Below are 144,179 nucleotides of genomic sequence, written 5' to 3'. Positions count from 1 at the left end.
TGTGTATATTGTGCAGATTCTCACCAGTGACGTCTCGCTGATTGTTGTCATTCGTTTTCCCTTTTCCTTTGCATTTGGTCCTGACCACCATGACCTCTTCTTCAATCCATAACTGGTCCCTGCAAAATGTAACACACAGACATCTGCACTTTACTGATTTTACAGCACCCTCCTCACATTTTACCACCTCTACACAAATCACATCTTGTGATACCTTATAATAATTTCCCTGTGCCTCTTTTAACCCCCTTCCCACCTTAGACGTATAGTTAAGGTGGGCTACCCCTGTTTGCTGATCTGATCAACTGACATATGCCCCATAAAGCCACAGTTGGAATTGCAATCCACCCATGGCTGTCAATCTCTGACAGCGGCAATTAACATTCTCGCCCAGGAAGCGCGTCACAAACCCTGACCCTCGGCACCTGTGTCATATGACCACAGGTCACCAATGGGTTGGCATGACAACCCGGGGTCTGCAGGAGACCACTGTGGTTGTCATTGCTGGATTGCGCAGCAGTTGGCGAGCATAGCAAGTGATCATTTTAGCTACGTAGAGCAGGGTTGCAGTCCTGCTCTGTGTAGCACAAGTGATTGGATGATCGTAGCTTCTAGTCTCCAATGGAGACTATTGAAGCAAGAAAAAAGTAAAAAAAAGTTTTTAAAAATATTAAAAAAATAAAAAATATAAAAGTTCAAAATCACCCCGCTTTCGCCCCATTCAAAATAAAACAATTAGAAAAAAATAAAATACACAAATTTGGTATCGGCGCGTTCAGAATTGCCCGATCTATCAATATATAAAATTAATTAATCCAATTGGTAAATGGCATAAAGAGAAAAAAAAAGTCAAAACGCCAGAAACATTTTTTTGGGCGCAGCAACATTGCACTAAAATGCAATAATGGGCGATAAAAAGATCATATTTACACCAAGATGGTCCAAAAATAAAAATGTGTCACCTTGGTGTTCAAAAAATAAGCCCTCAGTCAAACCCAGATCATGAAAAATGGAGATGCTACAGTTTTTTAAGAAACTTTGGATTTTTTTCACCACTTAAAATAGAACCTGTATATGTTTGGTTTTTACAAACTCGTAATGACCTGGAGAATCATAATGGCAGGTCAGTTTTAGCATTTAGTGAGCATGGTAAAAAAAAATTTCACGGCACTTCAAATTTTTTTCCCCATTTTCCAGTATTTGGCAAAACAAATGGTGTCATTCAAAAGTACAATTTGTCTTGCAAAAGCAAGCCCTCACATAGCCATATTGACTTAAAAAATAAAAAAGTTATGGCTCTGGGAAGAAAGGGAGCAAAAAACGGAAACTCAAAAACGGAAAAACCTAAGGTCATGAAGGGGTTAATAATGCTGCACCTTGACCTCTTATAATAATTACCCTGCACCTCCTTATAATAATAAAAATATCCCATGTGCTTTCTTATATTAATAATAATAATGACTCCTTGCTTCCCCTAATATTATAATGATCCCCCATTGTGCCTTATAATAATGACCCTCAGTGCCTCTTTATTGTAATAGGGCTCCTGAGCAAGGGCGTACATAAAAATGACAGGCCCCATAGAAAAAGTACAATCACGTCACAGTCAATGAAGAGCATATCTCCAAACTTCTTAAGAAACGGAGAAGGATATTTATTACAGCACTTAGACAGTTATTTTGCCCCTACTGAAGCCCCCTTTCATGACCCCCGTAGAGTATTATTCCCCCACAAAGCATGATGACCCCACAGAGTATGATTGCCCCACAAACCTTACACAAAGTATTATGTCCCATAGCTCCCCACACAGTGAGATGGTCATCACAGCCTCTCTTACAGTTTGGTATCCACCATAAACCCCAATATACAGGTACCCCAGACCCCCACACAGTATGATGTCCATCACAAGCCCCTATATAAATTTTGATGTACACCAAAGCACTATGTACAGAATGATGACTCCTCAGCTCCCATACAGTATGATGTCTCCCATAACCATCCTATACAGCATGATGGTCATCACAGCACCAACATAGAATAATGTACCCCATAGACCTCCAAACAGTATAATGTCCAATACAGCCATCCCACACAGTATGATATACACCACAACCATCCCAGAGTCACTATTAAGATCCCCATAGCCCCAATACTGTATGATGGTCCCCCCAAAGATCCATTTATAGTATGATGGTCCACATCACAGCCCCTGCATAGTATGATGGTCCACATCACAGCCCCTGCATAGTATTATGGTCCACATCACAGCCCCTGCATAGTATGATGGTCCACCTCACAGCCTCCCATATACTGTAGTATGATAAGTAGAAAAAAATAAGCTTTCTCCAGTGCTGATCTTGTGAGTAAAACTTAACATTTATTGTTATGTCATTATGAAAGCAAGAACAATGGCATAGCACAGATACCTTGGAAAGTAAAACCAATGCGTTTTGACAGCTAAGTCTTAGTCATGGTTAAGCTATGACTAAGGCTTAGCTGTTGAAATGCATCAGTTTTACTTTTCAGGGTATCTGTGGAATGCCATTGTCCTTGTTTTCATAATAACATAACAGTAAATGTTAACATTTACTCACAGAACAGCTCTGGAGAAACGTTCCTTTTTTATACTTGTGATTTGCACGCCTGACCCTGGTGGCTCCATGCAAGGGTCCACTAACAGACAAGGTGCTGCTACTCATAGTCAGCTGACATTCCCTCTTTTCCCTCTCCTTTACCAGTCATATAGTATTATGGTCCCTCCAACAGCCCTCATGTAATATGATGGCCCACCCCACAACTCCTTATAAATTATCGTACACCTCACAGCCATACATACATGGGGGTTTGCAGTAATGCACCTCCCGCAGCCAGTATGTGTATGGCAGATGTCATGAAAGGATTAAAAAGGACCAGGTCAAAAGTGTCTAGTTTGTGCTTTTATTTTATCCTCGCTGCTCCCCTGAATATATATTTTTTTTATTGAGGACTTTTCACTAAATGTTTCACAGTGAACTGCTACAGAATGGGATGTAATAGTGGCTTCAGAGGTGAAAAAGACTTTTTTTTCTTTTTTTTCAATTTGGCACTCCATTGCGGAGATTTTAGCAATCAAAATATTTGTCACCTAATGAGTTAACTTTTTTAAGTTCAAGTGGGTGTTATCAGACAGTTTTCACTGGGGGCGTGTACTTGTTCTCTGTATTATGCTGATCAATTATAAGCAGGCAGCATCACTCAAAGGAAAAAAAAACACCCCCACCAAAGTTAGAGACAATTTTTCAGTTTGCTAGACACATAATGACAGACAGCCCTGATCTCCTGTTCTAATCTTCTTAATGAGTTAGTGTGGGTGGAGGGGCAGTGTAGCTGAATTTAGCTGTGTCAAATTGTAAAGAAGCACAAATCCCCAGTCAAAACTGGACTTAAAAAAGATAACTCATTAGGAGTCAACTTCTTTGATTGCAAATATCTCTAGAATGGAGAGACAAAATTAAAAAACAAACAAAATAAAACTGTTTTTTTCAGCTCTGCAGCCACAACTACGTCCTGGGTCCAGTTCAACATTAAGAATTTGATGAAAAGTCCTCTTTATATCCAAATGGTTCCAGAGATATGGACCTTTTTATTTAGTTATATTTTTACTAAAGGTGTGACTCATAAGAACCTCTGGGGTGTGTCTTTAGACTGCATTGCATTATTATCCTGTAAGCACCGCCCTATGGTAAAGACAATAAAAATTATCTCTAAATAAAAAGGATAATATATACTACGTCAGATAAAAAAACAAAACAAGAAGAAAACCTGGATTACGCAAGAGAGCAACGAGAATAAAATAAGAAGAATGACTGACCATTTTTAACCTGGTGATGGGTCCTCTTTAAGCTCAATCTTTGCTTTGTTCCATTGCTCCTGGCTAGGTAGTGTATTCTATCGCGCTATTTTCTCCTAGTAAAAAAGGAAACCTACATGACTTTTTATAAGTCAATGTCATCTATTAGAATCAGTTAGGATTTCATATAAAACATGTCAACATTAACCCTTTTTACCTGTCATCCTTCCTATAAAAAATGGAGCTTTCCATCCAAATTATGTTGTGTACGTAAGCCAAATGACATCTCTCCTTCTGTGGTTTGTCCCACGGTTAATTGATCATGGGACTGTCATGAAAGGTGCTCACATCTTTTTTTTGAAAATTTTTAGTTTGCTTTCTTTTTCTTTTTTTTTTTATGCATTATTTCTTTATTGTCATTATCATCCACAGTTTTATGATGTCTTTGGTTCTTTAAGATGATCCTAGGATAATTCACCCTTAGCTACAGTTCTCCTAGAGGTAACGTTATAAACGTCTTATTATCGAGCGACCACAATTACACAATTAAATAGCCTTCATGCAAAATACATGAAACATTTTGGGTCGTCTTGGACTTGATTATGCAGATTGGCACGCGAATATTAAATTTCTGTCTTCACTAGAGGGCAGCATTTGATCAGATGTCTCTCCGCGTAATATATTTTAGACGCGACCTAAAACAAATTGCACGTCCCTTTCCAACAAATTTAGCAGCCTTTAAAGACTAGATTTTCTAAAAATCTAATTTCAACATATCTATTAGTCGGGCTGACCACACAATTTGCTCTCACAAGCGATTTCTAATGCTTTAAACGACGGAGCTTACTAATAAATAAGATTTGTTTTAAAAGAGATAAAAAAAAAAAATTTCCCGGGTTTTATAAATCAGGCATAGCAGTGGATGTTTCTGAGCCGCGGCTTTTTAAATGCGCTGATATTAATATTTTAAGGTCTTTTATTATTGTAACAGAATAAAACATGAATAGGTTCTCTGGTCTATTAGCCCCTCTCTTCTCCTTTCTTCTACTTAGCAGTCATTTATGACAGCACCTAATGAGAGATGAAATAAGGCTGCCATTTGCAGCATACGTTTGTATTTTTTTGTCTTCTGGATAATAAGCACCGGAGAAATACCCAGAATAAAATCTATACATTTTATGTATTCATCATTAAAATAATAATCCCGCTTTGTTGTAGTACAGATGTTAAAAATGCAGAGGGACATGGTGTATAACAAATGGAATAACATGCCTTTAATTTCCATTTTTAAGACAAAAATTGAATATAAAAAAACTCATGCAAAATAAATAATGCAATAACTAATATCAATATTAGATATATAATAATTTTTTTGTTAAAAATGTAACTTAAATAGTTGGATTAAATGTACCATTTGGAAGGAATAGTTTAAAATGTTAATTAAATAATATTATTTTACTTTTATTTCTTATGTTCTATGGTGCCATTAAGAAAATGTCATCATAACTGGAAGCATCAAGCTATGAAAAACAATATAATTTATTTCTAATTATTCCTTTATATTTTCCCTTTTTTTTTTTTACTGTGTGTAAATCCATAGTGAAGTGGAATAAATCGCTTCTTCTATAACGGCAGTATTCGTGTAATAAAGGTGTAGATAATACAGTGGTATTTGTTGGCTATGGAAGAGCCAGACATATATGGATTAGTAGTGTGAAGATTTACATGCATATTCCTTATCCCTGGAGATATCTACATAATTAAATAAGAGGAAAAAATTAATTTTGTCATGACTGCTAAATGGATTTAGACAAAAACAGATATGCGCACCTGACAGTGGTGACTTAATGCATAACAGACGGTAATAAGAAAGCTGTGGATGTCTGTACGAGACGTAGATTGCAGGGTCCATGGGAAAGAAATAGTGTGGAGCGTATAGGAATAGTATGGAAAGCACAGAAAAATACGCTCAGGTCCAGGTTTGAGGGCTGTTACCTGACTGATAAATGTTGACCCCAATGAGAACGAATGGAAATATGGGGTTCAATATTGGTATTTTTAATACAACCCTAGTGTCCAAAAGGATTCATGGATAAGCAGTAATTACATGTTAGGGTTAGTGCTTCACTATAAGACTATGACTGCAAAAAAGACAGTGCTCGGACAATGTCGTGTAAACCAAGTCCCACCATCCAGTTTTACTCGTGGGGAATAACTCATTTTTGTTTCGTAAAGGCTTTTTAATACCAAGTGAGTAAGTCTAGGAATTTGCTGCATACTAAAGTTTTAGCATTGATCAATGGTCTTTGGGCAACCAGCAGTCACGTTTTTGGGCTCGAGCAAAGGAAATACCTATTTTAGTTTTCTTAAGCCATCCCATAATTCTGTAAGGTTAGTTTTACATTATATCAGACTAGGTTATTATAACTATAGAAAAAGTATCACAGAAAATAAATTATAAAAGTTTTTTACATTGGCTTTTTCATCTCCTACTCAAACCAAACTTTTATCCATCTCGTTCTCCCTTTTTCTTCTCTTTGTCTATCTTCTACTTCTCTGTACTCCCCTCATTGTTTTTCTTCTTTTTACTGTGAAACCAACACATTGTTGATGTCTGCCAGACTTAATAGCTCACTCCCAATAGTTTAAAACGTATTATTTTGTTTTTTTAATGAATTACTGCATTTTTTTTGCTCTGGCTTTTTCTTCTCCTACTTTTATCCTTCTCGTCCTTCTTCTTCTTCTCTTTTTCTATCTTCTACAACTTTGTACTCTCTTCACTCTTTTTCTTCTTTCCACTGCTAAACCACCATATTGTTGATGACTATAAGTCTTTATGATTCACTCTCACGAGTTTAATATCTATATATTTTTTTCATTTTAATTCACACTTTGATCTCACAACCCTGTTCTACATGGACACTTGGTTCAATCAAGGGACAATTTTACTATGACTTGTCTTTTTTCTTATTCCCTCGTTATGATGTTATACCTGTCTTTTTGCTTTACCTTGGTATGTAGAAATTGCTAAACTGTTTGGGGACTTGTAATATATGGTATAGTAGGACTCAAAATGTTAGATATAAAATCATGAAAGTATAAAATAGTATAAAAATGTTCTGCAAATTCAACATCCTTAAAAAAAATCACAGCGCTCCTCTACCTAACAAAAGGCTGACTTACTTTCCATTAATTATACGTACATACTTTCAAAGCAGAATAACTAAAAAATTAACATCTTCTTTACCATACAATATTCTAAAGGTATTAATAGACTGAATTGATTCACATTTTGTGTGTAATATGGAAGATGTGGAAATTCATTAGATTATGATTACAGTAACGTTAAGAGTCCGTGTTTTCGATGTGTTCTGATACTCCTTAATGTCATTAAAAACACATAATGAGAAATCAAATGTGAGCAGGAGAGTGCGCAATTACCTGTTTGAGGCATATTTGCTCACATTGCCGATGGGAACACCGATTCTTTATACGACCCTGCCTGTAGCCCCATAATTTTAAACTGTGCAGTAAAATCTCACCTCTCTCTGCGAGCTGTGATTTTATATGTCTCTATGTGAACATGCACATGAGGTGTCACAACAACAGATTGCATGATTTCCTTTATTTTTATTGTGTTACATGAGGCTGTTCACACCGTCACTACAGTATTTTCTTACTTTAATGCTACTTTAAAAAAAACACCAGTCTTTGTCCGTACGCCTCAATAGAGGGTCAGCAAACCATGAATTGATTTTTTGGGCCTCGTGGTGTGTGAACATACGCTCGTACAGTGCCTTGCGAAATTATTCGGCCCCCTGGAACTTTTCAACCTTTTCCCACATATCATGCTTCAAACATAAAGATACCAAATGTAAATTTTTGGTGAAGAATCAACAACAAGTGGGACACAATTGTGAAGTTGAACAATATTTAATGGTTATTTTACATTTTTGTGGAAATTGAAAAACTGAAAAGTGGGGCGTGCAATATTATTCGGCCCCTTTAACTTAATACTTTGTTGCACCACCTTTTGCTGCGATTACAGCTGCAAGTCGCTTGGGGTATGTCTCTATCAGTTTTGTACATCGAGAAACTGAAATTCTTGCCCATTCTTCCTTATCAAACAGCTCGAGCTCAGTGAGGTTTGATGGAGATCGTTTGTGAACAGCAGTTTTCAGCTCTTCCCACAGATTCTCGATTGGATTCAGGTCTGGACTTTGACTTGGCCATTCTAACACCTGGATACATTTATTTGTGAATCATTCCATTGTAGATTTTGCTTTATGTTTGGGATCATTGTCTTGTTGGAAGACAAATCTCCATCCCAGTCTCAGGTCTTTTGTAGACTCCAACAGGTTTTCTTCAAGAATGGTCCCGGATTTAGCTCCATCCATCCGCCCATCAATTTTAACCATCTTCCCTATCCCTGCTGAAATAAAGCAGGCCCAACCCATGATGCTGCCACCACCATGTTTGACAGTGGGGATAGTGTGTTCAAGGTGATGAGCTGTGTTGCCTTTACGCCAAACATATCGTTTGGAAATTGTTGCCAAAAAGTTTGATTTTGGTTTCATCTGACCAGAGCACCTTCTTCCACATGTTTGGTGTGTCTCCCAGGTGGCTTGTTGCAAACTTTAAGCGACACTTTTTATGGATAACTTTGAGAATAGGCTTTCTTCTTGTCATTCTTCCGTAAAGGCCAGATTTGTGCAGTGTAAAACTGATTGTTGTCCTTTGGACAGACTGTCCCACCTCAGCTGTAGATCTCTTCAGTTCATCCAGAGTGATCATGGACCTCTTGGCTGCATCTCTGATCAGTCTTCTCCTTGTTTGATATGAAAGTTTAGAGGGACGGCCGTAGATTTGCAGTGGTATGATACTCCTTCCATTTCAATATGATCGCTTGCACAATGCTCCTTGGGATGTTTAAAGTTTTGGAAATCATTTTGTATCCAAATCCGGCTTTAAACTTCTCCACAACAGTATCACGGACCTGCCTATTGTGTTCCTTGGTCGTCATGATGCTCTCTGCGCTTCAAACAGAACCCTGAGACTATCACAGAGCAGGTGCATTTATACGGAGACTTGATTACACTTGATTCGAAGAAGGTCCGTACACCTTCGAAACGCGTAGGCAATTGGTTTCTTCCAGCCTCCGTTCCCCCTGTGTTCAGTTCCCTGCTCTAGGTGACGTCACCCAGACCACACCCCCCGACACCTCGGCACTGGCTGGTGCACGACGAGCACCTCCACTCTTGGTGAGGTTCAGGTGGGACCCACTATCCAGGGGGGACGCTCCCCTATCCCCACTTGTCCCTTGCCTGGAGTGTACAGCATTCTCTTTGTGCCGTTGGTGTCTATTGCCAGTATCTACATATTCACTGGCTCCCACCCCCCTGCTCCAGTGCACAGAATCCTCTGCTGCAGCCACTTCTATGGATCTTTTGGTGGATCAGGAATCTCCTTAATAGGATCACCCTACTTACACTGGACCATTCAATCCTTGTAAGGTAGGCAGACGATTCTTTCATCCACTTGCTATACCTCCATGATCTTTAGTCACTACTTTTGAGATTTTTACAACTCCAGCGCGGTGCTCTTTTGTCCTCCTCCTGTAAGTTTAGATTTTTGTTACAAATATCTTATCAGCAGACGAGTCACTGAAAGAAAATCCCCAGTTTTTAAAGTGTTTAAATTAACAACATTTTTTTTCTTTTCATCACTACTTGTAATTTTCTTGTCCAAAAGTATTGTCAGATTATTACCAGCCAATCATCGACCTGATCACAGTAGTCATGTTAATCTATCAGTAACATCAACACCCCCCCAAACAGCATATACAAGCATGCAGGTCTTTAAAAACTAAATCAGTTGACACCTTTATATCTTCCATGTGTTGCTGCATTTCCAAATAATTAGTATTTTAATTCATATGCAATTTAGCTCTTAATTCTGCTTCCTGAGCTTTTCACCCCACTCAGCGTCAACCTCTTTAGCTTGATTGACAGCTCCATATCTGATTTCCTTGCCTGGTTCCTGACATCCCCCTTGACAGTGAGCAATCAATCAAGCTAAAGAGGCTGGTGCCTGTCAAGAAACCAGCCTGGGGAGGCAATGGTTCCTTAAGTGCTTTACCACTCTCAAAACACTCAAAGCCTCATTTGCATGAGTTTAAATGATAATAGCACATGAATGCAGCAACAGATAGAAAATGTAAAGGTGTCCATTGCTTTACATTTTGAAGACCTGCATTCCCATATATATATATATACCGTATATGTATATACTATATACTGTAAATATATATATATATTTAATATATAAAGCTCAAGTGTGTGTATGTATGTATGTGTGTGTGTGTGTGTATGTATGTGTGTGTGTATGTCCGGGATAGGCATCCGCACCGTCGCAGCTACAGCCACAAAATTTGGCACAGTCACACGTCTGGACCCCGAGAGCATCCTAGGCTATTTTGTGAGGTGAAATTTTAACCTTGCGCGTTCCAATTCACCAAACAATTTTGCCCCTGTCTACATACTGGGGAAAAATTGTGTGCGTGTCAAGCCCCGCCCCTCATTATGATGTCATAATGCCCCTATCTACATACTGGGGAAACAGTGTGTGCGCGTCAAGCCCCGCCCCTCATTATGATGTCATAATGGTTGCCATGGTGACGCTGATGTCATCATAGGTTGCAAGCCCCGCCGCTCATTATGATGTCATAATGGTTGACTATGGGATGGAGGATGTGTGATGGGTATATGGGCACTGGACTATGGGATGGAGGATATATATGATTGGTATATGGGCACGGGACTATGGGATGGCAGATATGTATGATGGGTATATGGGCACGGGACTATGGGATGGAGGATATGTATGATGGGTATATAGGCATGGGACTATGAGATGAAGGATGTATGATGGGTATATGGGCACTGGACTATGGGATGGAGGATATATATGACGGGTATATGGGCACGGGACTATGGGATGGCAGATATGTATGATGGGTATATGGGCACTCGATTATGGGATGTCAAATATGTATGATGGGTATATGGGCATGGGACTATGGGATGGAGGATGTGTGATGGGTATATGGTCTCTCGACTATGGGATGGAGGATATGCATGATGGGTATATGGGCACGGGCCTGTGGGATGGAGGATGTGTGATGGGTATATGGGCACAGGACTATGGGATGGAGGATAATTATAATTTGTTCTAACTAACCACAGTTAGTTACTATGCCCGGGCAGCGCCGGGCTCTTCAGCTAGTATATATATATATATATATATATATATTTATACACAGATTGGTATATAGATTTTCTTGATGAATTCACTTTAACCCTATATGTGCAGCCTACTGTATATAGAGCTAGTCATATATGAGCATATAATTTGTCAAAATTCTTCAGATTCTTTGCTGCACAGATTATCCAGTAAGCCATAAGTGAAAAATTTCTATTTCTGGTGAAGCTCGCTCTGTATTTTAACTTCTATAGAGTTTGAAATCATTCTTATAGATATTATTTGATTCCTTCCTTGTTGGATGACCAATACTTAGCAGAACTTCTGTACACTGAGTTCTTGTCAACATAATGCCATCGTGGTGTGCTTTTTACCATGAACTTCTAAAAAGGAAGTAAAAAATGGCAGTTTTACCATGATTTCAGAAAATCATGTAAAAAAGCAGCACGATTGCTTCATGTGAGCATAGCCTTATAAATTAATTTAATGTTTGAAAGCATTTTTTTGATAATGAGACAGTATTACATTAGTAGCCTAAATATGCGAACCATCAACATAGTGATAAGTGCTAACAGCTCAGATTATGCTTAGTTTACTCTAAACCTTGTTTTAAAACCTAAAGGCAAGCCTTATCCGATCCCTAAATTGTTCTAAAGCGCTTCTCAACATTTACCATACATATTTGGCGCATGTCACTTACAGGTGTATGGAGCGAACCCAGGAGGTGATAGGAGCAGTGTTAGGAGCTAAGCTAAGCTCTGGTCGCTGATGTTTACACAGGATGATGTGCTGCTGATGAAAAATGGTTTTAAAGCTTGCACTTTGCTCATTCATCAGGTGATTGTTTACACAGGATGTGCTGCCGAGAAAATACTTTAAAGCTTGCACTTTGCTCATTCATCAGGTGTTGTTTACACAGGATGTGCTGCCGAGAAGTTACTTTAAACATCCGTTTTTTCACGTACACCACATCTACGCATAATAATTTATGGTGACATTCATATGTCTATGTTTTCATACGGTCCGTGAATCACACAGAGTCATGTCCGTTTTTTCCAGCAGCACGGATGACAAGTGTCAATACAAGTCTATGAGTATGTATGAAAAAGAAATACATGCCATTGTATGAAAACCATAGGCAAAGGCAATTTACTTCCAGATTATTATGTACCAATACAGCCTTTTTTGGGGGGTCAGGTGATAAAATGAACCGTTATCCTGATTCCTGACTGTATATTTTTTTTTATTTTCTAAAAGCAGCTCCAGTGATATATTTGACTTGCATGAATTCTATCTTATCCTTTATTCCTTTTCTTTATATTGCTACTTCATACCTGTCACTTATAGCATAAGCTGGGATTTTAATGGAGATATGCTCTTCTTTCTGGAGGGAACCTGCCTTGCAATCATAACAGGCACATCATTCTAAAAACAACTTAACCCCAGGAGCTGAACTCGTCCTCCTGCATGCAGCTTAATTAATAAAACAGAACTATCACAATCTTCCAAGGCCTTTTCAACCTTTTAAGTGTAATTAGTGATTCCGACTAAATGCAAAAATGTATGACAATAAGACCTTCAGTCTTTAATTAAGGCAGTTACCTGCTTGTTGAATAGTTTTATGGTGGCGTCTTATCAATAATGCAGGGAAATTGTTATCTATTTCACTGTTAATGCTTACAATTCAGAGGGCCATTATTTCTGGAATATAAAAGCTTCTTACTGAGAAAACATACTGATTCCCCAGTTCATCAAGACTAGTGTTTACCTCTACGCTCTTGATGTGATGAAAGACAGCGTAAGAGGCACCAAATTTATTGAGTAGACATATTCTTCTAAATTTGATGCACCTTTCAGCTGTCCTACGCCTCCAAAGGAATGTTTTTCAGTCAAAGACAGGAGCACATTTCCGTCATCATCAACATGACATCTGTGATATAACTTATGATAGATTTTTCGGCCACACATCCTCAAAGCAAAGCTCTGCCCACTTTTCAAAAAGGTTGGTCAATCTGGTCAGGAGTGACATAAAAATGCCAAAACTCCGTAAATTTTCTCAAAATTTCAAATAATTTTAAGTTAGACTTTTGTTGAAAACTGTTCAATAAATTGGAGGTCTTAGTCTTATCTTAAAAGTGTTCAAAATTGTGTAGTTGCTGGGTGAAATTAAAGAAAATGGAGGTAATACAGCCTGATTTTCTAAGGAAAAGTGCTCACCGACTGGTGCATAATAACGTGTATTTTTGAAAAAAAAATTACAATATTCACATTTCTCATGTTATATTGGTGTTTTCTACAATTCTTATCTGTTATCTCATTTGGTAAACTCATGTTGTGTTTTTGATGCAATTTTTATGAAGTTATTACAATATTGAGTGGTTTGCTGTGGTTTTGAAAAAATAATGCACAAACTGGCATCCTGACATCAATGCATGAGCATACTGTTAGGATACATTCACACAACCATATTTTCGGTCCGCGGTCAGCTTTTGGACCAATGTTAATTCAATTGGACTGTTCAGCTGAGCATTTTTTTTTCATGGACCAAATCTGCAAACGAAAAAAAATGTCAGCATGCCTTATGAGGAAGAAACCCGCGCACTCAAAGTTATAGGTGCACAAAAAAGAAAAAAAATATTACTTATGGATTAACCATATTGCATATAATTATGGATACAGTGCAATTATTAATAGTGAAGAACGAACACTTTTGCATGACCAGACCCATAGCCAAGGTCAATAGTCTCTGGCCAAGGAGAGGAGCTTCTTTTAACCTCCAGGATCCCAGGCTTGGTTTATGATTAGCCTGGCTAATTAAAGGAGGATCCGGGAATGCCAGGAGGTAAGGAGATTCGCAGGTCTCCCGTCTAATGGTCACAGACTACTGACAAGGTTGATGGCTTTGTGTCTTGCTGATCAATTATCCCATCACTACATTACCTTCATCATTAATATACCAAAAAGATTCAAAAAATAACACAAAAACTGAATTTTATTCATTATCTTCTGTGACAACTTGTGCTAATTCACTGCTGAGTTGGTTGTCAGTAAACGTGCCAGGGAGTTCTTACAGTTGCTGTTCACAATGAGAAAACAACTCACCAAAAATGTCAGTATCATAATTAGAGAGTAAAAATGTAAATGAAACAAGCGTCACCCCCGACGCGCGTTTCGTCAAGCTGACAGCTCTCATCTCTCTCCCCCTGTGCCTCCCTCACAATCAGCGAGAAGTCTATTGGTATGTGTATTACTCTAGCTATTTATTATTTGCATAGGCTGTGATTGCACCTGCCTCTGGAGCTATTGCTATATGCCCTTAACTATATCATGCCATAAATATCTGTGCAGTATTTTGGGGATACTGATTGATGCTTCCTATTTATGTGATACCATGCCATGTTACCTGGGAATTTGCTTGGTGGGGAATATTTACTAGTCATAAACTGGTATTCACCAGTTAATAATTTACTATAATTTTGTGGGGTGACAGCATCACTACAAAAGCGTCCCAGGTTCTTGAGCTGTATTTACACTGTGGTGTTTTTTGCCTTTTACCTGTATATCTATCTATTAATAAAATAATTTTCTATGAATTTTTGAATATAATATGGACTTTATGATCGTTTTTTTTCGTTTTTTGTAAGTTGCTGTTCACAGTATAGTGAGTGAAAACTGAATCCGCACTGGCACGCCTGTATGACTTAAAGTCAGTGGCTCCAGGGAGAAATGAAGTTCATGTTCTCATGGGTGCCGCACTTTCAGTATGGCAACCAGATGCCTTCAAAATGGTGTAACCCTGAAAATTTAGCCTATACCTGAAGGTTAATAGAATTTTTGGGCATGCTGGACTACCTTTAATTATCCAGGTTAACATATCCACTATTGGCAAAAACTGATAGATTATTATCACACTTACCATTATCTGACTTGATCTCCCATGGAGAGATTTCATCTTCTTTATGTCTTTTCCTTTATGCATCTGTCAGGTAGCACTTTTTGATCTTGCCACTCATTTGTTGGAATCAACCAGATGCTTGAACCTCAAGTTGCTGATAGAAGGTTTTAATTTATGGAAAAATGTATATGATTACTGCAATTCATAGGTACAGTAGATGCAGTACTATAAACCATGAAAACACATAATTTTAAGAAAAGATTTATTATGAGATTTCTTACTTTTATCAGTTGTGCATATTACATATTGAAATACATCGTAACATAGATAGCTATCGGTTTAAAGGCAACCTTATAAGATTTTTTATTGTAGTAGTTGCATAAATTCTGTATTAAAAAAATAGAAGAGCTCTAACTTACATTTTGGCAGATTGAATCATCTGACTCCTGTCCATCTGGCAGGTCAATAGTCTCTAGCCGCTGGACAGGAAGCTCGCAGATCTCTTACCTTCCCAGAAGTCTGGCACAGCTTTTGGTTAGCCAGGCTGGAGCAAAGTCATTATTGTGGCATGACGCACAAATGACGTCTCATCAGTCTGGCTGATCAAAAGCTGTCCTGGGGATCCTGGAAGTTAAGATGCTCACCAGCCTCTTATCCAGTGGTCACATAGTACTGACCTAACCGATGGACCTGGGTTACGTGAGTCGATCCACCCAACCTTAATACAGTCTGATAACTGTAGAATGAGCGTTGATAAAATACTCATTTCAGATTATCAAAATGCTGCCAATCACCTGATGAAAAAGCAAATTAATGTGTTTGGTGATTGCATCAAGTATACTTGCATAAAACACATAGTTGTTGGCTGTATATAACTCCATGTAATCAGGGGATATGCTGCTAATGATATGATGCTGTATGGAGACTGAATTATCATAATAGCGATCATTGGTATTTGTGAACAGGTCAGTAAATAAATGGGTGCCAATAAAATTCTATGTAGTATATTAATTGACGGAAATTGACACAACTAAATGGGCCTTTAGAGTTAATAAAGAAAGTTTTTAAACATTGCATTTTTATACTTTTTCAGCATTTTTTCTGCATTTTTCTTATTCAAAACCACTGCTGCCAGATGTTACTTAAATTTATGATAGAATGGTACTTTGTGTGTACTGTGGGTGCAGATATGCATAATTTGGAAATAATATGTAATGGTATGAAGTGGTTAGTACAACAACAAGTAAACTGGAATCAGGGTAAAGGGCAAAAAAGACTCACTGATAGGTATAGATAGATAGGTATCAGTGTGGTGCATCACTGCTATTCATGGAGTTAGGAAGCTACAGACCAGTCAATGTATCCATACTGACATTGGTCCACCGATAAAAAAAACTTGTAGTGGGCAGGAAAACGTCAGAACTGGACCATGGAGCAATGGAAAAGGAGGAATTGGCCCCAATTCATCAAACCTCAAAGAGTTGCGCAATTTTTAAATTTTTTTTCGATGTTTTCACAACAGTTATACCAAACTCCGCCAAAATGGGCAAGGTTGGGGTGGGACAGGGGATTCAGCATTACATGGCAATCCCCCCTAATTAAATTTATGATGCGCAGCAGCATTCACTATGCCACAAATCTTATTCCAGTCCCCATCTGAACTAAGTTTGTGGCAAGATGCACATGGAGTGCACTCCACTTTACATCTTGCCTGCTTCATTAGAAGAACCTTGCACTCCATCCCTCTCAAGCATCAAGACCAATGTGAAAATGCCTGTCTTAGTTAATCGGGATAATTATCGTTTATGTAGATGGTTGGTTGCATGTGCTTTGCTTGCCTCAGGAAGAGATGAAACCTGCACAATGGGATGAAGGCAAGCTGATGGAGGCAATGAGATGCTCTGGGCAATGTTCTGCTAATAAATCAGGATGTTGCTTTGATACATAGCACCTGCCTAAACATTATTGTAGATCGATACACCTCTTCATGTCACCAATACTCCCTAATGGCTGTGGACATATATACCAGGACAATGCACACTGCCACACTGCAAAAATAGTTCTGGGATGATTTGAAGAACATGACAAAGTCAAGGTATTCATTTTGTCTCCAGAGTCCCCAGATCACTATACAGTAACATCTGTTGGATTTAATAATCCAGTCTGTGTGTTGTCCTCCATGGTCAATCTTACAGGGCATAAAATTCATGTCCTGTTAACATTATAGTGTCACAGATAATTGGTTTTGACTTTTTGACTAATTGGCATATTACAGTGGGTACGGAAAGTATTCAGACCCCTTTAAATTTTTCACTCTTTGTTTCATTACAGCCATTTGGTAAATTAAAAAAAGTTCATTTTTTTCTCTAGAGTTCTGTCAGGTTGGATGGTGAACATTGGTGGACAGCCATTTTCAGGTCTCCCCAGAGATGCTCAATTGGATTTAGGTCAGGGCTCTGGCTGGGCCACTCCTTTGTTATTTTAGCAGTGTGCTTAAGGTCATTGTCTTGTTTGAAGGTGAACCTTTGGCTAAGTTTGAGTGCAGAGGACTCTGGAGAGGTTTTCATCCAGGATATCTCTGTACTTGGCTGCATTCATGTTTCCTTCAATTGCAACCAGTTGTCCTGTCCCTGCAACTGAAAAACACCCCAATAGCATGATGCTGCCACCACCATGTTTCTCTGTTGGGATTGTATTGGGCAGGTGATAAGCAGTCAGTGGCGGATTATAATGAGGTCAATTTGGGCAGTTGCCCCGGGCCCAGTGGGGTTAAGGGGCCCACAGCCCAGGCCAGTAAATTGCCCCATTATAATCCGCCACCGCACAGGGCCGGATTATAGGTAGGGCAGGCGGGGCTTCAGCCCCGGGGCCCCCACCACAAGAGCTTCTAAGGGGGCCCCCACCACATTCCTGCTGGCTGCTGCAATGGCACTCCATCTTCTCCCCACCTAAAAGTGAGTCACCGTGGGGGCGGCATTATGTGCTCTGCTACCAGCAGCATCTACAAGTAGCGTGAACGCTGATGCTGCTGGTAGCGTGCAAAGGCTTGTGATGAGATCACAGGAGGTAAGGTGTCAGGGCCCCCGATCATGTGACCCCTGTCTCCTCCCCTCCTGTGACCTCATCACAGGTCCTGTGCGCACAGCACAGAGCACTGAGAGCAGCCATGTATGTGGAGTGCGGCTCTGCAGGTGGAGGTCGGTGCTGGAGGCTCCATTATTCTCTATGTGGAGTGCGGCTCTGCGGGTGGAGGTCGGTGCTGGAGGCCCCATTATTCTCTATGTGGAGTGCGGCTCTGCGGGTGGAGGTACTGTAGGTGCTGGAGGCCCCATTATTCTCTATGTGGAGTGTGGCTCTGCGGGTGGAGGTCGGTGCCGGAGGCTCCATTATTCTCTATGTGGAGTGCGGCTCTGCGGGTGGAGGTCGGTGCTGGAGGCCCCATTATCCTCTATGTGGAGTGCGGCTCTGCGGGTGGAGGTCGGTGCCGGAGGCTCCATTATTCTCTATGTGGAGTGCGGGTGGAGGTCGGTGCTGGAGGCTCCATTATTCTCTATGTGTAGTGCGGCTCTGCGGGTGGAGGTAGGTGCTGGAGGCCCCATTATTCTCTATGTGGAGTGTGGCTCTGCGGGTGGAGGTCGGTGCCGGAGGCTCCATTATTCTCTATGTGTAGTGCGGCTCTGCGGGTGGAGGTTGGTGCCGGAGGCTCCATTAATCTCTATGTGGAGTGGGGCTCTGCGGGTGGAGGTCGGTGCTGGAGGCCCCATTATCCTCTATGTGGAGTGCGGCTCTGCGGGTGGAGGTCGGTGCCGGAGGCTCCATTATTCTCTATGTGGAGTGCGGGTGGAGGTCGGTGCTGGAGGCTCCATTATTCTCTATGTGTAGTGCGGCTCTGCGGGTGGAGGTAGGTGCTGGAGGCCCCATTATTCTCTATGTGGAGTGCGGGTGGAGGTCGGTGCTGGAGGCTCCATTATTCTCTATGTGGAGTGCGGCTCTGCGGGTGGAGGTAGGTGCTGGAGGCCCCATTATTCTCTATGTGGAGTGCGGGTGGAGGTCGGTGCTGGAGGCCCCATTATTCTCTATGTGGAGTGTGGCTCTGCGGGTGGAGGTCGGTGCTGGAGGCTCCATTATTCTCTATGTGGAGTGCGGCTCTGCGGGTGGAGGTCGGTGCTGGAGGCCCCATTATTCTCTATGTGGAGTGTGGCTCTGCAGGTGGAGGTCGGTGCTGGAGGCTCCATTATTCTCTATGTGGAGTGCGGCTCTGCGGGTGGAGGTCGGTGCTGGAGGCTCCATTATTCTCTATGTGGAGTGCGGCTCTGCGGGTGGAGGTCGGTGCTGGAGGCCCCATTATTCTCTATGTGGAGTGCGGCTCTGCGGGTGGAGGTCGGTGCTAGAGGCTCCATTATTCTCTGTGTGGAGTGTGGCTCTACGGGTGGAGGTCGGTGCTGGAGGCTCCATTATTCTCTATGTGTAGTGCGGCTCTGCGGGTGGAGGTAGGTGCTGGAGGCCCCATTATTCTCTATGTGGAGTGCGGGTGGAGGTCGGTGCTGGAGGCTCCATTATTCTCTATGTCAAGTGCGGCTCTGCGGGTGGAGGTAGGTGCTGGAGGCCCCATTATTCTCTATGTGGAGTGCGGGTGGAGGTCGGTGCTGGAGGCCCCATTATTCTCTATGTGGAGTGTGGCTCTGCGGGTGGAGGTCGGTGCTGGAGGCTCCATTATTCTCTATGTGGAGTGCGGCTCTGCGGGTGGAGGTCGGTGCTGGAGGCCCCATTATTCTCTATGTGGAGTGCGGCTCTGCGGGTGGAGGTCGGTGCTGGAGGCTCCATTATTCTCTATGTGGAGTGCGGCTCTGCGGGTGGAGGTCAGTGCTGGAGGCTCCATTATTCTCTATGTGGAGTGCGGCTCTGCGGGTGGAGGTCGGTGCTGGAGGCCCCATTATTCTCTATGTGGAGTGCGGCTCTGCGGGTGGAGGTCGGTGCTAGAGGCTCCATTATTCTCTGTGTGGAGTGTGGCTCTACGGGTGGAGGTCGGTGCTGGAGGCTCCATTATTCTCTATGTGGAGTGCGGCTCTGCGGGTGGAGGTCGGTGCTGGAAGCTCCGTTATTCTCTATGTGGAGTGTGGCTCTGCGGGTGGAGGTCGGTGCTAGAGGCTCCTTTATTCTCTGTGTGGAGTGTGGCTCTGCGGGTGGAGGTCGGTGCTGGAGGCTCCATTATTCTCTATGTGGAGTGCGGCTCTGCGGGTGGAGGTCGGTGCTAGAGGCTCCATTATTCTCTATGTGGAGTGGGGCTCTGCAGGTGGAGGTCGGTGCTGGAGGCTCCATTATTCTCTATGTGGAGGGCGGCTCTGCAGGTGGAGGTCGGTGCTGGAGGCCCCATTATTCTCTATGTAGAGTGTGGCTCTGCGGGTGGAGGTCGGTGCTGGAGGCCCCATTATTCTCTATGTAGAGTGTGGCTCTACGATTCGTGACCCCCGTCACGTGACGAGGGGGGCCCACAGAGTCTGAACTGCCCCGGGCCCTGGCTACCCTTAATCCACCCCTGTAAGCAGTGACTGGTTTTCTCCATGCATACTGCTTAGAATTATCACCAAAGAGTTCTATCTTCGTCTCATCAGACAAGACAATCTTATTTCTCATAGTCTAGAATTCGTTCGTGTGTTTTTTTTAGCAAACTCTATGCGGGCTTTCATATGTCTGGCATTAAGGAGAGGCTTCTGTTGGGCTACTCTGTCAAAAAAGGCCCCACTAGTGGAGAGTTGCAGTGATAGTTGACTTTGTGGAGCTTTCTCCCATCTCCCTACTACATTTGTGGAACTCATCCATAGTGATCTTGGGGTTCTTCTTTACCTGTCTCACCAAGGCTCTTCTCCCATGACTGCTCAGTTTGGCTGGACGACCAGGTGTAAGAAGACTTCTGGTGGTCCCAAACTTCTTCCATTTAAGGATTATGGAGGCCACTGTGCTCTTAGGAACCTTGAGTACTGCAGAAATTCTTTTGTAACCTTGGCCAGATCTGTGCCGTGCCACAATTCTGACAGAAAATATGGGAAGCAAGGTATGCCACAGTCCGCGCTGCTGAGTCCACAAAATCACCTGGGATGCAAGATGTTGCAACAAAGTACTTCTTTATTCCTTCCTATGCGTTTCGGCGCCCTTCCTGGCACCTTCCTCAGGGATATCCCTGAGGAAGGTGCCAGGAAGGGCGCCAAAACGCGTAGGAAGGAATAAAGCAGTACTTTGTTGCAACATCTTGCATCCCAGGTGATTTTGTGGACTCAGCAGCGCGGACTGTGGCACACCTTGCTTCCCATATTTTCTGTCAGTTTTTCCACGTTGGAGTGGTCGGTGGAGGTCCTGCAGCAGCTGATACTGTGTTATGTCTTCAAGCCAGTTGTGGGTTACACAACTGGAATAGGTGAGTGGAACTGCATTACACCACTCACATCGTAGTGTCACTAGTGATAGGGACTATTGCGCCTCTTGTTCCCCCACCCTTTTTGTATTGACATAGTGCCACAATTCTGTCTCTGAGCTCCTTGGCCAGTTCCTTTGACCTCATGATTCTCATTTGGTCTGACATGCACTGTGAGCTGTGAGGTCTTATATAGAGAGGTGTGTGCCTTTACAAATCAAGTCCTATCAGTTTAATTAAACACAGCTGGACTCCAATGAAGGAGTAGAACCATCTCAAGGAGGATCACAAGGAAATGGACAGCATATGACTTAAATTTTAGTGTGCAAAACAGAAGCCGCGGAGACACCATCACATGTTTCTCAACGCAAGCAATGACTAGCCAGGTCTTTCACCGGGAAGGAACAACCACGGGAAGGGCAGTCTCCAATGAAGGAAACCACCTATGCCAAAACATGTGTGGAGTAGGAAACTGGCTAGTAGGAGCAATGCCTAGTAGAAGACTGTGAGAAATGAGGATGATTGACCTCATGGAGATCAACATCCAACACTGCGGAGACACCATCACGTGTTTCTCAACGCAGTGATTCTAGAACACTGCCCCCATCCCTTATGGGAAATATGCAGAAGCATGCAAAACAGAAGCCGCGGAGACACCATCACATGTTTCTCAACGCAAGCAATGACTAGCCAGGTCTTTCACCGGGAAGGAACAACCACGGGAAGGGCAGTCTCCAATGAAGGAAACCACCTATGCCAAAACATGGTATCCATCCACAGACAGCTGTTTCAGGGTATTTGCCCCTCATCAGTGTGGAGTAGGAAACTGGCTAGTAGGAGCAATGCCTAGTAGACGACTGTGAGAAATGAGGATGATTGACCTCATGGAGATCAACATCCAACACTGCGGAGACACCATCACGTGTTTCTCAACGCAGTGATTCTAGAGCACCTGGCTAGTCATTGCTTGCGTTGAGAAACATGTGATGGTGTCTCCGCGGCTTCTGTTTTGCATGCTTCTGCATATTTCCCATAAGGGATGGGGGTAGTGCTCTAGAATCACTGCGTTGAGAAACACGTGATGGTGTCTCCGCAGTGTTGGATGTTGATCTCCATGAGGTCAATCATCCTCATTTCTTAAATTTTAGTGTCTGACCAAAAAGTCTGAACACTTTTGACCATGTGATATTTCAGTTTTTCTTTCTTAATAAATTTGCAAACATTTCTACATTTCTGTTTTTTTTATTCAAGATGGGGTGCAGAGTGTACATTAATGAGAAAAAAATGAAATTACCAAATGGCTGCAATGAAAAAAAAAGTGAAAAAATTTAACGGGGTCTGAATACTTTCCGTGCCCGCTGTATAACAATGAAACCTGAAATCAGATGATTAAAAGTAAACTAAATTTAGCCTGAATGCATTTGCAATTAAATAATATTATTTCTTCCAAACAGGGAAACAAGCAATGGACAGAGACCACAGGAATCAGAGTCTGATCAGAGTTGAATAGCATAATTGGCTGGATTCTCTTGGATGAGAGAATCTAAGGTGGTCCACACCTAGCCTAAGTTGTGTAAATTATGCTTGTTCCTGACTGACGTATATTTTTTGCGGTGATAGATTTGCTAAATCCATTCATTCTTAGGATATTTGGTGCCTACAACCCCAGCGCACACTTCACCAAGACTGTCGTACAAAGCCTTGGTCTTGATAAATTGGAGCTTTTGTGTTCTCATATTGTACTGGTCCTTTTAAATATCAACTCCATTATCCCATTATCGTTAACCCCATTTACATACCATCCCCATTCCAATTAGGAAATATCATGTAATTGGAAATGACCTTAGCGTAAAGCATTGCAATTTTTCTCAGCTCTAAATATGTTGCAGATATACATTCCCCTCCATATCCATATATTATCATGCATGGCGATGTAAAAATAATCAAACCGTGAATTCCATTATCTTCACCATTCTAGGAGAACATCTCTAAGTAATTAGATGCAATGAAAATTGAGAAAAAGATAAAGACAGCCTGTTGAACTATGGGGATGTTGACCTTTTTTTTTTCTTTTTTTCCTAACTCATCCTGAATGCAGCGTACTTTGCAATAAAGGTTTAATGTATCTTAGCAGATCTGAGTTGCTTCGGGAAGGCTTTAATGCTTGGCAGGTCTGTACATTTTATTTATGAAATCAAAGCTACAACCTAGAGTTTTACTCACTTGAAGACATAAAAGAGATTCAGAAGTCAACCAAATCATCTTGTAATTAATGTTACCATGCACGCCCAAGACATTAGAATGTTAACAGTGTTAGAATCGTGTGCTTTGGAATACAGAGTGAGGGCTTTATTAGAGGGAAATTCACTGCAGATGTCATACACCCTAATTGAAGACATCAGGGCGCCTGCTGCTTTTTTCTATCAGTGGTTGAGGTTTTTTTTTTATCGTTTTTAATTTATGCATTTTCCTTACTGCTAGAATCTGCTCTCATTATTAGTCTATCTTGTCAGTCATTTGCATTTCAAGTGCTGGGACTGTGGGGTACCAGCTAGCAGCCTTAGAAGAATACTTCAAGGGGTTACACTGTCAAATAGCAGCACAGTATCACAGTGAATTTGACATCTGGGTTATCCTATTCCCAGATGCTCCGCAGTGTCATTAGCGGGATTAATCTTAGCTTTAATTTCATAATGATTTTTATTCTAATGTATGTGAATGAACACAAAGTCTCTTGACTCATTATCACCAATTTACCCAAGATATGTAATCAGGCTCTTATATTCACCAACATTTATTTTTGCTAATACATCTAAAATTGTAGATTAAGCAAATATAGTTAGTTCCAGCTGAGTGCATGCCTGGTGAGGTGGCTCCGCACCGTTTATGTTTTAATTAAACCCCATTAATGCTTATTGTCATTGAAATATGTATTGACCAAAATATTTTCACAGCGAGCCTGCAATTCCAGCTTTCAGTTTGCTTCCTGCTGTACTGAAATTAAGACTACTGGAATAAACATACGCTTTTGTTACAGTAACATTTTTATTCTCACCGAAAAGTGAAAAAAAAAACTCCAAAATTTCTCAATTAGTCGCTTCCTCTTTGCTGTTCCCAACTGTGTTCATCACCTGCATAAATTCACAGATAACAGCCGAAATATTAACATTTGTTTTAAATTAGTAAAACACATTTTTGGCTGTTGCTTCACATAAATTATGTGGACATAGAAAAATCCAGACAAACTAAGGAAGATAGGGATAATAAACAAGTACCGATAAAACGTGATAACAACTGTGTTAGTAATAGTATAAGAATAGTGGACTGTTGTGCTGCAGCGTTCCTACCCCTGAAGACACCATACTTTGTGTATTATGCTGTGCCATCTTTTCTATATCTTGTGTAGTGTCTTGTGATGTGGTTATGTATAGTCTTATACGTAATGTAGTGATATATAATGTATAGCTGATAGTATAGTGTTGTAAGACAGGTAGTATACGGATGTAGTTAGTTGACTGAAACATAGGCAGTGATGATAGAATGAGATAGGATTAATGTTTGGGACTAGCCCACTGGGGTGGGATTTGTGTTAGGGCAAATGACGGCTTTCTGTGAGCTAGGGTACAGTTACACGTAGCGACGCACCAACGATTCTGACAATGATACGATCTGGCTAAGATCGTTTGTGCATCGCTAGTAAGCAGTCATACAGGCCGATCTTCATAACGACGCATCAGCGATCAGCGATGTCACTAACGACCATGGCGATCGTTGGTACCGTGTCACACACTGTCTATAATAGCGATTCAGACTTTGAATAGGCGTCCTTCAGCGCTATCTATATGAGTTTGGAGTCGCCAACGAGGTCGCTCGTCGTTGATAAGGGGCGTCAAACACAGTGATGCATGCTGGTCAGCTTGACGCCAGCGATCAAAAAATGATCCTGAACGTTTGCGCACGATCAGCGACATCGCAGCAGGGAGCCGGTCGTTTCTGCGTGTCACACTTAGCGATCTCGCCGTGTGTAACGGGGGCTTTAGGCAGAAAAAGATGAAAGTGCGAAGTGAGCAGAGTTGCCTTAGGGGTGATATGGAGTGAAAGGAGACTAAGGACAAGAGATAGTGATATCCTAAAGAAAAGTGACTGCCGAGAGAGAGATGATGGCCTTGCAGAGAAGTGTTCTGGTAGAGGATGCTGATTCATGAACCCTAGATCTTGTAACACAGAAGGTAACGGGCCTAAACAGGACTGAATCATAGAATCATAAAATATTAGAATTGGAATGGACCTCCAGGGTCATTGTGTCCAACCCCCTGCTCAATGCAGGATTCACTAAACTATCTCAGACAGATGTCTGCACAGCCCTGTTTGATGACTTCCATTGAAGGAGAACTCACCACCTCTCATGGCAGCCTTTTCCACTCAATGATCACCCTCACTGTCAAAAAGTTTTTTCTAATTTGTATCTTCTGCCTTTCAGTTTCTTTCCCTTTCTTCTCATATTTCCATGTGCAAATGAGAATAAGGATGATCACTCTAGGTGCAAATGAGAATAAGGATGATCACTCTACACTGTGACATCCCTTCAGATATTTGTAGACAGCTATTAAGTCTCCTCTGAGCCTTTTTTTGCAAGCTAAACATTCCCAGATTCTTTAACCATTTTTTGTAGGACATACTCTGCAATCCGCTCACCATCCTGCTAGCTCTTTTCTGAACTTGCTACAGTTTTTCAATGTATTTGTTTTAAATGTGGTGTTGAGAACTGGACACAGCATTCCAAATGTGGCCTGACCAAATAGGAGTAAAGGGGATATTTACTTCAGTTTATCTAGATTCGATGCTTCTCTTAATTCATCCTAGAACTGTGTTTGCCTTTTTTTCTGCTGCATCACATGTGCAGTCTGTGATCTATTATTATACCCAAGTCTTTTGCACACATGCTAGTACTTAGTTCTATTCCTCCCTTTCTGTAGATGCAATTTTCACTTTTCTCGCCCAGATGTAGAATCTTGCATTACTCCCTGTTAAATACTATTCTATTAGTCACTGCTCATTGCTCAAGCTTATCTAGATACTTCTGAATCTTTTCTCTGTCTTCTCTAGTATTAGATAACTCTCCGAGCTTTAAATTGCCCTCAAATTTGATTAGTTTACCTTCAATTCCCTTAGCTAGATCATTTATAAAAATGTTGAACAACACTGGGTCCAGGACCAAGCCTTGTGGTACCCCACTTGAAGCATTCTTCCAATTGGATGTGCAATCATGTATTACCACTCTTTGAGTATGATCACTAAGCCAGTTATGAATCCACCTAAACATAGCCTTATCAATTTCATACTTGGTCATTTTTTCAATAAGGATGGCATAAGATACTTTATCAAATGCTTTGCTGAAATCGAGATATACTACATCTACCGTATTTCCCTGATCCATCTAGTCAGTGATTCCATCATAGAAGGAAATTAAATTAGTCTGACATGACTTGTTTACTATAAACCCATGCTGGCTTTGGTTAATTACTGTATTCTTTTCCAAATACTTACATACATGCTGTTTAATAATTTGTTTAAAGATCTATCCAGGTATACAGGTAAGGCTCAATGACCTGTAATTTCCTGGCTTCATCTTCTTTGCTATTTTGAAAATACCGACAACAGGTGCCCTTCTCCAATCTTCTGGGACTTTTCCTGTTCTCCAGGATTTTTCAAAGATTTTGGCTAGTGGTTCTGAATTTCCTCTGGTATCTCTTTCAGTACCCTAAGATGTAATTCATCTGAACCAGGAGATTTAAATTCATTTAAATTAGCTAAGTGTTCCCTCACCATCTCTCTATTTATAGACAGTATTGATTCTTTTATTCCTTCAATAGCACAGTGAAGATCAGTTAATGTTACAATTGTTTTCTTAGAGATCACAGATGCAAAATAAGAATTTAAAAATGTGGCCTTTTCAACATCATTTTTAACTACTTCACCCTTTTCATCCTGTAAAAAGTCTATAGCATATTTGACTTTTCTTTCGCTTTTGACATACCCCCCAAAATCCTTTTTTATTGCTTTTGGCTTCCCTTGCAAGCCTCACTTTATTACTGACTTTAGCTCTTCTAATAGCATTATATTCTTTTTTAGATTTGTTCCCCTATTTCCATTTAATATACATTTTTTTCCCTTTTTACAAGTGTTTAAGTTCTGTGTTCATCCATCCTGGTCTCTTTAAATACTTCCAATTCTTTATTTTTGGGATTGTTACTGATTGTGCAGTGAGAATTTCATTCAGGAAAATCTCCCATCCTTCTTGGACATTTCTGTCATTTAGAAAAAACAGACATTGGATCTTCCCTACCCTCTTTCTGAGTCCATTAAAGTCTGCCTTTCTGAAGTCTAACGTTATATTCTCGCTGGTCTTAGTCCTCTTGTAATCCCAAATTCGAGGATAGCATGATCGCTGCCTCCAAAATTCCCCGCCACCTTTATAAACTCAACCATTTCCTCACTGTTGTTAAAAATTAGTTCTAAGATTGCAGAATTTCTTGTTCTCTCTTCTACCTTTCGAATGAAGTTGTCAGCGAGAGAAGATAAGAATTTTCTGGTCCCATTACTTTTGCCTGAGATAGATTTCCAAAAAATATCTGGACAGTTAAAATCTCCCATGATCACTATGTCGAACTTTTTTTTTTTTTTTTAAACCAATATTTCTTTATTAAGGATTTTTTGATGGGTACAAGGAAACAAATATAAAAGTTGAAAAAGCAACAGGTAACATCAAACATTGAAATCTTGATTTAGAGAAGTTACAAGGATAACTCTAGTCAGATATTTTCAACAACAATGAAAACAATCAAGATCCTAAACAGATTTAAAGAAGGGAGGGGGACAGGAAGGTAGGAAGGAGGGGAAATTAGGGGAAGGTAGGGTAGAGACAAGCTTGGTTTGACCTTACACTGGACAACTTTCGCGATGCAGGGGCCCACAAGACAGAATACAGGTTGTGTGAGTAGTTAATTTAGTGCAACAAAATTGAACCCCGAGGATACCCATGGGTCCCACCAGTTCAAAATTACATTTCTCTTGGCGAATGTATGTGCTAAGGTCAGTTCATGCTGAAAGTGAAGATTTATTCTGGCCAGTAGTTCCTGTTCGTAGGGGACAGAGGATGATTTCCAGTGCTTAGCTATGCAGAGCCGAGCAGCAATTAGAACATTGCACGCAATAGGTCTCAGAGAGATCGGAATTGACCCCAAATTTATGCCCAGAAGAGCCATAGGCCCCGAGAGTTCAAGTGGAATTTGAAGTACAGATTTAAGGATGGACTCTGTAGTGGCCCAAAACCTTTTTAGTTTGGGACAGAACCACCAGACGTGCTCAATTGAGCCCGTCTGCTGACATCCCTTCCAGCACAGAGGAGAGGACTGTTGCGAGCATTTGGATAAACGTAAAGGGGACAGATACCAGTTTAATTGTAATTTTTTTGATTGTTCCAGGTGATTGATGCATGCTGAGAATTTAGAGGAGTGAGTAGCTGCCTCCTGCCATTCCTCCAGGGATGAGGAGAATGAAAGTCGACGTTCCCAAATTTTCATATATGGGAGTTTTGCATTGTCTGTAGGGGTAATGAGGGACTTGTATAATATTGAAACACCGTGGCGATCCGGGTGATCAGGTTTAAAATACCGTTGGGGCGGGTTCTCAAGTGGCGAGAGAGACCAGGCTGGGAGTTTGCATTTGGAAAGGAGGTGGCGGATTTGGAGATATTGATAAAAGCATGAGTGGGGCAGGGAAAAGGATGTGGAAATAGACATGAATTGTTTTAATCCAGAGATGTCAAAAAGGTTGTTTAGGGTATGTATACCTGCAATTCGCCACTTCCCCAAAGATAGGTTTGGAGCCAAATGTTCTAGAGCCGGCAGGGATACATTTCTGTGCAGGGACGGAAAGTGTTTTGGTCCCAAGGCTGACCAAAGTTTTAAAAGGGACGACATTGTGTTCAGAATGCGGGGAGAGGTGTATTTTTGTAAAAGACTAATTTCAAGGAGTAGTTTGGTGGATCTGGATGGGGAGAAAAAAGATTCTATTTGCATCCAGAGATGAGAAGTGTCGTCTGCCCACCACAATTTGGCTGCTTCCAGTATGGCAGCTTGGTGATATGCTCGCACATCGGGAACTCCCAGCCCTCCCTTCGTGTAAGGAAGAACCATTATTTTGGAGGAGATTCGGTGAGGCTTGGAACCCCAAATGAATTTGCCTAAAAGATGTTGTAGTTGTGAAAGAATAGCACTAGGGAACTGAAGGGGAAGGCAGCGAAAGAGATAGACTAGTTTGGGGAGTATTAGCATTTTAACCAGTTGTATCCTAGCGATCCATGATAATATGCCCTGAGAGAGTTTATCTAGTTCTCTGCGAATGTCCTGAAGAATTAGGTCGCAGTTCATCTTAACTATTCGGTGGAGCTGAGTGATGAAAATCCCTAAATATGTGAAGCCATCTAGGGACCACGTAAAAGGATACAATTTTTTCAGATGCTCTTGGGAGATTTTGGGAATATATAGGGGGAAAATTGTAGATTTGGAGAGGTTCAATTTATAATAGGAGACAGCAGAGAAATCTGATAATAAACTTATAATTTCTGGAATTGAAGAGTCTATTTGTGTGCATGAGAAGATAATGTCATCTGCATACAGCCCAATTTTATGCTCCAAGGGGCCAACTTGAACTCCGTGGATGCATGGATTATTTTTTACCAAAGTAGCCAAAGGCTCCATTGCAATGGCAAAAATTATAGGAGATAGGGGGCAGCCCTGGCGCACACCATTGGTTATGTTGAATTTTTGAGATACAAAGCCAGATGCTCGTACTGCAGCTGACGGGGATGAGTATAAAGCCATGATGGCATTTTTAATTGGACCAGTGAATCCGAATTTGGAGAGGGTTCCGTCTATATATCCCCAGTGCACCCTGTCAAACGCTTTTTCAGCGTCCAGGGACAACAGCGCACTGGGGATTTTTCCCCGTTCTAGAATGTTGAGTAAATTTATTATTCGTCTCGTGCCATCCCTGGCTTGCCTTCCAGGTACAAAGCCCACTTGATCAGCCCCAACTATGGAGGGGAGTACCTCCATTAGTCTGGTCGCCCACACTTTGGCATATAATTTTATGTCACAATTTAGTAATGCGATGGGGCGAAAATTGTTTGGGGAGGTTGGTGATTTCCCGGGTTTGGGCAGGGTGGCAATGATGGCTTCTAATCCTTCTTGTTTAACCTCGCCCCTGGACTGCCAGAATGAAAAAAGTCTGTAAAGGTACGGGGTGAGGATTGTATGGAATTGGGTATAATATTGAAATGGGAGTCCATCTGGACCCAGGGTGGAGTGTTTTTTAGAGGAGAGTATGGCTCGTGTGATTTCTTCCTGAGTGAGGGGACTATTTAGAAAGGTTAGTTGTGATGCAGAAAGAGAGGGGAGAGATATTTTGTCAAGAAAAGCCCTAATGGAGTGGGGAGAAGGCTGGGGTTCCTCAGGGTTGTTGCATAAATTGTAAAGAGACTCATAGTATTGTTTGAATTCATCCGCAATGTCTATTGGGTTACGGATAAGGGAATTGTCAGGTTTAATGAGATGAGAGATCTTGGCCTGACCCTCTTTCTTTTTGACTCTCTGCGCCAATAGTGCCCCGGCTCTATCACCCATGCCGTAAAACTTCGCCCCCAGTTTTTTCAATGCGTGTTCAGTTTTTTGAAGTAGCAGTGAGCGGAGTTGACATCTGGCCTTAGTTAGTTTGGTTAACAGGGAAGGGGTCGGGGTGCTCTTATGTAAGGCTTCAAGAGTTTGAATTTCCAGAGTGGCCGATTGCAAAGCTGCTGTATATAATTTTTTAGCCAGGGAAGCAAGTTTGATAAATGTCCCCCTAATGACCGCCTTGTGTGAAAACCATAGAGTATCATCAGAGACATCCCCAGTGTCGTTAATTTGAAAAAATTCAGAAAGTTGTTCTGTCACAGTGGCTGCATAATTGGGGTTGGTGAGCAGGTATTCGTTAAGCCTCCATTTTGCGGGGGGTCTGATGGCTTCAGCATCTGCCAGTTGTAGAGTGGTCGGAGCATGATCAGACCAAGATATGTTCCCAATTGTGGCACCCATGCAACGAGGTAGTAGGGAATTATCTACTAAGATATAATCTATTCTGCTGTAAGTGTGAAATCGTGGAGAAAAGTAGGTATAGTCCCTTTCTCCACAATGTAAATATCTCCAAATGTCATGGTAATTATTTTCAGAGATTAGGGAGGCCAATTCGCCCCTGGAAATGGAGGTGTTTGAACAATCCAGATGCTTCTGCATGGGGGCGTTAAAATCACCACAGATTAATTTAGAGCCCCTGGCCACCGAATGCAGAATATTCAGGAATTTCCGAACGAATCTGGATTGACCCCTGTTGGGAACATACACCGAGGCCAATGTGTAGGGTCTGTTGTTGATTGAACAATTTAGAATGATGTAGCGCCCCTCCGGGTCCCGGAGGATGTCACCCAGCAGAAAGGCCACAGTATTTTTAATGAAGATGCCTACTCCGGCCTTTTTTGAGGGGCCATTAGCAAAGAACTGATGTGGGTAATTCCCAGAGTGCATTCTGTAATTGTCTTTTAGTAAAAGATGCGTCTCCTGTATGCATACTACATCACTATTAGATTTGATAAGTTGGCGCCACGTCAAGGCGCGTTTACAATGTGAGTTAAGCCCATTAACATTAATAGAGTAAATAGAGAAGCTCATGATGACTCAAAAGAGATACCAAGAGATTAATATAAACACCAAATGTAAAGACCTTAATTAGAGAGTTGACTAATTAGGTAGCAATGTATTCGGGGAAAGGTGGGGTAAGAAGTAGGGTCTGAGGAGGAAGGAAAGGGGAGAACTAATTATTCAAAAGATAAACCAAAACAAATATTTCTCTTGACAAATAGAACTTCAGGTGAGTACGTCACACCGGAAAAGAGCGAATAATGATCACTCACAGGCGAAATTTCCGCCGGCTCAAAGATGGGAGACAGTCAGAAAAGCATAGAATAGTAGAAGACGGGTACAGCAAAAGAAGGTGAAAGGTAGAATTAGTATAGAGAGAAGAACCGTGTAAGAAAAGGGTAGAAAAGAATGCGAGAAACCGAACCCACATAGAGTCCATGTAGATCTTCAGGCTGTCGACCATTCCGGATCAATATGGCGACCTTGGACGGCTGAAGGATGAGACAGATGTGTCGGTGCATTTTTGGGCAGATGCAGACCCCACTGGATGAGGAGCTTCTCCGCTTGTGCTGGGATGAGACAGACATGAGAGGTGTTGTCTTTGCGAACTATTAGCTTGGTGGGAAATCCCCAAACGTATTGGATTTGCTGATCACGGAGAGTAGATGTGAAGGGTTGAAATTCCCTTCTCAAAGCTAGGGTTCCCGGAGAGAGGTCTGCATAGACCTTCAGGTGAGCAAAATTTTGTGGCAGAGAGGGATTCCCCCGAAGGCGAAATAAAAAGTAATCTTTGAGTTCGTAGAAATGAATTCGGGTGAGTACGTCTCGTGGGAGGTTCGAATTAATGGAAGGAGGTTTAGGGACACGATGAATGCGGTCTATGATCATATCCTTTCTCTCAACTTCTGGCATAGCGGCTTTAATAAAATCTTGAAGGAAGGATCGAAGGTCTTTAGGTTGGATCGCTTCATCTATCCCCCTGATGCGGATATTGTTTCGTCGCGATCTGTCTTCCAAATCCAGAGTTTTGGTCTGCACTTTCTCTAATGTAGCTTGTAGAGACTCATGCGCATCTAATAAGTCGTTATGTGATTTAATTAGGTCTACCAGCTTGTTCTCTATTTTATCTGTGCGACCTCCTAGTTCAGCTACCTCTCCCCTCAGATCAGCCACCATAACCCTCATGTCTTCCTGCAGGGAGACTCTGAGGGAGGAGAGCAGCTTCTTCATGCTGCTGTGAGTTAGCGGGGTGTCATCCCTGTCTGCGCTTTTAGTATCCAAGGACGCACAGGAACCTCTGCGGGACGAGCGAGACGAACGGGGCGATGATGGAGCCATTTTAGATGATTCCGAGATTGAATGGTTTGATAAAAAAAAGTCAGTGACTCTTTTTGGTTGTCCTCGTTTACTGGACTTGGCCTTCCCCATCCGATGGTCAATGAGTGAAGCAATGAGTCACGCGAGTGTGGAGGTGCTGGTAGCCGTGGGATCTTTGTTCTAGCCGGGTTGGAACAGTGGGAACGGGGGCCCTTGCTTTATACAGGCGACATTGTACTCTGAGAGGTCACATGCTCAGAAAGTTACATTCCCAAATTACAGATGGGCAGGGGGCTCTTTTCAGAATAACTTCCTGCTTACTTGATTACTCCTTTTGACCTTGTCACACACCAGTGACTTATTAGGGCTGTTACTGCGAATTATATAGTCCACAGGAGAAGCGAAGGGAAGGTGCACTGCCCCTGATTCCTCTTCTGTGCAAATACAGACACGCAAAGTCTATTAGAATAATTATGGGAGCTCAGCCCCTCTCCCCTCACTGCTCTGTTTATGTAACAGTGAGGGATGGCTGACACAGGGCACCAAGGCTGTAGCTGGCCGCTTACTTGCAGGTTACTATGTATTCCCAGGTACTTCTATTGCAGTGCTTGATGCAAGGGGAAGAGAAGAGGTGAGCCGCAACTGTATTTATTAATATGAGAGCGACCGAGGCCGCCGGGGCGACGGCGCAGACAACGCCAGCAGCACCTGCCTGTCTGTGTTTGGTACGCCGCTTCTCCGGCTGCGGGGCCTCCGCCGGCGGCACTGCCAGTAGCCCCAACGTGATCCGCTGTGCCCCTAACCCGCTCCCCGCCGCGACCGCCGCGGCCACGGCTGTCGTTCAAACTGTACAGCGGCTGTTATCACGGGCGGCGCTCTGCTCCGGGTGAGTGCTTGGGGAGGGGAGGGAATGTGCGGCGTGTTTCGGGGATGCTACTCACAGGCTCCCAGGGTCCAGCTGTTAGTGGTGATGGGCCGTGTTTGAAGGATCCTTCTTGCTCGCGGCACTGGGACCCTGCGGTGTGGAAAGGGGGCAAACCGTGGCCGTTATTGATTGCAGGCCTGCCTCCTGGAGCTGGAGAATGCCTCCGCGTGCCGAGCTGTCTCTTCTACCGGATGATGGGTCGGGGGTCCTCCGTTGTCTTGTGCTGAGGCGTGGGTGACTTAGGCCTGAGTCCCCAGGGTATTGGAGCGTTTTGGCTGAAGGGAGCAGGCTTCTTGGATGCTGTATAAATTTAGCAGCCAGGCTTCAAGGCCTCACATAAAATGTAGGCCTCAGATGATATCTCGGCACTGGGTGGGTCAAAACTCCTGGTTTTGGACTCTAAATGCTCCAGACCATGTCAGATATAGTTATCCGATGGATGTACGTCAGGATGACTTGAATTAGTCGAGATGTTAGTTGGATTAGTGGAATCCTCACAGGAGCTCCCTCTTCCTGTGTCTCACATGGATGAGCTCCAGGCCACGCCCCCTATGTCGAACTTTTTTGAGAACAGAGACTTCTGATGTAAAAAGAGTTCAATATATAATGAATTAAGGGATCCACAGTCAAAGAATGGGTGCCACACAGCAAATATACCCTATCCCACTACACAAGGACTATCTACTAAAAGACCACTTGTCGGTCAACTACCTAAGACAGATAAAACCTTGAGAAAGGCCAGTCAGCTGAAACATTGAGTTTCATATTCTGTCTCAATTTTCTAATAAATATACCTCTACAGCAAAATTACGAATTGTGCCTGATGGTTTTCTCTTTGATATGTAAATGGAGTTCATCCATATGTTCAGTCTGTCCATGTGACCTATAGTAAACACCTACAATAATGTCCTTTCTGCTTTTCTCACCTTGTATTCTTACTCAAACAGTTTCTGCAGAGCTACCATTCTCTGAAGCGTGGATCTCTGTGGAGATATACATTTTCTTAACATATAATGCAGCACCTCCTCCCTTCTTGTCAGAAAAATGGGGGTCTTGAGTAGTAGATCCAGGGTGTCAGTAGGGGAAGAAATAGGATGCGGACCTCCTTAGCAAGAAAGGAGACTTGCTGAGCAGAACTGTAGAATTAAATCTTAGTTGTGGAGAAGTAGGGAGAAACAGTAGTGCAAAGCATGTAAATTTGTAATATATGAAATATGAATAGCATTACTGCTCTAGATAATTGGAAAAAATGGAGAATATCAGCACATAATTTGGCCAATTTATGCATGCCTAGAAGCCAACGACAAGGCAGTTTCCAGTTTGCTGGGAACTTACATGCCTAGTGTGAATACCTTAGGCTGAAGCCTGAATTTATAGGTAGCTGGGATCCTGCTGCTTTTAAAACCACCACAGACTGGAGGGTATTTGCTCAGTCAGGGAGCTAATATACAAAGAACAAAAAACTGCGTGGCACTTCCAAATTAGAAAATTGTTGAGTACAGGTGGGAACTAGGAGTAGCCATCTCTATATATAACAAACAAATAAAGACATGTAGGTTCCCATCAAACTGGAGACTTTTCATTGGCTTCTGTGCATGAATGAATTGTCAAATTATGTGTAAGTATCTCTATTTTTTATTACTATCTAGTGCAATACTATTCATATTTAATATATTACATATTTACATGTAATGAATATCATGGGTCGTTGGCTGCTGGGCATGCTTGAATTGGCCAAATTATATGCTAAGTATCTCCATTTTTCTCATTATCTAAAGCAGTAATGGTATTCATATTTCATATATTACATATTTACATGATTTTGCACTGCAGAGTGCAACTTTATTTGTTTTTTATATATAGAGATGGGTACTCTTAGTTCACACCTGTACACACCAGTTTTCTGATTTGGAAGTGCCAGTCAGTTTTTTTTATTAGATGTTGTAAAGATGGCAGCAACACGTGCAAAATACTGATGAGACAACCACTCACAACCTACCAATTCATGGAGGGGGAGATTGCTTAGTATTAAATTACAAAAAATCAGCTAGTATAGGACACTGATCACCCACAGGTAATGCATAGTATCCATCTTACAGCCTGTTAGTGATATGCATGCTATTAGATTAGGCATGCTGCCCAGCACTATCTATGTGTAGCTCATGAAAGCAGACACCCTAGTTTACAAGGCCAAAAATGCAGGGCTTGGCTACACCCTGAAAAGTGATGTTCCAAAATATATGCATAATATATGAAGTAATATACAATATTTTGCCAAGATATGCAAGCTTGCAACTCGTGTCAAAGGTCCCCACAATTGCGAGTCCTAAGTTTAAAATTAAATGTAAAGCCAAAAAAAGGAATAAAAAGCCTCCAAAAATTCAAGAATTAACACAGCAAAAAAGTTCAAGAATCTGCATAAATAATCATATGCTAAATATTTGCAAGTCAAATTCATGTATAAGATAGCCAGGAGGATTGTCTATAAAATAATGGTAGTCTAACGTTCGAAGCTGTAGTGGATGGTGAAATATGGAGACTGAAAGTCAATAGTTCCAAACATTGTTACCCTTTTGCTTGTCACTGTAAAACACTTAGATTTTTTACCTTGAGAAAGGTGCCATAATGTGTTGGTAAATAAAAACTTTCTTTATACTCTTGGTATCTCATCCTTTCCATGAGCACAGCCTACACATCGTGATACTCTCCGCTTTGCCTAAAATATAAAACACTGGCATACTCACCTTCAGCACCCTTGTGAAGTTAGCACAGGCGCCCTTAAAAGTCTGCCCTAGTTCTGGAAGCAATTCCTGCTTCGTTCGGAAATCACCGGACCTGTGATTGACTGCAGTGCTCAAGTGACTATAAGAGCAAGTCATTGGATGGTTATCTGGTGATGTGCTCTTCTAATCACCTGACTGCTTCAGCCAATCACAAGCTATAACCTCTTAATGGAGCAGGCATAGGTTCCATAACTGGCACAGACCAGCAGACCAGCTTGTACTGGTTTTGTAGGGGTGTTGGAAGGTGAGTATTCCACCATTTTTTATTTTAAATCAATCCATGCCTTATTTTTTTTTCCTTTATTGGACAACCACTTTAAGGATACAGTGAAACATTCAAAAAATGGTTTTCCTGCTAAATACATGTAGAGTATCTCCTCTTTACAAAATAGCTGATAAATGTGTAATTGCCATAGGTTTGGCCTCTGAGACAGCTACCAAAAACAAGATCAAGAGTCCCAAAGTCCATATGTGAGTGCTTATGCATGCTGACTGCTTCATTCTTAGTGTATAGGACTGATAGATCTAGCTAAGAGCTTTGTAAGCTAAAACCATAAATTGAAGCTACAGATAGACATATAGTGGAATCATTTTCATCTCTGCTATATCCTGGACCAATGTGTTGTGAGTAGTGTTGAGCATTCCGATACCGCAAGTATCGGGTATCGGCCGATACTTGCTGTATCGGAATTCCGATACCGACTTCCGATATTTTTTCAATATCGGAATTCGGCATCGGAATCGGAAGTTCAGTTGATTGACAGCCTGACGTCATCATGATGCGCGGTGTGTGCGCATCATGATGCGCCGTCATTTCGGGCCTTCCGGGGGTCTCTGCCGGGGGGCTGTGCCGGCCTGCCGGGGGGCTGTGTGGACTGCCCGGGGTCTGTACCGGCCTGCCGGGGGGCTGTGCCGGCCTGCCGGTGGTCTGTGCACCCTGTGGGGGTCTGTACCGGCCTGCCGGGGGGCTGTGCCGGCCTGCCGGTGGTCTGTGCACCCTGTGGGGGTCTGTACCGGCCTGCCGGGGGGCTGTGCCGGCCTGCCGGGGGGGCTGTGCTGATGTCCGGGGGTCTGTGCAAGCATCGTCCGATGGGACTACAAGTCCCATCTGGCGATGCCTGCTACCATGACAGTGATTGACACATTAGCCAATGATGGGACAGTAGTAGTCCCATCATCCGGCTAATGTGTTAAATGTTAAAAAAAAAAAATACTACATACATACTACATGCTACATACATACTACATATATACTACATACATACTACATACATGCTACATACATGCTACATACATGCTGCATGCTACATACATACTACATACATACTACATACATACTACATGCATGCTACATGCATGCTACATACATACATGCATGCTACATACATACTACATGCATGCTACATACATACTACATGCATGCTACATACATACTACATGCTACATACATACCACATACATACTACATACATACTACATACTACATATATACTACATGCATGCTACATACATACTACATGCTACATACATACCACATACATGCTACATACATACTACATATATACTACATACATACTACATACATACTACATACATACTACATGCATACTACATGCATACTACATGCATGCTACATACATACTACATGCTACATACATACCACATACATACTACATACATACTACATACTACATATATACTACATGCATGCTACATACATACTACATGCTACATACATACCACATACATGCTACATACATACTACATATATACTACATACATACTACATACATACTACATGCATGCTACATACATACTACATGCTACATACATACCACATACATACTACATACATACTACATACATACTACATGCTACATACATACTACATATATACTACATGCATGCTACATACATACTACATGCTACATACATACCACATACATACCACATACATGCTACATGCATACTACATGCATACTACATGCATACTACATACATACTACATGCATGCTACATACATACTACATGCTACATACATACCACATACATACTACATACATACTACATACATACTACATGCTACATACATACTACATATATACTACATGCATGCTACATACATACTACATGCTACATACATACCACATACATACTACATGCATGCTACATACATGCTACATACATGCTACATAAATACTACATGCATGCTACATACATACTACATATATACTACATGCATGCTACATACATACTGCATGCTACATGCATGCTACATACATACTACATACATACTACATGCTACATACATACCACATATATACTACATACATACAATACATTCATACAATACATACATAGACATACAGTACATATAACATAGAGTAACATACTTACCAATACTTGTCACATTGTTCCCCGAAGCCATTGTCTTTTCCGGAATAAATATTAACATAACAAACCACAAAAATACTCACCCACGATCCGAAGCAGTCCACGAGTGTGTCCCACGACGATCTTGGGTAGAGAACTGCAGCATCAGATGATGCTGCCGTTCTCTACGGGCTGCAGGAATCCAATGACGGAAGGTAGGTATCCTTCCGCACTGTATTCCTCCGCCACTTAAAAAAAAAAAGTCCCTAGTCTCACTTTATGCCATTGCTGTGTGGGAATTTCGGTATCGGAATCGGCGATACCGATACTTTTTTTAAAGATCGGCCGATACCATCCGATACGATACTTTGAAGTATCGGACGGTATCGCTCAACTCTAGTTGTGAGTTCATTTTCCCCTTCACCATTGAGGTATGATGAACTCCCTCTTCTGGTGAAGGAAGGTAGTGAGGCTGATTACAAAGCACCTGAGCCGAATGATGATGACTGGGTGACTGGAATTGCTGACTGGATATAAGGCAGCCGACGCCCTTCTGCCTTGCGGGTGATTTCTCTGAGGGATTCTAGGAGACCAGTCTGATTCCTGCTCCTCAAAAACTAAGTTTTCTGCTCTTCTTTTTGCATTTGTGTTTTGGTTTTGTTTTTGCCTTGTTTTTCTGGATTTCTGCCTTCCCCTGCTGGGTGAGCTGAATTCCTTTTTGCTCTGTCTTCAGAAAATACCTGAGTACTGATATAGTCTTTTTGAAGCGTAGCGTCTTCAGGGGTTTTTTCCCTATCAGTCTGTTGGCTCTTGTTTTGAGAGGGTTTTGGCGGATTGCAGACAGCAGCGTTTCTATTCTGTCCTATTTAGTTAGCTTGGGCCCCATCATTTGCTCAGCCTATCTTTCTATCTGTGTGAGTGTTTTTTCATCTTGCTTCACCGTCATTATATGCTGGGGGCTGCCTATTGCTTTGGGGTCTGCTCTGGGACAGTTTAGATTTCCCTTTCTGTCTTTAGGCTATGTAGTTCTCCGGCTGTGATCGAGGGGTCTAGGGCACCGTAGGAACCCCCCACGGCTACTGCTAGTTGTTGTTGTTAGGTTCAGGGGTCTGCAATCCAATAGCTGCCAACTTCTCTGGTTTTCTGGACTTAGCTAGTATTTCTGTTTTTGCCTCCTACGGTAACTCATTCATAACACCAATGCCTGATTTTGCCTCAAAATGCCGATGCCTAATTCAGCCTAAAATACTGCCATGTTAAAAGGCCTAAGGACTAGATATGAGCGAATTTGTTTGAATTTTGTCCCGGAATCTGATTGTGACATATTCGAGCCATATTTCAACAATATTCATGCCGATGTATGTCTTATGATCAATTCCGAACATATTTGGCAATTTCTACTCCCATTGACTCTAATGACGCTCGGCTGTATTCGACGAATATTGCAAAAACAATATTTGATTCCCATCGTATTCGGAACCGAATCCGAACAAATTTGCTCATCTCTACAAAGGACCCTATATATATTTTTAATGCTGATGAGATTTTATACCTATAGAAAATGTGTAGGATAAATAAAAGTTATGCCATGGTAGGCTGCCTGATTCAAAGTTGATGATTTGCTTACACTTCAAGGTCACAAACACTGTAACATTGTTTTTGTAGTGTGCCATATAGTATGAATACTGTGTCGGATAACATTTTGTTTTTTGCTAGATCCCTTTCTATTGGAATGCTGTAGGTGCAAGTATGACTTAGTTAACTGTTGGCTGAACTCTCCCCCATTCGTGAGAATGCTTAATTAGAGCCAAATGTTAAGGTATTTTCAATGGGTGGAGAGTAGAATGCTGTTGCCAGACATGTTTGACAGTGGCTTTTCTCCTGTGGAGACAAAAGGATCAGGCTTGATTCGGACTGTTTCCTGATGTCATCTATTGGAAGACCCTTATAGCCGATACTTTATTCCAGTGGGAATGGGGGCTTATAATATTTACACTTCTCAGTACAGTTGATAAAAATACACGCTGATGCATACCAGACAGACGGATGCTATAAGGGCACTCTTTTGGCAAATATCAGGTTTGGAAAAGTCTATAGAAAGGATATTTTTTTTAAAGTCAAAGGATACTTCTAACATTCAAGAAATTACATCTACCATATTTTCGTAGAGACCTTGAGTTAAAAAAAAAGTTGCTCTAAATTTCAGGCTGCACTTTCCATTCCTATATTTATATGCGGTTCCTTGATATGCAATTTGCAACCTGCTCTTCCTTTTATACTACTTATGAGGATGTGTACCTCCTAGCAAAGCATGCTGGATATGAAGTCCATTTGGCCAGGATGTCGCTGCCTTCACTAGCTCTCGACTATCAGTACAGGTTCTTTCCTGTACAGCTTTATCCTTCTGATACAGACTCTTTACAATCTCCTCTCCTTTATACATGCACATCATGCTAATGCTAACTGTACGTGTGTGTAGTATCTCCTCCTACCTTCTGCAGATTCTGTATTGGTTCTCTTCTCTCTTTTTTTTCTACAGGGATGCTGGCTAAGTAATCTCTTTTTTTCCTCTTTCAGTCTGTAGGAGTTACTCTTGCACCCTAAGGCTGGGGTCGCATTGTGTTATGGCAGTCTGCTAGACGGACTGCGTTACACCGAGGCATAACACGGTGTAACGCAGTCTGTTAATGCTGCCATTGACCCTCATTATTGGGCGCATCGCAACGCATGCCGTAAAGCAGCATGCGTTCACGATGTGCCGTCATTCAGTGACGGAGCCTCGGACGCGGGCTGCAGCGTCTGAGGTTCCGTTACCGCTAGCACAGATAAAGCATCTGCGCTAGCCGTACAGCATTAACGTGATCAAGTTAATGCTATTGCGTTAACGCAGACTGTCAACGCTATGCGTTGAACAGTCTGCATAACGCAATGTGAACCTGGCCTTATACAGCATGTCTTGTTGAATACAACCTGCTCCCCTGACCTCATTGCTGGCCTTTCTAACACTGCACTGTGAGAGTCAGAGGGGTAGACCACAAAGGGCAGATAATGTCATCTCGGAGCCAACAGCACCCGGGAGCTTTGTATAGTGGTATCTTTGTCAGACGCAGCAGGATATAAATCAAACACTGGCGTAGTAATATAAATGTCCTACACCTTTTATAGGCCATACTGCAGTTATTCCCACCAACTGCCTGCAGTCCATAATGTAGAAAAACGTCACATCAAATCATTGCCGCAGGTGTGTTTCCCTCTTCGTTGGTCAGCGTCTCTGCCGGTCTCTTCATTTCACTGCAGTGCATGTGTGCGCATGGACAGCCCACACCGAAGATCAGACTGCAGCTTGGAAGCATGTTGAAGCCCTTATCACAGTCCGGATGTATTGTTCACGTTGATGACTATAATATCACATAATTATCAGGTATTTGGAAATACACTTCATGAAACATAATTTGATCATAAGGAAAATTATTTGCTGTGATGATTTTCTACATTAAGACGCAGCAGTATAACCAGCTGTAAAAAGATGCTACACAGACTCTAGAGCAGCAAAACTGTAGAACATTTAGAAGACTAGCCAATCTGGTAAGTCTGGTAAGAGCTGGATTGGCCATCTGGTAAATCTGGCAAATGCCAGCTGGGCCTATCAGGCAGTGTGTCGCATTGATCTGGACACTTTTGACAGTGTCAGCATCCTCAGGACGTCAGTACTGATAATAGCTGTAGTGGAGCAGAGAGCCTGATCCCAGCTCTGCCACTCACTCCGGCAGGTCGTTGGCCACTTCTGGATTATGGCAGGGGATTTTGGGTGGTGCAATGACATTTCTGCATCTAGCTGCATGTGCTCGATGACTGTTTATACAAGCTAGAAGAAAAGATGGAGGCTATTGTACGGGAAATCAGAATTAAGTGAACTCTTTTTGTTCTTATATTACTATGTGAAACATCTGTATAGCATCTCATTTTTACAAATACATTGAAATTGTTTAATATATGAGAAACTGTAAATCAGTGGCGTAGCGTGGGGGGGGCGGGGGGGGCGGTCCGCCCCAGGCGGCACGTGTGTGGGGGCGGCGCGGCAGCAGCAATTCAATTCCTCTCCTCTGACTGGGAGAACAGCGCGGACTCCGCGGAGGCACAGTGCAGGCGCTTTCTACCTTCTACGCCACTGCCTTGCTGGACTCGGACTCGGAGCCCCGGCTGCTTTCCGCTCCTGAGCCGGTGCTGGGCGGAGGTGTTGGCCGCTCGGGGCTGGTTGTTCGGTCGGAGCTGCCAGAAGAACACGTGGCGTGTGGCTGAGGTGACGCAGGAGGAGCGGATCCCGGGACACAGGAGCCGGTGAGTGAGGGGGACGGCGGGAAGCGCTGCCCAGCCTGCCCATGATGTCTGTGAGGGGAGGGAGACACCGCGGTATGTGATTGCCCCTTGAATTTCATTCCATCATGTAATGTTATGCTACGGGGGCGGCATCTAGGTAATTACTCCCTCTCCCCCATTTACTAATTCTAAAGTTGAGGCTCCCTAATCCTTGGAGTTGGATTGCCTACATCTTCATATAGCTGATATTATGCAAAAGAGTTGGGCTCTGTAGGGAGAGGACATGGGGGCTGTGCAGAGGAGGACTTGGGGGGGCTCTGTAGGGAGAGGACATGGGGGCTGTGCAGAGGAGGACATGGGGGGCTCTGTAGGGAGAGGACATGGGGGCTGTGCAGAGGAGGACATGGGGGGCTGTGCAGAGGAGGACATGGGGGGCTCTGTAGGGAGAGGACATGGGGGGCTGTGCAGAGGAGGACATGGGGGGGCTCTGTAGGGAGAGGACATGGGGGGCTGTGCAGAGGAGGACATGGGGGGCTCTGTAGGGAGAGGACATGAGGGGGCTCTGTAGGGGGAGGACATGGGGGGGCTCTGTAGGGAGAGGACATGAGGGGGCTCTGTAGGGGGAGGACATGGGGGGCTGTGCAGGGGAGGACATGGGGGAGCTCTGTAGGAGGGACATGGGGGACTGTGCAGGGGGGTACATGGGGAAGCTGTGTAGGGGAGGACATGGGGGGCTGTGCAGGGGAGGACATGGGGGGCTGTGCTGGGGGGTACATGGGGAGGCTGTGTAGGGGAGGACATGGAGGGGCTGTGCAGGGGGGTACACGGGGGAGGGGGGCTGTGCAAGGGGAGAACATGAGGGCTCTGTAGGGGGTGTACTGTGGGTATGTGCAGGGGGAAGACACGTGGGTCTCCTTACACTGTTTTATGGTGCAGCTCTCGGCAGGGCAGTGGTGGAGGTTCAGTAGGGTCATCACGCTAATACATACACATATATATATAGAGAGAGAGAGAACTGCAAGAAGATGAAAGTCTAGAAATTTAGAAATAATAACAGCAGAGTTAGTAGTAGACTAAAAATTAGATCTTTGAGTGTAGTGTGGGCTCTTCGGATTCTTCCGGATTATCAGCGACCAAAGGGGCGGCAAATTTTTCGACCGGCCCGGGCGCCACAAACAGTTGCTACGCCACTGCTGTAAATGGTGTTGCAAATTATTAATAGCTGCTGCTGTATAAACATGATTGCACATGTCTGAAAAGTGAGTAAAAAATGGTCAGAGTTTTATGGATAAAACTCTGTCGATTTTGTTATATGTTTGTGTAAACCTGGCCTATCGGATGCAACATGCCATGCAGTGTAGGCTAAGTTCGCATAACCATTCAACCATTCAACCAATCAAAAATTGTATGATTTTCATCCAGACAATTTTCGTCTCAATTATCATCCGTATTTAATCTGTATGTCATCCTAATTTACATTAGCAGTCATTAAAATTTACCAGGCCAAATACAGGTTGAAATGTTAAAGAATTGCAATTTAGGCTACTTTCACACTTGCGTTGCACAGACCTGCGTTGGTCTGTGCACGGCCGCCGCTAAGCTCCGCCCCTGCCACCCCTCTTCCTGTTAGCTCCGCCTATGGGTGCATGACGCTTCATGCGACCTGCGTACCCTATCTTTAGCATTGGGTACGCAGGCCATGCGCAGGTATGGGCTTTCCGGCGCATGCGTCCTTTTGACGGTGCGCCGACCTGCGCCAAATGTAACGTGTTCCTAAAGATAGGGTACGCAGGTCTGTGCAACGCAAGTGTGAAAGTAGCCTTATCTGTAAAAATTAAATGCTATACGATTGATCTGTGCGGCATCTGTTTTTGTTTTCACACCCATAGACATAAATAGGCGAGTATCATCCAATATATGAAAGAAACTAACGCAATGTACAATCATTTTCATGTGCAGATTGGGGTCCGTGAAAAAATAAATAGTCATCTGAACAGCCCAATTGAATAACATTGGTCTACGACCTGTTTGTCAGTTTTTCTCATGGATAGCGCTCGGGACGAAAATACAGTTTTATGAACTTAGCCTTAATTGACCATGTATACAGACTATGAAATAATGCAAAGAATACTCAATCTATATTTCCCTCTTTGCCAAGAACACCTTCAACACTGTTACGCCGCAGGTGACGGGAGCAAGAGTGGACCCACTGGACCTTGACGCCGAACCCTCCCCAAGCGAGCGCACCAGGTGGACCAACCCCTATACAGGGAACGTTAGGGAGCAGGCTCAGGGAGTTCAAACGCCGTGGCAGCCAGGACCAGGGGTCGGCTCAAGAGGATGAGCAGATGATGAGGAGCAGCAGGGAATCCGGTGAGGTGTCCGGGAGAACCAGAGTCCGGGAGAGGAGAGAGGAGAGAGTTGGAAGCAGGACGGTGGAGGACAGCGGGAGCCTGGAGGAGACAGGGGTGAAGATGGAGCTGCAAAAGGAAAGGAGACATAGAGGGTTAACAGGGCACAGACAGAGGAACCACAGGAACCAAGGGTAGCGAGCTGAAGCAAGCGAGGCTAGCGGAAGCGAGCAGGATCTAGACACAGCGAGAAACTAACTCGATAGTCAGGTGCCTCCACTAAGGGAGGGCGGCCTGAAATACCTGCTGGTAGCCTCCGATTGATCAGGGGGAGCGTCGGGTCAGGTCACGGCGGAAGGCGCCAGTACTGCTGGAACACGCGGTCTGGCTCTCCGACGCATCCGCAGAGGCACAGTGCGTGTGGCTGACAGGAGAGGAGGAGCGCGCCGGGAACCCACCTGCCAGAAAGCAGGAGGACCGGAGGCACGCCCAGAGCAGTCAGCGTGGGGGAACCCGGGCCGGAGGCGGTGAGTACAGAAGCAGCAGCGGGGCCAGCCGTGGAACATGGAGCGGTGTTAACAGTACCCCCTCTCTTACACCCCCCTACTGTGTCTGGATAAAAACCTCTTAAGAATGCGTGGGGCATTGATGTTCTCCTGTGGTTCCCAAGATCTCTTCTCGGGACCAAAACCATTCCAATTGATTAGAAAAAACGTTTTACCCCTAACCCTTTTTGAGGCCAAAATATCTCTCACCTCAAAGACATCATCAGAACAGACAGGTAGAGGAGAAAAATTCGGGGCAGGATGGAATTGATTCAAGACAACTGGCTTAAGGAGAGAGACGCGGAAGGTGTTGGGAACTCGGAGCGATGCGGGCAAGTCCAACTTGTAGGACACATTGTTAATGTGCTTGAGAATCTTGAGAAGACCCAATGTAGCGAAGTCCCAGTTTGTAGGAGGGGGGCTTCAACCTAATATACTTGGCTGAAAGCCAAACTTGTTGGCCCGGGAGATAAGTCGGAGAATCCAAGCGTCTTTTGTCAGCGTGTCTCTTCATGCGCTCCCCAGACTTTTTGAGAGCTTCTTTAGTCTCAGACCAGATCTTGGAGAACTCTATGGTCAGGGAATCCGCTGCAGGCACACCGGAGGTAGCGGATATAGATAGAGGAATACCAGGATGCATCCCAAACACCACAAAAAATGGAGACTTGGCCGAGGACTCGCTGGAATGATTATTGTAGGAGAATTCTGCCCAGGGAAGGAGATTGACCCTGGTATCTTGATGAGCATTAGAGAACAGCTGTAAATATGATGCTAGCACCTGATTAACGCATTCCACTTGACCGTTGGACTGAGGGTGGTATGCGGAGGAAAAGCCAACTAGCAGCAATAGGTCCTCTACCAGAAGGAACCATCCTGGCCACCATGGATGTGGAATCTTTGTACTCTAATATCCCCCACCAAGATGGATTAAATACCTGCAAATTCTTCATGGAAAACACAGGAACTGATGCTGATGCTGTGGTGAAACTTATAAAATTCATCCTCACCCACAATTACTTTGAATTTGACAACAAGATCTAGCTACAAGAGACTGGCACAGCTATGGGAAGTAAAATAGCTCCACAGTATGCAAATCTTTTCATGGCCAAGCTTGAAAGCGACTTTTTGTCCTCATGCCCCATCAGGCCCCTGGCCTACTACCGCTTCATTGATGATATTTTAATCATCTGGACGGAGTCTGAGCAACAGCTAAAGACGTTCCACGAACAGTTTAATCAATTTCATCCCACCATCAATTGAACACTCAACTACTCCAGCACTGAGATTAACTTTTTGGACACCATCATTAAGCTAAAAAACAATTAAATAGAGACATCCCTGTATCAAAAGCCAATCGACCGTCCAACATACCTTAAATGGGACAGTTTCCATCCAAAACACATAAAGAACTCTCTTATCTATAGCCAAGCCATCAGATACAATCGTATATGTTCCAACCCCATGGATAGAGACAAACACCTTGGTCGCCCAAAAAGACCTTTTTGAATCAGGGCTACCATCCAAGAACAATTGAAAACCAAATTACAAGAGCCACCAGAATGTCAAGGAATCACCTGCTACATTACAAAGCTAGAGAAGAAAATAACCGGGTGCCTCTAGTAGTCACCTACAACCCAAATCTGGAAGTGCTAAGGGGAGCTGCATGGAAATTACAACCTTTATTACAAAAAGATGCCCGATTACAATTCATTTTTCCAGACCCCCCACTGCTGTGTTTTAGGCAGCCCCCAAATTTAAGAAGCATCATTGTCAGAAGCTCCCTGTCCTCTCCAGCAGCTGCAGGAACCTTTCCTTGCAACCAGAAAAAATGTAAAACTTGTCCATTTATAATGACCACGGACAAGATAAAGATCCCCAACTCACATCAGGACTACAAGATCCCAGGTACTTTCAGCTGCATTACATCTAATGTGGTGTACTTAATTATTTGTACTAAATATCCAACTGGGGGTCTGTATGTGGGGGAGACAGGGCAAAATCTTAGAACAAGGATGAATACTCATCGTCACACAATAAGAGAAAAAAGAATGGATCTACCTATGGCAAAACATTTTTGTATCCCTGATCACAGCAACATGGATATGAAATTACTGGTATTGAAAGGTAACTTCACATCTCAGAGAGAGACGTGTTTGGGAGTATAAATTTATGACGACCTTTGACACGCTCAGTGCTGGAATGAAAGTGTCGCATGGATTTATGTCTTTTTACATCAATTAAGGAATTTGCTTTCAAAACCTGGTGGGGGCATCACAACACATTAGGAGACCCCAATCAGAGGACTATAAAACATCCGGACTCCTTATCTATGTACTGGTCCAATATTTATATTTCTCCCTCTCCCATATTGATAGTTCTGCTTCACATCACTTGTCTTATCCATTGCATTTTTTCTGTGTTGTATTGTGCATAAATATGTGACTCTTCAGATTTTGTATTAGTCCAGCCTGAAGAAGAGACCTGAGTAGTCTCGAAAGCTTGCAATGTGTTACCATCTTTTCAGTTAGCCATTAAAAGGTATCAACCACTGAGGACTCTCAATTCTGAATATTTTTCTATCTACTGGCTAACACGGTACAAAGATATACATCTTTCCTGTACCTTTATTTTAGAAATTAGTGTTTATGTTTTGCATAAATTATTAGTGAATTGTTACGCAAATAAACTGTAAATGCTGTGGGCGGGCCCTGAACTAATAGCTCTGCTGCTTCTCTTTCCTATTCCCCTCCACCACCTATCTCTTGTCAGTAATTGATAGATCATTATTCTTTCAGTGAGAGGCAGGTCACTTAACCCCTTAACAACCAGGGGTATTTAAGTGTTTGAATTTCTATTTTTGGCTCCCCTTCTTCCCAGAGCCATAACTTTCTTATTTTTTGGTCAATATGGCCATGTGAGTGCTTGTTTTTTATGGAACAAGTTGTACTTTTAAACTACACCATTGGTTTTAGCATATAGTGTACTGGAAAATGGTAAAAAATGTGCCTCCTCCCCTGCACAGGAGATGCGATATGATCAGACTATGTTCCTGTATGGTCAGATACAGCCATTACACAGTACACAGGAGGGGCACATTTATAAGATTATCTCAGCACAGGAACATTTTATTTACACACATCCAATTGTGGAAGTTACTATTATTCCAAGATCTATAGATTAAAATGAACTTTGTCTGAAAGCCCCTTTAAAGCACTGTCAATCCATGAGAGTGATGAGGTAGGTTGCACAGTAGGGTCCTGGTGAAGAAGATAGTCAGTGTGTCATGATGTGTATAGTTTGCAGATCACTCCAGACACTGAACATCTTCACTCCTACTGTTCATTTCTGTGCTGGTCATCCTAGGGAAGAGGCTATCTGGCATGATCTGCACACTACAGAGATCACTGCAGATTCGGACAGTCGTCTTCATCAGGACCTTATTATGCATGCACTGAGCCAGGGAATGACGCCACTTGCGCTAGATCTCAAGGCGAGAGGCAGGACACTGAAAGAACAGTGAATAAGAATTTTTAAACTTGGACACTACTAACAAATGAGCTACCATTGGAAGACTGGAGGCCAACAAATAGTTGAGTCTCTGTTATATAGTTTACAGGTCCACGTATTACATCCTGTAAATTATAGATTCACTTTAAGTGCAATATTTTGCATGCTCAGGAACCAACGGCCTTGTGGTCTTGGTCTTAAAACACCAAATGCTATCAATTTAAAACTTTTGACTGACATTGCTGTTCTAGCGGCTTCAAAGCGTATTAATACAGTGTTGCTTAGTTTTGATAACAAGCCAGAAGATCCGGAATCTCTGAGATGCCATAGTGAACACTTCTAAACCATTACCCACACACTGGATTTCAGATTAATATTTACAATCTTTCAACATTTCCAGCATGTGAAATGAGTAACTCTGGGCTATCTGCCATAGAATTCAAGTGTTTTTATTTTTTACATCATGGCTGTTTGCTACATTTATGTTTTGTAACAGGGTTGCCCCATCCGCCCAAGCCGATACCTTGTACGATGCCCAACTCATTTTTATAGCATTGTCGAAAAATTGGCTTTGCCTGCTGCTCGTTCAGCTCAGCATGGAGTAGTTTATTATTGATGGATAAAATGTTCAAACATTTAAGGAAAGGAAAGTCAGCCTTGAATTCTTAATTAATTAATTAATGGCACAATAAATGCCAACATGCTTATTTCCCGGCACCTGCAAGCCAACACAGGTTCTGTGCTTTCTCGGAATATTAATTTTTTTTAACATCTTTGCTAATTCTCGGGAAGCCTCTCCTGCAAACATATTAGTAAAGAGTAAATATTGAATTTAGAACAAAACTACCAGCTTCATCGTTCACTGTACACAGAGTAGGATTTAAAGCAGGATTTAGATTTCCATGGCTTCTAATTAAGTAGCGATAATCAGGCTTTCTGCTTAGGGTCACTTCCTGGGAGTGATTTCAGTTATTAAAATGCATGTTTGTGTTTGTTCTGCTTTATGCGCTCGATCAGATCTCTTTTAATATAGTAGTAAATATGCAAATGGGTGTTTCATTTTAGTGCGCAATTTATGGCAATCTTCTCTCATTCTTCCGAAAGGGCAAGAGTGAGACCTTGTCATTCATTTTTTTTTTAGTTAAGCTAAACTAATTATGAGGCTTTTTCTCATGGTACGCTAAAAAAAAAAGCGGGCGGCAAGCGACATAACGGGGAATGTGACAGATTTGGCTTGAATGTGAGAGCCTTGCATTTAGCTTCTCCCGTACACGAGAATGGCCTTCAGCGTTATTTGAATGTCAGCGCTGGTTGATAGATAATTTAAAAATTACATCAGTTAGATCTACATCTGAGGAAGTGACTGCTGGAAACCTTTTCAAATGGCTTTATCAAAAAATAAACAGTGCTGATATATAACACATGTCTAATGCATTTGGCAGAAGAATTATTTTATAAGGAAAGGTAATATTTAAAGGGGACATGACATTCGTCAAAACTTCTATGTCATGAACTAAGAAGAGTCCAAAAAACGGAAGTGTGAAGCCAAGATAAAATAAAATAAATGTTATTAATTACATAATATAAGACAACGTATTAAAAAGTCACATGTACATAAGGGAATAGCAACTGAACAGAGTGAACTCCAAGCAGTCTACAAAAATTTAATATGAACCCACATATGGTTAAATGACAGGTGTACGGCAATATAGCCACATAGCATATGGATTCCAACAATAATCCTTTTATAAAATAGTTAAGTGCCAAATACAAAATAAATCAAATCTGAGACTGATAGGTCATGTAAAAATAAGAAAGGTGCAAGTGCCTACAATAACATCAAAGTGGCTGCATAACCATCAGCAAACCATCATACTAGATGAAAATCAGTAAAGTATAAAGTGCAGTAGTGCAGGGATGAATAGTGTCATGGACTATGATAGATATAAACAACGCAAGTGCCTAGTATGCTACCAATTAGCTGCATGACCATTTATCCATCATAGCTGACCATCACTAAAAAATCATAATTACCGTAAAGTAGACCAGACAGGGAGAGGGCCCCGACGCGTGTTTCGCTTGTTGCCTTCTTCCAGGGGGACGTGTGAACTAAGAAGATTCAAATTTTTGTGCCCATATAAAATAGAAGAGAAAATTAGAAACAAAAATAAAAAAGAGCCTCATCGATGTCCCGATGAGATTACTCTCGAAATGCATCAACTGAATAAAGACTCCATTATTTTTGGAATAAAAAGGTTTTATTGATGCATTTGGTTTTAGCGTAGTACAGGCAATAGGATTCTGTCTCCATCACATATTTGCTTTCATGCCTCACATATACTTTAGGGGAAAAAAATTAGAGAAAAATTAGAAAAACTAAAGAATGTCATGATGAGGAGATGGGTACAATCGCAAAATAAGTCAAGAGAATAAATACTTCATTATTCTTTGAAGAAGAGGTTTTATTGATGCACCCAGTTTCAAATTAGCCCCATCAACAAGCTTCTTCCTCCTGGTCCTGGTGGGCACACTAACTGCAGGCGTTTGTGCAGCTTCCACGTAAAATTGTGGGAACTAGGACTAACTGGAAACTATAGAGCAGATGGACAGAAAAAATGAAACTCAGCAGGTATAAATGTAAGTTGAAACACAGTAGTACAGATAATGAAGAATACCATACAAGGAACAAAAGAGCCTCAATTCCGAGACACAGGTGGACCATAACTAGGTGTAGGGAGATGATTTCAAGCCACCCAACCTGCAAAACCCGACATGGATCACAACAGAGAGCAGATTTGCTAAGACTCTGGTCCAGATGGGCACAGTTCAGAGGCAAAATCTTGTGTAGCCTCCGACACCGGCTCCCAGCACGCACGCAACACCCAAACAATGATGACGGCGGTGCCATGGAATTTTAAAAAGGAGGCAGGTCACTGAATAATCAGTGACATACACAGGAAGCAGAGGAGGCTGGTGGGGGGCGGAGAAAGAAAAGAAGACCCTGCTCTCAGGTCCCACCTAAAAGCAAACAAGACATCATTTTATGAAAGCTTCATGAATTGATTATTAACCCCTTCATGATCTGAGCTTTTTTCGGTTTTGCGTTTTCGTTTTTTGCTGCCCTTCTTCTCAGAGCCATAATTTTTTTTATTTTTCCGTCAATATGGCCATGTGAGGGCTTGTTTTTTGCAGGACGAGTTGTACTTTTGAACTACTATATTGGTTTTACCATGTCATGTACTAGATAATGGGAAAAAAATTCCAAGGGCGGTGAAATTGCAAAAAAGTGCAATCCCACAATGGTTTTTTGTTTGACTTTTTCTTACTACGTTTACTAAATGATAAAACTGACCTGCCATTATGATTATCCAGATCGCTACAAGTTCATTGACACCAAACATGTCTAGGTTGTTTTTTATCTAAGTGGTGAAAAAAAATCCAAACTCTGTTAAAAAAATTGCACCATTTTCCTATACACGTAGCGTCTCCATTTTTCGTGTTCTCGGGTTGGGTGCAGACCTATTTTTTGAGTGCCAAGCTGATGTTTTTAATGATATCATTTTGGTGCAGATACAATATTTTGATCACCCCTCATTGCATTTTAATGCAATGTCGCGGCCACCAAAAAACGATATTCTGTCATTTTTACTTTTTTTCTTGGTACGCCATTTAGCGATCATGTTAATCCTTTTTTTATTGATAGATTGGGCTATTCTGAACGCGTCAATACCAAATATGTGTATGTTTTCTTTTTATTGTTTTATTTTGAATGGGGCGAAATGGGGGTGATTTGAACTTTTATATTTTTTATTTGTTTTCATATTTTTAAAAACATTTTCTTTTTACTTTTGGCATGCTTCAATAGCCTCCATGGGAGACTAAAAGCTGCCACAACCCGTTCGATTTTGTGACATAGAGGCGATGATCAGGTCACCTCTATTAGAATTACTCACTTACTATGAGCGCCGACCAGCGAGTGGCCCTTACAGCAAGCTGGCACTGACAACCATAGGGATCTCCAGGAGACCTCTGGTTGTCATGCCAATGAACTGGTGACCCAGGATCATGTGCTGGGGGTCATTGGTGGGTGGGTTTCTGGCCCCATGGCCAGAAGTGCTAGTTAAATATCACTGTCAGCGTTTGACAGCGGCATTTAGCTAGATAATAGCTGTGGATGGATCGCGATTCCACCCATGGCTATTCTGGGCACATTTCAGCTGTTCAAAACAGCTGACATGTCCAGGGAAAGATGTGGGCTCAGCACATAAGAAATGGCTCACCCTGTATATAATATTTTAAGCAGTGACAAAAGGAGAGATACAAACTACCAAGAGATGAGATCTGACCATCATTATAATTCCCCTTTATATGTTCCGTAATTATTTTTTACTTTTAGATGTTTTTAAGAAACACATAACTGCAGGATCTGACAACAGACTAGGTAGTTGTTTGTAGTCTGGTGCCATGGAGATATAATGGTGCTTAAAAGATTGTGAATAGTGTTGAGCGATACCTTCCGATATCGGGAAATATCGGGTCGGATTGGATCGGACCGATACCCCAAAAATATTGGATATCGCCGATTCCGATATCGGAAACCAATGCAAGTCAATGGGACACAAATATTGGAATGAAAATAAACCCTTACTTTCCTTGTAGGTTAATTCTACATGAAGGAAACAACTAAGAATAACGTAGAATGTATTGGGGGAGATGGAGGACACATTAAAGGCATAGAGGTTTAGCCCAATCAAATTGAATAGCAGGAATTAATTTTTTTTTAAGATGTTCGGAGTTACAAAGATATTGACTATGTTAAAGGGGTTGTGTAGCAATAGAGGGAGACGTTCAGAAAAGGCACATGTTGGCGGAGTGTTGGAACGGAGTGCTTCAACTAGCTTGGAGTTTGACTGAGCCCCAGACCCGGAGGACACAGCACAGAAGCGGGCACCTGTATGCACAACAGACTGTGAGTAAAGCTTTGGAACTACATGCCATGGTGTCCTCCAGTTATTCCTGTGCCAACACACTCAGCACTGCTACATCTCTGTGCCTGGCACTGCACCATCTACATCTCTTCACTACCTTTCCATCTACACTGCCCTGGGACTACAGCCCTACCTGTGGAGGGCCACAACATCAAAGCTGCACCACACCATCTGTCCCAGAGGATCTGTCTGCAGCGTCGGCTTAACATCTTCATTGCCGAACACCACAGGTGGCGTCACAAATCATTCACTCATAAACTTTAATCATCATCCACACGTTCAACATTTCCCTTTTACAATGGATGCCCAGGGCCACGGACCGGGTCACAGCTACCGTGACATCTCCCATTGACACCAACGGGCCCGGTACCGAGTACCCCACCAGCCCTGGCGGGCGATCCAACTTGGCGGAAATACATAACAAAACAGGTTGTCCGGGCTTTTCACATAATCTCAGTGCATATCTAGGCTGCAGAATGCTGACAATAAGTAATTTACCTTCTGTGGCTAGTCTGCACGGTTTCCAAGATATCATCACTTGCTTCTAAGATAAACGTCCAGGGGGGGTGTGTTCTGGCATTGAAATGAGAGCTGGTCGTTTCCTCCTCCCTCACTAGTTTCACTTTCCATAGATCACTGTTGAGCATGTGTCTGGGGGAGGAGCAGCTGGGTGGTCTGCTTGCAGCCAATCACAGCCATGCCATTCGTTAACATGCCTAACATGCATAACAGGATGTGCCCACACTTCTTAGGATTCCTCATTGGCTGAATAAAATCAAACTGGCTCATTGTATTATGGGAACTTCCGATTCCAGTATTCGATATTCTAAAAGTGTCGGACTCAGTATCGGAACTCTGATACCGCGAATATTGGCCGATACCCGATATTGCAGTATCAGAATGCTCAACACTAATTGTGAACCCTTCAGAATCTTCCATATTTCTGCATAAATTTGTGCTAAAACTAAATTTTCACACTTGTCCTAAAAATAGAAAAAAAGAACCAAATCAAAGAAATGAGTCATACATTTTAGATTTTGTCATTTTTTAAAAGAGGAAAGTGATCCAATATCATGTCTGTGAGAGGCAAAAGTTTGTGATCTTTTGCTTTCACAATATGGTCTTACCCTCTTGTGCAGTAAAAGCTGGTTCTAAACATTTCCAGTAATTGTTGATTGGTCCTGAACTCGGATTGGAGGATTTTAGGCCATTCTATCCAATGAAACATTTTTTCCCATGATCTGCTCGCTTCAGGTCCTTCCACAACATGTCTACAGGATTAATGTCAGGACTTTGAGTTGGTGTTACGCGGGGCTTAGGTCAAAGAAGGCTGAAATACCCGGGCCCCTGCGGAGTCCCTCCAACTAGGGAAAACCCTGTCTGACCCTCAACCCAGGGTTTTTTCTAATGGTGCAAATGCCTGAGCCTCCAACCTTTCCTTATCTCCTGCTCAGCACTAAGCTGAACCCTCCACCCTCCACCCAGTGAGTCGTCAAACCACCAAAGCCCACACAGTAATGACAGACAGGGAGAACTTAAACCGCACCGCGCCGCATACACACAGGACAATACCGTAATGTGAACAGGGCAAAACAAAACACAAATATAGGAAGGTGAAAAGGTAACAACGGATCATACGCCACCAGCTACGAATTTCTCTCTCCAACACCTCCTCTCCAGACCGGAACCACTTGGCATAAAGCACAAGCTATAATCGGCGACGCCCATAGGCCAGCACGACTATTTAAAGACCGTGGGCGTGACCAAACATCCCACCTGATTTCCAGCTAGATTAACCCCCAGTAACCTGAGTAAAATCAAGCTGGCGCCACTGAGGCTATAGTGGACGGAGATGGAACTACCGCTGCCTGCCGTACGCTGTGGTGTGAATAGCGTCCGACATGACAGTACCCCGTCTTCTACTAGGGACCCCAGGGCCCTCAAGACTCATAGGACCCGGCTTGTCCGGATGACGGCGATGAAACGAACTGACCAGCCGATCCGCATGTATGTCCGTGGCTGGTACCCAAGACCTCTCCTCCGGACCATACCCCCGCCAGTGTACCAAATACTGAAGAGTACGGCGCAGTACTCGAGAGTCCACCACCTTGGAGACTTCAAACTCTAAATCGCCATCCACCATGACTGGAGGTGGCATCGGCGTCGTGTCCACAGAGCCTACCACCTTTTTCAAAAAAGTGAAACACATTGTGTATCTTGTATACCGCAGGAAGTTCCAACCGATAAGCAACCGGGTTAATGATGGCAGCAATCTTAAAAGGGCCAATAAACCTTGGACCCAATTTCAACGATGGAATTTTGAGTTTTATGTTTTTAGTAGCTAACCACACCCAATCACCCACACACAGGTCCGGACATGGCACGTGTCTAGCGTCAGCCACTCGTTTGTATCTTGCACTCATGCTCAGCAATCGCTGTTTCACACTCCTCCAGACCGATGATAGTTGAACTCCTAGCTGGTCCTCCTCCGGGATGCCCCCAGAGCCACCCTGACGCAAGGTACAAAATTGAGGATGGTGCCCGTAAACACAAAAGAACGGAGACTCTCCCGATGATTCTTGGCGGTGATTATTTAACGCGAACTCGGCCAAGGGAAGGAATGTCGACCACTCCTCTTGGTTGTCAGACACAAAACATCGCAAATACTGCTCCAGATTTTGGTTCATGCGCTCAGTTTGACCATTTGACTGTGGATGAAACGCCGACGAATGAGACAACTTGATCCCCAATCGTCAGCAAAAAGCTTTCCAAAACTTCGCCACAAACTGGGTACCCCTATCAAACACTATGTCCGACGGAACTCCGTGTAGTCTGACCACCTCCTGCACAAAAACCTGAGCCAACGTCTTCGCGTTGGGCAAGGAAGGCAACGACACAAAATGCGCCATCTTCGAAAATCGATCAACCACCACCAGGATGTCCGTGTTCCCCGCTGAGGCAGGTAAGTCCGTGATAAAGTCCATGGAGATTTCTGTCCATGGCCTGCTAGGTACCCCCAGAGTGTCATGATCTCAGTGCGGGTTTACTCGCACACGTGGGGTTAATGTCTGGAACCAGTGCTGATGACTGGCATTTCTGGGGTTAAAGGTTGTGATCCCGATGCAGGCTTACCTGCACACCTGGGGCTATGATTGTGGCCTCTCCCTGGTTCTGGGAGAGGCTTCCTATAGCCTCAGGACGCTCCCATCCCTGTCAGTTATACTCTTGCCCTTGGCATTGTGTGGTGACCCCTGAGTGTGTTAGTGCTGTGTTCTGGTTGCATGATTCTCTGTGTATGACTCGGTCTGTTCTCTGGATATCGCTTTGGATTCTGCTTGGTACCTCCTATGTCTGTTTGGTTTTGATCTCTGCTTGGCCCTGATTATCTGCTCTGTCTCATCCCTGGTACTGTACTGAGACCCTGTGTATGACCTTTGGCTTTGTCTGACCTCCCGTCTGTTTATCCCTCCTGTGCCTCGTTTGCCCGTACTGTTGTGACCTCAGTTTTGCCTGACTCTGAGTTGTTGTATGTTGTCCTGTCATATCTGAATAGCCATTATTGGATTCGCCAGCTTGTTCATTTTCAGTGTCCGCAGGTCCCGTGCCTCTTTACTTTCTAGCGCTGACTGGACCCTGACACTAATAGTTTAAGCACGCCTGGTCACCTCTGCTGCACTGCTTCTGTACTCAGGACACGCGCACTGGCTCTATGAGCAAGTGTAGTGCGGTGTCTCTGACATTATAACTGAACGTTTCAGTTTTTTTTTTTCTGAAGAGAAAAAAAAAAAAAAAGGTGTGTGTTATCCTCATGGATCCCATACAAGCCTTGGCTGATCAGGTCAAGCACCTGACCCAAATGTTCCATAAGCTCAGTGTGGAACAACACACGATGGCCCAGACCCAGCAACAGTTGGTGGTTACTGTGCAGGGGGCTGTCGATGCAGGGGCTTCTGGTTCTGGGGGTAGGGATGTGTCATTAGCGTCCCCCGAATCTCCGGTCAAATTACCAGACCTTTTCTCAGGGGATAAAAAGGAGTTCAGGTCTTTCAGAGAAGGATGCAAGCTTTTTTTTTCTCTAAGGCCCCGCTCCTCCGGGGATGAGTTCCAGAGGGTGGGGGTCATTATTTCCCTACTTCGGGGGGCTCCGCAAGCATGGGCTTTCTCTCTGTCTTCCTCTGCTCCTGAACGTATGTCAGTGAACGCATTCTTTGAGGCCCTTGGGCACATTTATGATGAACCTGACCGAGTGCGAATGGCAGAGGACATGTTGATGAGTGTCTGTCAGGGGAAACATACAGCTGAGTGGTTTTGTTCTGAGTTCCGCCGCTGGGCGGCAGAGGTCTCTTGGAGCGATGCCGCACTCCGAGGACTCTTTTGCAGAGGCTTGTCCGAGCGGCTGCATGATGCCTTGGCCTTACATCCCCCACCTAACTCTCTCGAGGACGCCATGACCCAGGCCATCCGGATGGACCACAGGCTGCGGGTCAGAGGGGTGATGCAGGTGGATACTCCATTATTCCCCAGTGGAAAAGAGACTGCCCCTGAGCCCATGGATGTAGGCGCCCTCTCCCTGAAGGATACGGAGAGGAAACGCCGGAAGGACAAGCAGTTATGCTTTTACTGCGGTAAAACGGGACATTGGAAAAGGGAGTGCCCGAATTGCCCATCTTCAAACCCGGTCGGTGGGAAACGACTTGGTCTGGGTAGTCAACGGGGAGGCTGCTCAGACCCTCAGGTACCATTTTCCTCGTTTTCTAAAGTAGTACTGCCTGTGGAACTGTTTGTGGATGGTAGTTCTTTTTCCTCTACAGCCTTCGTGGACTGCGGATCATCTATTAATCTTATTGACTCCCAATTGGTCACACACTGCAAGATAGGGACAGTTAGGCTCAAGGTTCCGATCAAGGTGATGGCCATTGACTCCTCTCCCCTCACTAAGGAGGGAATTCTCTGTATGTCTGAAGTGTTTTCGCTCAGAGTGGGCGCTACTCATGTGGAAAACATAAGTTGTTTTGTGCTGGACAATCTACCTGCAGGGTTGGTGTTGGGCATGCCCTGGTTACAACACCATAACCCAGTTATTAACGGGAAAACGGGGGAGATTGTACAATGGGGGTTTAATGATTTTGAGTTATGTGATAAATCCGCACTGCTGGTTGAACCTGTTAAATCTGTGTCTGTATCATCTGTCGAGCTGGAAGGTATTCCGGAATGCCTGAAGGACTTCGAAGATGTATTCTCCGAAAGTGAGGCCGAGACGTTACCGCCACATAGACCCTTTGACTGCGCTATTGAGCTGGTCCCGGGGGCTAAATTACCCAAAGCCCGTCTGTTTAATTTGTCCGGTCCTGAGCGCTTGGCTATGAAGGAGTACATTACTGAGAGTCTGCGCAAAGGACACATACGTCCTTCAGTCTCACCTGTGGCGGCAGGTTTCTTTTTTGTAAAGAAAAAAGATGGCGGGTTACGTCCCTGTCTCGACTTCCGGGAGCTTAATCAAATTACTGTACGGAATACGTACCCCCTTCCGTTGATTCCCGATTTATGTAACCAACTATCAGGGGCAAAGTGGTTTTCTAAACTGGACCTTCGGGGGGCATATAATTTGATAAGGGTCCGAGAGGGGGATGAATGGAAAACTGCGTTCCTCACGACCGAGGGACTATTTGAAAATTTAGTCATGCCGTTTGGTCTTACCAACGCCCCTGCAATATTTCAGAATTTCATCAACGTGGTGTTCTCGGATCTCATTGGTCGTTTTGTCGTTATCTACTTAGATGATATTTTGATATATTCCCCCGACAAGTATTCTCATTCGGAACATGTACGAACTGTGCTCCAAAGGCTGAGAGAAAATCATTTGTATGCCAAATTGGAGAAATGTGTATTCTGTGTACAAGAGTTGTCCTTTTTGGGGTTAATTGTATCCGGTGAGGGTTTTCGCATGGACCCCAAGAAGGTGCAGGCCATTGCGGATTGGGTGCAACCCCGAGATCTTAAGGGTCTTCAGCGCTTCTTGGGGTTCGCCAATTATTACCGCAAATTTATCCGGGGGTTTTCGCAAGTGGTAAAACCTCTCACGGATCTAACATGCAAAGGTGCGGATGTGAGAAATTGGTCCTCGCTCGCAAAAGAGGCCTTTGCGACGCTGAAAAAATGTTTTATGTCTGCTCCTGTGTTAGTGCAGCCAGATCCGTCCAAACCATTCGTCGTGGAAGTGGACGCCTCTGAGGTGGGGGTGGGGGCGGTGTTGTCCCAAGGGCCTGCCACTCTAACCAACCTCAGGCCATGTGCTTTCTTTTCCAAGAAGTTCTCTGCTGCGGAAAGAAATTACGACGTAGACAATAGAGAGCTTCTTGCGGTCAAATTGGCGTTTGAAGAATGGAGGCACTTTTTGGAGGGGGCCAGTCACCCGGTTACAGTGATCACGGATCACAAAAATTTGTCGTACATTGAGTCTGCTAAAAGACTAACGCCCAGACAGGCCCGTTGGTCACTTTTTTTTTCCCGTTTTCAGTTTACGATTACATTTCGTCCAGGGTCTAAGAATGTCAAGGCTGACGCCTTATCACGCAGTTTTCAGCCGGTGTCGCCCCCTGAGCCACCGTCCTCCATTCTTCACCCAGGGGTTGTGATAGCAGAGGTCTCATCTGAATTGGAACGGGAGATTCAGGGGGCCCAGTCGCAGGCCTCGGCGGCCAAGCCGGAGGGGAAGTTGTTTGTCCCAGAGCAACTTCGCCTGAAACTCTTGCAGGAGTTCCATGAATCCAAGCTGAGTGCTCACCCTGGTATTTCAGCCACACGTCTGGCGGTGGCTAGGATCTTTTGGTGGCCTACCCTTGGTTCGGACATAAAAAAATTAATTGCTGGTTGTGGGGTCTGCGCTCGTTCTAAAAGCTCTCATAGCCGGCCGGCAGGGGAGCTGATACCCTTGGCAGTGCCCGAAAGGCCATGGACTCACTTATCCATGGATTTTGTTACCAATCTCCCTCCATCTAAGGGTAATACAGTGGTATGGGTAGTGGTGGACAGGTTTTCTAAGCAGGCTCATTTCGTACCCCTGTCCGCACTACCATCAGCTGAGACGTTGTCCAGGTTGTTTGTGCAGCATGTGATCCGGTTGCATGGGGTACCCCTGAATGTGGTGTCTGATCGTGGTGTGCAGTTTGTGGCTAAGTTTTGGCGTGCTTTCTGCAAAAAATTAGGTATGTCTCTGTCCTTTTCATCTGCATACCATCCTGAGAGCAATGGGCAGACGGAGCGCACTAACCAGTCCCTGGAACAGATCCTCAGGTGTCTAAACTCTGCTAGACAGAATGACTGGTGCGATGCACTGCCGTTGGCTGAATTTGCCTTCAATAGTCGGGTGAGTCAATCCACTGGTAGGTCCCCTTTCTTGATTAACTATGGGTTCAGTCCTCATTTTGGTGAGTTTTCTCGTCTGGATTCGGGGTGCCCCGGGGCTGAGGACTCTGTTCAGCGGTTAAAAGATACATGGGCAGAAGTCCAGCGGCGTATATCCAGGTCCCAAGGCAGGTATAAGTTTTTAGCGGACAGGAAACGAACACCTGGTCCCACGTTTCAGGTTGGAGAGAAAGTTTGGCTCTCCACGCGAAACATTAAGTTAAAGATTCCGTCAGCCAAGTTAGGACCCAAATTCATTGGCCCGTACAAGATTGTGGAAAAAATCAATCCAGTGGCGTATAGGCTGTGCCTTCCACCCTCTTTCAAGATCCCTAACGTCTTCCACAAATCTCTACTGAAACCTGTTGGAGCAGTCCGGGGAGTCTCCGAGTCTGCTGCTTCTCCTGTTTTGGTCGAAGGGCAGGTGGAGTACAAGGTTGGTCATATCGTAGATTCCAGGTTGGTACGGCGGTCGGTACAGTACCTGGTTTATTGGAAGGGGTATGGACCGGAGGACAGGTCCTGGGTACCTGCCCGGTTGATGCATGCTGATCGCCTGGTACGGGCTTTCCATGCTAAGTACCCGGGCAAGCCTGGGGGTCCAGAGGCCCCCCGTTGAGAGGGGGGTACTGTCATGATCTCAGTGCGGGTTTACTCGCACACGTGGGGTTAATGTCTGGAACCAGTGCTGATGACTGGCATTTCTGGGGTTAAAGGTTGTGATCCTGATGCAGGCTTACCTGCACACCTGGGGCTATGATTGTGGCCTCTCCCTGGTTCTGGGAGAGGCTTCTTATAGCCTCAGGACGCTCCCATCCCTGTCAGTTATACTCTTGCCCTTGGCATTGTGTGGTGACCCCTGAGTGTGTTAGTGCTGTGTTCTGGTTGCATGATTCTCTGTGTATGACTCGGTCTGTTCTCTGGATATCGCTTTGGATTCTGCTTGGTACCTCCTATGTCTGTTTGGTTTTGATCTCTGCTTGGCCCTGATTATCCGCTCTGTCTCATCCCTGGTACTGTACTGAGACCCTGTGTATGACCTTTGGCTTTGTCTGACCTCCCGTCTGTTTATCCCTCCTGTGCCTCGTTTGCCCGTACTGTTGTGACCTCCGTTTTGCCTGACTCTGAGTTGTTGTATGGTGTCCTGTCATATCTGAATAGCCATTATTGGATTCGCCAGCTTGTTCATTTTCAGTGTCCGCAGGTCCCGTGCCTCTTTACTTTCCAGTGCTGACTGGACCCTGACACTAATAGTTTAAGCACGCCTGGTCACCTCTGCTGCACTGCTTCTGTACTCAGGACACGCGCACTGGCTCTATGAGCAAGTGTAGTGCGGTGTCTCTGGCACAGAGGCTGTAGAGTGCCAGCAGGACGGGATCTGGGCAACTTTGCCCTGGCGCACGTGATGCAAGCTGCCACGTACGAGACCACGTCCTGACGGATCTTTGGCCACCAGAAGCGGTGCGATACCAGCTCCAAGGTGCCCCTAACCCCTGGATGACCGGCCAGGACAGAGTCGTGGTGTTCCCCCAACACCTTAAGACGAAGATGAAGGGGTACGAATGACTTGTTAGCGGGAAGTCCTGGCGGTACCTCCTCCTGGGCCTCAGCAATCTCCGCCTCTACCTCAATCGTGAGAGCCGAAACCACTACACCTTCCTGGAGGATGGGTACCGGATCTTCCCGAGGTTCTCCCCCCGGAAAACACCTGGACAAGGCATCCGCCTTGGTGTTTTTAGCCCCAGGATGGTAAGTCACCAGAAAGTTAAATCGAGTAAAAAACAATGCCCAGCGAGCCTGCCTGGGAGACAGACGCTTGGCCGACTCCAGATAGAGCAGGTTTTTATGGTCGGTGATGACTGTGACCTGGTGGACCGCCCCCTCCAAGAAGTGTCGCCATTCCTCAAAAGCCAATTTGATGGCCAACAACTCCCTGTTGCCGATATCGTAATTCCGTTCGGCAGGCGACAGCTTCTTGGAGAAGTAGGCGCATGGACGCATATTGCTCAAGGACGAGCCCTGTGACAGTACTGCCCCCACTCCCACCTCAGACGCATCGACCTCCACAGTAAAAGATTTAGATACGTCCGGTTGCACCAGAATGGGGGCTGAAGCAAAACGGTTTTTCAAAAGCTCAAATGCACGCACCGCCACCTCAGACCAGATAGCGAGATTGGTACCTTTTCTCGTCATGTCCGTGAGCGGTTTGGCTATAGTAGAAAAATTCTTAATAAACTTCCTATAATAGTTGGCAAACCCAAGGAACCGCTGGAGCGCTTTTAGATTATCAGGCCGTTCCCATCGCAGCACCGCTTGCACCTTCGCGGCGTCCATTTTAAACCCTGCGGCGGACACAATATATCCCAAAAAAGGCAACTCCTGAACAAAAATGCGCATTTTTCAAGCTTAGCATAGAGCTTATTCTCACGGAGCAACTGTAACACCTGCCTGACATGCTCTAAATGAGTGTCCCGGTCGCTCGAATAAATGAGGATATCATCCAGGTACACAATTACAAATTTCCCCAGCACATGAGCGAATACATCGTTTATGAAATGTTGGAAAACAGCAGGCGTGGTTGTCAACCCAAATGGCATAACTAGGCTTTCAAAATGACCCTCAGGGGTATTAAATGCTGTCTTCCACTCATCCCCCTGACGGACCCTTATGAGGTTGTACGCCCCCCTGAGGTCAAGTTTGGAAAACCACTTCGCACCAGCCACCTGGTTGAACAAATCAGGGATCAGAGGCATCGGGTAGGGATCACGGACCGTAATCTGGTTTAACTCCCGGAAATCCAGACACGGGCGTAACCCCCCATCTTTCTTCTTAATGAAGAAAAACCCCGCTGCTACAGGCGAGGATGAAGGCCGGATGTGCCCTTTACTTAGACTCTCCGCTATGTAGTCTTTAAGAGCTTGTCTCTCCGGACCAGAAATACTAAACATCCTAGCCTTTGGCAATTTGGCCCCGGGTTTTAACCTAATCACACAGTCATAGGTTCGATGTGGAGGTAGTTCTGAGCAACCCCTCTCAGGGAATACGTCCGCAAAATCCAGCAATGCCTCCGGAAGGCTGGACTTCACGGCGGACACACATGTGGCCAAGCAATTTTCCTGGCAGAAACCACTCCACTGGACTATGTCCTGGGTTCTCCAGTCAATCACCAGGTTGTGCTTGGACAACCATGGGAAATCCAGGACCATTTGTGCTGGGAGATTATTGAGTACCCTACATGTAACCCACTCAGAATGTAGGACTCCAATGTGGAGTTTAACCTCAGCTACAAACTCAGTAATCTCCCCCTGTGGGAGGGGAGCGGCATTAATGGTAACCACGCGAATAGGATGAGGGAGTTTTTCGATCTTTAAACCGGCCGTGCGTGCAAACTCCTCATCCATGAGATTGGTGGTGGAACCGCTATCCACAAACACTGATATTGGTAGCTCTCTTCCCGCAATAATAACCCTGGCAGGGAGCATACATTGAGATACCATCATGGAGGATATGCATATGCTCAGTTGGGCCTCCTCCATACTCTCTGAGCTTACCAGTTTTCCGCCGGTGCGACTTTCTTAGGTAGCACAGGACAAGAATTTACATAATGATCTCTTTTACCACAGTAAAAAGATGCTCCTTGCTTCCTGAACCCAGGAACGCGACGCTTAACATGTGATACCCCAGCGATTTGCATAGGTTCCGTGGGCTCACCTGCAGCAACCTCACTAGCACCCCTGCTTTCCCCCAGGGGCAGCATCTCCTGCCCCCCTGATGCAAACGGCGATTAATACGAATAACCAAACTCATGGCAGACTCTAACGATGCAGGAGTCTCATACATCAGGAGGGCCTGTTTAACTCTTCCTGAAACCCCATGAATAAACTGACTCCGCAGTGCTGGGTCGTTCCACTGTGTGTCTACTGCCCATCGGCGAAATTCTGAACAATAGTCTTCCGCCATACGTTCCCCCTGACGGAGGGCGCAGATTTTAGATTCCGCTAGAGCCAATCTGTCGGGATCATCATAAATGAGCCCGAGTGCTGAAAAACCATTCTCAACCGAATGAAACGTTGCAGAGTCAGCTGGTAAGGAAAACGCCCATGCTTGGGGGTCCCCACTCAGTAAGGATAACACCAGACCCACCCGCTGAGCCTCATTACCTGAGGAGACAGGGCGCATGCGAAAGTATAACTTGCAGGCCTCCCGAAAGATGACAAATTTGCTGCGTTCCCCAGCAAATCGTTCAGGCAGCGGAATCTTTGGCTCTGCACCTGCACCTGCAGAAGCCGCTTGCACATTAGCTACAACCAGGCCCTGCTGCTGAACTGCCCCCTTCAACTCGGTGACCTGTAAGGACAGCACCGCCAACTGGCGGTTTATGGAAGTCATGTAATCCATGGACTACCAAAATATTGTGGGCCAATTATAATGTTTTGCGGGGCTTAGGCCAAAGAAGGCTGAAATACCCGGGGCCCCTGCGGAGTGCCTCTAACTAGGGAAAACCCTGTCTGACCCTCAACCCAGGGTTTTTGCTAATGGTGCAAATGCCTGAGCCTCCAACCTTTCCTTGTCTCCTGCTCAGCCCTAAGCTGAACCCTCCACCCTCCACCCAGTGAGTCGTCAAACCACCAAAGCCCACACAGTAATGACAGACAGGGAGAACTTAAACCGCACCGCGCCGCATACACACAGGACAATACCGTAATGTGAACAGGGCAAAACAAAACACAAATATAGGAAGGCGAAAAGGTAACAACGGACCATACGCCACCAGCTTCGAATTTCTCTCTCCAATACCTCCTCTCCAGACCGGAACCACTTGGCATAAAACACAAGCTATAATCGGCGACGCCCATAGGCCAGCACGACTATTTAAAGACCGTGGGCGTGACCAAACATCCTACCTGATTTCCAGCTAGATTAACCCCCAATAACCTGAGTAAAATCAAGCCGGCGCCACTGAGGCTATAGTGGATGGAGATGGAACTACCGCTGCCTGCCGGACGCTGTGGTGTGAATAGCGTCCGACATGACAGTTGGCCATTTCAAAGCTTATGTCGTTTAATTGTTCTGTAGATTGATTTGTGTGCTTTGGGTCGTCATTGACCCACGCTCTCTTGAGATTCAGCTCATAGACAGATGTCCTGAGATGTAATTCTAGGATTTGATGCTATAATTCATAATTAATTTTTCCATCAATGATTGCAACCACCCTGACTCAGATATGTTTCACAGATGATTTGAGGTTTTTATGCTGTGATGTACATGATTTTCTTGTAATGTTTGTAATGATGTAATGTTTTTCTTTTTCCAAATATGTTGCTTATCATGTGAACTGAAAAGCTCTATTTTGGCTTCACCTGTTCACAAAATATTGTTTCAATAGATTTCTGGTTTGTCCTGGTGATTTTTTGCAAGCTGCAGTTATACAGATAGGCAACAATGTTCTTTGTTCTTTCTCCATGCAATACTGCCATGCACACTGTTGTTGTTCTGTGTCATACTGATTCTGCACTCACGAACATTAACATTACTTAATGTGAGAGAGGCCTTTACATGCATAAAAGTTACCTTTGATTGCTTTGTATCTCTCATTATTATTATATGCCTTGCTCTTGGAGGGATCTAAGTTGGACATCCACTCCTGTATCATACTGTTGATTGGTTGGAGTCCAAACTCTTAAAACGAACCTGTTAGTAGGATTTTGCTAAGTAAAGTACAGACTCTATCATGGTGGCAGTGTTAAACTGATTAAATTGATACATGGGGTGAAGACATCCGTCTTGTAGTTCTTGTGCAATCAGTGTTAGAAGTTTTCAGTTAATGATATGCCCATGCTCTGGGGCGGGACTGTAGGCAGAGTCTTATCTTTTTGCTCTAAGCCAGAGAAACTAAGTAAATACCTGCCTACAGTCCCGCCCCGGAGCACGAGCATGTCATTAGCTGTAAATTTCTAACACTGATTACACAAGAACCACAAGATGGATTTCTTCACCCCAGGTATCATTTTAATCAGTTTAGTTTAGTGCTGCCAACATGGCAGTGTCTGCAGATCACTTAGCAAAGTCGTGCTAACAGGTTCACTTTAAGTATCAGTGTTGAAACCTTTTTCCAGTCTGCTGTGAATCAACAATTCTTCTTTGACATGCTCAGAAATCTCTTTTGTTAATGCATGATATAGATATCAATTTTTAGTCAAAAACTCCTTTTTTTATTCAGTTTAGAAATTGGAGTTGCTAATGATTATTATTGTAAATATTACAGAGGCTGCTTTGACATGGGACTTGCCCAGCTTTTAATCTGATTATTTACCTAGCAGATCTAATATTTCTGATTTGTACACAATCTGGCTGCCTGTGGATGGTGGAGGCCAAACTCTTTTTTAGAGATAGTTTTCTAAGCTTTTCCAGCCAGATGCCCGTCAACAACTAGTGATGGGCAAACCCCTGGATGTTCAGGTCTGGCAAGTTCGGCCGAACAGTTAAAAAAAAAGTTTGGTTTGGGTACCAACAAGGCATGTGCATGACAGCACAGCAAAGACTGCCTCTGATTGGCAGTAAAATCATTTACGACGTTCAGAGAGCTGCGGTTGGGAATTTTAGGAGACTATGGCTTCAATGTGATGGGTGTTAGGTGACTATAACTGTGTTTTTTATTTTTAAATAAGTTTCTGTTAATCCTAAAGGTATATGCACACATTGCAGATTAGTCTGCTGAATTTTATGCACAAAATCCGTATCTCTTGGCAGAAAACGCAGGTGAAAACGCTTGTGGATTTCATGCGGAATTGATGTGAATTTCCTGCGGATTGTAATGCATTTTTAGTGTGCGGATTTGTTAGGTGGTATTGGAGCTGTAAATTTTCTCCCTTGTACCTCTTTCTTCTGGGAGGGTGAGAGAGAGATTTTTTTCATGTGCGAGACTGGAAAGCGCTGTTGTGGATCTGCAGCATGTGCACATCAATTCTAAATTTACCATAGACTAAGGCTGATTTCACATTTGCGTCTGTGTGCGCAGCATTGATCCGCATAGATCCGCATGTATCATGCGTACATATATTTAACATGGTGTACGCAGGAACATGCGTTTGCATGCACTCGCATGCTTTTGCGTACACATGCGTCATTTTGCGGCGAACGTAACATGTTGCATTTTTTGAGGCATCAAATATGCGCAGGTATGCGCATGCGGATGAGTGCGTAAAAAAGCATTTCTGTTTATGGGAACGCATGTGTACGCAAGGACGTGCGTACGTATGCATTCAATACGAATGCGTTATTCAAAATTCATGTAGAAATCCCATGAGACATGCCCATTTTTGTCTGGTGTCATTTTGAACGCATGCGCATAAACAACGCAAGCACATGCAAAAACGCATACAAACGCATGCACACGCAGTGTTTTTTTCCGTCATGTGTAAGATGATGCGCATAAAAAACGCTGTGTAAGCATGTGTTTTGCATGCACTTTTGCATACATTTGCGCATGTGGATGATACGCTGCGGACTCAAACACTAATGTGAACCTAGCCTAACATTGCCTGTGCACTACACTGCAGATTTGATGCAAACCCACGCGTCAAAAAATGCTGTGGATCCGCATCAAAATCTGCAATGTGTGCGCATAGCCTAAAGGTCCAGATACTTTAGCACTCAGACTTGATATTCGATCACCTTCCTTATTCAAAAAATGACATATTCTAATATTTTGTACTCTTTTTGTTTTCTCTCTTTTTACTTTTAAGTCTTTGTGAAAATCTGATATAGGTTTAGGTCAAAAGTATGTAGGACTATGGAAAATTCTGAAGGATTCACAAACTTTTAGCCTTCTTTGTACATGGTTCAGTATTATGCATAAAAGAGAAGAATATTGACAGTTACTTATTGCTTTCATGTTAGCTTCACCGGAGCAATAACTAATTGTTGCATACGTGCACATTAGTATAATTGATTTATAGACCACCTATGACTCCATATATGTTCAGAAACAAATGATTTCAGCCAGAGGCAGCAAGGATAAAAGGTAATTCTACCACAATGAGAATTTGGGCCATTGAGGGTAAAAAACTGTAAAGCTACCAATGTCTAGATTCTGCAAAAAAAACAAAGATGCAACATAATGAATCATTGAGAAATTCCCGAATATGATGTTTAGCATATGATAATATATATACTTCCCATATTCCATCATGAAGTTTGCACATTCAGATCTGATAAAATGATGCAGTGACCATGACTAGAGTTGAGCGACTTTAGTCGGATCTGGTTTCATGAAACAAAATTCGTTTCAGATGAAGCTGGTCTGACTAGGGCACAAAAAAGTCGGAGTTTCGTCCGAAACCCGACCCCAATGCAAGTCAATGGGGAATAAAAGTCGGCATTGAGCAGATGACATTCATCCACTCAATGCCAACTTTTTTTCCCCATTGACTTGCATTGGGGTCGGGTTTCGGACGAAACTCTGACTTTTTTTGCCCTAGTCGGACCAGTTTCATCTGAAACGAATTTTGTTTCATGAAACCCGATCCGACTAAAGTCGCTCAACTCTAACCTTGACACATGACTTATGTAGTGCTGACAAAATTATCAATTCCATTCAGTGAAGTCTTTGCTTTCTGGGTAAAGAAATGCTTTTTAGGGCGATCACTCAGAAAAGCTTAGACTATATTGGTATTTAGCACAATAATTGAGATGTCAAAGGGTAGAAGTATTCCAGGGTTCCATATCAGGTCTACATTCATGTATGTGTCAAGGCCAGAATAGAAATAATGATCACATGGTCATCTATTTATTGTTCATTTTTGCTGAAGAATTTTATCGGTCTGAGGGCTGTGATGTCAAAGAGGATTTAACCTAATATAAAAAAATGATAAAAAATATTTGCAAATAAAAAAATGAGATTTTTTTTGGCTAATGGAGAATTACAGTTTTTTTCATTGGCCTTTGACTCGACCTCGAGCCATGGTGACTTGAAGGATGAACGATCTGTAGGAAGATCAAACTTCAGCTAGCCTAGACAGGTCCACCACGGTCTTCTCAACCGTTATTTTGATAGTATCAATCCATTAGGCTGCTGGTCTTCCTCTGAGTTATCCTTTGGCCCTAAAGGCCCCGTCACACTAAGCGATCTCGCTAGAGAGATCGCTGATTTTGTGACACAGCGATCTCGCCAGCGAGATCGCTATGTGTGACGGAGATCAGCGACCGGCCCCCCTGCCGGTTATCGCTGATCGTGCTCGAGCAGCCTGGGCCATTTTTCGACCGCTGGTCTCCGACTGCCCAGCGCGCATCGCTGTGTGTGTCAGCGAGAGACCAGCGATCAGCGACGCTGGACGCTGGTTGCTAATGTAAACGTTGGGTATCCAGGAGCCGCGGCTCCTGGATACCCGCTGTTTACCTTGGAAACCGGCGTACACACTGGTTTCCAAGGTAAACGTCGGGTATCCAGGAGTCGCGCGGCTCCTAGATACCCAATGTTTACCTTGGAAACCAGCGTGTACGCCGGTTTCCAAGGTAAACAGCGGGTATCCAGGAGTCACGCAGCTCCTGGATACCCGATGTTTACATTAGAAACCAGCATCCAGCATCGCTGGTCCTGATCGCTGGGGCTGTCTATGTGACAGCTCACCAGCGATCAGCCTAACGATGTCCCAGCAATCCCATCATGTCGGATCGTTGGTGGGATCGCTGGGACATCGTTTAGTGTGACGGGGCCTTTAATGGCATGTAAGTGTGCCATGATAATTAGAATTACATCTTTAGCGCCCATAATCTTAGTGATCTGCCAGAGGACGTTTTGGTTTATATTATTGTTGTGCTGGCATTTTATTTATGAGTCATCAGGCTAGGATAGGTTCCTTGGAGGTAAGTGCTATCATGTGGAGGACGTATTAAAAACTATCTTTGACTGCAATCTATGGGGGTCTCTTGGAATATCTCTAAAGTTTGTACTTCAGAACAGGGATTTTAAGATTTGCAGCTCAGTGTAACTATATTTTTTTCCCAAATATTTATTGACTGGAACTGTCTGCCACTTAGACAACACAAAGCTCCTGAATTTTAAATTTTACAAATTTATGAGAATTCAAAGGTCACAAAAGTGTGAAGAACCAGAGTGATAAACTACAATAGTATCATAATGTAATTAAATCTGATCATATCCATCTCTTGTATTATACAGGGTTACGCCGATAGGAGCCAGAGCAGGAATCAGAAATCCGAAATTAGCAGGTTAAATTTATTTTTATAGACCGGAGACACATTGGGATTCGGGAATCTCAGGTGATATCTGTTTCTTTGATGTAAGGTTGTGGCATGTGTCAGACTCAATGCTAATAAGGATTGCCAGTGTCTAAATATTTAGAAAACAGCGAGTCATTAATGGCTCCTCATTTACATCTTTATGTGTGTTAATTCAGCTTCTAACAGACAACTTAGTATTGTAATGTTGCGTTCCGTGCTCGCATGCTGTTTTCATTACTCTTATTGATTTATTGGAAAGTACAACAGTTTCTTTGAAATGTTCAAAGCAGATTCTCTTGCCTTGGGGATATATGGAAATACTCTAATTCTCCATATATATGCATATGCGACTGTAGACGTCCAGGATGGCATTGTCTCTGCTATTCTATCTTTTTAAAATGACAAGAAAATATAAGGCGCAGGATAGATCCATCACTAAACAAACGAAAGATGAAAACCTTTCTCAATCTACATTTTTTTTTCTGAGAAGCAGTTGGAACACGTCCCTGTAAACAACAATTTTGAACTATGCATATATCTACGCAGACAAATGGTTGACAGGAGGTGTTGTTAGGAATAGAATGGCATACACATCATTAGCTGGGTTATGAGACAAGATGCCTGGCAATTTTTTATTCCTCTTCTCTTTGTGCCGGGTTTGTGCTAACTCTGGGAATGATCTGTCAATTTGTAAACTTTAAATAAATATTTAAATAGTGACAATTAAACAGCGCTGTCTGGGGTACTGAGGCATTCCATGTCATTCACTAAACCGGCTCTTCTCAGCTGTAGAATATATATGTGTGGCATAATGCGCACTTATATTTTCTTTTGTCACATATCTATAATATATCTTATATTTCACAATATATGTTATTTGGCTCTTAACAAAAAAAATTGTACATGCCAGATTACTAGGAAAATGGTGGGGGGAAACAAAGAGCAGCCACCAACTTGCTCCTGTGGCGCTAAACCGGCTCTTCTCAGCTGTAGAATATATATGTGTGGCATAATGTGCACTTATATTTTCTATTGTTACATTTCTATGCTATATCTTATGTTTCACAATCTATGATATTAGGCATACATGTCAGATTACTAGGAAAATGGTGGGGGAAAACAAAGAGCAGACACCAACTTGCTCCCGTGGCCCTTTCTATTGTTTTTTTTTTTTGCTTTATTTCTTTATAAGATTTTTTCACAAAAAGCTTAGAATGCATATGAAATAAAAGAAGCAATACCAAAATACTAACCTCTTCCATCCACTACTATCCATGTTCTATTGCTATCCAATCCTCCACTATTCTCAGATTTCAGGGGTGGACACAGACAGAAGAGGGCCCTTGTCAAAAAACAGTGTATGAGCTCTCTTCAGTCCAATAGCTCATCACAATGCAGAATTGCTCCTTTGGAGTTAGTAGTGGGCCCCCTGAATTCTTGGGCCCCTGCCTATCAATGGTATGTCTGGCCCTGTGTAGTTCCTATGTAGGGAAGGTGACCTGACAGACGGACGGACTAGTCAGAGTGAAGAAGGAAAGGTTTGCACAGTGTAGGTAGGTGTCAGTTATTACAGTGGGGAAACAACTAGGAAAAGTGTAGTGGACGTGCAGTACCTTGGGATGACCATTAGATGGCAGGATGGAGTATGAGCAAAGGACTTGACAGCAGCTTAGGGCTTTAGAAACCGTTGGTCATGGGGGACGGAGTGACAGTTTCAAGGAACCGGGTTGGTTATAAATACTGAGGGAGGGTTCCAGAAGGTTCCAATCCCCAGGGGGAGCTCCAGTGACAGGAGGACTGCGACAGTCTGTGCGCTGTGAGGAGAATCCAAACCAGGGGGACTGAGGAGAGAACATCAGGGGGGTGGTCCTGACAGGAAGAACCGCAGAAGGGACGAGGCACTGGGTGTGAGACAAGGTATTTGACACGACGACTGATCAGTGGAAGCGCTGTTGGTTTACGGGCCTAAGGCGGCCACAGTGACGGACCTGTCAGGAGCGTCGACAAGTGAGGAGGGGACGGTGTGTGCAGACACGTCCCTAGTATAAAGTACGGTGTGAGAAGCGGCTCTGGAAACGGAGGGCCGACAAGGGAAGCAAAGTAAAGTGTGTTGCTTGGAAGTGCGGTATACTGTGGAGTTTGTCAAGTGGACGTCCAGAGAATAAAGCTTGGACCTGTTGCACCCTGGGCTTGCCTCCATCTTGTCTCTGTTTCGTCTCTGCGCGGTAAGAAGAGGGACCACCCCCCCAGCTCGGCCCACTGACCCTACACCTATACAGAGAAATGAGAGCAATGCAGACAAATAGTGACTGTAGCAGATCAGAGCTGTGGCTAGTGATTGGCTATAGTAGTCTCATGCGTCTGCCAGGATATCATTCCTGCAGCACAAAGTCTTAACTAAGAGGGACTAGGCAGCTTTGGAATAGGAATATCTGTTAATGAGGTGAGAATTGTTTCTTATTTTTTTACTTTAAAGGGATTGTCTGGTGTTAAGCTACAAGTCTGTAGTCATTCTATGTGACACAGCTTGTGAATCCTCACATTGTGCATACTGTATGTGCGCTGTGAGCATTGTCCAGTGCCAGTACCGGGAACAGGCAATCATGAAACCACAAGTATACAATATACATAATCCGGCCATATTCTGACTAGACTGTATCTTGCATTGAGTGAGGCTGGATACAGTCTAGTCGGCACGTGATCGCATGTATGCAAGTTACAAATTTGCGGTCAAGCACCTGTCGGCGAATCCTCACAACTAGTAGTGCACACGACGTAAGGATTCACAACTCTGCAGTCACATAGAGAGACTGCAGACTTGCAGCCTAAGACCGGATAACCCCTTTAAAAAATATGGATCCTTTTGTGAAAGAAAATGTAACTTGTTATCTATCCCCTTTAACTACATAATCAGATTCTTTATATTGTACTTGTAGGCTAATATACTTAATATACTAAAACTAGCCAACCCTCTTCCAATAAGAATATCAATGATTAATCTAGTAGGTACAGAAGAAATAGACATATGTTAGGGAAACTATGTAGCTCTGTCAGTTGTCAGGACTGCTTATTAGTACCCCCTAATCACTTACAGAAGGCAATTTAATGTGGTAAGAAATAAAGTTGGTCTCTTTCTAGGGATAATGTTCACATGGCTTCTACTTTCTGTCTATATCCCAGTATGGGACTCACATGGAGCAGACAAATATTTATTAGGCTTGGTTCACATTGCGTTAATGCAGTCCGTTCAACGCATAGCGTTGACGGACTGCATTAACGCTACTGTCATTTTGTGATCGCGTTTACCGATCAAGCTAGTGCAGCTTCCCAATCTGCGATAGCGGTGATGGCCCCCCAAACGCTGCAGATCACGTCCGAGGGTCCGTCACTGAATGATGGCACATCGCGAATGCATGCCGACTATGACATGCGTTGGCGATGCGCTCGTCTATTGCAGTCTATGGGTGCGTTAACACATCCGTTACATAGCGTTAATGCCGCTATGTAACTGATGCGTTCAACACTGCCCACAAACGCAATGTGAACCCAGCCTTAGTTTAGAGTCACCTCCAACTGACCAGTCAAGGTTAGAGAATGGCATACAGTAAAACTAATGAAGAAAGAAAAGGCAGCATTCACCATAAGTGTCTTGTATCTTTACTTTGTATAAAAAATACGGCAGCTAGGTGACAGCCAATAGACCAGATGAAGTGTAGAGCAGTGCAAAACAGCCATTACCTACATACACCAGCTTCCCGCATTATCCTAGTTGCCATATTTGTTATACAAAATAAAGATACCAGACACATATGGTCCACAGTATTTTCCTGGGCTGTCTTTTTTCATGCTGTCCACCACTTGTCATCTTTACAGAGCAGAAGGCATTATTTGTTGCACGTCTGGTTACATTTGTGCTGTCCACCCATAGCCTTCATATACATTTTACAGTTATAAGAATAATATATTTAGTGCCAATTGGGCATGAACTTGACCCACAGAAGAAATGTTTTCACTTTTTTCATCATATTAAATATTTAAATTATTTTCCTCTTTTTTAGTTACATTTTTTACTTACTGTTTAAACAAATATTACATTTTAATATATTTACATAGATTAGAAATAAAAATGTAATATTGAGCGATCTAACTTTTTCTTCTGACTGTATAGACAGGGCTAAGTGGTGACGTGTGATGCACGTTTTTTTTTTTCTTAATAGAATGTTTGAGAAAAATCTCACAGACAATCGAAAGCCCTTAGATTCTTAAAGGAGCCAGTTACAGATCTATGGCATGAGATCTAGATAAGGAAGCAAACCTGCTGATCTTGCCATTTTTGGGTATTTATAGAAACAATAATAGCAATATCACATCACATTCATTTTTTAAAATTTGCTGCTCTCCCCTCCGCCAAATTTTGAATTTCTCCAAACATCTTATTTTTCAGCAAGTGCCATCAAATCGTCGTTTTGCATTTGTTAGCATAGAGCTCAAAATATTATTAATTATTTATTCTGGTGAGGAAGAGGATGGCATCTCGGTGACAGCAGGCCAGTAATCAGCATCTGTGTCACTAATGATGTGTTACAGCATGACTGGCAGGCTTTGTGCAGATTTAAGGTTTTTTCTCACCTACCAAGGCCTTATAGATGTGAGGGCCATTATAGGAATATGGAAAAATGTAATTCATATTCATTTGGAGTCGTATTTTGAGTTTATTATTCATAAACACGGACATTTTACGACAATGCACAAATTTGAGTATCTGGCATGTTTGTGTACTGAAGTGACTTGTCATTTATATAAGGTAATCCGTAATAGGATACACAGTTGCCAGTGAAGAAAACATATGGGCATAAAGCAAAAAATCAGCAAATACATATGTGTTTTATATTCCTTATATAAATTCATTGTCATTTTACTGCATGTCATTGTTCCCTTGGAGCATGATCTAATAATGGTAAGGATACATTAGTACTTCTCTCAATCCATACACGATACCAGTCCAGCAGCTTCGTACTGTGTGCTGTGTTTTGTGCACCAGGAGGTCATGTAACAGTGCGTAGGAGGCGGTAGTAAGGGCACCAACCAATACCTGTAATCCGTCTTGCTTGCCTGTAGCAATAGACAGTTCAGGCTTCACAGCAGGCAGTGCACTGCCAGTTGCAAAGACGGGAAACATCTAGTGGCCATAACATTAGGGCAATATTTAAACCAACCAACATTTTTGGTAATGAAATTTATTACATATTTTTATCTACATTGGTAATTTAATAAGCATACGTCGATTGAAATGACAGTGGCCATTTAAAAACGTTATCCAGGACTATTTAATTATTTTTACTACTTGCCTAAGAACTAATAGTCAGGTAAATAACAACTACCTGCCTGTTGTTACCAGCAACAATCTCTGCCGGCACAAAGAGGTCACAGACCATTCCTAGCGGTGATTCAGTAGCTTCCTCAGTTGAGGGTTCTCTTCTGCTCTGTTGACAGCCAACTCCCGGCAGCTTAACTCCAAGAAGTCAGCTGTCAACCAGCATGATGTCAACATACACACTCCATCAACAGACCAGCCTGGAAGAAAAAGAGCTACTCTGTTGATATGGAGCAGCTGAATCGCTGGCAGGAGCGGTTGGTGACTGCTCTGTGTTGGCACCGTGTAGAACAGGTAGCTGTTAGCAACTACTTGCCTGTTAGTTTTTAGACTCATAGTAAAAAAATAGCTCTTGACTACCCCTTTAAATGATATATAGAGCAAACAATGCAGCTGGAAATAGGAAAATTGACAAAATAGGGAAAATAACAAAGTAAGTGATGATGATCATAGCACAGGTTTACGTTTGACACTGGAAAGAGAAATTACATTGAGTGCCTAATCTAGGATACATTTTGGTCAGTATATACCTCCTTGTATTCCTTAGTAATTTTAGGCATGTTTTAAAGAAGATCAGATTTCATAAAATTTATTAACATTATTATTTATTTTCACAACTCAACTGTAGAAATGCAAATAAGAAACTTTGTAACATATCTTATGAAAGAAATATGCTTTTTTCTCCTCCAGGACTGATCCTTCAGCTTATAAACTCCGTATTCAATGGTAAAATCTGTGTTCAATGAATGCAAATTTTTCCATTTCTAAGATAGGAGAATGAAAGCGTTCCTAATCAGTGATGAGCGGACCTCAACCGTAATATTCGGGGTCCGTACAGAACACCTAGTGTCTGTGCATTGTGACAGCATGTGAGGCACCATCTATGACCAGTGGTAAAAAGGTTACTATCAGTCATAGGCATTGGCCGATAAGAGTACCACTCTCATCATCCTACGCCTGCTCTCGCTGATAGCTTCCAGAGCAGGTGAGGCTGATGAGAGTATTCATCAGCTGGTGTCTGTGCAATAAATAAGTATAAAAAAAGACTTGGCGTCTCTTCTAGATTTGATAACCAGGACAGGTAAATCTGACAGTGGTGGGCTGCAACCCCCAGCTGACAGCTTTATCATGGCTAGTTATCAAAAATAGAGGGGTCCCATGACATTTTTAAAATTATTTAAATAAATATTATAAAAAAATGACATGGGGTCCCCCCCATTTTAGACAACCAGCCAATCTATAGCAGACAACTGTGGGCTGGTATTCTCAGACTGGGAAGGGGCAATGTACAGGGTGGGCCATTTTTATGGATACACCTAAATAAAATGGGAATGGTTGGTGATATCAACTTCCTGTTTATGGCACATTAGTATATGGGTGGGGGAAAACTTTTAAAGATAGGTGATGACCTTGGCGGCCATTTTGAAGTTGGCCATTTTGGATCCAACTATATTTTTTCCAATGGAAAGAGGGTCATGTGACACATCAAACTTATTGAGAACTTCACAAGAAAACAATGGTGTGCTTGGTTAACGTAACTTTATTCTCTAATGAGTTATTTACAAGTTTCTCTTTGTTTATAGACATTGCCATGTTGCAGAGGTTAACAAGTGAGGAGCAGATAGAAATTATGTTGAAGTCTGGTGAATGCAGTACCCGGGTCACTGCAGCAGATTTCAATGCAAGACTTGCTACGCAAAGAAAACTGTCACCATTCCCATTTTATTTAGGTGTAGCCATATAAATGGCCCACCCTGTATATTGGTCCTCCCCAGCCTAAAATAAGCAGCCCACAGCCACTCCAGTAAAGGCTCATGTATTAGATGTGCCAAATCTGGTGCTTTGCCCACCTCTTCCTACTTGTCCTGTTGAGGTGGCAAGTGGGGTAATAGGTCTGGGGTTGATGTCAGCTGTTTTATGGTGGCTGACATCAAGCCCAAGAGATGGTAATGGAGAGGTGTCTAAAAGACACTTCAGGTACTAATCCCATAGTTAGAATATAAAAAACAGCCAGAATAAAGTCCTTTAATTGAAATAAAAACACTGACACCTTAATTCAAAATAAAATTAAAAATGCAAAGTTATACTCACCTTAGCACCTAATTCATTGATGCTCATGTCACCTGTAAAAAACAAAAAATAATAAAACACCATAATCCTCACTTGTCCAATGATGAAGATGATCCACTGAAGCCCATGTCCCTTGTAAAAGACAAAAAAATAATAAAACACTATATACATCACCTGGTGTTTTATTATTTTTTTGTCTTTTACATGGCCAATATCCATGGCCTCTTCACAGTCTGAGAATACCAGCGCCCAGCTGGTTGTCAAAAGTAGGGGGACCCCTTGTCATTTTTTAAAATTATTTATTTAAATAATTAAACAAATACATTGGATCCCTCTATTCTTGATAACCAGCCATGATAAAGCTGATAACTTAGGGCTGCAGAATGCAACTGCTGGTTTTGCCTGTGCTGGTTATCAAAAATAGAAAACACCTTACATCATTTTTTATTTATTTATTAATAGTACATGTGCCAGCTGATTAATACTCTCATCAGCCTCACCTGCTCTGGCTGCTATCAGTGAGAGCAGGTATAGGATGATGAGAGTAGTACTCTCATCTGCCGACACCTGTGACCAGTAGTAACCATTTTACCGCTTGTCAGAGTTGCTGGCTCACACTCTGTCATCTGACAGAGTGGAAACAGCAGCCCTCTGAGCGGCGGTAACAATCTTACTGCAGATGAGAGCCTGTGTTTGTCTGATTAGGCCTGATGAGACTGATGTACTTACTTTTAAAGTCAATCGATAATCAGATAACTTGGGAGGATATTTGGTATTTTTGTTTTTGGATGCTTTGATATTTTTCTGCAGTGGACTCAAGTGGGGCACAACTGGAAAACACTAATTTTGTATGGGCAGTATTAACGTGGGTCACAGGAGGTATTAGGTATTTGTGACGGCCGATTGCGAATCTCGGCTGCAGTAGGAACAGCACCCCAAGTAACCCCGAGACCCTTAACCCCTATACAGGGATCTGGAATTGTAGCAAGGCCCAGGGGGTAGATGTTTAGAGGAGCAGTGGACCAGAGCAGGACGGCCGCCAAGGGGTCAAAACTAAAACCCGTAATCAAAGTCAGGAGGCAGGAGTCGGAGGCCGGAGGGCAGCAGAGGTACGAAATCAGTAGACAGAAGGAGAGTTAAAAGTCCAGGCCAGGGTCAGTAAAACCAGGAGGGCAGCAAGGTACAAAATCAGCAGGCAGAAGGAGAGTCTGGAATCCAAGCAAAGGTCAGCGTCAAAATATCAGAATAGAGGCAGAGGTACAAAAACGGCAGGCAATAGAATGATCAGAAATCCAGGCTGAGGTCAGAGTTTAACTATAGCAAATTACACAGTAGCACGCAGCGGAACCATGAATATATCCGGAGGCTTGTAAGACCAGTCCCAAGGTATTTGAGAGATCAGGTCATCCCTCACAGGTTCCCGGACTGATGATGTAACCAGGACCGCCCCCAGGACCAGGCCAGACGGACATGCAGTAAGCCCTACATGATTGACAGAGGGGCGGAGCCTGCAGCCACCAGATGACTGCGCAGGGGTCTCTTCTCTGTCACCACCCTCACCCTGAGGCGAACCATGGCGCCTCCCAGTGGTCGAGGCAGGAACAGCCGTCCCCGAGTCTGATGGCGATGTGACGGCCCGGTGCCTCCTAGTGACCAAGACTGGAACAGCAGGCCCCGAGTCTGGCGGCGAAGTGTCAGTCCGGCGCCTCCTAGTGGCTGGAGCCGGAACAGCAGGCCCTGAGTTTGGCGGCGACATGCCAGTCTGGTGCCTCCAAGTGGCTGAAGCCGGAACAGCAGGCCCTGAGTCTGACAGCAACGTGACAGTATTATTGTAGCACAAAGTGAGAAACTATTTGTGGAGGCAGATAAGGTATTGTCACAATTTTGTACACAAACAAAGGCTTTATTATTATAGGGCACATGGGGGGATTATTATCCTGCCAAGAAAAACTAGGGAAAGCAAATGTGATTTTTCTGTTTTGGAGAATCTAGTAGGTATTCGGTTTTAGGGACACAGTATTTTGTATTTTTTAGTATTTTCAAGGACACAAAGGGGGTTCATTATTACTGTGTTGGGGATGAATGGTAAGATTACTGTCAAGGCTGCATTTGTACTGTCTAGGGGCACTTTGGGGGCATTAAAACTTTGTAGGTTATGCAAAGATAGGATTTATCACTATGCAGGTAGTATAATACTGTATAGGGGACATGAAGGTTGGGATTAATATTGTGTGCGGAGGAGCACTAGTTACATGTGAAGGCCAAAAAGGGCACTATTAGTGTTTCTGGGCATTGAGGAGGTCAATAATATTATGTGGTGGCATAATTTTGAGATGCAAAGGAGAACACATTTACAGTGTAGTGCACTATTACCATCTGGGGCACCTCTACTGTCTAGCCCTGATCTGTGGGACAGTCCAGGAGGAAGTGTTCAGTGCCTAATTAAATCAACAATTAATGGTCCAGGTATGGGACAGATGTCCTGACGTGACTGAGATTTTTTTAGCCTCCTTCTCTGGCATTTAGATGAGGACCATTAATGGGAACCTGTAAGTTGACTCATGTTTCCCAAACCATGGGTAGCATGAATCAGAGTTTAGCACTGGCATTTTAGAGAAAACATTATCTGAAGAGACAGCCAGGGGTTATAGCCAGAGAAGAAACTAGTTCAGCACTGCCTCCAGCTGGCTTATCCCTGCTTCACTGTAGTGAATTGACAGATCTTTCCCATGTGTGTTCACAAAGAGAGACCTGTCAATTACATAAATATGTGTCATGAACTCATTTTCTGCTCCATCAGTTGAGAGTTCCCCTTCCGTTCTCCCTCTGGTGGTGACAGGAGGTAGTGCGGTTGGTTTAAGTGGTAGTGATCTGCCACCTGATGAGGAAGATAGCGATTGGATCTCTGGAGTATCAGAATGGATATAAGACAGCCGACGCCCTATCTGGGTGCTGGTGATTCAGTCTGCTTCTCAGGTCCTGGACTTCAGCTCTCTTCCAGTCTTCTCAAGTTAGGTTTGTTTTTTGCTATTGTTCACACTTGCGCTTGTTGGTCAATTCAGTTTTTTGTATATTAAGCCTGCCTCTGCTGGGGCTATGCTGAAATTCCACTCCTATTAATCAGTATTTGCAAATCTGCTTTTTGTCCCTTATTAAATTGGCCTCTTTTTTGCTCTGTCTCAGAATATTTCAGAGTGCTGATATAGGTTTAGAAGTCTAGTGACTTCAGGGTTAATTTTTCTATCAGAAGTGTTGGACAATATTTTTGTTGTTTTTTTTGGCAGATTGCAGACAGTGTCTTTCATTTGCTGTCCTTTTTAGTTAGCCGGGCCCCATCATTTGCTCAGCCTCTTTTCCTGCCTTTGTATTTTCATCTTGTTTCACCATCAATACATGTGGTGGGCTGTCTTTGGGGTCTGCTCTGGGGCAGTTAGTTTTCCTCTTTTCCTGCTTTAGGCTTATGTAGTTCTCCGGTTGTGACGAGGCGTCTAGGACCAGCGTAGGAACGCTCCATGACTGCTGCTAGTTGTGCGGGTAAGATCAGGGATCTGCAATCTGCATAGTTACCAACTTCTCTGGTTTTCTGAGACTTAGCTTGTTGTCTTTTTTTCCTCCTCGGTTTCCCATTCATAACAGATATGTGTGGGCATTGTCTTGGGCTAGTCTTCTCTTTGCCTATGACCCCAGCTGATTCTTCAAACTATGTTTTTTTTGATTGGTACATAGAGGATAACAATAAAAGCGGAACTCACCACAGGCATATCCATAAAAAGTAGCTTTGTTTGGTCAGTGATGACAAGCGGAAACATCAGGAAAACGAGCAATGGCTGTTTTGCATGAGTACATGCTTCTTCAGGCTCATGAAGCATGTACCCATGAGAAACAGCTATAGCTCATTTTCCTGATGTCTCTGCTTGTTATCCCATGACAGAATAAAGCTACTTTGTACTTTTTACAGCTATGGTAGTGGTTAGAGTCACTTTTTCCTTTATCGTTTACATACCAGTTATGGTATGGTATGGTATTATGTGTATCCAGAATATGAGAACGGCAAGAGCTGACGATTGGGTCCGAATACTCCTTGTTTGATCCTGTCTTCCCTAGTCATGGGTGTGGTAGCAGTGCCAGAGTTTATTTTCTGTTTTTTATGTTTTTTTCTGAAACACCAAAGCATTTCAGCGAAAGAAATACCTAAGTGCAGTTGTGCAGCCAAGCTCTGATTCATGCCGCCTGTGGTTAGAGCAGGATGAATCGACTAACAGATTCCCTTTATTAAGATATTTGAAAAAAAGATAATCTGCTATTATTTTAGTGACCTTTATATGGATAATTTAGCTGGTTTAGTATTTTTTTGCTGCACTTTGCAACTGCCGTTGCTTATTCTTCCAGCTCTCTTGATATTTCAACAGTCCACACATCTTGTAAGACAAATCTGGACCTTATTAAAATAAATCAAATATCATAATACCTTACGATCTATACCAAGTTTATTGTTATTGCACTGATGGAAAATTTTGTCGAGGCAAATTCTATGGTTTCTATGATTAATAATGTAGCATTGTTTTAACAGAGAATATAACAAAACCCGGGAATCTATTTCATTCTTGTATCCTTTTTTTTTTTTTTTTTACTGATTATTTATAGTACTATGGCATGATTGTTGAATAAAAATATTATTAGTGTAACGAGCGTCCCTCATAAGGGGGAAGAGGTAAGAGCTTGAATACCATTCATGGGAAGATTGGCATGCATTCATCTCTAATGCACTTAATCAAGACCTACAAGCAGTCCGTGCGTGGTGATGGAGATGCTTAATCTTTTATCATTACATACATTTTAATAGCAAGTTTGGTAATCAGTAGCTTGGAAGATCCTATTAAAAGTGAATAAATGCAAGCAGAAAAGCAAAAGGGTAGCCCCTTTCTGTTCTTTTATACATTTTTACAATTCTAAAGAACTCATCAACAGTAGAGAAACTAGCGCACAATCTTCCTTGGCTCATATATATGTATATTATCTTCACCTACTGTGGCATATCAACTGCCATGCTTGTTATCTGGCTCTAGCCTCCCATTAAGAGGATCCCTGGTGGAAAGCCGTTTCTCTACATTATATTGTAATGCTCTTGTTAATGATAAATTGATGAAGAGCTGCTTTTTTAGATTAGGTGAGTGGTCCTTTGATAATGGGGTTGGACTCAAGCCAGGGGTTTTATTCAACTTTGCCTGAAGGGTGAGAACTAACTAAAATATTCTTTTCTTTCGTTCACTTAGAAAGCGAGACTTAAAGAATTTGCGCTTCACCTTTTTAAGACGAGGAAATTAAAAGTCTTTTTTTTCTGCAAAGTCTTCTATTTTGTTCCCACTTGTCTTTTTTTAGGCAGCTTGTAATTAATTTAAATTAGATCCTATTTACATTATACTTTAATTAAATTGATTGTTTTCAGTACTCGCTTTGACAGATAAAATGGTGTTAAATGCCAGTTTATTCTCATCGGGCAGAGTGCAGAGTTATTTATGCACTGACATTTTTTTCTTTTCATATGGCTTTATACCTAAAGAAGTGAAGTGCATAGTAACAGTTTTAGTAGAAAGCAGTAATAATAGGACTAAATGTGGGATGCAGGGTCTTTCAGTTTTAGCAGTCAATCAGATTTTAAAGTGACTTTTTTTTAACCCCTTGGAGATGCAGCCAGGTCTCACTTTTTCTTCCTCACCTTCTAAGAGCAATATATTGTGATTTTCGCTCACCGTAGCTATATGAGGACTTGTTTGTTTTAGCAGGACAAGTATTAGTTCCAATCATTTTGCCATATAATGTGCTGAAAAATTAGTAATAAAAAATTACCGTCCAGTGCTAAAGTGGTTCCCGGCTGTGTGGCCCCGCAGCGGTGCCGCCTCTAGTTGTGCCTGCCTGCAACTGCCATCGTCGGTACCACCTGCCAGTGCCCCCCGCCATGGTCTCCGTGCTCTCTTGCATGCACGCTTGTTCTTAAACTGTGCCTTTTTGTGCTACTCTTGCACAAAGCCTTTTGCCTCTTTTGCTCTGCTCTTAACCCTGTTTGCCTGCCAGATTCCGTAACCTGCCGACCGCTGCCAGAGGTCCGGACCTAGATGACTGTGGCCTGATGTCAGGAGCTGATGTCTGGAGCCAGATACCTGGACCCTGTCGGTCGATGCCAGTACCTCGGTTTCTGATGCCATTGTACCTGTCCCTGGCGTGCCCTCACACTCGCAGGCCACCGTCCTTGTGTCTCTCCCTGGCGTGCCCTCGCACGCGCAGGCCACCGTCCTTGTGTCTCTCCCTAGCATGCCCCTTGGCATGCGCAGGTCTCGTCCTGTAAACCCGAACCTTGCGTGTCCATTGACATGCATCATGTCGTTAACCCTGTCTTGTTTTCTTGCACGGAACCCTGGCTGACTTTCGGATGTCCGGATCCTGATGATTGCCTACAGAGCTTCAGAACCTGATGTCTCGGTTGATCTTCGCTTGCTGTCCGGAGTCTGATGTCATCATGCCTCCGCCTACCATCTGCACGTACCATGGTTAGACCTTGGCGTGCCCTTGCACGCACCTGGCTATGTTGTCCCTGTTCTGGTTATGTTTGTACCTGATGTTATCCCTGAAGCCTTCCTTAAATGAAGTTTCTTTGAACTAACGTCTCGTCTCGTCTTGTTTCCCTGAGTCTGGTCCAGCTGCCGTGGTGGCTCACCCGCTTGGTCTTGCCCCTGACACTCCCTGTATAGTGGGTGGTTCTCACTAGGTTAGCTCGCCCTAGGTAGATGGGTGTCACGGCCCAGAGGGTCCACTCATTCAAAGAAGAAACGACTCAGCGTAAGCTGACGCTCGTCACACAATCAATGTGTGGATGAAGGACCACCACATCAAATCCCTGTCTTGGCCAGCCCAAACTCCAGACCTGAACCCGTTGAAAACCTCTGGAATGTAATCAAGAGGAAGATGGATAGTCACAAGCCATCAAACGAAGAACTGCTTAAATATTTGTATCAGGAGTGGGATTAGGTCACCCAAAAGCAGTGTGAAAGACTGGTGGAAAGCATGCCAATACACATGAAAGATGTGATAAGAAATCATTGTTATTGCACAAAATATTGATTTCAGAACTCTTCCTGAGGTAAAACATTAGTATTGTTGTTTCTAAATGATTATGAACTTGTTTTCTTTGCATTATTTGAGGTCTGAAAGCATTGTTTTTTTTAATTTTGACCATTTTTCATTGTCAGAAAAAAATACAAAATTTATTGCTTGGAAATTCGGAGACATGATGTCAGAAATTTATAGACTAACAGAACAATTTACATTTTACTCAAAAATATACCTTTAAAGAGAAAAATCAGACAAACTGAACATTTTGCAGTGGTCTCTTAATTTTTGACAGAGCTGTGTGTGAGTGCAGGGAATTCTTCAACTATATGTAACTCATTTCCACGTGCACCACAAGGAGTGGCGTGCCTATCCCTAACTGGATTTTCTTCAATGCTTTAGTAAGTCCTCCTGTTCAAAAGAATACTAAGAGAACTGTTCTGTCAGGCTCACCTAGTGAGGTGCATTCTTTAAACCTCAGGTCTGGGTGGGCACACAGATTCTGGGAGATATTATAGCAAGCAGGAAGGCATGCGAGCATCGAGGACTTGGCCCATTTGGGAATCTCTGGAACAGCAGGACATATGAAGTGGAACCCTGCAGGGATGAACGCAAGCAGAAAATACAGCAAGCACAAGTAGTGGAGCAAGCCCACCATGGAACACTAAAGCATCAGTTCGAAGACACAGCACGATAGTCAGTGGTTAACACTGCAGCCTTGCACCACTGGAGTTCTGAGTTCAAATCCCTCCAAGGACAACATCTGCAAGGAGTATGTATGTTCTCCCTGTGTTTGCATGGGTTTTCTCCCGGCACTCCGGTTTCCTCCCACACTCCAAAGACATAGGGAATTTAGATTGTGAGCCCCATCGGGGACAGTGATGATAATGTGTGTAAAAACTGTAAAGCGCTGCGGAATATGTTAGCGCTATATAAAAATAAAGATTATTATTATTATAGATTGTGAGCCCTATTGGGGACAGCGATGATAATGTATGTAAAGTGCTGCAGAATAAGATAGCGCTATATAAGCAAAGCATTATAATAAATAATAAATAGGCCTAAATAATTCTAGGGAAATTATGTCAGTGATCCACTCTTGGTAACCTGCAAACCTCGACTCAGAGCACGGCAGAGGGCAGCGAATCCAGGGGAAGGAAAAGGAGCCCAGGATACACAGGATAGGTGTGTAACATTTTCCTGCACCAGAACTCTATCCTCACCAGCTTAAACTATGGAAAGCTAACAGGAAAGGTTAATTAATTCATGTTGCTTGCACTAAATGTACCTCCAATCAGCATATTGCACCAGAAATCTTAGTTCATCTTATCAGGCAATGCTTTTCCAGTGCTTAGTGATACAATCTTTAAACTGTTTTGCCTTTTAGAGCCTTGTCTTATTGTTTCCTTTAGAGAGCAATGCCTCTTGACCTAGACTTCTGCTGTTATAGCCCATTCACTCTAAGGAACAACAAGTTGAACATTCGGACATATTAGTTAAAGCACCAGCATTGTACTCAGCTGTAAGTTTCTCGATTGTATACCACCTATTTTTCAGAGTGATTCCTGATTTCTTCTGGATCCTCTTCTTTCTTTTGATTTTTTCCTCTGCCTCCTTCCGGTCTTTGAATGACAGGTTACTGCTGAGATCTCAGCAGTGATCTGTCATTGAAAGGGAGGAGTCAGGCAAAGGGGCTGGGAAGACACAGACAGGAAGGAGAAGAAACAGTGTACATTCCGGCCCCTGTGCACCAATATCTAATTAGCAGAAAACTTCAAGTAGTGATTAGAAAAGAACAACAAAGCAAATTTCTTCCCCAAAGGTATACATTTAATCAGTATTACAGTGTTGTTACAGCCATGTGTGGTGGGCCACTGTGGAGGCACCAGATGTTGCAGAAGGGCCAGCTGGGGCATGTAGTCCCACAGTCCCACTGGCAGCAGATAATGATGTCACGGTAGCTGAAGTGGGTCGCTGGACCCCTCAACACTTCCGTTGTGTCCACAACAATTGTCAATAGCGGGAGGTGGAACTTGTGGATGGTATAGGACCCCCCAGGGGCACTCCTGTAGTGTTGGTGTCTGGGTGCAGGTTTTGGTGTGCCGTTGTGTTTGTGCAATCTCAAGCAGCTAGACACGAAGGTGAACTTGTAAACATAACAATTTTACTGAAAGAGGTAACAGGGTACAGTCTTTCTCTTAAAGGCAAAGTTCACAGTATTTTGTGTATATGGAAGTAATGACTCTCTCCTCACGAGACAAGCAAGGTTATGGCCTCTCAGGGTGGCTGGAGCAGAGTTCGCTTCACTTCACTTAATATTAGAGAAAGTGCTATGTGCAGTCTGAGAAATATTACACTGATGACCTTCACAGATTGACTCTCTCTGGAAACACACTAAAGTGTGGAAGTACTCACAGTTTTGAGCCTGCCATACCCTTTCACAGGGGGTAGGTCAAGCAAAGTCAGTGGCATGGCAGCCACGTGTATCTGATCCTGGCTAGGAGTAAACAGGAAAACCAGCATGCAGGAGAGCACATGTGCATATTTATCGCCCTTGAGTAGAAGACTTCACTCCTTTGTGGTGGAGATTATGTGGAGAAAAATGTCCCCTCAAAGTGGACTCACATGGAAAACTATGCTGGGAGCAGTAGTGTTTGACCCTCAGGCAGCTTGGACCGCCCATAAGTGGAAGTTACCTCAGGAAGTGTGAGAGTCCTGAACTGGGAGTTACCTCAGGAAGTCTGTAAGCCCTGAGCTGGGAGGCTCCTCTCAGCCATTTCTATGGCAACTTGTTGTGAGGAGCATAATCACTTAACTTTCATATACACATTGACCAGTAGATGGCAGCAAAGCACATTTATGAGTCATTGGTATACAATACAGTGTATTACATTTTTTAACTGACAGTTTCCAAGCAAATTCTGACACACTGGAACAAATCTACTGCCACATGACAACTGCCTCATTCAGCAGCAGAATGGGTACTGGGATACCACACGTCTTTATATTATACAATTATGCCAACAGGTTGTCTTTAATCTCATCTTTCACTCTGAAAAATGGTAAGATCTGCCAGCTCACTGAGCCTGATGTTACAGCTGCCTATTGAAGTCAGTGGAGGTGGAACTGTGGAGAAGGAGATAGTAAAATAGACAGGAACAGACACACACACAGAGACCCATTCCACAGCTTCTAGTAAGTGATTTATCTCATGCCAGTCCTGGATTCACAGCTACACTGCTCAGTACTGCTGTTTAAAGGTTTTACTACTGCTAAATACAGACAAGAGAGCAGGATTTCTCATTTCTCTGTGCTATGCATTAGAGATATAATAGCAGCTAGAGGGAATACACTAGCTCAGAGGCAACTAGAAATGAGAAATAATTCACCCAGAGGGGAAAATTGTAAAAAAAATCCTGGATTCAAGTCATATAATGGTCCTTCAGTTCCACTGTTTTCTCATAATCTTTTAGAACTTTTTACTTTTATGTTTCAGCTTACTCAGCAGAACCACTAATTTTAAAAAGTAGGAGGTAAATCTTTGACAAATATATATAATCTATAAAGAGAATCCATAACTTTTAGCTCCCAGAGAAGTAGAGTAGAACATATTGAAAGAACCAGCGGAGGCAGAGTGGAGGCAATTTATGAGGATGTGATTTTCACCCATACCACTTACCTGAAAATTATCACAGACTAAATAAACCCTTTCATGGCAACAGTACTTTCTAACATCAGAGACATCTTTCAACGGAATGCTGCAATGCCAAATATTTACTGCAATGGTTTAATGAACATGTCAAACAAATCAAGCTATTGACCTGGCCTTCAAATTCCCTTGATCATATATCCAAGAAATGCACTGAATAAACAAGTTCAACGCTTTAATGCCACTGATAATAACTTGCATATTCAGAATTACTTATTTATATTTTGGACACATACCTTTTACAGGACACTAATAAATGGTCAGTGCAGTGATGATGGGGACTGGCAAATATTAATTTCCCAATTAGTAGTTTAGTAATAATTTAATGTCCCCAATTAATATTATATTAATATTTCTACTTTGTATTAATTGATCCTATAATCATTGCTGCCCAATGTATTTTTAACAGCATTTTGGTTGGCAATAAAAATAACGGCTGATTAATCTATGTAAAGACTAGAGATGACCAAATCTGGCAAGTCGTGAAATAGGAAGGATATTACAGGAAAATTCATAAGTAGTAAAGTTATTCTCTGCAAACTGAATCTCCCCAGACCCAAGAGCATAATAAACAGAGAATGTAAAAAAAAAATGAATAGTCATGCCACCGCTCACCTATCACAATGTTACAGCGCGTGACACCAAACTAATGGCATGGCACTCAATAATGTCTGAGGCCCAGTTGCGACCAAAGTAATGGCCTGGAGTGAAGAGGCTGAAGACAATGCGCATGGAGGAGAGGAAAATGAAAAGAAGTGGAGGAATGGACATCAGGTTGCATGAGTAGCAAGACAGATGACCAGTGAGGTGAGTATTATTATTTTTTTCCATTTGTCTAGCCCTCTATGGCAGGGTTCCCCAACTCCAGTCCTCAAGGCCCACCAACAGGTCATGTTTTCAGGATTTCCTTAGTATTGCCCAGGTGATAATTGCATCACCTGTACAATACAAGGGAAATCCAAAAAACATGACATGTTGGTGGGCCTTGAGGACTGGAGTTGGGGAACCCTGCTCTATGGTTTAGAAAAATGGCTGCAGAAGGAGGCCATTTTGCTGAATTTGCACAAGGCAAAAAATTAATATTCTGGAAAATACATATTTTTGTAAAATTCAAGGAAAATTCAATTTTACTCAGATATTTCCGTTCATGTCTACTAAAGACCCCTACAGAGTGAAGAATAATTTGCTGGACCCACTGATTTCAGCAGGATCAGCCTTTCTGCTCCTCTTGACTGATGATGTCAGAGGAAATTAGGGTTGGGCTTCTTGAGTTTCAGTGTCTGAACTTGTTGTTAGGAACGGCGGAACGCACCAAATATAAATAATAGGAGGTGCGTTCGCTGCCCGGGGTCCACCGTGCGGTAGGTGACTAGACCGCTGCTGGACAATGGCAGATGCACCAGAAGGTGCCGTAGTGCGCATGGGTTAACGTCACCTGAACGCTAGGAGCGGCTCTGTTCAGACACAGAGTCGCTTGGCAAAAATATATGCAAAGACGCTGGCCCTGTTAACGTCACAGGAGCCGGCGTGTGGCGTCGCAGCCGCGAACACCAATAGCTGCTGATATTGCAGCGCAGCGGCAGCTAAGGCCGCAAGCGTCAGCGCGGAGAACCGGGCGCCGACGGACGCTAGTGTAGGCGTGGAGCAAGTGGCGTGTAGCTTGCCACAACCCTGGAGCTGACTATGCACACTCAGTCACCACTCGTAATATCAGAGGGTAGGGGTTTCATAATGAGTCAGACACCAGTCCATGCATCCATCACCATACACACACAGAATAATATGCTACACTAGCGCATGGCCGAGCCGCCATGCGGGGCTTTTATAGCCATGCGCTTCCAGGACCTTCCAATACTTTAGGAAGGACCAATCAGATCCGACACAGGACCTGCACATTTGACCCCTGCTCTCCAGTGAGAGGGCACGTTGCGGGCATGCCCAGTAGCACGGCACGAGGACTTAGCCTCTGGAGCGGTTCCCTAAAAAGCAGGTTGCGCTACCATTGCTGCACCGGAGGTGGCAGCAACATCCAGGCTCACAGAACGACTCTGAGAAGAATGCCTGGTTCGCCGTGATTGCTGAGCAGGAGTCCGAGCGGTCGGAGGAGAATAGTAGACCGCAGGATGTCTGGCTATGGATTCCCGCTGTGCAGTGCCAGGAATCTGACGCCTAACAGTTGTATTGTCTGGTAGAGAAGACATGGTCAGAGGTGTCTGACCATGTCGCAAGATGGCTTTACATTACCCAATTTGACTGTATTAAATGACCACCAATAGGTAAATATTTGTTATATTATTTAAATGCCTGTGTACACAGGCAAATATCAAAAGACTGACCGTCACTTCCAAACAGAAATCAAGTGTGTACAGGTGCTTACTAAGAGTTAAAACCCCTCAGTCTCAGGTGTTTTTATTTACGGCAGGATCCTACCTTCACATATAAATGTAGGCTTCACCCTAAGAGAGGATTCACATTAGGCAGATTCCCAGCAAAGAGAATTGCCTTATTGTGGCTGCCGGGTACACATGAATTGGCCAATTTATGCGCTAAGTATTCTCAATTTTTCATATTTTCTAGTTCAGTAATGCAATTCAAATTTTTTATATTTCATGTCTGTTTGCTATAGCGCTACAGAGAGCTACTTTATTTTGTTTACACAGGCAGACAACATTTAATGTTGAGCACCGAGTGACCTGTAATAGATCATTGAGTGCACATAGGCTGCTAATGTTATCAGCAGCGCGAGTCCTGTTTGTGAAAGTCAAAAGATCATTTCCCACAAAGAACAAGTGTTTTGCTCATTGATTCAATGATTGTCAGCCTGTTTAGAATGCAAGATAATCTTGCAGTGCAAATGCATATTTACTCTAATTGCCTAATTAAAAACATAGGAACCCTTGGCTGATCAGTGCATATCTATAGTATAGCACTCCAATGTTTTGGGAGTCGGTAGTGGTATCTTAAATTTTTGATTTATGGGCACTTTAAAGCTTAGCTGTAGTGAAGACAAATCTATGAACTTTTTAATGAGTTAAATACATATGCAAGCACTTTATACAGAATATGTACATTATATCTGTCTTCATAGCTGTTTTGTAAGCTTCTCTCCTTCTTGGACATTGACTTTGACTAGATGTTACAAGTATCCAACATTGAAGAAACGTCAACACTTCGTCTTCCTTCTTCTTCCTCACCAATGGTTAAGGAGTTGTATTCAGAAACGCGTCGATGATTTGATGATTTCAATGTCAATTTTGCACCTGGATTTCCAATAAAGTGTTGATCCTACTAATACTGACTACCAATGTTCCTTCAATGTTGGATTTATTCTGCTGCTTACTCTGGCTGCCGTGACCCCATGATCTCATAGATGCAGGTAAGGTGAGCTGCTGTTTTTTGGCTTTGGATTTTTTGCAAGTATGCTCCAATTTCTATATACTGTTACACATTTTTTCCCCGCTCTATGTAGGATATAGGAACTCAAGAAACAGGAAGAAATGGTGTATTATATAGGCATAAAATGATTTTATTTTATATCACTGACTAGACTACAGTAATTGTTCTTATTTAGCACTACAAAACAACATCAAAGCCGATATCTATTGCTTAAAATTACATGCAAGATTATCGAAAATACATGATTCCTTGATACATAGACTTAAAATAAAAATTATATTTGAGAAAGAACTTAAAATGCAAAATTATGTTAAGATCATTTGAAGAGTTAATTTATTATCATTTTTACAATAGCTTTTAGTTACTGGACAGAAGTGTTATTTTACACTAAAGAAGTTAATTTGTTCTTATTTTACAATAATTACCATGACACTATTATTATTATTATTATTATTATTATTATACTCCATGCAGAAAATATGCTCATGCTAGTTGCTGTACTTCTTTTGGCACACATCAAAATGTTATGAATATTAAAATTTCATAGGACACTCAATAACTTAAACATGTACAGTTTTCGAGGGAGTACATAGAAATCATGGGGCCCCAAGTTCTAATTGGGCAGCCCCCCAAAAGATAAAGTAAAAAAATTTGGCTGGGTCAAAGTAGAGCATAAATTATAATTTTTCAGCCTTTACAAAGTAATGTCCTCCTCCTACTGAAGCTCTAGATTCCCATTTCATTGCACCCATAAAGTAGTATGCCAACAAAAGTGACACAGAAACACTGTATGATACTCCTACAGCGAATTCCTCCACAGTACCCTCCACACACACAGTATGATGACCCTTCTGTACCCAACCTCTACTCCCACGCTAAAGTATGGTAACCTCAGTACAGTAAGATCGCCCAACTATTACCCCATAGGGTTCTCCATTCAGTATAATGGACCAACATACAGTATAATGGCTCGCACACCAAAGCACAGTATACAGTATTATGTCCCCCACATAGCCTTTCGTATAGTATAAAAATTCCCACAAAGCTATTCAAATAGTATAATGGCCCTCAAATATCCCTTAAAATATTAAAATGGCCTCCACATAGCCCTCCATATATTATAGTTTGCCCCATAGTTCTCCATGGAGTATACTGCACCCCATAGTCCTCCATATAGAATAATATACTCCCCATAGTCCTCCATATAGTATAATGCACCCTCCATACAGTATAATACACTCCCCATAGTCCTCCATATAGTATAATGCACCCCATAGTCCTTCATACAGTATGATGCACTCAGCATAGTTTTCCATATAGCATAATGCATCCTTTAGACCTCCATATTGTATAATACACTCTCCATATTCCTCTATATAGTATGATGCATCCCATAGTCCTTTATATAGTATAATGCATCCTCGTACTTCTCCATACAGTATAATGGGCTTCCCATAGTCCTTCATACAGTATAATGCACTCACCATAGTCCTCCATATGGTACAATTCCCTACCCATAGTTCTCCATATAGTATAATGCATTTCTCATAGTCCTCAATACACTATTCTGGCCATTACAATGTACTTACTGATTCAAAAAATCAACAATACTCACCTCTCCTTCTTATTCCCCTCTGCTCTGGTCTCTCCAGCGAGTGCTGTACAACTCAGTGCAATGGGCGCCATGTAGTGATGTCACTACATGTACTCATAATAGTCTTCCATACAGTATACTGCACTCCCCACAGTTCTTCATATAGTACAATACTATCTCCATAGACCTCCATACAGTACTTTGCACTCCCCATAGTCCTCCATACAGTACTTTGCACTCTCCACAGTCCTCCATACAGTATACTTCACTCCCCATAGTCCTCTATACAGTATAGTGCTCTCCACACAGTTATTAATGAAGTATTATGGCCACTCCAATGTACTCACTGATTTAAAGAAAAATACAATACACACCTCCCCTCGTTCCACATCAGGCGCTATGTAGTGACGTCACCTTGCCTGCTGCACTGAGACGTCAGATGATGATGAATAATTATGGAGGAGGGAGCTTCATCATCCAGGATGCTGATACAGTTGAATGTATGATAACCAAACCACCTCAATACATTTAGTGTCAGATGATTGTGGAGGTGGTGTCATGGGGACACCTCAACAAAGAGGGGTCAGAAGCTTATGGTGTCTGGTTACATGAGCTCCTGCACTTATTAGAACTGCTTTACCATCCTATTAAACAGTGTAGGTTTTCCTTGCTCTGTCATTCCAAGGGTTGATCAGTTCAGTAGATCTCTTGGAGCAATCCATCCTGAATAGTTTGAACTGTTCTGTGCTGGCCACTCCCCTCTGGAATATATGGTCGTCACTGGAACTAGGGAGTTGCCAGTGATAGTTCTACTTCCTGGTTTGGTAGTGAAGACTAAAGTTCTGTGTTTGGAGTTGGCAGTTGGAGAGTTTTTCTGGAGGTTGCTGAGTGGAGTTGGTTTGCATGTTTATCCTTACCCTCTCACATTTGGTTTCCCCTCTTGTACCTCCCATGTTTCTCCTTTGCTTTGTGAGTGTATTTGTATGATTGTAGCTTTTTTATTCCTGTCTGTTTATCCCTGTCTGTTTGGTTAGTGTTTTCCTATACTCTTCGGCCCCTCACCTCACTGGGTGGGGAAGGGATCATATAAGGGTTAGGTTAGGAGCATAGCTAGGTATGAGACCCCGTCATCACCACCATCTAGGGTAATCTGGGGGAAAGGGATAGACTCGAGCACCCCTAGTTCAAGGGAATGGGTAGGTGCCCACAGTCACTTGTTATTACGTGACAGGTCATGTAGCCCTTGCACAGCTGGCAGGAGTGTTTGTGGTCATTGTTTAAGCACAAATAATGGTCCCACTAAGTGTAAACCAGATGGGATAGCATGTCTATGCAGCATGTCTATGCAGAATTACCAACATCTCACAAAGAAATAGGAATTGGTACAAAGAAAATTTCAGATTTTGACTTGATATTGCAGTCCTTAGTATAGCTGTCTTTACAGTGTTGTTTTGACTATAAAGGTCTTCCACTGGCAGTCTCATCCTGACAATTGACATTAAGATGTGTTCTTCATTTATAAGGGCTGTTATCTGAGGTGCTGTAAATTTGTGATTTCTGAGGCTACTAACTCTGATGAATAGTGTTGAGCATTCCGATACCGCAAGTATCGGGTATCGGCCGATACTTGCTGTATCGGAATTCCGATACCGACTTCCGATATTTTTTCAATATCGGAATTCGGCATCGGAATCGGAAGTTCAGTTGATTGACGGCCTGACGTCATCATGATGCGCGGTGTGTGCGCATCATGATGCGCCGTCATTTCGGGCCTTCCGGGGGTCTCTGCCGGCCTGCCGGGGGGCTGTGCCGGCCTGCCGGGGGGCTGTGTGGACTGCCCGGGGTCTGTACCGGCCTGCCGGTGGTCTGTGCACCCTGTGGGGGTCTGTACCGGCCTGCCGGGGGGCTGTGCCGGCCTGCCGGGGGGCTGTGCTGATGTCCGGGGGTCTGTGCAAGCATCGTCCGATGGGACTACAAGTCCCATCTGGCGATGCCTGCTACCATGACAGTGATTGACACATTAGCCAATGATGGGACAGTAGTAGTCCCATCATCCGGCTAATGTGTTAAATGTTAAAAAAAAAAAAAAAATACTACATACATACTACATGCATGCTACATACATACTACATGCTACATACATACTACATATATACTACATACATACTACATATATACTACATGCATGCTACATACATACTACATATATACTACATACATACTACATACATACTGCATGCTACATACATACTACATACATACTACATACATACTACATATATACTACATGCATGCTACATACATACTACATATATACTACATACATACTACATACATACTGCATGCTACATACATACTACATATATACTACATACATACTACATATATACTACATGCATGCTACATACATACTACATATATACTACATACATACTACATACATACTGCATGCTACATACATACTACATACATACAACATACATACTACATATATACTACATGCTACATACATACTACATACATACTACATGCTACATACATACCACATATATACTACATACATACAATACATTCATACAATACATACATAGACATACAGTACATATAACATAGAGTAACATACTTACCAATACTTGTCACATTGTTCCCCGAAGCCATTGTCGTCTACGGAATAAATATTAACATAACAAACCACAAAAATACTCACCCACGATCCGAAGCAGTCCACGAGTGTGTCCCACGACGATCTTGGGTAGAGAACGGCAGCATCAGATGATGCTGCCGTTCTCTACGGGCTGCAGGAATCCAATGACGGAAGGTAGGTATCCTTCCGCACTGTATTCCTCCGCCACTTAAAAAAAAAAAGTCCCTAGTCTCACTTTATGCCATTGCTGCGTGGGAATTTCCCACACAGCAATGGCATAAAGTGAGACTAGGGACTTTTTTTTTTTAAGTGGCGGAGGAATACAGTGCGGAAGGATACCTACCTTCTGTCATTGGATTCCTGCAGCCCGTAGAGAACGGCAGCATCATCTGATGCTGCCGTTCTCTACCCAAGATCGTCGTGAGACACACTCGTGGACTGCTTCGGATCGTGGGTGAGTATTTTTGTGGTTTGTTATGTTAATATTTATTCCGTAGACGACAATGGCTTCGGGGAACAATGTGACAAGTATTGGTAAGTATGTTACTCTATGTTATATGTACTGTATGTCTATGTATGTATTGTATGAATGTATTGTATGTATGTAGTATATATGTGGTATGTATGTAGCATGTAGTATGTATGTAGTATGTATGTAGCATGCATGTAGCATGCAGTATGTATGTAGCATGCATGTAGTATATATGTAGTATGTATGTAGCATGTATGTAGTATGTAGTATGAATGTAGCATGTATGTAGTATGCATGTTGTATGTATGTAGCATGTACTTTATTTTTTTTTATTTTTTTTTTTTTACATTTAACACATTAGCCGGATGATGGGACTACTACTGTCCCATCATTGGCTAATGTGTCAATCACTGTCATGGTAGCAGGCATCGCCCGATGGGACTTGTAGTCCCATCGGACGATGCCTGCACAGACCCCCGGAGCCTGCACAGACCACCGGCAGGCCGGCACAGCCCCCCGGCAGGCCGGCACAGCCCCCCGGAGCCTGCACAGACCACCGGCAGGCCGGCACAGACCACCGGAGCCTGCACAGACCCCCTGGCAGGCCGGCACAGCCCCCCGAAAGGCCCGTACAGACCCCAGAGAGGCTGTACAAGGGCAGGAAAGGGTTTTTCTTATTCCGATACCGGAAGTCCCATAGACTTGAATGGGACTTCCGGTATCGGAATCGGCGATACCGATACTTTTTTTAAAGATCGGCCGATACCATCCGATACGATACTTTGAAGTATCGGACGGTATCGCTCAACTCTACTGATGAACCTATCCTCTGCAGCAGAGGTAATTCTTGGTCTTCCTGGGGTTCCTGTCCAAGTTCAACATAGCAATTGATGGCTTTCATGATTTCATTTGATAGCTCAAAGTTCTAGTAATTTTCAAGATTGAGTGAATTTCATGTATTAGGCCGGGGTCACACTAACCGACGCAAAATACGGTCCGTAGTTTACAGGCGGTCCGTAGTTTACAGGCGTAATACGGATGAATGACCCCTAAATAGTGCTCCGTATGTCATCCATAAGCAAGGTGTGGTCGCGTATTTTGTGCATGTCAGCATCCGTATGTAATCCGTATGGCATCCGTATGCAATCCGTATGCTGAGATTTTCTCGCCGCCTTGCAAAATGGACATATAATGGAGCCCTATGACAGGGTTTCTAACAGAAATGAAATAATAGATATAGACACATAGAATGCATATATATATATACTGTATATATATATATATATACACACACAAGTCATTGAGATAAATATATATATATATATATATTTCACAGAGTTCTTCATAGCAGAATAGCCGCTAATTAACTTGCCGGCTTCTATGAAATCATTACCCTACCCGACATGAAATGACACATGGTTTATATTCAGTAACGTATTTCATTTCATGTTTTTTTATATGTCCCTGACTAATAATTAGATGAGGGTTTGTGTGCAAAATTTGGGAGTTGTAGTTGTTATTTTAAGGGGTTAATTCTTTGTTTAAAAATGCGTGGGCTTCCCATTGCCCTGTAGCGGTGGCGAATGGGTTAATCTAACAAAGGGTTAATGTCACCTTACAATGGAATGGTGACATTAACCCTTTGTTAGATTAACCCACTCGCCACCAATATAGGGCAATGGGAAGCCCCCGCATTGTTTAACAACGAATTAACCCCTCAAAATAACAACTACAACTCCAAAATTTTGCACACAATCCCTCATCTAATTATTAGTCAAGGACATATAAAAAAACTTGAAATGAAATGGTTTACTGAATGTAAACCATGTGTCATTTCATGTCGGGTTGGGGAATGATTTGAGAGAAGCCGGCAATTTAATTAGCGGCTATTCTGCTATGAAGAACTCTGTGAAATAAAAATATATATATATGTTTGTCACAATGACATGTGTATATATATATATATATATATATATATATATATATATACAGTATATATATATATGCATTCTATGTGTCTATATCTATTCTTTCTTTCTTTATTAAACATGTCAGTGTGAGTTTACTGTATCGCGCAGTGAATTGCCGGCTTTTCTAAAAGACACCGGGTGCGTATTTCTCGCAAGTCACATATGTGGTGCGTGTGTAATCCGTATTTTTAGCGCACCCATAGACTTGCATTGGCGTATTACGGGCGTAGTACGCTGACAATCGCAGCATGCTGCGATTGGCACGGACCGTAGAATACGCCCGAGAAATATACGGCTGTTGGGAGCAAACCCATAGAGAATCATTGGTCCGTGTGTAATGCGTGCTTTTAACGCCTCTCACTCGTCCGTATTCCTCGCCAGTGTGACCCCGGCCTAAAAGTAATGATGGACTGTTGTTTCTCTTTACTTAGTGTTTTTTGCTATATTCTGTCTTATAACAATTGTGGAATAGAGCTCAGCCCTGAATGAAACACTGCCTCTCCAAAACACACTTGATAGTCACAAACACTTTCTGAAGGCCGGTGATTCAGCAAATGGACTTTTGATGAGATATAACTGCTTATTGGAAGCCTTACCAGTTAACTATTTGATGAAGTTGCTTGAGAGAATTCCAAGGGTCTTTAAAGTTGTTATCAGAGTAAAAGGGAGGAACTTGAGGAATCTAAGGTTTAACACTATCTGGTTATTTCACATGTGTTTCTTTTATCCTAGTTTTCATATGTGTTCCTTCATGATTTCTGCTGCCCTCAATCTGAATCAACAATGTGCACATTTCGGTAAGAGCAAGAAAAACCATTGCATGAAACATGAAGAGAAATGTCCAAACTTTTGACTGGTATTGCATGTCCCTTTTGTCCTTCCATAGTTATGTCCTGGGGGTAGAGCATGCAGACCCTAATCTGATATATTCATATAAGAATTACTCCATTTTTTTATACAAAATAAATATATATATTTTATTAGCAATGTATTGAAAAACACAAGAAAACGGTGATGGTTTATGCAGGACACAATACTATTAAATGTAAAGCATTACCATGAGAAGCCAGTAGTCTAGGCTAATCAGATTGGTCCTTGGACAGATATAAAGCTGGTTTAAAACCACAAGGCTGCTAGCCAGTAAGAGACCTCATGGTGTCTGTGTATCACCTCCATGTAGTATGTCTCAGGTTTAATGCCAATTACTGTTAAAGTCATGCAGGCATCAGAACCATTGATCTAATTTCCTCTATACTTTTGATAGTCATATAAGATGAGAGATTCTTGGTGTGATTCCTTTGGGAGCTCTGTAGCTGGGCATTACTATACAAAGTAGTTGCAATTAGATTTCTGCAAAAATAATTCATGTTGCAATTACAAATCATGTTCTAAAGATTAATTTTGCACTATTACGTATAGGGAGCTTTGCAGGTTTGAAATAAAGGGTGGTATTTGACTTACAAAATATCTTCCTTTTTCAAAGAAACAGCATCATGCTTATCTTTGGATTATATGTTAGGCTAGTTTCACATTTGCGTTTAAGGCCGCAGCGACGGCCTGCGCACGGCCGCCGCTAAGCCCTGCCCATGCCGCGCCTCCTCCTGTAGCTCCGCCTACTGGCGCATGACGCTGCATGCGTCCTGCGTCCCCTGTCTTTAGCACTTGGGATGCAGGCCATGCGCAGGTATGCATTTGGCGGCACATGCGTCCTTTTGACACTGCGCCGACCCCACCAAATTGCAACAGGTTGCGTTTGGCGCTGGTCAGTGCAGCGTCAAAAGGATGCATGTGCCGCCAAACGCATACCTGCGCACGGCCTGCATCCCCAGTGCTAAAGATAGGGGACGCAGGACGCATGCAGCGTCATGCGCCCATAGGCAGAGCTACTGGAGGAGGCTTGGCAGGGGCGGGGCTTAGCGGCGGCAGTGCGCAGGCCGTCGCTGCGGCCTTAAACGCAAATGTGAAACTACCCTTAGGTAACCCAATTTTCATTATATTGGTGGATATTAAATTATTTTATAAGTACACAAAATAAAAGACCACATGTCACCATATGCAACACTGTCTTTTAACCTTGTGCATTTTTCTTTTATAGTCTCACCCTGGTGTCTTCTCTTTCTTCTTCGATGAGTGCACAAGAGGCAGGTGCTCCATATCTGAGGCTATATGGCTACCCACATGCACCCCTGAAGATACTAATGTAAACTTTTGGGGTTTCCATTCATTTCAGTGGAAGTTGCACTCTAGGAAAAAGTGGTATAGTGGTCTTATAATGATAATATATACAGACAATTTTCATACTATTGCTACTCATGTAAAACTATGAGATCCTTAGCACATATTTTGATCACAGTGTGTATGCTTATTTGCCAGTGACAAGGCAACTTGTTTTAGGTTGGACCCTATGCAAAAAATTAACCTCTCTTTGTGCTTAAGCCTCAAATGAGGGAAAAACAGGATCTTGCTATACTTTGCTGTAATATAAAAATAGTCTTGCAAAGATGAGTCGATAGGATGCACAGACCTTGGAGGTAACCACAATCCCCAATGCAGAATGTGGGATGACCTCTCATTGGAGGTCGGAGGTCACGTGCTCAGGTCCTCAAGCAGCTCAGATTGGACCATCATGAAGGTCCCGGAAGGACGCTGCTATAAAAGGTTTGCATGGCTGCTCGGCCATGTGCTAGTATAGAATCATATTGTTATTTGTGCGTGTGATGATGGATGCATGTGTACAGGTGACTGACTCGTTAAGACTCCCTCCCTTGGTTGTGTATGAGATAGGGTTTAGAGTTAGAGTCAGCGCCGAGTAGTGGCACTGCCTAGCGCCACAGTGCTCCCAGCTCCTATCACAGCGCCTGAGGGCGCCATTCAGCTCACGGTACCACTGTACCGCATATACCGCAGCGTGCATCAGAGCAGCGCCATGCGCAGATAGTGAGCTTTCCAGCTCTAAGCTTAGGTTGGTTAATGGCATCCGCCAGTGCGACGCTGTTCTTGCTCAGTGTGGTAAACAACTGTCTGCTGCACCCTGTGACTAATAGCAGGGCACAGCGTTCCTCATGGGTCTACCCCTGGCACCACAGTAGCGGTTACATGCGCCGGTGGGTCTAGAGGGACTCCATCCCCGTGTCCTTGGGGCTAAGTCCTGTGACCACATCACTAGCGCTTTTCTTACATTAGTGTGGCCCTGTGAAGTAACAGGGTTCACCTTTTACACACCGGGTGGCGTAACCCGTGTGTGTTTGTATCCGCCATTACCAAGCAGCGGGTACCATCTCTGCACGGTGAATCCCGGGCTGTGAACGCACCTTATACCATCTTTATTGTTTGGTGCGTTCCGCTAGCCCTTAGCAGGGTATCTGTTCATTAAAGTGGAAGTTGCACTCTGGGAAAAAGAGGTATAGCACACTAATAATGTTAACTTATTAGAACAATTTGCAAACTATTGCTAGTTACTTAGGCACAAATTTTGATTAAAATGTGTATGCCCATTTGGCAGTGACAAGGAAATCTCTTTTAGTTTGAACCCTATACTAAATACTCACCTCTTTTTGTTCTTGTTATTGAAAGATGTGTCAATAGGATGCACAGAACTTGGAGGTAACCACAGCCCCAATTCCCAATGCCAAACGTATAGAATTGGCCAAAACTACTAGTCAATAATGAAAACTATTTGGGTTTCCATATATTTCAGTTGAAGTTGCACTCTGGGAATAAGAGGTATAGTGGTCATATAATGATAATACATATAAACAATTTGTAAACTATTTCTACACATTAAAACTATGAGCACCTAAGCACATATTTTGATCAAAGTGTGTATGCTCATTTGCTGGTGACAAGACAACCTCTTCAAGGTTGCACCCTATGCTAAAGATTCACCTCTCTGTGTGTTTAAGCCTGAAATGAGGGAAAAACAGGATCTCGCTATACTTTGCTCTAATATAAAAACAGTCTTGGAAAGATGAGTTGATAGGATGCATAGACCATGGAGGTACCCACAGCCCCCATGCACATTGCAAAAAATCTGTAAATGGTCAACACTGCTCATTAACAATTAAAAGAAAATCTTTGGGTTTCTTTTTATTTCAGTGGAAGTTTCACTCTGGGGAAAAAGAGGTATAGTGCACTTATAATGATAACATATGCACACAATTTACCAACTATTGCTAGCTCCTTAGCACATATTTTGATCATGTGTATACCTATTTGCCACTGTCAAGGCGATCTCTTTTAATTTGGACCCTACACTAAATACTCACCTCTTTTTGTGCTTGTTTTTGAAAGATATGTCGATAGGAGGCACAGAACTTGGAGGTAACCACAACCCCAATTCACAATGCCAAAGATCTAGAATTGGCCAACCCTACTCGTCAATAATGAAATCTCTTTGGGCTTCCATAAATTTCAGTGGAAGTTACCCTCTGAATAAAAGGAGATATAAATTAGTGTTGTGTATGCAATGTGTTATGTTGCTGTAATAATTACAACATGCTTTAATTTTGTAACAGGTTGACCCCATCAAGTCATGGATGAATACGACCATTTCTGAGCTGCAATCTGGTATCAAGACTAGTGTTCTTAAAAATGCCGACAACTGATCGACATGCAGAATACATTAGCGCGTAAAGTAGTATGTTCTCCTTCACGTTCACATGGGCCTCTTTAAATGCGACAGGTATAAAGCCTCAATGTTTTGATTTACAGTTGCACCGATGTGTGAAATTTTGCCTCAATTACATTAAATTGCTGTAAAGCGTTGTTGGGCTTCTTGGCAGATTCTGAACTAGCGTGAAAGACTTTTTCTAAACTGAACCTTGATTCAAGTACTGAAAGAGCACTGACTGAGCGCTTGTTGTACTGTATATTTTCTTTTAAGTGAAGAAAGGATATGTCAAGTCTTAACTCCAAATATATTCGCACATTTGAATATATAAATGATACTGTTACTTACCTTTAGTATGTTTTTTCCACTGACAGGTATGCTCAGAAAACATCTCTTACTAAAAATGAAATGTTGATATAAATATCTGAGAAAAAAATACTAATCAGAGAATACATTGAGAAGACTTACTGATCTTGTATACCTGGAAACTGATTTTCAAACACACTCTGTCAGTTCAGGCTTGGCATTTCTTGTCAAACAAAAGCACGCCTAAAGACACATTTCAAAAGCAGACAATACAGTACTTGCTAACCTGCAGAAAATCGAAAAGGATCAGGGAGACGGAGAACAAACAGAATAGGTAAGCATTAAGAAATGGAACACAGTTCTAAAGACATGTTTCTGAGAGCCAAATATGTTTAAAGAAGCAGTCATTAATAATTAAACACGAGTAAGTAAAATTCAGTATACTTCTTTTTGCTCGTATTGTCTTAAGATTTGTAATGTAGAAATAGAATAATTGATTCAATATCAGTAAGGAACGAGAAAGCGATGGAAAGGAAAAAAATGAAAAAAAAAAATACTGTCAGGAGAGGCGACTTGGCCTGAAATCTGAACTTTTTGTTAACGGCGATACATACTTTTCCTCGGTATTTGCCCATCGCAGTCACATGAAAATTTGGGTCAGGTAGCCGTTATGTGAATTGACAGCAGCTATCTCACAAAAAGATGTTTGCTTATAATGTGACCTTTCCTATCTGCTGTGTCACATTTACGCCACTCATGTTGCTTATATTGTGTCATATTGTACGGTGATTTGATGCTACATAACACAACATGACAAGAGCTACAGTTGACTGCTATTCGCATTTCATTCAGCTTGCTTCCTAACTCAATTCTCTCTGCAGTATGTTTCCTCTGGAAAGTTATGTTGTCGTTGTCTATTTTTTTTCTTTTTTTTTTTTTTTTAACATCACCTTTTAAGATGGAGAAAGTGGTTTCCAAAGGCTCCCAAAAAATGCATTTTTCATGACTCGCAGCACAAAAGTTTGGTCACTTCAATCACTTAGGAGCATTTATTGGCCCTAATTTTAAAACTGCTAAGGTTATTTCTTGCCCATGGCAGAAATCTTTAGAGACGCTTCCTTTATAGGTAGAATATTTGAACAAGTTTTCAGGATAGAAATAATAACCACTTCAGACTGAAAACAACTTTAATCCCTTCCATTTCAGAAACCCTACAGCAAAAAAAAGGTTATTTACCAAGGCAAATGCTGTTTTAAGGCAAAGCGCTTTAGATGCCTGCTACTGATAGCAGAATGTGAGAGAGTACTGTATATATGGCAGAAAAAGAAAACTCGAAAAGAATAAGATTTTCAAAAAAAAACCCTGAATCCCACAAGATATAGACACCATTTTGTAAGATCGTAAATCTTCCAAAATTGTGAAAGAGGATATGTTGCAATCTATGGGGCAATGCTTCAGTCTCTCCAGGAGTGTGTGGAGCGTTGCTGATTAGACTCTAGCCACCATTAATATTTAACTGCCCAAGAGATCTGGTAACAGCTGATCTGTGGAGGTCCACGATGCCAAATTCTCACCAATTTTACATGGATCATCCAGCACAATGGTAGCTAATCAATATCTTAAAGGGAATCTATCATTATTAACATACCTATTGTTTAAATCAGGTTTTTTGGGTTGCAAAGTCAAAGTGGAAGACTGTGACTATTACTGATCCATCTAAGGGCCCATCCATCTGGTCCATCAAGAGGCACTCTCATCTCATCAGTCTATAAAACCTTTGAAAAGTCTATCTTCAGATATTTTTTCAGCCTCTGTGTCTTGTTCAATGGTGGTCGGGGGTTTCCAGCCTCCCTTACCTTGGCTGTTTCTCTGAGTATTGAAAACCTTCTATTTCTGGGCACTTAAGAGGTTGCAGTTCTGGAATATGAGGAGGATAATGGCTTTCTGGTGGTTTCACATTTGATTCTTCTCAAACCATTGGCAGTTAATGCACTTCTTTTTCTCACTGTGTTTTTTGCACCCCTGTTGACTATTTGCAGCAAAAACATGTAATGGTTCCGTAATTACGCCCCAATATCTTAGCAATTTCAAAAGTGCTGCATCCCCCTGTAAGACAGTCAGTTAGATTTCTTTTTTTTGTTCCATTTTGCCTGAAAATTCTTGACCTTGATAAAGGGTTTTGTATCCTTAGGCCTCACCCTCCCTCAATAAAGTCAAGACAATGAAAACCATATAGCATATGTGATATCACTGAGTTCCCAATTGCTTGAACTAATAAAATATCTAAAAATGAATCCAATATAGTAGTGAACAGTGAAATTAAAACAAAAAGTCAAAATCGCTGTTTTTTTCACTTTGCATCTCAAAATGGAATAAAAAGAGGTCAGAAAGTTATACCTAAAAATGGTAATGCTGAAATTAACAGCTCATACTGTAATAAACAAGCCCTAATACATTTCTATCAACAGGTTAAAATGTTAGAGTTATAACACTGGGAAGAGGAAAAAGTGAAGAGGGGTCCTTAAGGGCTATAATGGTACAACCATTAAAGAGGTTGTGCCAAAGTTGAAACTTATCCCGTATCCATGGGATCCACACCAGTCCTGAGAATGGGACTTTTATAGAGCTCTGTCTGAATGGAGCACAAGTCCAATATGCTGACATCCATTTAGGTTTTCTAAATGGAGCTGCCAGAGATAGCCAAACGCTACTATTTTCAGGAACAGTGGGGATCCCGGCCAATTGGACTCATAATGATCAGATATGGGATAACATTCAATCTTGCTACAATCTTTTTAAGTGAGTATCATCTACATGACACCAATTCCAATAATCTTGTCATTTCATACTCTCTCAAAGCATTCTAGTTTTTGTGAGTTTGTCCCATAAATTGGGTAGCAAAGTGGATTGGGCTTGTACTCATTTGCATGAACAATTGTGCTTTTGTTATGTTTTTAGACCTTTTCTGTGTATTTTTTAAGTATCCAGCAATTAGGGATATTGTTAACAGTTATGATAATAATTATAATTTATAAATGTTTTGATAATTATAACTAGATATATTATTATTATTATTATTATTATTATAATCCCATCTTCTAACATGGCTATCAGTAGGTTCGTGCATCCCTTCCCACAGTTGGCAAAATGCTAAAGTGCTAGAAAACAATGCTTCCTGAGACCTGAAAGTCATAATGTTAATATAATTATTCTTCTTAAGGCTATGGTCACATCTGAGTGAATCGGGTCAATTGCTAATCACGCTCTGATCAAAGTCTGCTCAGAGTTTCATCAGAGTGTGATCAAAGTGTGATCAATTTTCTCAGATGAGGAGAAGATAGAAACAAATTTCTCCATCTTCTTCATTGTGTCAGTCTATGGATTTCGGACTGCATCCAGATGTCTTTCAAGTGCAGTCTGATGTTTTCCATGGACTCATGGATTTGCATGACCGATAGTGAACTGATAATTGGATCCAACTCGGACATGCTGCAATTTTATCCTTGGACCGGCTCGGTCAGAGGAAAATATAGGACATGTGCACAGCCTCATAGAATAACATTGGTCTGTGTGTGATCTGATGTTTTGCTGGATCACAATCGGACTGAAAATATGGTTATCTGCATGAACCGTAAGATTTGTCTAAGTCCTGTTATAATTGGCAGAGGTGTATCTGGGGGGGCAGGTGGGGCATTTGCTATGAGCACGGATGGCAAGGGAGCACCCTCAGGCCACCTAATGCGGAAGTCCGAGGTGTCTCCCCCACAATGGCATTTTGCTGCCCCTCAGGCCTGGAGTCAGCCATTCTCTGAGTTGTCTGTCAAGCAGACAGCCGGCTCAGAGAAGTGTCAGCGTGCTGGCTCCCAGTGAACAATTGTAATACCATCTTTAAGACTTGAGTACAATTGAAGCTCTGACCACTAGGTCAGAACAATGTCAACAGCTTGATCAAGGCAATTTGATCACGTTGCTGATATCTCTAGTCGGCATGCAGAGGCAAGCAAAGGGCATCAGTGGTAAGCGTTCAAGTGGAGCTGAAGACACTGAAGATTCAGTGCAATGGGGAAGATTTAGAGTGGGGAGATTTATTCTGTAGGGGGATTTAGTGTTCCGGGGCAGATTTAGTGTGGGGGTAGATTTAGTGTAGGGAGATTTAGTGTGGCAGAAGGGCTGGGGATATTTTGTGTAACACGGTGGGGAAGATTTACTGTGATGGGGAAGATTTGAGGACACAAGTTTGGGGAGCAAGGAAGGGACAGGTGCAGACATAATATGGGAAGCGGGAGAAATTTGAAGACGCAGTATGAGGAGCAAGGGGTTAGATAGGGCAGGAAACAGTATGGGGATGGGTGAAGACATAGTATGATGAGTGGGTGGTGGGTGCGGACACAGTATGAGGAGCAAGAGGGAACGTATCAGGGGATACATGCAGACACAGTGTGGTGAGTGGGGGGATTGGTGCAATCACAGAATGGGGATGATGGGTGCAAACTAGTGTTGAGCGATACCTTCCGATATCGGGAAATATGGGATCGGATTGGATCGGACCGATACCCCAAAAATACCGGGACCAGACCGATTCCGATACCAGAAACCCATGCAAGTCAATGGGGTCCAAATATCGGAATTAAAATAAACCCTTTCTTTCCTTACACATCCAGTTTGGGAGGGGGGAAGAGTGTGGGTGGTGCATGGGCGGAGACTGTGCGTGTGTGTGTGGGCGGGGTCTGTACAGGCCTCTCGCGGGTCTGTGCGGGCCTGCCGGGGGTCTGTACGGACCTGCCGGGGGTCTGTGCGGGCCTGCTGGGGGTCTGTGCGGGCCTGTCGGGGGTCTGTGCGGGCTGCCGGGGGTCTGTGCAGGCTGGCCGGGGGTCGTGTTTGTGTGCAGGTATCGTCCGATGGGACTATAAGTCCCATCGGGCTATGCCTGCTACAATGACAGAGATTGACACATTAGCCAATGATGGGACAGTAGTAGTCCCATCATCCGGCTAATGTGTTGAATGTAAAAAAAACAAACAAAAAAACATACATACTACATATATACAACATTCATACAACATACATACATACATACATACTTCATATATACTACATTCATACAACATACATACATACTACATATATACTACATTCATACAACATACATACATATACATACTACATACATACTACATACAGTATATACTATGTTCATACAACATACATACTACATAATACATGCATACTACATATATACTACATTCATACAACATACATGCATACTACATACTACATATATACTACATTCATACAACATACATACTACATACATACTCTCTATATATATAGTACATTCATACAACATACATACATACTACATACATACTTCATATATACTACATTCACACAACATACATACTACATACATACTACATATATACTACATTCATACAACATACATACTACATACATACTACATTCATTCAACATACACACATACTACTTATATGCTACATTCATACAACATACATACATACATACTACATACTACATACATACTACATATATACTACATTCATACAACATACATACAGTTGTGGCCAAAAGTATTGACACCCCTGCAATAGAGGTTTGTCTTTTCACCCCCAGGTATGCATTCAGCATCTGCTGTGATTCAGTTTGTGGGATTAGGGGCTGTTATTTTTATTGGGTATTGTGCAATTATTGTATGCTGTGATTTCTTATGCGCCAGCACTTTGGGCCATATACATTAATATTTTGGTACTCACATTCATAGAATCATAGAATCATAGAATCGTAGAGTTGGAAGAGACCTCCTGGGCCATCTGGTCCAACCCCCCCTGCTCAAAGCAGGATTCGCTAAATCATCCCAGTCAGATGTCTGTCCAGCCTCTGTTTGAAGACTTCCATGGAAGGAGAACTCACCACTTCTCGCGGCAGCCTGTTCCACTCATTGATCACTCTAGCTGTGAAAAAGTTTTTTCTAATATCTAATCTGTGTCTCCTCCCATTTAGTTTCATCCCATTGCTTCTACACTGTGTTCCAAATTATTATGCAAATAATATTTCCTCATATTTTCTCTAAATTACCTATATGAATTGCAGTCATTGTTATTTTCCAGTCATCTACTATTCTAGTATAATTGTAATGTTTTTGAACAAACTGCTTATGAAAACAGTATATTTTTAAAAATAAGAAACACTCAAAATGCATGTTCCAAATTATTATGCACAGCAGAGTTTTCAACCTTTTTATTTTTATTTTGAACAAAAAAATGGTCAATTGTGAAATTATAAGCATTATCAGCTTATTACAAAATGAAATCAAACAGTTTTCAAGTCAAAACTTTATTCTAGGTGATGTTACATTTGCACATAGGACCCCTTGTTTGAAAGAAGCTTCTGAACTCTCTCATCCATTGAATTTGTCAGTTTTTGGATGGTTTGTGCTTCAATTGTTTTGTATGTGGACAGAATACCCTCCCAGAGCTGTTGCTTAGATGTGACCTGCCTCCCGCCATCATAGACACTCCTTTTGATGATGCTCCAGAGGTTCTCAATGGGGTTGAGGTCAGGGGAAGATGGTGGCCACACCATAAGTTTGTCCTCTTTTATGCCCATAGCAGCCAGAGATGCAGATGTGTTATTTGCAGCACGAGACGGTGCATTATCATGCATGAAAATGATCTTGCTGCGGAAAGCACGGTTCTTCCTCTTGAACCATGGCAGGAAGTGCTGTTTTAGAAACTCCTCATAGATTATGGAGTTCATCTTTATCCCTTCATGGATCCTAAAGGGGCCGACAATCTCTCTCCCCATGATTCCAGCCCAAAACATTACTCCACCTCCTCCTTGTTGGCGCCTTACCCGTGTTTTCATGGGATGTCCATCAACCAGCCATCCTCCACTCCATCCATCTGGACCATCGAGCGTTGCACAGCACTCATCGGTGAACAAAACAGTTTGGAAGTCGGTCTTCATGTATCGTTTGGCCCACTGGAGCCGTTCCTGCTTGTGTGCAGTGGATAGAGGTGGTCGACAGGATGGCTTACGCACAGCTGCATACATCTGAAGGACCCTGCATCTTGTTGTTCGGGGGACGTTGGAGGCACCAGCAGCTTCAAAAACTTGTCTGCTACTATGACAAGGCATTTTTGCAGCTGCTCTTTTAACCTGACGCAATTGCCTGTTGGAAAGAGTCCTCAATTTTTCCTTATCAGCACACACACGTATGTGCTGGGAATCAGCTACATACTTCTTGATTGTGCGATGTTCACGATGAAGTGTCTTGGCAATGTTGATTGTAGTCATGCCTTGACCTAAATACTCCACAATTTGTTGCTTCTCAGCAGCCGACACATCCTTTTTCTTTCCCATTTTGGCAAAAAATGTAGGCTGCTTAATAATGTGAAACAGCCTTCTTAAGTAGTCTTGCCTTTATTTGGACACACCTGCCAAACTAATTTGCACAGGTATCTGCAATTGCTTTCAGTGATATAAAGAGCCCTGATACCCATCACCATCAATGAGTTTAAATGACAAACAAAAAAAATTCTAACCTTATCACTCCTAAACTCTTTTTTGCATAATAATTTGGAACACAGTGTAGTATTTCCTTGTGCAAATGAGAATAAAGTTGATCCTTCTACAATGTGACAGCCCTTTAGATATTTGTAGACAGCTATTAAGTCTCCTCTCAGTCTTCTCTTTTGCAAACTAAACATTCCCAAATCCTGCAACCTTTCCTCATAAGACAGGGTTTGCAGACCGGTCACCATTCTGGTCGCTCTTTTCTGAACTTGCTCCAGTTTGTTGATGTCTTTTTTAAAATGTGGTGCCTAAAACTAGACACAATATTCCAGATGAGGTCTGACCAAAGAGGAGTAGAGGGAAATAATGACTTCACGTGATCTAGACTGTATGCTTCTGTTAATACATCCTAGAATTGCAATTGCCTTATTTGCTGCTGCATCACACTGTTGACTCATATTCAGTCTGTGATCTATTAGTATACCCAAGTCTTTTTCACATGTGCTGTCACTTAGCCCTATTCCTCCCATTCTATATATGCTTTTTTCATTTTTATTGCCCAGATGTAGTACTTTGCATTTCTCCCTGTTAAAAACCATTCTGTTAGTTGCTGCCCACTTCTCCAGTTTATTTAAATCTTTATGAATCCTCTCTCTCTCTTCTCTAGTATTAGCTATCCCTCCTAGCTTTGTGTCATCAGCAAGTTTAATCAGTTTACCCTCAATTCCTTCATCTAAATCGTTGATAAAGATGTTGAACAATACAGGGCCCAGGACAGAGCCCTGTGGTACCCCACTTGAGACATTCTTCCAACTGGATGTGCAGCCATTTACGACCACTCTTTTGGTCCGATCACTAAGCCAGTTATGAATCCACCTAACAGTTGCCGTGTCCATTCCATACTTTGTCATTTTTTCAATAAGGATTGTATGAGTGTCTTTGTCAAATGCTTTGCTGAAGTCAAGATATACTATATCTACAGCATTTCCTTGATCCACCCAATCAGTGATACCGTCATAGAAGGAAATTAAGTTAGGCTGACATGACTTATTAGTTACAAACCCATGCTGACTCTGTTTAATCACTTCATTCTTATCCAGGTATTGACATACATGTTGTTTAATAATTTGTTCAAAGATCTTTCCTGGTATAGAAGTCAGACTCACCGGCCTATAGTTGCCTGGGTCCACCTTCTTCCCCTTTTTGAAGATAGGAACAACATTTGCTCTTCTCCAATCTTCTGGCACTTCTCCTGTTCTCCAAGAATTTTCAAAGATTATGGAGAGGGGTTCAAAAATTTCTTCTGCTATCTCCTTCAGTACTCTGGGGTGTAATTCATCTGGACCTGGAGACTTGAATTCATTTAGGTTAGCTAAGTGTTTCCTCACTATCTTTCTGTTTATATATATCCTGGATTCTTCTATTCCCTTAATAGGACAGTGAATAACAGTTGATGTTACATTTCCTTTCTGAGAGAAAACAGATGCAAAACAGGAATTTAAAAGTTCAGCCTTCTCAACATCCTGTCTTACCATTTCATCATTTTCATCCTGTAAAAATCCTATAGCATCTTTGACTTTTCTTTTACTTTTGACATATCCCCAAAATTCTTTATTATTGCTTTTGACATGTCTTGCAAGCCTCAATTCATTTTCAGCTTTAGATAATCTGATTTGTGCCCTGCAGGTTCTGCAGACAGCATTATATTCTTCTTTAGATATGCCTCCCTCTTTCCATTTTATAAACAATTTTTTCTTCCTTTTTAGCATGTGCTTAAGTTCTGTGTTCATCCATCCTGGTTTCCTTAAATGCTTCCTATTCTTCCCTCTTTTCGGAATTGTTAACAACTGTGCTTTGAGAATTTCATTTTTCAAGATTTCCCATCCTTCCTGGACATTTTTGTCTTTAACCCCTTCCTGACATGAGACGTACTATCCTGACCATGGGACCCGGGCCCCTATGCCCATGGACGGGATAGTACGACTACCGCGATCAGCGGCGCCCACGTGGTGAGCGCCGCTGATCGCGGCCGGGTGTCAGCTGATTATCACAGCTGATACCCGGCACAATGTGTCAGGGGCGGTCACGGACCGCCCCCGACACGTTAACCCCTTGCACACCGCGATCAAACACGATCGCGGTGTACCGGGAGTTAAAGGGAAGCATCGGCAGGGAGGGGGCTCCCTCCGTGCTTCCCTGAGCCCCCCATGGCAGCGCAATGTGCAGCGCTGCTGCGGGGGACTCCTTTCCTCCAGGCCCCCGAATCCAAGATGGCGACGGGGGCCTTCGGGGGCCTGCAGGAAGCTGGCTTCCTCAGTGCCTGCAAAGCGCAGGCAAGAGGAAGTCTTCTGCACTGCCTGTGACAGATTGCTGATCTGTCACAGTGATCTGTGATGTGACAGATCAGCGATCTGTCACAGGACAGTGATGTCCCACCTGGGACAAGGTAACAAAGTAAAAAAAAAATAAAAAAAAGTGTAAAAATAATTTTAAAAAAATCGCCAAATAAATTAGTAAAAAAAAAAAATATTCCCCAATAAATTCATTTTTTGAAAATAAAAAAAACCAAAACAATAAAAGTACACATATTAGGTATCACCGCGTCAGTAATGACCCACCCTATAAAACTGTCCCATTAGTTAACCCCTTTAGCGAACCCCTTAAAAAATAAAAGTAAAAAACGAAGCAAAAAATAATGATTTATTATCATACCGCCAAACAAAAAGTGTAATAACACGCGATCAAAAAGATGCATATAAATATCCATGGTACCGCTGAAAACGTCATCTTGTCCCGCAAAAAACGAGCCACCACACAGCATCATCAGCAAAAAATTAAAAAAGTTATAGCTCGCAGAATAAAGCGATGCAAAAATAATTATTTTTTATATAAAATAGTTTTCATTGCATAAAACCGACAAAACATAAAAAAACGACCTAAATGAGGTATCGCTGTAACCATACTGACCCGAAGAATAAAACCGCTTTATCAATTTTACCGCACGCGGAATGGTGTAAACGCACTCTCCCAAAATAAATTCATGGAACGCTGGTTTTTGTTCATTCTGCGTCTCAAAAATCGGAATAAAAAGCGATCAAAAAATGTCACATGCCCGAAAATGGTACTGATAAAAACGTCAACTCGTCCCGCAAAAAATAAGACCTCACATGACTCGGTGGGTCAAAATACGGAAAAATTATAGCTCTCAATATGTGGTGATGCAAAAACTATTTTTACAATAAAAAGCGTCTTTCAGCGTGCGACAGCTGCCAAAAATAAAAACCGCCATAAATAGTAAATCAAACCCCCCGTTATCACCCCCTTAGTTAGGGAAAAATAATAAAATTAAAAAAATGTATTTATTTCCATTTTTCAATTAGGGTTAGGGTTAGGGCTAGGGTTAGGGCTAGGGTTAGGGTTAGGGCTAGGGTTAGGGTTAGGGTTAGGGCTAGGGTTAGGGTTAGGGCTAGGGTTAGGGCTGAGATTAGGGTTAGGGGTGTGTTGGGGTTCGGGTTGGAGTTAGAATTGGGGGTTTCCACTGTTTGGGCACATCAGGGGCTCTTCAAATGCAACATTGCATCTGATCTCAATTCGAGCCAATTCTGAGTTGAAAAAAATCATATGGTGCTCCTTCCCTTCCAAGCTCTGCCATGCGCCCAAACAGTGTTTTACCCCCACATGTAGGGTATCAGCCTACTCAGGACAAATTGCAAAACAATTTTTGGGGTCCAATTTCTCCTGTTACCCTTAGGAAAATAAAATATTGGGGGCAAAAATATCATTTTTGTGGAAAAAAATGATTTTTTTATTTTCACGTCCGAGCGTTATAAACTTCTGTGAAGCACTTGGGGGTTCAAAGTGCTCACCACACATCTAGATAAGTTCCGTAGGGGGGTCTAGTGTCCAAAATGGGATCACTTGTGGGGAGTTTCAATAGTTTAGGTACATCAGGGGCTCTCCAAATGCACATGACACCCGCAGACCATTCCATCAAAGTCTGCATTCCAAAATGGCACTGCTTCCCTTCCGAGCCCCGACGTGTGTCCATACAGTAGTTTTCTCCCACATATGGGGTGTCAGCGTACTCATGACAAATTGGACAACAACTTTTGGGGTCCAATATCTCCTGTTACCCTTGGGAAAATAAAAAAATTGGGGACTAATTGATCATGTTTGTGGAAAAAATACGATTTTTTTATTTTCATGCCCGGGCATTATAAACTTCTGTGAAGCCCTTGGGGGTTCAAAGTGCTCACCTCACATCTAAATAAGTTCCTTAGGGGGTCTAGTTTTCAAAATGGGGTCATTTGTTGGGGGTTTCCACTGTTTAGGTACATTAGGGGCTCTCCAAAGGCAACATGACACCCGCAGACCATTCCATCAATGTCTGCATTCCAAAACGTCACTACTTCCCTTCCGAGCCCTGACGTGTGTTCATACAGTAGTTTTCTCCCACATATGGGGTGTCAGCTTACTCAGGACAAATTGGACAACAACTTTTGGGGTTCAATTTCTCCTGTTACCCTTGGGAAAATAAAAAAAATGGTGACTAAAAGATCATGTTTGTGGAAAAAATACGAATTTTTTATTTTCACGCCCGGGCGTTATAAACTTCTGTGAAGCACTGGGGGGTTCAAAGTGCTCACCACACATCTAGATAAGTTCCTTGGGGGGTCTAGTTTACAAAATGGTGTCATTTGTGGGGGGTTTCCACTGTTTTGGTACATCAGGGGTTTTCCAATCGCGACATGGTGTCCGATCTCAATTCCAGCCAAAAACGTCAAATGGCGCTGCTTCCCTTCCGAGCTCTGCCATGCGCCCAAATAGTGGTTTACCCCCACATGTGGGATATCAGCGTACTCAGGACAAATTGCACAATAACTTTTAGGGTGCTGTTAACCTTGGAACAATAAGAATTGAGGGTGAAAAGATCATTTTTGTGGAAAAAATATGATTTTTTAATTGTACGGCTTTATGTTATAAACTTCTGTGAAGCCCTTGGGGGTTCAAAGTTCTCACCACACATCTACATAAGTTCCTTAGGGGGTCTAGTTTCCAAAATGGTGTCATTTGTGGGGGGTTTCCACTGTTTTGGTACATCAGGGGTTTTCCAATCGCGACATGGTGTCCGATCTCAATTCCAGCCAAAAACGTCAAATGGCGCTGCTTCCCTTCCGAGCTCTGCCATGCGCCCAAATAGTGGTTTACCCCCACATGTGGGGTATCAGCGTACTCAGAACAAATTGCACAATAACTTTTAGGTTGCTGTTACCCTTGGAAAAATAAGAATTGAGGGTGAAAAGATCATTTTTGTGGAAAAAATATGATTTTTTAATTGTACGGCTTTATGTTATAAACTTCTGTGAAGCCCTTGGGGGTTCAAAGTTCTCACCACACATCTAGATAAGTTCCTTAGGGGGTCTAGTTTCCAAAATGGTGTCATTTGTGGGGGGGTTTCCACTGTTTTGGTACATCAGGGGTTTTCCAATCGCGACATGATGTCCGATCTCAATTCCAGCCAAAAACGTCAAATGGCGCTGCTTCCCTTCCGAGCTCTGCCATGCGCCCAAATATTGGTTTACCCCCACATGTGGGGTATCAGCATACTCAGGACAAATTGCACAATAACTTTTAGGGTCCTGTTACCCTTGGGAAAATAAAAATTGGGGTGAAAAGATCATTTTTGTGGAAAAAATATGATTTTTTAATTGTACCGCTGTATGTTATAAACTTCTGTAAAGCCCTTGTGGGTTCAAAGTTCTCACCACATATCTAGATAAGTTCCTTAGGGGGTCTAGTTTCCAAAATGGGGTCACTTGTAGGGGGTTTCCACTGTTTAGGTACATCAGGGACTCTCCAAATGTGACATGGCGTCCGATCTGAATTCCAGCCAATTTTGCATTGAAAAAGTCAAACGGTGCTCCTTCCCTTCTGAGCTCTGCCATGCGCCGAAACAGTCGTTCCCCCCCACAAATCAGGTATCAGCGTACTCAGGACAAATTGCACAATAACTTTTGCAGTCCAATTTCTCCTGTTACCATTGGTAAAATAAAAAAAATTGAACCTGAAGTATTTTTTTTGTGAAAAAAAGTTAGATGTTCATTTTTTTTTAAATATTCAAAAAAATTCCTGTGACGCACCTAAAAGGTTAATAAACTTCTTGAATGTGGTTTTGAGCACCTTAAGGGGTGCAGTTTTTAGAATGGTGTCACTTTTGGGTATTTTCTATCATATAGACCCCTCAAAGTGGCTTCAAATGTGATGTGGTCCTAAAAATAAAATGGTGTTGTAAAAATGAGAAATCGCTGGTCAACTTTTAACCCTTATAACTTCCTAACAAAAAAAATTTTGGTTCCAAAATTGTGCTGATGTAAAGTAAACATGTGGGAAATGTTAGTTATCAAGTTTTTTGTGTGCCGTATCTCTGTGATTTAAGGGCATAAAAATTCAAATTTGGAAAATTGTGAAATTTTCAAAATTTTTGCCAAATTTCCATTTTTTTCACAAATAAACACAAGTTATTTGAATGAAATTTTACCACTAACATGAAGTACAATATGTCACGAGAAAACAGTGTCAGAATCACCGGGATCCATGGAAGTGTTCCAGAGTTATGACCTCATAAAGGTACAGTGGTCAGAATTGTAAAAATTGGCCCGGTCATGAACGTGCAAACCACCCTTGGGGGTGAAGGTGTTAAGGATATCCAGCCATTGGATCCCTCCAATTCTCTTTCTGAATCCCTTAAAATTTGCCTTTCTGAAATCTAACCTTGACGTCTGAGTCTTCACAGGTCTTCCGCCTCTAGTTATCCAAAATTCTAAAATAGCATGGTCGCTACCTCCTAGGGTCCCAGCCACTTTTACCTCCTCAACCATTTCCATGCATACATTTTTGGTATATAGTGGGCATTGATGCAATAGTTGGTTCAAATTATATTATGCGCCAGTATAGGTAATTTTACATCTATATATTGTGTCTGTCTATTCCCATTATTATACATATGTTGTATTCTGGTATTTAACCCATTAGAGGTAACTTTGAGTCTCATGATACTCTAAACTCATTTATGACATTGGATTTTGAGACAGACGCGCTATATATGCCTTCTAGCTATTACTTCTTGTTACTTAAACTAGGATGTATTACGTATATTATCCTCAGGCATGCACATAGCACTTTATATTTTTTTGCCTGCTTTTGGAGTACATCGTCTAACACACATGCGTTTATGTTATACTATTGATGATATGCTTCATCGTATATATGCACAATTGTTTGCCATATGACCCCTTGATGTGGTTTTATGTATTACCATTGGGTGGTGTTCACACCTGTGTGTTTCTTCTCCTGTTTTTATGCTATATGGGCATTAATAAAATTAATTTGTATTTATCTTCGTTGTGGTGCGCTTCATTCTTCCTCTTTTTTGGATATTTGTCAGAAAATACTCAGTTTCTTCCTGAAAATGATTGCAAACACAAATTCTTTGGTATTATGATCTTCATTTAATTTGTCTTAAATGAAAAAAACACAAAAGAGAATGAAGCAAAAGGCAAAATATTGATCATTTCACACAAAACTCCAAAAATGGGCCAGACAAAAGTATTGGCACCCTCAGCCTAATACTTGGTTGCACAACCTTTAGCCAAAATAACTGCGACCAACCATCAATGAGTTTCTTACAATGCTCTGCTGGAATTTTAGACCATTCTTCTTTGGCAAACTGCTCCAGGTCCCTGATATTAGAAGGGTGCCTTCTCCAAACTGCCATTTTTAGATCTCTCCACAGGTGTTCTATGGGATTCAGGTCAGGACTCATTGCTGGCCACCTTAGAAGTCTCCAGTGCTTTCTCTCAAACCATTTTCTAGTGCTTTTTGAAGTGTGTTTTGGGTCATTGTCCTGCTGGAAGACCCATGACCTCTGAGGGGGACCCAGTTTTCTCACACTGGGCCCTATATTAGGCTGCAAAATTTGTTGGTAGTCTTCAGACTTCATAATGCCATGCACATGGTCAAGCAGTCCAGTGCCAGAGGCAGCAAAGCAACCCCAAACCATCAGGGAACCTCTGCCATGTTTGACTGTCGGAACCATGTTTTTTTCTTTGAATGCCTCTTTTTTTCTCCTGTAAACTCTATGTTGATGCCTTTGCCCAAAAAGCTCTACTTTTGTCTCATCTGACCAGAGAACATTCTTCCAAAACGTTTTAGGCTTTTTCAGGTAAGTTTTGGCAAACTCCAGCCTGGCTTTTTTATGTCTCGGGGTAAGAAGTGGTGTCTTCCTGGGTCTCGTACCATACAGTCCCTTTTCAGACGCCGATGGATAGTATGGGTTGACACTGTTGTACCCTCGGACTGCAGGGCAGCTTGAACTTGTTTGGATGTTAGTCGAGGTTCTATATCCAACATCCGCACTATCTTGCGTTGAAATCTCTTGTCAATTTTTCTTTTCCATCCACATCTAGGGAGGTTAGCCACAGTGCCATGGGCTTTAAACTTCTTGATGACACTGCGCACGGTAGACACAGGAACATTCAAATCTATGATTTGTTGGAAAATCCTGTGCCAGATGTGTTTTTTGATCGCTGCAAGTGAGTGTCCCCCAACCCTGAATGACAGCGCTACCTCACAAATGGTGGAGAATGCGGGCAATATAGTAGCCTTGTTGCTGGGGGCAACGGAAAAGGACTGCCAAAAAAAAAAAAACACATCCGGCACAGGATTTTCCAACAAATCATAGTCCATGAGGTTTATTCATCCTTCATAAACCTCCAGCAGTAACATGCAACAGTCTTATAGCAGACAGCAGGGTATCTTCACACTGGAGCTCTGCTCCCCTATAGCCCTCCTAGTCACACAGGCTGTGCTTCATCTAGCCAGCAGGCTATACAGTCTCTCAGTAGCAGTCCCATCTCCGGGTTACCTTGCATGCTGCTTTACACTGCAAACGTTCCTTGCCTCTCCCTGGGAACGATCAGGCACACATCGCCATTAGTCACAGCGTCCACACGTGCTGTTAGTGAGGAGATCCTTCTCCACACGGGACCTTCCAAACTGGACCAATCAGGTCCCAGCATTCACCCCTTGTGACCAGACCTCAGGTACCTTATATAGTCCATAACCACACCCACAGGTGATCACATGACTATGACCTCACACAAGGTCCTATTGCATACAGCCACACACAGGCTTCCCTGACACATTGTAATGGAACGTACTACTCAGCAGTACCTCTGCTGATCATTATGATCTTTCAGTATCCTACACCTATCAGGGTAATGGAAATGCTTATACTGCTGTCCTGGGACACCCACACACCGCCCCCTAGCGGACACAGCGGTCACTGCACCACAGTATGTATGTATGTTGTATGCATGTAGTATATATGTAGTATGTAGTATGTATGTAGTATGTATGTAGTATGTTTGCCTGTATGTTGTATGAATGTAGTATATATGTAGTATGTATGTAGTATGTAGTATGTTTGTATGTATGTTGTATGAATGTAGTATGTATGTATGTTGTATGAATGTAGTATGTATGTATGTTGTATGAATGTAGGATATATGTAGTATGTATGTAGTATGTAGTATGTATGTATGTATGTTGTATGAATGTAGTATATATGTAATATGTATGTAGTATGTATGTTGTTTGAATGTAGTATGTATGTAGTATGTAGTATGTATGTATGTTGTTTGAATGTAGTATATATGCAGTATGTATGTATTATGTAGTATGTATGTATGTTGTATGAATGTAGTATATATGTAGTATGTATGCAGTATGTAGTATGTATGTATGTATGTTGTATGAATGTAGTATATATGTAGTATGTAGTATGTATGTATGTTGTATGAATGTAGTATATATGTAGTATGTATGTATGTATGTTGTATGAATGTAGTATATATGTAGCATGTATTGTGAGGTAGCGCTGTCATTTACTTAGGGGATTCTCGCTTGTAGCGAACAAAAACCAGTTCCGGCATGGATTTTCCAACGAATCATACAGTCCTTGCGGTTTATTCACGCCTCATAAACCCCAGCAGCAACAGAAGGTTCACTTAATAGCATTACCAGCATAGCGTCCATTATAATGCTTCACTCTTATTATCAATGTCCAGTACGCAGGCCCACTCAGCCTCACAATTATCTTACCCACGTCAGGGTTCCTCATGCGGCTGCAGCATTCCGCACACGTTCGTTCCCTCCAGGGAACTCTCAGGCACACATCGCCATTGCTCCCAGCCACTTCACACGTGCTGTCTGGGAGGAAGCTCCATCTCTGCAGGACCTTCCACACTGGACCAACCAGGTCCCAGCATTCCCCACATGTGACCTCCCCTGACCACATTATATAGTCCATAGCCACGCCCACCGGGTCACGTGACTATGACCTCATCAAAGGTCCTTCAGGTATTCACATAGCCTTTTACAGCAGGCGTTTTCAGACACACCCCTGGGTGGGTTTGTAGGTAACTGTCCCGCCCAACTCCCAAGTTACCTAGAGAATTCTCCCTTATACTTTGAAATAACACCTCAGCAATACCATTGCTGATCAATACGCATAACTAAGTCTCCATCTCAAAGCTACCCCCTTTGAGATACACAACCATCCTTCAGGATTCTGCCACTCGTCCTCTCCCTTGGAACCTCCCCACAGCGCCCTCCGGCGGACATAGTGGTTACTACACCACAGTATGTATTATGCAGTATGTAAGTATGCTGTATGAATGTAGTATATATGTAGTATGTATGTAGTATGTATGTATGTTGCATGAATGTAGTATACTGTATATGAAGTATATATGTAGTATGTATGTTGTATGAATGTTGTATATATGTAGTATGTATGTAGTATGCATGTTTTTTTTTTACATTCAACACATTAGCCGGATGATGGGACTACTACTGTCCCATCATTGGCTAATGTGTCAATCACTGTCATTGTAGCAGACATAGCCCGATGGGACTTGTAGTCCCATTGGACGATGCCTGCACACACACAACCCCCAGCAGGCCCGCACAGACCCCCAGCAGCCCGCACAGACCCCCGGCAGCCCGCACAGACCCCCGGCAGGCCCGTACAGACCCCCGGCAGGCCCGCACAGACCCCCGGCAGCACGCACAGACCCCTGGCAGCCTGCACAGACCCCCGGCAGGCCCGTACAGACCCCCGGCAGCCTGCACAGACCCCCGGCAGCCCGCACAGACCCCCGGCAGCCCACACAGACCACCGGAAGGCCCGTACAGACCCACAGCAGGCCCACACAGACCCCCGGCAGGCCCGCACAGACCGCGCATCATGATGACATCATTTCAGCAGCCAATCACAGCCATGCCATTAGTTAACATGGCTAACACAACTGGCTCATTGCATTATGGGAACTTCCGATTCCGGTATTCGATATTGTAAAAATATCAGAACTCGGTATTGGAACTCTGATACAGCGAATATCGGCCGATACCCGATATTTGCAGTATCGGAATGCTCAACACTAGTGCAAATGCATTATTGGGAGCAAAAGAGGGGAATGTATGCAGACACAGTATTGGGAGTGAGTGGTGGATGGGTGCAGGCACAGTATGGTGAATGCAGGGATGGGTGCGGACACAGTATAAGTAGCCAGGGGAAAAATGTATGTGGGCACAGTATGGGGAGCAATGGTAATTGGATGAGTGCAGACACAATATGAGGAGACATGAGAAGGTGTAAGGAGGCAGTATGGAGTGTGAGGGGGTAAATATATGTGGATACAGTAAGATTAGCAGGGGGATGTGAGAAAAGACAGTATGAGGAAGGAGGGGCAAACATGTAAGGAGGCTATTGATGAGAATTTTGTGTGAGGAGACAGTAAGTGGAAGAAAAGTGTGAGTGAGCACAGAATAAAGACTGAGCAATGTAGGGAGGTGGCATAGGGGAACAGTGTAGAGGCACAGCCATGAGAGGACAGGAAGCCCAGTAGGGGGCATATGAAGAGTGGGCACGGTATAGAGACTGGGCCCTTTAGGGGTACACAGTGTGAAAGGAAAGTGTGAAGAGGGGGCCTAGTATGAAAAGGAAAGGTTAGTGTGGAGGGCATGTACTATAAGAGAGACAGTGTAGGGATCATATATTGTGCAGTGAATGTAGTGAGGGGCAATTATTTATTCAGGGGATCAGGATAGGCAGTTATTTTTATTCAGGACGATTATAATGACACTGATATCTTTAAGGGTATCGTGTGGGATGTGCTACACAAGATCGGAGAAAATGGAAGTCTGCAGAGACAATCTGTTGAATAAGAAAAGTCATCATGGCTTCTGGACAAGATGAAGAAGAAAAGAAAGAGTGACTCCAAAGACGTCGTCGTCTAGAAGGTACCTGGATGTAAATGTTTTTTGTGATACTGACTTATTCTCATGTTTTTATCCATGTTAGGAGCATTAAAGAAGTTTTCCAAGTTTGTAGTCATTCTATGTGAATGCAGGCTTCTGAATTCTCACAGTGCGCACTGCATGCTGTAAGGATTCTATGGTGCTTGTGATTTGCAAACATGTGGTCACATGCCGACTAGACATGCGTGGCCTCACTCAATGAAAATGAATTGAGCGAGGCCCGACATGTCTAGTTGGAATGTGGCCAGAAGTATACAAATCTTATACTTGTGCTGAAATGACCTTCCATTCTTGCCACTGGCAAGGGAGAATCTTAAAAGTGTGCAGTGCATGTGCTGTGAGAATTAAAAAGCCTTCAGTCACATATAGTGAGTACAGACTTTCATCTCAAACTTGGACAAGCCGTTTAATTATAAAATAAAGCTCTGTAGCATACCAAGCCTAACATGTAATATACTCACTGTGATGATTCAGCTCTGCTCTGCTTGCAGGCTCCAGCAGTCATCACATTGCTTCTTCACTCATATGCGATTTTCATACCTACTGTCAAGTGATAACTAGCTTCTCCTCAGTTTTTCTCTGCACATAGGGAGAATTAGGGAGAGCAGCTCATCGGTACTTGACAACGTGTACAAATCTCACTTTTACTTGGGGAGGGGGCACCAAAAGGAATTGTTGCCCCGGTTGCCGGAAAACCTAAATACCCCTGTGAGAAGAGCCAGGGCTGAATTCGTGGTTGACATGGATTGCTCAAACGCCCTGTTTTTCAAAGGGAACATCACAGTACACATCTTTGTCTATTCCTGTGCTTTTCCCCACTTCTTCTAGAATGCTCCCGGGTCATACCGTTTCATCTGGTACCGCAGCGTTCCTTCGACTGTCCAGCTTTACTTCCTTCAGGAGTTCCCCTGTCCATTTCTTCCCAGACATAAGGGCATCTGCCCACATAGTAAGCTGCCACATCTTGGTGCTGCCCTGCATTCCACTGTTGCTGAATCCTGGGCGACTGGGCTCCTAGATTTCAAACATTGCGGGCTCCACTGCATTGCCCCGGGCTCTAAAGCCCTACAGGACTGTCTGGGCTCCCTGGCCTACTGACTACAATCAGGAAATACTCCTAGCTCACCCACAGTAGGCCCCTCCTAAGTTAACTATTTGTTATACTAAACTCCTATTCCTATCCTACTATGCCCCCCTCTAGTGGCTAACCCTATAACTGTACTGTCCCTATCTACACAGCATATATACATAGCAGCATCAGGTAATTTTATGTACAATTATACAAACAAGGTAATATCAACATGAGGAAAGGGAGTGGAGCATCACGTGGTCCCGGTACACCCCTTACACACCTCTGACCCCTGGTGTCCTATTTATATACTTTACAGTGGTAACCATCATTGTAAACCTTCTGCATGTTACCCATTTTCATCAGTATTTGGTCAGTGTGTAAGTTTTACTGTCAATGGAAAGCACTATTTTGAGGCCATTATACTGCATGGAAAGCAATGCAGGGTCCTTTATACTGTATGGAAGACTACGTGGGGCCCATAATACTGTATGGAGTCATTTTTGTGGCCATTATAGTATATGAAGCAATTTTTTAGTGGCCAGTATACTCTATGGAGGGCTGTGTGGGGATTACAGTTGGAGAATCATACTGTGATAGGGTCACCATTCTTTGATTTTAAGGATTGAGGGAAGGAGGTACAGCAATGTAATAATACCAACAGTATGGAGGGTACTATGGAGGTATTCACTGTGGGGGTATCATACTGTTTTGGGGGGCACTATTGTTTGCATCATACTTTATTATCTGAATTATTTAAAGTTTTTTATCCTTTGTATTACATATTTAAATTAGGCTATAGGGACATATACTTGTTACTGCTCTTACATAACATATTATATTATTCCAATATTTAATTCTAAGATCTATTAATTAAAATTTACTTTGTTTGTTGGACAACCCTTTTAAGTTTGTTTCCATACGAAAAAAATCATTGTTATATTTCATGATAAGGAAAAACTTCCTCAATTGTAGATTTCTTTTTAATAAATATCAATATTGTCCCTCGACTTTGTCTGAACATTTAATTTTGGCCCTCTGTGTATTTAAATTTGACATCCTTGCCATAGAGCATCTATAAAATACTCATAGTACTATACTTTGGCAAATTCTATTGCATCTAAATGGTGTCTCATAGTCCCTTTAGAGGGGTTGTCCAATTCTAGAATGAAAAGTCTGCAGACTTGTGAATGCTCCCAGCAGAGGCACTGAGCGCTGCTAGAATTCACTGTTGTCTGATCCAGAAACAGCAGTCAGTTATGTGATATACATACTCCCGGGCTAGAACCCATCTAGTGGGTACAACCTCACTCAATACAACAATGCTGCGCCCACTACACAGGTTCTGGCCGGTAGTATGCTTAGCTCATACCTGACTGATGTTCCCGGAGCAGAAACTGGCTTTTTCTCGCAGTGCACAGTGCGTGTGCTGGGATGATTCACAAGGCACTGCACTGTGACTGCAAACTTTTCACTCTAGACTGAACAACCCACTTTAGGGTGCTGTTTAAAAAAGTGCCTAATTCTTGTCTGATATTCATTTTGGTACACAAGTAGCTTAGAGGATTGAACAAAGTTTGACAACGCTCTCTTACAAGAGACAAGACTGTAGGGTCTGAACTGGCTTCTAAATTATTTACCTTGTTGAGAATAACTCTTTTAGTGTGTCATGTTGGTATACTTGGGCAAGGTATGTGCTGGGTTACGTATGTGTTTCAAGAAAGCGAAAACTGCAAATGATGAAATAATTTTGGACTACATGGGGTAGGCATAAGAATACAACACATAGCATGCAGTGGATACAAAGACATCTGTATTCTTGATTGGATGCAGTTGGAATGTGAGCGAGGAAAGTAAATAAGTCGTGATTATGTGTATGGGTGAGGGAGACTACAGTAGAAGTCAAAGATCTAAGAATTCATATTTTTAAACAGGGTACTACAGTACATTAGAAGAGTGCGTTCGAGCTAGTAAAAAGCCGCTTAGTAGGCAAAATGTTGAAGCATGTTGTGAAGTGGAAGGACTACTACTGTGGCCATGAGCCATTGACAGTGATAGGTGTGAATATTGTTGGACGTTTCTGCTCCCCAAAAGGTTGTCTAAAGGGGCCGCAGTCTCATAATAGAAAGTATGGGCCATATATAAAAGTATTGGCAGAGTAAAGTTGTGAAGGACTGAGGACCACATACAGAAGTATATCCATCAAGGGGCACAAGAAGGGAGAAGTGATTCTTTGTTGAAACAAACTGTGATTTATCTAGAAGCAGACAAAGACAGAAGAGGGCCCATGTGTAAAAACAATATAACGTATATACTCGTATATAAGCCGACCCGAGGATAAGACGACCCCCCCAATTTTGCCCCAAAAATCTGGGAAAACTTATTCACTCGCGTATACGCCTAGGGTGGAAAATGCAGCAGCTACTGGTAAATTTAAAAAATAAATATAGATACCAATAAAAGTAAAATTAATTGAGACATCAGTAGGTTAAATGTTTTTGAATATCCATATTGAATCAGGAGCCCCATATAATGCTCCATACAGTTCATGATGGGCCCCATAAGATGCTCCATACAAAAAATACACCCCATATAATTCTGCACAAAGGTTAATAATGGCCCCATAAGATGCTCCATAGAATAATATGCCCCATATACTGCTCCATAAAGGTTGATGGCCCCATAAGATGCTCCATAGAATAATATGCCCCATATGCTGCTCCATAAAGGTTATGGCCCCATAAGAAGTTCCATAGAATATTCCCCAATAAGATGCTCCATAGAATATGCCCCATATGCTGCTCCATAAAGGTTATGGCCCCATAAGATGCTCCATAGATTATGCCCCCATAAGATGCTCCATAGATTATGCCCCCATAAGATGCTCAATATATTATGCCCCCATATGCTGCTCCATAAGATGCTCCATAGATTATGCCCCCTTATGCTGCCCCATAAGATGCTCCACAGATTATGTCCCCATATGCTGCCCCCATAAGTGCGCAATAGATTATGCCCCCATATGCTGCCCCATAAGATGCTCCATAGATTATGCCCCATATGCTGCCCTCATAAGATGCTCCATAGATTATGCCCCTATATGCTGCCCCCATAAGATGCTCCATAGATTATGCCCCCATATGCATAGATTATATCCCATATGCTGCTGCAAATAAAAAAAGTCATACTCACTTCTCTGTTGCTAGGGGACAGATGCCCGTGTCACCGCTGGCTCAGGACCCTGGCACCTGAGATATTCACCTGTCCCCAGTCCATTGCTGCTCGCCGCTGTCTGCCCTGTCCTCTGTCAGTGATGTTCGGGCAGCAGAGGGCATGGCGCACACTATCGACGTCATTGCACCCTCTGCTGCCTGAACATCACTGACAGAGGACACATCAGACAGCGGCGAGCAGCGATGGAAAGGGGACAGGTGAATATCGCATATGCTTACCTCCTCCTGGCACGGTCTCTGCAGCCCCGCTTCTCCCACGGTCTCCCTTCCTTCCTTCAGCGGTCACTTGGTACCACTCATTAAAGTCATGAATATGTGCATATTCATGACTTTAATGAGCGGTACCATGTGGCCGCTTAAGGAAGGAGCGTGAGACCGTAGGATAAGCAGGGGGGCTGCAGAGATGTGCCAGGGGGTCAGTATGATCTGACACCCCGATACCCCTCCCCCACCGACCCCCTGGCATATATGACTCGCTTATAAGCTGAGAGGGGGACTTTCAGCCTAAAAAAATATCGGCTTATACGCGAGTATGTACGGTATGTGCCCTTTGCAGTCCAATGGTTCATTATAATGCACAATTCCACCTGATTGGGGGTGAAAGTGGGTTCCCTTACCTTTTGGGTCCCTGGGTGGCAGCACAGGTTACACCAATTGTTTGTCCATCCCTGGGTGTATCTGTCTATGGTAACTTGCAAATAGTCCTGCAATATTCAAATTTAAACTTAACTGTTTGACTGACTCTTAATAGTTTCTGTCTTTGCCTTTCTGTTGGAGAGTCCTACCATACTATTTGGCCTGTATTGTTGTTGGGGAGCACTTCAACATCCTGCGCACCCCTTATAAGGGCAACACAAGTATAAATGCTCTTTATAAACCATGAAGCATTGCATTTATAGGGTTATCTGGAGCTTCTCAATTCCACATCACAGGTGAGCAGTGCTGATGACAAACTTTATGTTTAAGGTCGTTGTCCAGCGGCAGAAAGATTTTGGAGTCAGATGCATCCCTGATGGTATTCCATAATGGAAAAGTATATGTGTCTATTTCTTAGAATTGAGGACACCATAAGTCATGACCAAATCCCCATCTTCATTTGTTGAAATGCAGTCCAAGGGCCTTCTACCATGCTTTACAGTTGCTTGCAGAAACTCATTTTTGCACTACTCTGAAGCCCTTTGGCAAGTAAACTGCCTTCTGTTACAAACAAATATTTCCAAATTTAAGTCCTCAGTCTATAGCACCTGCTGCCATTTTTCTGCATTTCATTTCCTAAGTTTCTGTGCATGGTCTATTGACTGTATTTACATGTCAAAGTTATGTTTTTTTGGGGTCAGTTCTTCCATGAATACCACTGTCAACTTGACTTCTCTGAACAGTAGATGGATGTAGCTGGGTCCAACTCTTTCTGGTTGTTTCCAGTTCTGAGCTGATGGCACTGCAGGACATCTTCTGTTTTGGAGGGGAACTATGCATGATGGAAAGGATTTGGAAGGGAAGTGCTGCTGCACCAAGCATCCTTGACTGACCACTGTGTCTACAGTCCTCAAGGTTTCACATTTCTTTTTGTCCTTAATGGTGAGTGATACAGGCAAATATTTATCTATTACACAGTGTCATCAAGGCAACTCATTGTTTCCAAATTTATTCAGCAGCAGGACAATAACTCCAAACTATCTTCAGTGTAAAGAAGAACGAGGAGTCCTTGAAATGATGGTATGTAGAGATGAGATTGGCGAACATTTTCCAAATAAGTTCACTCAAGTTTGGCATGAACGTTGCACATTCGGTTTTGTGTTCTGATTCTCCTGAAAGTTGGCAAAATATCCTGCACACGTGCACATGGATGACATCTTTGTGCAATCAGTGTGATACGTACTGGCGTAATTGAAAGAATGACTCAGACTCCTTTATGACTCTAAATTAAACCATACTCACTTCATTGCCCAGTTCACAGAAACCATGGTCTCTTGTAATAAAACCAAAATAAAAAACAACCATATTCCTCACCAGTCCGTCGTTCTGTCCCATGCCAGATTATTATTATTATTATTATGTCATAATCCATGTCTGAGGATAAACAGTTTTCAACCTGGACGGTGTAAAATGTGACCATCCAGGCTGAAAACCCTGAGGAATGAGCTGGTGCAAGTGCAGCTTCAGTGACTACCAGTGAGCTCATGAAGGTTACCACAGGCAAAGAGGCTGTGTTACCAGCTGGGCCCCTGACCTCAGTGAGAACAGCGCTGCACTGTGAGACTTTTTATCACTGTGGTAGTGGTGATCTCACCGATGTCACCGCAGTTCAGGGGTCCGGCTGGGAACACAGCCTCAGTGACCGGGAGATACCTCAATGATGTCACCGCTAGTCAAAAATGGGGGGACCCCACGCTATTTTTTAAATTTATTAAAATAAAATAAATAAATAAATTTATTTATCCACATTTGGATCCTTCAGACGGAACCTGAAAACTCACCTCTTCAAGAAAGCCTACAGCCTGAAATGACCCCGCTACCTCCTCTCTCACCACTACCGGAGATATCACCTCAACCAACACCGGAACTGCTGCAACCCACCAACCTACTGTCTCCTTCCCTACCATCCTGCAGCATGTAAGCCCAAAAGGGCAGGGTCCTCTCCCCTCTGTATCAGTCTGACATTGTTAGTTTGTTTACTGTAAGTGATATCTGTAATTTGTATGTAACCCCTTCTCATGTACAGCACCATGGAATCAATGGTGCTATATAAATAAATAATAAAAATTTAAAAAAACAGCGTTGGGAGCCCTTTATTCTTTATAACCAGCCTTGCTAAAGCTGACGGCTGAGGGTTGCAGCAGCTCTCGGTTTTGCCTGGCTGGTTATCAAAAATACAAGGGAACCCACATCAATTTTTTTTTCTAATTATATATTTATAGCGCAATTTATGGGTCAATTGATGCCAGTTTTCCTGGTGTCTGCCCTAATTTTAGCTGTTTGGGCAGCTTTTTTGGCCCCCCTAAAAGGTATTGTATATAAATTTTGTTTTGCCTCCCATTGAAGTCAACGGGGTCCGGGTACGTTAGTCAAACTATTCAGCAAACATGTTCGGCAAACATCGGGATGTTCGTCGATCCGAACCGAACCTTGAATGTTTCACTCATCTCTAATGGTATGGCTCCCACAGGACCTTGATCTCAACATCTTTGAGTCTGTCTGGGATAGCATGAAGAGACAGAGGGATTTTTGCAAACCTAAATCCAAAGAAGATCTAAGGTAAAATCTGCAAAATGTTTGAAACGGCCTTCCTTCTTGAGTGTCTTTAAAAATTGTGCGCAAATGTACCATGTGATGCTGTTTTGAAGGCAAAGGGCGGTCACACCAAATATTGATTCCATTTAGAGCTCTCTTTTGTTCATTCACTTTGCGCTTTGAAAATTGATAAAACTAAACTACACTTTTCTATTTTTTTTAAAGCATTATTATGTTGCAGCATTTTTTCGACATGTGCCTGGTGCTTTGGCACAGCACTGTATGTATCATCTAGTTCCGTTCCTTATTACTGACAGTTACATGAAGCAGAAGAAAATCCATAGACATGCATTATATCAATATCATAATAACTGTCTTATATATTTTACTTGGGTAGGAATGATACATTACACGGTATTCTGTAGAAAAAATTGTGATTGCCTTCAAATGTTTGCCACCATAATTAGATAGATCAATGTAATGTCATTCATTATATGCAGTCACACAAATGTATAAGATTTCAAGGTGAAAACAAGTTAGAGTAAGCGAGCTGTATTTTTTCAGCATGGATCCTAGTAGATGATGTTAAAACCTAACTAGATTGCCACCTTGTACCTGCAGCCATGGTGATCCGATACATGTCACTGACAACATAAGTGATGAACTTGTTTGCGGGGATTTGTTGACTCATGCTTGGAAGCATCTGAGAGATTTGCCAAATGACAGGAAGATGCATATATTCTCAAGGTGTGATCGCCTAAGTGTTTGCCTGCGTCTAATTAGCTCGTCTTTGCTGTTTGGTACCTCCACAGCCAGAAGCAGATTGACTCTGCAGGGTTTTAACTGAAAGCTTGGATTGCTGTTATTAACATTTGTTTATTTAACCCAATTTATAACCCAAACCATATTCTCAGATAAAAGCTAATTCTGTTTCCCCTGCCTGACTGGGGTAATCATTAATTGCTATCATTCTATATTAATGACTGATCCTTTGTAAATCCTTAATGACCAATGTGCCTGCAAGGGTTTGGAAAGGTGTTGACAATATATCAGTGCAAGGTAATGCTTCACTAAATGAATGGCTATGGGATTTATGCTCTTGTGTTTATATAATGCCAGGCCAGGCATGAAATCAGAGTTTACAATATGTTAAGAAATATAAGATAGAGTCCAAGGTTTAATGTACAATAGCATTGTACAAAATAAAAATATTCAAGAAACTAGCTATAATTATGGCATTTCCCATTGAGTTTATAATTGAAGGTTAAAATTAAACTGACTTGAAAAAAAACATAAAATGATGCCACAGTTTTAGTGAAGCTATGGTCGCATTGTGCTTTCCGGCTTTTGTTTAGCATATACAACAAGAAAAGCTCCCCATATATATCTTAAAAGGAATATGTCAGTAGGATCAACCCTCAAAAGTCACCTATATGGGCATGTAGGTCATAGAAAGTTGAATAAAATAATTCTTTGAAATCTGCGATCTGATGTTTTATTCCAGAGAAATCAACATTTTCTTATTATGTAAATTAATTGTTATTATCTATGGGCAGGACATAGATCTCCATGATAATCTGCCTCCATAGCTGATTTTAAATGAAAGGGGGGTCTTACCAGTGTGAGACATGTAATGACTGACAGTCTGCTCTTATTATCTACATGTCTCACACTGCTAATGTCCCCATTCATTTAAAATATTCTCTGGAGGCAGACTCTCAGAAAGATCTTTGTCTGGCCCATAGCTCTTAACTAGGCATGAGCGAACCGAGCTGTAAAATACAGGGTTCGGACCTGATACCTGTCTGGTAGGTACCAAACTCCGAGCACGAAGTTTTTACTGTACGTCCATGTTGCTGTTTGGGTTCTGCAGCCTAATAAAGCATGTTGAAAATCTGCAACACAGCCAGTCAACCAGTTTTTAAGGCTTTGGTCACCTATGGCCCCAATTCTTTTGATTGCAGGGTTAGTAATGGGGGTGTCTGATGTCAGTGGACATTACACAGCTGACATCATTCCCAAAATCATTACCCCAATTGCCAATGCACCAGGGCATTTGGGAAGGGTCAAGGCTAAGCGCCAAAATGGGCACACCTAATGGATGTGCCATTTCTGGGGCGGTTGAGTACTGATCTTATTAGGCTGTGAATGGGCCAATATCCATTGCACTTCCCAGCCTATTAATTTCAGCCTCCAGCTGTCTGCTTTTCCTTAGCTGGTTATTAAATATAGGGGGACCCCACGTGATTTTTTAGAGCCCTGCTATTTTTATTAACCAGCTAAGGCTGATATTAATAGGCTGGGAAGCTAAATGGGCCCCTTCCAAGCAGAATAAGACCAGCTCACAGCTGTTTACTTTCATATTATTAAAAATAGGGGGGACGCCAAGATATTTTTTTCATTAATTAATTTATTATCAAGTACAGTAGACTGCATATGTAAGGCACTGCTCTACTCCTCCACTTGGACCTCCACCTTCTGGTTCAAGGTTATTATTTTTTAAATTCTAAGTTATTTTAAGTCATGTTCCTATACACATTTGTTTGCAGGGCAATTGTCCTGATCTTACCCCATTTTGCTTCCTTTTGTAGCCCCCTAGCCCTTGCTACCACCATTTTACAGCACCAAAGTTTGGGACCCCATTGACTTAAATGAGGTTTGGGTCTGGGGTCAAGTTTGTGTAACAGAACCCAACTTTGGACTCAAGTTCGCTGGAACTTGCCGAACGCAAACTTACACTGGCTATGTCATCCCTAATGTGAACAGCTCATTTGCATATTAAGAAAAACATGGATTTCCCTGGAATGAAACATCATATCAAAGATATCAAGGTATCATCAAATTCAACCTTCTATGACCTGCATGCCCATATAGATGGCTTAGAAGGGATTTTTTTGCTGTTGTCTAAAATTTATAATAAAAGTTGTAATAAAAAAAGTCTAGTTTGTGATGTCATTCTTTGGAGTTTGTTAAGGGCTTGCTTTTGTACACTGAACTGCCATGTTTATTGATACCATTTTGGGCTACATAAAACATTTTGAAAACTTTTTGTTATATTTTTATGGTTACTGAGAAAAAGCAGCAATTCTTGAATTTCCATTTTTTTTCTCTCTTCTTTTTTGGTATTTAATGTACATTTTCATATATTTTTAGAGCTTTTACTTTTTTGAACAAAGCAATGAAATGTTTAATTTTACAGTTTTTTATTATGTTTATTTCTAATAGTTGAAAAGAGGGGTGGTTTGAATTATTATATTTTTATATTCATTTTTTATATTTCTTAAAACTTTTTTGTACTTAATTTTTTTGAATTCACTTAGTACAGAATTGCAGTATATAGTATATAGAGAAATTGCGGTTCTCCTATAGAACTCTGCCTGTGGTTCAGCTTCAAATCAAAACCAAAACAGTAGTTATGGGGGCCTTCAGTAGGCTCCAGACTGTCGTAGTAACCCATTGGTTCCTCGGGATCACAGGATGCAGATGGGAGCCGATGTGTGAGCATTTAACAGCAGGATCTAAGTGGCTAAACTGCTCTGGACCTCTGCAGTTATATGCAGATGCCAACTATGTAACACAGCTGTTGTCTGGTATGAAGCAGCCATGTTGAGCCAGTTTCATACATTTCTTATTGACGTAGGACAAAAATGTACATCATAGATCATTAAGGGGTTAATGAAATACATATAATTTTGTATAATCTATAAAGTGGTATTGCGTTATGGTTATTTTTTTATTATACTCCCATTTTGCTTTGATATGGTCATCGATTTTTTTCGGATAATTGCAACTTTCAATGATTTCTGCATAGTGTTGAAAATAGATAAAAATCGTTAATCTCTTCTTCACCGTTGTCAATCTTTTTTTTCCCTTACAAATTGTTATTTAAATGTGTATAAAATAATAAATTCAATATAAGATTATTTACAATTTTGGCACCCACTCAATTGGTGTCTCTTGGACAATATAGTAGTAGTATAATGCGTCATTTAGAAACCCGGGAACTTTAAGAGAGTGCTATTTCAGTCCCGAATATTGTACAGCATTGACATGTTGTCAGAATGTCATCTCTTTCTGCTATAACTTGACTTGTTTTTTTTTTCATTCTTCCCACTGGTTGGCACACGGTGCTTCTTTCTAGACCGTCAGAGTGAAATTATACATAAAGCATTAATTAGAAGTACAAAAAAATTCAACCTTCACTCCAGGTTCTCTGCAAGATATCAAATAAAGATGCACCGGTAACCAAGGAGAGGTCAACATTTTAATTGTTAAACTTTAACAATTAATTTGGTGCCTTTTGAAATGGAAAAAAAGAGCAAAAGCCCCAGGTATAAAATCGTTGTTAAAAGGCTAAGTATTTTTACAGTGAGTGACAGTCAATGTCTTCTAGTACTGACTTTTCCCAGAGCTCTGTAAATGTCACAGTTCCCTAAGCTTTTAAGGCCACTTTTTCTCCAAGTCCAAATTAATAAAATGAAGTCTGTTCACTCAGTACATTTGGCTCTCTGGCACAGCAGGTAACCTATAAAAAAATGTTTCAAAAATATTGTGCTAATGCTAGGTGCCTACAGACAGCTCAAAATTGAGATGAGAGAAGATTATTGTCCTAACCATCTTGTTACAGTCTAATATGCCTTTTAAATTGAGTTTTATAATATGACTTTATGATGAAATACTGAATTTTTAAGGTGGGTTTTCATTGTCTTGGTTAATATGCCACTAAATGTTAATGTGAAAAATCCAGTCTCTTTTATTGTAAAGCTTATAACATGTTCCGTAAAAACACATCTGAATAATCTTATTCACCAAAAGGCGTGAACCCCATTTTAGAATCCCTCTCTGGCAAACCATAAAATGTAACTTTTATTATTAATTGTGATTAAAGTACATATGGAGTATTAATAAAATATTGTCCCTAATCTATTAGTAACATATTCATTTTAAGGTATTCACCTAAGTAATTTCAATTGATGCCAGTGTCCCATCTCCTGATGACACTGCACATGCGGAGAAACATCTTGGAGGGACGCGTGCTATAATACGATCTGTCCTATTCTGCTATATAAGTGATGACACTCTTGGGTTGTCATCAGTTGAAATAACAAAGGTGAATACCTTAAAATTAATACGTTACAGATAGACAATATAACCTAATCCGAAATATATGGTCAAACAATACACACTCAATGACTCCAAAAGCCAAAGTAATGTTGTCAGGGCCAGAGCTTTTAGTCTAATGTAGCCCCTACAGGGACCTATAGGGCTAGATGACAAAAACCCCATCCTTCTCATGGTTCATATCTTTCAGGATAAATTATATACTTACCTACGGCAAAGAACATTGAATGGATGCGACTATTCCTATCTGTTTATAACTAAGAGTGTGTTCCTGTATATACCAAGGACTATATGTTGGTTTAATCTAGTGCATATCTTTTTGACCACATATTAAATTGTCTATTTCTGATCAGGCTACTTTGGCTGTTGGAGTCATTGAGTCTGACCATTGTCAGCTGATCACTTGGAGATTATTTTAGTCTTTTTGCCAGGATAAATGACTTGTGATGACATTTATGTCAATAGCAGCTAATCAATATTTAATCATTTAATTGTCCTAAAAACCATCCAGCATTAAGATACAGATGTCATCTGGTTTGCAGTCAGGGCCGGACAGGCCATCTGGCAATTCTGGCAAAAGCCAGAAGGGCCTGTCTGGTCATGGGCCGCCTTGTCTGCTACATTGTTAACAGCATCGGTATTCTCAAGACACGCATACTGTTAAGAGTTGTGACAGAGCACAAAGTCACTGACTCCATCACTTACCCCCAGCAAGCCACGGGTATCATTAGAAATATTGGTGTTGTAGAAAAACTTCCTTTCCTCCATCCAGGGTAAGATTACTAATATATCCCATCTGGCTCATGGGGACGGGAACAACAAGGGCCTGTGTGATTTCAAATGCAAGGGCTGAATTTCAGCCTCAGTCCGTACCTGTTTGCAGTGGAACTTTTGACAGAGGATTGACTGTCCTATTGGGTCTCACTGGAGCAGCGACACAATAACTTTCATTGTTATGATCTGGAATGCCTTACTGAAGGGCAAGATCATATTTTTGTTTTAATAAAGAGAGACAAACCTAAATCCATCAACAAATAAGGTCACTTTTACCTTGACTGGGGAATCTGTCCTCTTTCTAGGCTGCACTTTATTATCTTATATATATTTATTAGAAGTTAAGTTTTATATTATTTTTACATATTGCTGTTCCTGCAGCCGAAATAACATAATCAAACTATAGATCTGAATACTCTTAATAGGTACCTGGTAAGGATCTGGCAGATCAATAAGCAATATCTTGTTGGCCGATCACGCCAAAACTCAAATTTCACCTTACCCTTGTATATAATTACCCTCCAATCACATATGACTATGGCTTATCTAGCAATTCAGCGTAATCTCTTTATAGTAAAAATTCTGCCTTGAAAACTACTTGGACTTTGATGGGAAAGTGTCTTTGAGATACTTGCTTCCCCCACACCTATGTATTGGGCCTCATTCAGAAGTCCATATTGCACTTACTCGATCTATTCATGTTTTTCATGGATCTAAGACATACCCAATAAAGTCTATGGTGGAATTAACATGTTTGTCTTTTTTCACAGACCGTGCATCTGTGCAAATCTCAAGGAAACATGCCTGTGTTTTTCCGTCTGAGAAAAACATGTACAGTACATGGATGGCATCACTCTGCAGTCTGTGTGCTGTCTGTATTTAAGGCCACGTTCACATGTTCAGTATTTGGTCGGTATTTTACATCAGTACCTGTAAACCAAAACCAGGAGTGGGTGATAAATGCAGAAGTGGTGACGTGTTTGTATTACACTTTTCCTCTGATTGTTCCACTCCTTGTCATATGGTATACAGTCTATCTAGAGTCTAACGCATGGGTATAATAAGACACATGAGACATAAGCTTCTTAAGCATTTCTTGTATTACTTCATACAAGTAGTGCAGTAGCAGGATAGTTGCAGAGTTAGGCAAACAACCAACGATATTCAGAGTCCATTACTTTCCTGTCAGAAGTAGCTGGCAAGCAGAAGGGTTCTGTGTCCACAAATGGTTCCAAGCAGAGGAGATCCAGGCTTCACAGACCAAGTCACAAACTGGGAATAGAACTGATTCAGGAGCACAGGTGAATCAGCTGGAGCTGATTAAAAGGACAATTGGCAGGAAACAGGGCAGGGACATCATAGCTGAGTACTCCATGTTATTTGAGGGCAAAGTCACTGCACATGCCAGGAAACAAGATGGCCAACGACAAGCTGAGGACTCCATATTGGTTGAGGGCAAAAGTCAATGCACAGTCCAGGAAACAAGATGGCTGACACACTAAATGCGATGATAACGGATCTAGCATAAAAGTCCGAAAACATTACATTACTCCCCCCTTAAGGACAGCCTCCGGATGGCCCCAGTCCAGGCTTTCCCGGGTACCTCTGATGGAACTGGCGGAGTAAACGAGGCGCATGGAGATTGGAGGCTGGTTCCCACGAGTTGTCCTCAGAAGAATAGCCTTGCCACTGTACCAGGTATTGCACCCCGTTTCTACGCAACCTGGAGTCCAGGATCCTTTCCACGACAAACTCCTCCTGGCCATCGATGAGGACCGGAGCAGGAGGGGAAGAAGAACGACCAGGGAAAGAATTGGGAGTTGCAGCCTTCAGTAGAGAAACATGAAACACAGGGTGAATCCTCATAGATCTTGGCAGTTGAAGGCGACAGGCAACGTTACTGACAAGCTTAGTAATCTTATAAGGCCCGATGTACTTATGACCCAATTTGGATGACGGTACTCTCATCTTAAGGTTCTTAGTTGACAGCCAAACCAAATCTCCTACCTTGAAGGTTGGTGCAGGTTTACGAAACCTATCTGCCGATTTTTTATACCTGTCCTGAGCGGATTCCAGATTCCTCTTAAGTAGATCAAGGTTCTGTTGTAGAGATGTGATTCTGTCGGCTACAGCTGGGAGAGGTGTGTCTATGGGAAATCGAGGAAGGATGTTAGGATGATAACCCAAATTGGCATAAAAGGGTGACAACTTAGTGGAAGCGCTCTGCGAATTGTTGTAAGAGAATTCAGCCAGTGGGAGCAAATCCACCCAGTCATCTTGTAGGTGGCAAATAAAACAGCGGAGATACTGTTCTAGGGTCTGGTTAGTCCGCTCAGTCTGTCCATTTGTCTGCGGATGAAAGGCAGAAGATAGATTAACTTTGATGTTTAACGCAGCACAGAAGTGCTGCCAAAACTTTGAAGTGAATTGCACCCCTCGATCAGATACAACCTCATCCGGTACGCCATGCAGACGAAACACATTTTGGATGATCAAGTCCGATGTGTGTTTCGCAGTGGGTAAACCCACACACGGAATAAAATGGGCTGCCTTTGTTAACCGATCCACCACCACTAGAACTGTGTTCTTCCCTTGAGAGGTTGGCAGCTCCACAATGAAGTCCATTGATATGGATCCCCATGGACGGGTGGGAATGGGTAGGGGTTGTAAAAGACCTGTAGGCGACGAACGTGGAGTCTTGCATCTAGCACAGACTTCACAAGAAGTGACATAATCCAGAACGACTCTTCTGTACGTGGGCCACCAAAAGAAGCGAGACAGGAATTCTTGAGTCTTCAGAACTCCTCTATGCCCCGCTATCTTAGAATCGTGGACGAGTTGCAGTACTTTCCCTCTGGCCGCTTCAGGAATATACAGGCGTTGCCCCTGAATCCACACACCATTCTTATATACAAGACTTACTTCACAAGATGGTTGTGCCAACCAGGGATCCGTATGGTATGCTTCCTTGATATCGTTAAGCAAGTCTTGATTATGGATCACCCCCAGGAACCTGGAATCAGAGATAACAGTCTTATGAAACGTGAGTGGGATAGTTTCATCTGAGTAGAGTCTAGACAACGCATCGGCCTTTCCATTACGCGATCCTGGTCTATAAGAGATAACAAAACTGAATTGGTTTAAAAAAAGACTCCAACGAGCCTGGCGAGGAGTCAAACACTTAGCCGATCTGATAAACTCGAGATTGCGGTGGTCAGTCAAGACGATTATCTGCTGTGCAGCTCCCTGAAGGTGGTGTCTCCATTCTTTGAAGGCTGCGATGATGGCCAACAATTCTCTATTACCCACGTCATAGTTCCGTTCTGCAGGAGACAACCGCCGAGAAAAGAAAGCACAGGGATGTAAGACTTCTTTCTCGCCTGTCCTCTGGGAGAGGATAGCTCCAATGGCACTGTCTGAGGCATCCACCTCTATTATGAAGGCACGTTCAGGGTTAGGATGCACCAGAATAGGTGCCGTGGTGAATTTCTGTTTCAGGCGGGAAAATGCTTCTTGAGCCTGGGGGGTCCAGGTAAAAGCAGAGTTCTTGCGGGTAAGCCGTGTGATGGGAGACACTACCTCAGAAAAGTTCCTGATAAAACGCCTATAAAAATTAGCAAACCCTATAAAGCGCTGGACCTCCTTTACATTCTTGGGGACTGGCCAGTCTTTAATGGCTTGGATCTTACTCTCATCCATACTAATTCCTCGTGACGTCATTACATACCCCAGAAATTGGATCTCCGTCCGATGGAATTCGCACTTTTCTAGTTTGATATACAGATGGTTTTGTCGAAGGCGTTCTAAGACCATCTTCACATGTCTGTGATGTTCCTCTGTGGAGTTAGAAAAAATCAAGATATCATCCAAATAAATTACAATGAATGTATCCAGGAGATCTCTAAAAATGTCATTCACCAAATGTTGGAAAGTTGCTGGGGCGTTACATAAACCGAATGGCATTACCAGGTATTCAAAGTGTCCGTAGCGTGATCTGAAAGCAGTCTTCCATTCATCCCCAGGTCTAATGCGGACCAAGTTATAGGCCCCACGGAGATCCAACTTAGTAAAGAGCTTTGCATGCCGTACTCTCTCCAATAATTCCGGAATCAAAGGTAGTGGGTAACGGTTTCTGATCGTGATCTTATTGAGCTCCCGATAATCTATGCAGGGCCTAAGAGATCCGTCTTTCTTCTTCACAAAGAAGATTGGTGCACCAGCGGGAGATGAAGAATGGCGTATGAAGCCCTTGGCTAGCTGTTCATCTATATAGTCCTTTAGCGCCTTTAGCTCTGGCCCTGCCAAAGGGTAAATCTTGCCAAACGGTATCCCTGCACCTGGTGATAGGTCTATTGGACAGTCATATGGACGGTGAGGGGGTAGTAGGTCTGCGTTCCTTTTGTCGCACACATCAGCATACTCACGGTATATTGCTGGTAGCTCTGAGACTGATGGTGGTCCCTTAGGGATGGAGCAGACTGAAGCTTCTGGACTTATCTGTGTCTTCGGAAAGTGCAGTTCTTTAGTCTCCCAATTAATCGTAGGATTCTGAGCCTGCAGCCAAGGCAGTCCTAGAATAATAGGGAAATGAGGAGAAGAGATGAGCATAAAGGACAGACTCTCTTGATGGTCATTACCCATGAGGACCTTCAGGGGTTCCGTCTCCTGGTCCACTGGTCCCGAGTTTAACAGTGAGCCATCCACGGTC

Source organism: Dendrobates tinctorius, unplaced genomic scaffold (assembly GCF_039654945.1).
Source record: "Dendrobates tinctorius isolate UK_male_01 unplaced genomic scaffold, ASM3965494v1 ptg000029l, whole genome shotgun sequence".
Classification (NCBI taxonomy): domain Eukaryota; kingdom Metazoa; phylum Chordata; class Amphibia; order Anura; family Dendrobatidae; genus Dendrobates; species Dendrobates tinctorius.
The sequence above is the reverse complement of the archived record's forward strand: the minus strand, read 5'-3'. Positions refer to the sequence as shown.